The sequence below is a fragment of the Cydia fagiglandana genome, chromosome 5, assembly GCF_963556715.1.
Source record: "Cydia fagiglandana chromosome 5, ilCydFagi1.1, whole genome shotgun sequence".
NCBI lineage: Eukaryota > Metazoa > Arthropoda > Insecta > Lepidoptera > Tortricidae > Cydia > Cydia fagiglandana.
The window spans coordinates 9,748,611-9,892,789 of NC_085936.1; the positions used below are offsets into that span (position 1 = coordinate 9,748,611).

Here is a 144,179-nt window from a genome sequence, read left to right on the forward strand (position 1 = left end):
CCCTGTACACGATGGAGCAGCGTCGTGAGTGGTGGTGAGCGTGGGTCAGTCTGGGGGACGCTTTATGCGTTAGAGGGAGCAAGTGATATAGCTATCTCATTCTACCGCATGGCTGCGTCCCTTGAACTGGCCAGCGCTGGTCCATTGCATTGTGCACAGGGGCCTTTGCCGTGCCCAGCCAGTAATGCCGGTTACATACGTAACGATAAATCGTTGCGATAAAACTGTGCAGTCCGACTGTGCAGATAAATCGAACCGTGTGTATGACAAATCGTTACGATAATCGACAACGATTTGTCATACACACGGTTCGATTTATCTGCACAGTCGGCAGCGAAATGCTATACATGGAAGTATTCTGTCCGCTCAATTATGACCCAACGCAAACTACCCCGCGATAGGCGGTACTTACAAACTGCTCGATTGGCAATCTCAGTACCACCGAGATGACAGTCAGTGACAAATGGCTAAATTGATTTATAAAAACAACGTTTTTTTGTTATTAAAAATATATTCATGTGTCGTGAAGTGGTGCAGAAGTTATTTTAGTTCATACCAAGGACAGTGGAATCACTTTTCACTTGTAGTAAACAGATAACTTCAGTAGAATTTGGAAAAAACATGACGATTTGTTTTCAATACTACCGTGCTAAGCTAAAACGTAACAACTGCATACAACTTTCATAACAACATACGACTTTTTAAATTGCGAGGATAATGGGGATGGTGTTATGCTAAATGAAGTAGACTATTTTATTAACTTGTGTTTGGTTTAGGTATTTTCTATATAATTATAAATGTAGTAATAAATTCCTTCTTACAGATTTGTATTTTCCTTTTTTATTTCATGAGATGGAGCTATAAAAAAACTACCTAGTTATTTCAAATTAATAATCAAAATCAAATTTGCCATTGTCATTTTACATTACTTTCCATTCATATTCCCACAAGATGCTATTCGCAGAGAACTATGGAAAAGAGCTGTCCAATTAGAGAGACATGAAATTAAGTAGAAGCCTGGCAAGATATCTAGAATATGTTCTATTCATGAGATATAACCCGTGAGATAATCATACCTGGTCTCCTATATGTAGACACATTTTTCCTATCATGCTTTCACTGAATTAGTTTGTATTATTATTTGTAAGCTAATTTAATGTTTTATATTTACTTAATTATTTGTGAATTAAAATTCGAGGTATTTAACAAATACAAAATATCTGAAAATGTTGATCATTTGAATCCACCCTCTACTGTCACATATGTAGGTTCTCTCTCAAGCCATTTCCGGCCGTAGAAAAGAGCGGCAAACATATTAACTCACATTATAGACGGGTCTAACGCGAATTATATTCAATTACCTTGATTTACCGACGTAAATCAGTTTCGTTTCGTATAATGCGAGTTAATATATGTTCAAAACGCGAAAGTTTAAAACATTATAAGAGCGGCAAATTTAGAAAATGTAAGCGCGCGAACGGCTGTGGTCCTATACAAAATTTTAATTTTGCACCTTTTTCTACTGACAAACTTGCTTGGCCGGCTATATACATATAAAATATTCTGAATTGAAAGTGGGAATTTATTGTGACTCCGCCTGTTCAAATATTTTTGACCCGATTCGTGTACCCATGTAAATTTTGCAGACTGTATAGCCAGTCCGATTTCTAAGATCAAGTTCGCCATACATTTACTATGGTGTACTTGATCTTAGTAAAAAGGACAGACTATACCTGAACGTGACTTCGCACTGCCATGTAGATTGATAATAAAATATACAAAATACTTATTATGATATATTTACTTATGTTGAGTTAGTCTGTCATGTCATAACAACATTTTAACTAGTTATCTTTTAATCTGCATTAAATTATTATACGTGAATTATTTGACTGGTTCTTCACTGTATGGCATAAACCTATCCCTGTTCAAGTCATATTCTAATCAAATATGAACCGCGAACTCTCAGCGGCCAGTACGTACAGCAAGAAGGTTATTAGCGGATTAATGTCGCTGATTGGTAGTTATTGACATTATATGCATTTCATCTACACTTAGCTATGTACCATTAGTGTAATAAAGATGACTATTATTTCGTTTACCAGCTTTGATTACAGGCTCTGTAAACGCGTCGTCTTATTTGAATGTAGGCGTAACTGTGTAAGTGTGCTAATTTGGCCCAAGAATTTGAACGGTAATGTTCCTAAAGGCGGTATCCTTAGTTATATATGATCGCAGACAGTCGGACTGCACGGTTTTATCGCAACGATTTATCGTTACGTGAGTAGCCGGGGTAACGAAGCTGGGATATACGAGTATACTTACGGTCTGGCGGCCCGGTGGGGGAACGGAACGGCGCTGGTGTCTCAGTTCTCGCCTAGTGTGAAGAGGGTTAAACCACGTATAGTGTGAAAACAGGCCTTTATGCGTTTAGAGTCATGTTAAGGTACAGTCAGTATCAAATAGATATAGTTCGTTTTTTTTAGCATTAGAAAGAACTTGCAAGAAGTTAAGCGATCTTGACACGTCTTTTAATTGAAAAACGCTTTTTAAAAATCAAGAAATATTACTTATGAAAGCAAAAGAATATAAATGATCGTATTAGATTCATAAATGTTACATATTTGCCGTAACTTATTTTTAAAATATATATATAGTAATAGGGTCCCGTTTTTACCCTTTGGATACGGAGCCCTAAAATACTTCCGTAGGGTCGCAACGCGCATGTAACTCCCCTGGATTACAGGCATCCATAGACTGCGGTGATCGCTTACCATTAGGCGGACCGGTTGTTTGCCACCGACATGATATAAAAGTCATCAGATACATTGAACAAGAGATTATTTAGGTTAAAATAAAAAATACAATATGAGTGGTGGTAATTGCTATAACTGTTCCAAATAGGTATCTACACTATCTACGTCAAACGGTCTCTGAGAAAAACGCATTTAACTGATTTGCAAGACCGAAGTGATCCGATAAGTGCTCCGTGAACAAAGTTTTGTACGGAACAGTAAAAATGTGTCAAATATCTCAAAACCTAAGAAGTAAAATTGTAATAATTATCCTTCCCCGCTCATTTATAAAGGCGCTACCAGCCGCAATTAGCTAATAATCGTTTGTCTTTATCTGTCATTTGACTTAGGGCCATTGCGCTAGTTTCCGTCCATGCTCTAGTTATCATCCACTTGACAGATTCGCAAACAATAGGTATATTTGATTTTTAATTTTCTAAATGCGAAATATCATTTTTATGTAGACAAATATTATTATATTATATTTTGACATTAAGGATTGCAATACGTACAATTTTGTGCACTAATATAGGTTTATATTCAAATTTCATCAAATGGACGAAAACTAACACACCTACCCTATGTATAATGCAAGAGAGCGATAAGGCCCGTAAAGCTTTATGAATAAGGGGGTTTATACCTATGTAGGTACCTAACTATAACAAAAGTTTATTTATGATGTTTCAATCAAAGATCATTTTAGAGAATTACGAAAAGCACTTCCTCGAAATAAATACATTCATAGGTTTAATTACTAATCAATTTCTGAGTAAATACCTACTAATTACCTACTACTTATAGTTAGGCCGTAAAAAGTCTGCAGCGATTTTGATAGCCCACGCCTCGGAGTAAGGCCCACGCAGTGCAAGTGTCATTTTAAACGTCAAACTTCTATGAAATTATGACGTGTACATAACACTTACACTGCGTGGGCTATCAAATCCGCTGCAGACTATGTTTGGTGTGACTATACAAACAAATTGATATGAGCCAGACAGGATTCTATGGGGCAAAATTTATTGACAGCTAAGGAGTTCTTATATCGATAAACTCAATTATCGATGTTCCTCTCATGTACTAGTGATCACTCCAAGTTTTGTTTGTAAAAATATGTTTTTATTCAAAGTATTGACTTGAAACAAAGAATAACTAAATTCCCGTTTTTTTTATTTTGAAGGGATTTTGAAGCTTGACTTATCGTAATTTTTTTTAATCTAGTGGTCATATAAAATAGGCTTTGTGTAAACTTTATCATCGACCCCGAAGTAATACTATGAATAATACACATTTACAAACGAAACTGGAGGCGATCACTAGTATTAGGGAAAAGTATCGATAATTGAGTTTATCGATATAGGAACTCCTTAGCTGTCAATAAATTCTGCCCCATAGAATCCTATGTCTGGATATGACTAATATAAGTACAGGATAGGAAAGACTTTTCATTCCAAAACCGGAATACAGGATTTGGGGACGATCAATAGGAAACATTTTTTTTTGTTGTTTAATTGGATTTTCTTTCATTGGAAAGTGTTTAAATATGATATTTTAATTCCATTTCCCATTTTTAATTTTTCTTCCATTATTAATAACGTGCCTTTACTTTTAAAAAATAATATCAGGTACACAATAAAATACATAAATATACATTCATCTTAATTAAAACATCGATTTATAAGTTCTCAATGGAATACAATACCGGCTTTCGTACACTACACCTTCATTTTAAAAACTCCCGCTATTTGTCCATCAGACATACAACCTATTATTAGTGCCAACCTAACAAAGTAAAAGTACTGTTCCTGTATCATAATATGCATTTTTGTCAATCAGAGTATAGTAGATTTAGAATAAATAAATACTTTTTCGTTTTTACATACACTAAAACTAAATAATACTTTAATTTTGTATGTAAAATAGTTTAAAGTCTGCTACATTGACTGCGTTTCCGGTTGCTAACGCCGTATTTCGCCGACAGGCGGCGCACAACGTCACTCACTCGTGTATCTATAGTTTCCTTCTGTTTTGAAACCCAAGCCTAGTGAATTAGATCTTGAAAATAATTGTTAAGGTGGTTTAAAAGTGCTCTGATTGTTGATTAAAATACAGCTACGATGGAAAAGAGAGTCGCCTTGGAATTACGGGGAAGAAACCCTTCACAGGTAAATAAAGTCTTTTTTTCAATCAATTGGAATGTTTTGTCGATACGTATTTCGTCTATACTTAATGTGTAAGGCGTGTAAATTATGGTTTTGGTCTGTAAATTTACTAAATCATCGGTTTGTATTGTAATCTCACTACTCAATAATGTAAATCCATTCCGTAACATTGGATATGGCGATATTGTATACAGGAATTGGCCATTACCGATTGTTACGTTTCATGTGCACATATCAAACATACTGCTGATATTACTGTATTCTTGTGGTTTATCGGTGACTGTAAACACAGGATTTTCTTATTTGTATCAGACATCGTCTATTTCACCGATTCTGTTTGCACACAAGTACTAGAAACGGTCATGATGTAAATATTCCATATTGAGGTTAAGTTTGGGAAAAACTTGCAAAAGGTATAGCTTTGAGTTATGAGATTACAAATATGTATTATTACCACGCATAGCTTATTACCACGTTTATATAAAGTATAAATATATTGGTATTTACTATGAAACCCATAAAATACTACAGTATTACGACCTGTCAATAATTATGAACCTATATCCCATTCGAAATTCAATGTAGTCTTTTCAAGAGTGAAAGCATTCAATAACAATGATATATATTTTGCGATACACCGGTTTCTTTCGACCTCGCAAGTCGTTGTAGTGTGTAATTAAAGTTTTCTGTGAACTAGTTCACCTGAATTTACTTAGTCTGCTCAATTTCGCGCCCTTTCACCTATTAAAATTCTATTTCCGCAGTGACTAGTAAATGGGAGGTATTGTAGGCACAACATTTTTTATTTAATAAGTAGAGCGTGTTGTAATGTGTTTCTAAAATGCATTTCGTTTAAACACTTTACATCTGCAATTCCATATTGACGCACGCCTTACCAATATAGCGGCCATTTTTATTGCGTCGCGATGATTCGTGTCATCCGCCATTTCAAGAGAAAACGATAACGATTTTACACGCGGTAATAACACGCCGTTTACTTATTGTTGTAGAAACTAATTTAAAAACACATTCCTTTCATATTTGATGCAACATTTCCGTAGATTAATCACTAGTTTGTTCAATTTTACAAACTACGCAAGTGGCTTTGCGTTGACAACTCACACCATTTTGGCATTTTGACGTTTGGTTGGCTTGACTTGACTTTGCCAATACTGTTGAAAGCCAGCAACAGTACTTGTAATCTAATCTCTTTGCGTACAAATTTAAACTAGTTGAATACAGCTTTGCAAAATGTATATTTAATTTTTGATACATAACATTATTTCCAAACGTTAGCCCTTGAAAATATATCACATTATTAAAACGTCAACATTCAAGCTTGTTAATTTAACCTTGTTATTATATCGCAGTCTCCGACGGCCTAGAAACTAATATTATTGATTATTTTTTTACTTTAAAATATTGCAAGACCTAATCATTGTAATTCATCCAAATGACATCTTAGATTACCTCAAATATCGTGAATACCGTGTTCATTTAACAAAACAGAAGGAGCAAGTGTTGACCTAAACATAGCTTTGTAGTTTGAACTAAACATTCCTAGATGGCGCTTTAATAAATAAAATTTCAAACAAAAATCTTCATGTATTTCAGGTCAAGGAATTGAACCTCGATAACTGCAGGAGCACCAATGTTGTTGGTTTGACAGATGAATATACAAACCTCGAAATTTTAAGCCTTAACAATGTTGGGCTTACAACACTCAAAGGATTCCCCACACTTCCCAAACTGAGGAAATTAGAACTCTCTGATAACAGAATATCAAATGGACTAAATTTCCTCAGCGGCTGCAAAAAACTTACACATCTGAACTTCTCGGGTAACAAAATCAAGGATTTGGAAACACTGAAACCATTGGAGGAATTCAAAAATCTAAAGAACTTAGACCTCTTTAACAATGATGTTACTAATATTGAGGACTACAGGAACAAGGTCTTCGCCTTACATCCAGCTCTAAAATATTTAGATGGGTAAGTTAAGATTCTATTATACAAGACAGTGGCGGATTTGCAGTCTTTGTCACCCTAGGCCCCAGGCGCTGTAGGTGATCGCCCATCATATTTACTACATTTGGAAATGCAAATTTTCCAAATTTTTTGTCACAATTTGTCGCCCCTAATATCTTGCCACCCTAGACTAGACCCCTACTTGGCCTTAGGGCAAATCTGCCAGTGATACAAGATACAATTATTTCATATCATGAACATAGTAATTCAGTGCATATTTCCAATACTTCTACATATAAATATAAATACCTTATTTTTAGGTAAAATTCTCCTCATAAAAATTTACTTATTGCTACATTCCGGCATACCTACATAGATATCTATGATTTCTTTTAACATAGGTAATATAGGTATGCATCATCATACATAGATAGCTATGATTCCTTTTAACATGCTGCATAATCAAGTCAATTTGGCCATAGTATATATTATGAACTAATTGCAGCAGTGAAAGTGTTTCAAAAGCCAAGTATGGATAAATAATATTTGTTTGAGAGATACATGCTCATGGGAAGATAACAATGATTCAATCACAAACCTGAAACGAAAGAGCTCTGTTTAACTTGATGTGCTTTTTGTTACAGCCTGGACAAGGAAGACCGGGAGGCTGAAGACAGCGATGCCGAGGAAGAGGATGAAATGAATGGGAATAATGACAGTGAGGAGGATGGTATGTCATCTTTTTTATATTAATATTATTTTAAGGTGCAGTGGTTTCGACTGTGTGTGTGTGACTCTCGTTAATAATGTAAAATATGGAAGATATTGAGATAAGTTGAAATTACCACGCAGTTGAAATTGCCCCGCTGCACCTTATATAATTTTATGAAATGATGATATTTATATACTTAATACAACTAAGTACAGTCACGGTGCAGAAATAATCTATCAACCTTATTATATTGCCTTTACATTACGGTAGTCACCAGTTAAGTGTAAAAATCTGGGTGTAGACAACTTACTCAAAAATATGTGCCATAGTTCTTAACACATTCAACACCAAGAACCCGACTGTCGGGTACACTGTTCGTAGCGACTACGCGCTACATACGGCGAAACCGTGGCTACGCGCTACGACCGTAACCCGTAGCACTTAGTGGTAATGAATGTGTTAATTTGCTGACATAAGAGCTATAGGACATAAATTTTGTATGATTTCTGCACCCGTATATTTACACTTGACTGTACATATATTTGGCATGATGTCCATGTTGCTATTTAATACCTTTACAGTACTTATGTGTAACTAAAACGTTATTATGATAAGTATAAGTAGTATTGTGTATTTAGGGATAACTCTAAGCCTTAACTGAAATTTAGTGTATCAAATACATCAAACATTCTAATAATCACCTGTTTTCCCCTCCATTACTGCTATGCTATGATATAAATCTCAATAATGTACTGACTTCCAGATGTGGACATAGATTTGGGTCCGCTGGTGATTGACGATGAGCCCTCAGATAGGCCGCCAGAGAGCAGATCCTCTCTCCCTGTTGTATTGTACACAATTTACGGCCTACTATTTCACATGGGGTATCTTACCAAAAGTAAGCATCATATATATGTTGGTGATGCTTCTCCTTTTTAGCGGTTCATTCTGTGGCCATTCATGTTAACCCTTTATAAGGCATAAGTAGGGTTTGCAATCCGGATCCGAAATGTATGAAATTATCCGGATCCGCGGATCTTCCCATACATTTCGGATCCGTCGTGCAAACCCTAGGCATAAGAGTGTCAGAAAATATGCAAAATAGAACCCTATCACTTAAAAATCAGGTGGGAAATATGTGTGTCTGACCATGGGCCTTTAAATCCAGGGCTCGATTCTACTCGCTAAACTAAGCTACTTTAACTATGGCACCAACCCCGAAATCCCAAAAAAAATTTTACTTTTTCATACATTTTGGCTGATCAGATGTCGACGTTTTCTATGGAAAAGCCAAAAATTATTCCCCGATTTGAGGGTTGGTCCCATAGTAAAAGTAGCTCAGTTTAGCGAGTAAAATCAAGCCCTGGATTTAAAGCCCCATGGTAGACACACCATGTACTATCTGCCTTATAAAGGCTTAAAAAGTAATTGACGACATGTTAACTGTAGTACTGTGCAGTTGCCATCAGTTATATCGCAGCGGCCGAAAATAGCTCTCTAAATGCTCAAAAATATCTAAACACGTACTCCAAAGTCTGGATAATGAAGGCGTGCTCAGATATTTGTGAGCATCTTGGCAGCTCTTGACATATTTTGTGGTGATTGTAGAATAGTGAGTCTTCTCATGGTCGCCGGTGCGGGTTTTCATAAGTATAATGTAATTACCAGATGGTTTTTCTAAAGCTTGCGATTTATTCGCATAATTTGAGTTTTTCTTTAGTAGGCAAGGAAAGAGATGTAAATTAACTGATAAAATGTCTAACATTTGTACTATCAATAATTTGTAAATGTGCGAAATCTAGTGATGCTGTAACATACTGCACAGGCGCCTGCCGCGATAGCAGAGGACGCTGGTTCGATTCCAGCCTGGGGCACTGGAGGCCTTGGTCACTTTTTCCATAGAGAAAAAATTACATAGAGTGCTCACTCCTTACTTCAGTTTTAGTGCCAATAAGACTATTATTTTCGTAATCAACATCTAGCATCGAGTAGCGGAATTATCAGTACCACAGAATAAATAATAGTACTAGGTACAGAAGACTCACTCTAACAAAACGCGTCTGTCACGATCAGCACAGATATGGCCGCTAGGTGGCGACAGCGCCACGCGCGGCTTATGGCAAACCCCAAAATTGGGGTCGAACGGATGTACTTTTAGCTACCTGTAGCAAAGCGACGAAATCGCGGAGTAAGCCACGCCTGTCAGTACTGCTACTTGACAATAGATGTAGCACCGACCACCGACCGAAAAGTCTGCTCTAAAATATTCAGCTAATATTATAACCGGATAGACCGAAACTCTATTTTGAACGACTTCTGCTTTTAATATTAGTTGTAAATTGTTGTTCAATACAATTTTCGTGAGTCGCGACACTAGAGAATTCTATTGTCGAGTAGCTGTACTGATAATTCCGCTATTCGATGCTAGATATCGACTGCGAAAATAATAGTCGTTTTGGTACCAATGTATGGAGTGAGCACTCTATTCTTACTATATTTCTCTATGCTTTTTCTTAGTACGAGTATATGACATTTATTTCAATTTATAATTTATATAGTAGTGTTTCTACTGGAAATTAAAACAAATTAAATTATTTTCTGAACATCTCTCTCTCTCTCTCTTTAGCCTTTTTCGACCCTTCGGGTGTAGGCCTCCTTCATTTTACGCCATTCGTCACGGTCTTGCGCAACCTGGAGCCACACACTTTCTGAACATAATTTGTTCTGTTACTTCTAATAGTATGGTATGTCTTTGTTCTAGGTTCCGAAGTGGAAGAAGAAGAGGATGATGACGAAGACGATGGTGAGATCTCACTAAGTGCAGTCTACAATGAAAATCTTGGTTAGTAGTTTCTACCTTGAATACTGTATTTTCTTGAGCGTTGCGTACATAGGGTAATTCGCCAGTAACTGGTCACTTTTAGTAACTTGCCGCCCGAAACTAAAAATGAATTCTATTCACCTATAAATAGAATTCATTTTAGTATAAGGTTTCAATAACTGGCCACCTTTAGGGCGGCCAGTTACTGGCGAATTACCGTACGTAGGGGGATTTTGTTATGTCTAACCCAACTCTTGAGGGGTGAATATGTAGGTCATACTGAACAAAAAGAAACTGCTGAGCTGTTTTTGGGGTTGGTTCCATCCATAGTGAAAGTTGTTCAGTATGACCAACATATTCGCCCCTCAGAATATATTCAGATATTACAAAATCAATTCATATATTTATTTTTTCATAATGAAAGAATTCAAAGATCTTTATAGTAAAACTTATTTTTTTACCTATTCTGTTGTTTTTGGATTACTTAAGGAAATAAGAAGTTTACAGTGTGTTTTTACTACGGATTTCAACTGTAGAAATAAATTGGCTTTCTCAACCGCTCTTGACACAGCGTTGCAACAATCATCCGTCAGGGATGCAGTGGCCATTGATGGGGCTCATAATGTGACCTACTATTTAGATACTAGTTTTGATTGTGTACGCTTATTTGATATTTTTATTATTACAGAGGAGGAGAGCTCGGACAGCTCCGTGTACGAGGGCTCGGAGGATGAGGAGGACGATGACGACGATGACGAAGAGATTGACGCGGATCACAAGTCAAAGATAGGTATGTAGCTTCAAAATTACCTCCCACGTTTCCAGGACGGCATTGCCCCTGTTGGCGTTATTATGGTCTCGAAGAAAGACTGGATAAGTGATATCCACGAGCCGCAAGTAGCTAAAAATATAAGTAGGTAGGTGACTGAGTAGTCAAACAGCTGCGTGTATGAGAGCTAGGAGAATGAGGAGGAAGATTACGACGAAGACTAGGAGATTGACGCGGATCACAAGCCAAAGATAGATATGTAGTGGGACAAGCTTTGAAAATTACCTCCAACGTTTCCAGGACGGCATTGCCCCTGTTGGCGTTCTTGTTGTGGTCTCGATGAGAGACTGGCTAAAGTTGGTATCAACATTGACTTGCTAAAAAAGTAAGTAAGTATGTAGGTGGCTAAGTAGTCAGACAGCTGCGTGTATGAGGGCTAGGAGAATGAGGAGGCTAGCAACTATGAGGAGATTGGCGCGGATCACAAGTCAAAGCTAGGTATACACTGTAGGTACTGCACTGTAGGTAGGTAAGCACTGTGGTGGCTGAGTGGACAGACAGCTCTGTGTAAGAGGGCTGGGAGGATAGCTACTATGAGGAGATTGACGCGGATCGCAAATCAAAGTAATGCTTTGGCACAAATATACCAAGTGTATTGAACACGCATGGCTGTATTTGTCTGAACATTCCCATTGAATCTGTTTATTTGATATGGAAAACAAAACATTAGTAACAGCACGTGACAGCAATATTATAAAACCAAAAATGACGTTACTTTCAGCACCACATAATATGAGTCGATTATGTCTGATTATGCGATTTTGGTATTAACAAAAGGTAGATATTTGCTGAGAGGGTCGAATGGATTTACCCGAGTTTGAAGTAAAGCGACATATTATGTCAGCTACAAGTAATCTTAAGATTAATCTGTACCTACTCTTGCAATACAAAAGTAGTGTTAATGAGCTGTTGTTTTCCTTACAGACGGGGAAGACGCAGACGGCGAGCCGGAGGAGAGCACTCGGGGTAAAAAGCGGAAACACGACGACGACGAAGAGAATTGAGGGTTGCCTTAAGCGGAGTTATCTTACTAGTTCGTAAGTGTACAGCCTCCGATGCATCGGACAATAAACTTGATCACAACAGAGGTACAGTCATCCCCATAGACTAGTTGGCAGTTGTGAGACTATATCGCAGGAGTTCCCAACCGGTAGCGTGCGACGTAGCGAGACTCTTATAAAAAATTGACATGAAAATATTTTTGCAAAAAAAGTTGTGAACCCCTGTTCTAACGGCACCCTCTGGCTAGCTCATCCGCTTCTTCTCTTAGTGTTAACTTACCCCTTACTTATCGTTGTCGATTATCGTAACGATTTGTCATACACACGATAGATAAAACTGCGCAAATCGGACTGCACAGATTAATCGCTACGATTTATAGTTACGTGTGTAGCCGGCATTAATCTTAACACATTTACTGCCACCAACGCACGTAATAATATGCGTTCACCGTAATACAAGTTGATTCCTAATCCACCGCCCCCTGGCAGTGAATGCGTTTAAGCGCCTCGGCGCCACCAGAATGTTTTCTATCATTACGATGTTGATGTCTTTTCCGTGTAATCTGTAGTTTGTTGTCCGACAAGTTAATGTTTCAATAAAATTGTTTATGTAGTAATATTTTTTTATTCTATTGACATACTTAATTTTAGTCTAATCATTGAAATGAAAGTGCAAGAAACTAGCATTAAATTAAATTAGCTCTCAAAAGTTTTGGTATCAATTATATTAAAATTAGATTTAAGGTAAAGGAACAAGACAGTAAATTATCAGTGCCCTTGGAATCCATTCTAGTGTTAAATTTACATTAGTAGAGCCTTGCGGCTTTTTTCCATGTTTTTGTGACTAAGAATAATTTAGACCAAAGTTGCTGTTGGAAATAAGCCGCAAGCAAGATTTTGAGAGTTATGGCAGCCAATGAATGATGAAATTAATTAATGAAATATATACAGTAAAGACAAAAATTATAATATTTAAAACTTTTGCGTTTTGAACACATATATTAACTCACATTTATATCGGGTCTATCGCGAATTTTTTTAATTAAATTATTACCTTTATTTACCGACGGTCGTGGTCGCGGCTAATGGTAACATTCCATTTCTGACCGCAGCTGCACTACTGGTACTAAACGCATCGGTGTTATTGTCAATTTCCATAGTAAAATGAACGGCAATGCAGCTGTCGTTGGAAATGGACTGTCAATTGATGATGATATCCCAGCAAAATGTCAAAACAGGGATTTGTGCTACTACTGATTTGCCAGTTAGCCGCGACCACGACCAGTGAAACCTGTGAGCCTACCGCGAACCACGTTCGACGTGTTGCTTCCCTGTCACACTTACGTACGAATTTACAAGTGCGACAGAGAGGCAACACGTCGAACGTGGTGCGCGGTAAGCCCTCTGTGTCGAAACGTCGGTAAATAATGGTAATAAAATATATTCGCGTTAGACCCGTCTATAAATGTGAGTTAAAGACAAATTAGTTGCAAATGACAACACTTATGATTATCGCCTTGGCACACATACAACATGGACCACCCTTCACTGTAAACATAACATGATTTTCTTTTCTAACTAATCCATGTTTAACAAAACGTCTCGTCAATACCTACATTTTGACGCTGAAGCGTTTTTCAGTAGTTTTATATTGTAATAATTTAATATTAAGTTTTGTTACTTTGTATATGTGGATTTTTAATGTTTAGCAATCTCACTAATGATAACTGAAACGTTTATCAGTATCACTAAATTCCATTGGGCGTAGTAAATTAATTCAATCAAGTCTTTGACATCCTAATGAGTTCAGAGAGTATTTTTCTACAATCATTTTAATCTTAATGAAAGAGCAATTAATGCACTTTAGAATATCAATGATAATATGAGATGTTTGGTTGATGCAACGTAGTAAACGTGCCAGATATGATGAAGAGAATTTTAGTTAATAATTTTATTGTATTATGTAAGTCATTAAGTTTAAGTAATTTACAACTTGGCCTGTTGATATATATTGTATAATCCTATTAAGATTTTTATTTCTGGGATTGTAAAATAAAAACTTAAACTTTAATTAGGTGTTTTATTATACGATAATGATAATGCAAGTTAAGCAATGATCCCAAGTTTATCGCTTTGATCTCGGACTGTCTAGAACACACAATGACTAGTGTAATAATTTAACACAAAATGACCACATATAGGTAGGTTAGGTTTCTTCAAATGGCCGAAGGCCAAACAGCACAGAAATAGGAGCCCCGCGGCAGCGTATTAAAGATAAACCGACGAAATTTAGGTAAATAAAGGTCTAAATAATTGTAGTCATTTTGTGTTCTAGACCGTTTGCGATGTAGACTAAAAGGGATATAGGCAAAATATTACACTAGTCATTTTGTGTTCTAGACAGTCCGAGACCAACCCAGTTTATCTACTTCCTATCCTACCCTGACCGGATGCCAATTTCAAGCTAGCCCTGTAAATAGTACCGAGCTATTAACAATGGCGTTGTAGCAGCTCGGGTGCGCGCTATCCACCCTTCGCACCCCGCACGATTGCACTGTCTAGACGGCTTCGTCGAATGACTATTGTTTTATAGTGACACTAGCACGGCGACTGATATGTTTACCCCGGTCACTCCGTGCAACTGGTCATTAGCCCGAAAATATGACAATGAAGTCACGACGACTGCGGGCGGGGAGCGTGAATATCAAGTTTTTAGGGTCGGTTGCACCAAACCGTTTGTAACCGTTAAAGCGTTCACTAGATATTATTGTACGGGAAGTTTCATACTACACTGCTGATTAATCAGTCCGTTAAAATGTTTGTGCAACTGGCACTTCCAGCGGGCGCCCTAATCCGTCTCTTTAGTCGACATGCCTTCATTTATGTCAAGCTTTCGGGCTACTAATTGTATGCAGTGCGCACTTTAACTTATTTTCCTATGGTATCTAGTATTTGATGAGATTGAATATCAAAACACGAACTAATTAAAAATAATTTAATAATAAATACATAAAACAATGGCATGCTTTTCAAAAGGTGCACACAAAAACTCCCTCGTCAACTATTTTGCTCCAAAAACTGCTGCAGCAAGGAATTATCGATAGGTATGAACAAGTTCTCGCTGCCGTCGTACGTGCGCTTCATTTTCACGAGTTTGTGGTCCAGGAACTCCGTGAGCTGCGCTCGGAGGGCTATGTCCGAGCTCACCAGGAACTGTTCGCGCGATTTTGAATACAGCTCCTTGAAAGGCAAACCTGCAACGAACAATTAGGTTCCAGTTATAAGAGGTTCGAGATTTAACATGTTCAGAAATAAAAAGTATGCTATAAAAATAATTTCTTCGAATTTGAAAAATTGTCGGTTACCTGCACTTGCTTGTTATGGACTCAGAAAAATTGTTAATGCGACTGTTTATGGTTATCCATCTGATACTGTATGATTGATGATGTTCAAGATGCCTTTGGCACTGGTGTTCAGTGGCGAGTCATAAGAACATATATATTGAATGTACAGAATAAATAATAGTACTAGGTACAGAAGATTCACTAACAAAACGCGTCTATCATGACAGATATGACCGCAAGGTGGCGCAAGCGCGAACTGGCGTCCGTTCCGTAGCGGTTCGCGGCAACTACTACCACAGAATAAATAATAGTACTACCGTACAGAAAGGAAACTTCCTACAAAACCGAAGTTTGACAGCGGTTCAGGGTCGAATCATGCTATCCCTTTCTAATATATGACACTATCCCTTTCGGCTATTTAGGGTTGTCAAAATTCAAGTGATTATCTTATCTGTGGTCGTGCACGCAGAAGGTAGTCAAGTGGTGCCAACCCTAATAATTGCTCGGAGCAATGCTGAGCCGAGCGGAGCCGAGTTTGACCGATCTCAGGAGTTTCGCACCCCTGCTACTACTGCTAGACAGCAAAATTGGTGTGGGCCGCATGTACTTGCAGCGACACGACGAAATCGCGGAGTGAGCCACGCCTGGTATTACCACAGAAGAAATAATAGTACTCGTACTACCGTACAGAAAGGACACTTCCTACAAACCCGAAGTTTGACAGCGATTCAGGGTCGAATCATTCTATCCCTTTCTAATATATGACAGTATCCCTTTCGGCTATTTAGGGTAGTCAAAATTCAAGTGATTTTCTTATCTGTGGTCGTGCACGCACAAGGAAGTCAAGTGGTGCTAACCCTAATAATTGCTCGGAGCAATGCAGAGGGGCTAGCGAGAAAACCGAAATTCGCAAATTGCGGGGATCTTTCTCCTTCACTGCAATGAAGGCGTAATTAGAGTGACAGAGAAAAATTCCCGCAATTTGCGAACTTCGATTTTCGCGGTTATAGCCCAGAGCCGAACGAAGTCAGGAGTGTCTCCCCACTGGTATTACCTTGATAATGCGGCTGCTTATGGTTATCCAGCTGGTACTGTATGATGATGTTAAAGATGCCCTTGGCGTTGGTGGTGAGCGATTGGTGCACGCTCTTCAGCGACGAGAGCTGCAGCGCGCCGCTGCGGTGCGTCATCAGAGAGTTCTCGTAGGACGTCTCTTCGGAGTACGGGAGGAAGGTGGTCACGTCCCACCACGTAAAACGGAACTTGCTTAGCTTGTTGTGGTCCCATACTGGAAAGGGGGTTCTGAGATTATTTTAGGAATCTACTGGGTTTCAGCTAATCATGGAGACAGGAGATGGCCTAAGAGACAGCCATAACTCTATAGTTTGAGTTTCGTTACAACCTTATTGAGCTTACTGTGGGACTAGATCGACTTGTGTAAGATATATTTAATTACACAAACGGGTCAAATTTCATTGTTTTTACCTTAAATTCCGCCCTTCGACGTTCGCGAGAGATTAAAGTGTTATATTGTGTATGATAATTCCATCCTATGTGACGTCCCACGACGGTTAAAGGTACCTTATGGCGGTTGGCGCTTACACTATTATTAACACCGCTCCAATATTATTGCGGCGCTATGCGACTTAAGGGCAAGCCGCCTTAAGGTACCTTTTGCCGTAGAACGTCACATATTTATTATTATTATTTATGATTACTTAAGTAAAAGAGGAAGGCGTTTACTTACATAGTGGTGCATTGATATGATCAATAGTTGCTATTGTGTGAACATTTTTGATCTGACACAAGCTGGCCAGTGTGGTTTGCGCTTTAGCGTTCCGCAGCATTGTACCGTCTATGTTATGTATTATAAGAAACAACTCCATATCCTCATCTAATAACCATGTTTCAATCAGTTTAACTACATCCCCCACGTTTGATGGAACATGGCTACATTTTAGAAGGTCCATTACAATTGTTTCTAGAATACTTTTAATTGTAAGACTTGGGAAGAAACCGTTAACAACTATGCATGGATAGTCAGATAACTTTTCCTTTTGAAACTGGTGGAGTACTGATCTTTTTGACCCAATCCCATAAAGGACTATGTTAAAGTCTTCACTTAAAATGTACATCCATTTATCAAAGAGTTGTTCGTATGACTGATTGAGTTCTGTTATTTTGGATTTGTGTTCTTCAGAAATATAGTCTTTTTCCATGTTGTCGTCTAGATTTAAATTCTTTAATCTTGCCAGTGTGTGGTCTGATGTTGCTATCTGAAAACAGCAATACAATACAATAATTTAATGAAAAGAATTACATGATATTTGTTATGCCACGTTGTTGGTAATTATGGAAACATAAATGTATGATGGTTACATTGCCACAAAATAATAGGATGCACTTATGTGACAGCATGAGACACGTATATGCAACCTGACGCATCCAATGACATTATGGACCATGGTTGCTTACAAGTTTTAGGTATGTACGAGGGTTGCACTGAAAATGTCGGGAATAGAGAATACTGTCGCATCTAGACAGTCAATCTTTATTTTAATGCATACTTAATCTCAAACTGACCACGCATATAAATTTTCTTTTGAAAGTAATCATTCTGTAATGCACACGGCTCATAATCCCAAAGTCCTTTTTGTATGGCGATTTTGGAGCCTTAGTGGTTTTGTATGAAATTCGTGGAGTAGCCAACGGAATTGAAGTTTTTTTTACATATATATATATATATAATATTTTTTTACTGTTGTCATATGAATATTTAGGAATGTCGAAATCTGCCGATATGCAACTTTTTTGGCAGTCTTTTTAATTAACAGCACAAATGCGATTTTAATTTTTGACGTCGCTTTGGAATGACATGCTTCTTTAAGATCATCTATGGGATAAAATGAAAGTGACTTTCATATTTAATTTTAACCGCAAACGAGCGTACGATGAACTCTAGTTCATAAAAAAATAACAGAAGCCCATTGTAACTTTTATTTGTTCGCTGAGGGCATATTGAAAACCGTTTAAAAATTTGATCGGAAAAATCACTTTGCCAAAAATTCAAATAATGTTCGACATACAATTTTCAAATTGCCAGTAATTCTTAAATACAAATGACAACCAAATGAAATATACCTTAAAAGTTTTATAAAGAGTTACATTTTTATAAATTATATGCCTCTTTCTATTATGTTATTTCTAAGTGTCCCATTCCCGAATATTTCAGTGCGACCCTCGTAATAATGTAATTTTCTCTAAAATAAAAGGTTGGCAATCACTTAAAGACTTGATTGCCAACCATTATTTATGAGTTTAGTGTAACCAGCCTTTAGTCTTATGCCAGAAATAACAGAAATTCACTTAGGGTCAATTGCACCAAACTGTATGTCACCGTTAAAGCGTTCGCTAAATTTTATCGTATGGGAAGTTTCAAAGTTGACTGCTGAGTGATGTTGATCAGTCCGCTAAATGTGGTTGGTGCAACTGGCCCTTAGTGTAGTTTTAGTTGGCTTAACGGCTGCATCACTTTCTTTTGCTACATTAACCTTTTAACTGCTATAGAATTTTTCATCAAGCATGCTCATGTACAAAGTTATACGAAGTTTTGTCCTATTTATCTGACTGCGGGGAAATGAGCCCGATTTTGTATGTCTTATAAATCAGTCTACATTAAAAGTTTAAGTATTTTTGTGTGCATTCATATTACCTTTTTACTTGAATTCATCATGAAGTAATTGTCTGGAGTAACAATGTACTCTGAATCTTTGGGCCGCGCCTTGCCCCTGCCCCTTCCCTGAACTTTGCTTGCTGGCTTGGTATCCACCGGGGCATCGTTTTCCTCTTCTTCTTCAGAACCACTTGATGATGATGCAGATGAAGCCTGAATATAGTTTGAATTTTTTTTTTAATTCAGAAAATAACAAAAGTCTTTATTGATTTGAGTCAAACGGATAACAAAAGTCTGAAAAATTGTAACAGAGAATGTACTGAAGTCCATCAAGACGGGGACACCCGCTTTTATTCCAGTACAACAACATTTAACAGGCCAGTGTGGATAATGGTAGGTTGACTGCTATAGTTATTGGCTCCTATATTTTTGGCACCTTATTCGTATCAATATTTTTGGATGTGACTGTACCCAACACACAAGCCTACTGTATGTGGAGCTTACTGTATGTGATTATTAGCATGGCATTGTGTTATGTGTAATAACTTATTACACATAATAATAAGGTAACTAATTTAATGATAGACGCATAACAAATCAACTTATGTAGATTTTCAGATTTTGAATGTCATCATCATCATCATCTCAGCCATAAGACGTCCACTGCTGAACATAGGCCTCCCCCTTGGACCTCCATACGTGCCGGTTGGAAGGGGACCGGATTTTGAATGTACCTACCAATAATGTTTGTGGCTTAGAAATAAAATATATTGATTTAATAAATGACTAAATATATTAATTTAATCGGGAGTCATGGAGAACTAGGGGAGAGGCTTTTGCCCAGCAGTGGGACACACAAATAAGCTAAGAAAAAAAAATGACTTGGAATAATTATTTACAGTACATATGGTCCTATTTTCCTGCACTAGTGCGTAAAATAGCACTTTTCGTGCGATGTCATAAGTTTAAAGGGCCATATGTACTGTAAAACGTTGTATGATACACGTGCGAATAGGTAATTCGCAACTCGTGTCGATTTAAAACACTCCCTTCGGTCGTGTTTTAATTTATCGCCACTCGTTTCGAATTTCCTCTTTTTCGCACTTGTATCGTAAATAACTATTTCCTACATGATAAAATGCTCACCTCATTTTCACTCTCGTCAGGTACAAAGTCACTACTGCTGCCTGAGAAATCATCTTCATCACTTCCACTGTCTACTTCTTTTACAATCCCTGGAAAATTCGGTCAATATTTGTTATGATTATGAAATGTTTTGTAACTTTAGAAGATTAGTTAAATTGGTTATGTGGAACTCACAGCGGGCCCGAAGTGGAGAAGGGTGGCCAACAACAGACCCCAATGGAAAGAGCTAGAGGAGGCCTTTAACAGGCGGCACACTGAGCTTGGAGACATACTCTCTAACTCAGAATAAAAGGGCTTAATAGATAGATGTGAAACTATTAAGAACCTCAAAAACTAAATTTATCTGCTCTTTTGATCTACATTTACAAAAGTCTTCTGACTTTTAGGTCAACTGGATGGGAAAATTCAATAGAATGACAGTTTTTATGTCATTGTTGCTAATAAATGCTTGCCAAATGGATGAATATTGTTACTATTTATAAGGACACCTTTGTATACACATATTCTTCCAAATAATTACTACTACTACCAGGGCCGGATTAAGCATGTCGGGGCCCCTAGGCAGTACGAGGCTTGGGGCCCCCACAGTCAATTCTGCACACAGCATATTCAGTACAGGGAAATAAATTTGCGTTATAATTTCAATCTTCAGCGTCGGCCAAGCCGATCTTAATCGAACGATGTCTTTTTCGCTCTTATTGCGTGGACTTAAAGCTTATTCTATCGGTTTTGGCCGATTCCGCGTCGCGTCAAGTGTGGGGAGAGCCCGTTAGGCTTAAGGTCAATTTCCAGTGGAATACCAAAGATGTGAGCTTCAGCGTCACTTTCCTATCTACCTCTATTGGCAAATTTTAAGCGAGGAAAGCTAAGCTCAACTATAGTGCCGCAAAGTTGATTTTCGCAATAGTTAATATTTTGCGAGGCTGAACAGCGATTGTCCGACCATAAGATCAAACGCCGAGCCACATGATTAGAATCCCTATCCATATCATAGTGATGTTATGTTAAAATCACTTAAATTACTAGAGTTAGACCAAGATAAGGCTGTAACAATTTTGATAGCACTCGCAGTGCAAGTGTTATTTTAAACGTCAAAACTTCTATGAAATTATGACGTATAAATAATACTTGCACTGCGTATGCTATCAAAATCATTGCATACTTTGGTCTAACTCTATTCATTCACCAGTCAAGCTAACATGTCGATGATACAACTAAAGAACCAAAAATAAACGCGAGCGCAGCGAGCGCGAATTTTTTTTCACAAATTGTGAAAACGTGTTAAAAGGCCGGGTATCGATCTTCATCAGGGCCTAAAAGTCCGAACTCCCCAGTGAGGCAAGCTTTCATGCGAAGCCGTGCTTCATCAGGTTTCAGGATATATACTTAGTTGAGCACAGACACGAACCAATGTCTATTGTATTAAAAAGCGAGACCGCAGGCCAAGCTTGGCGCAGCGAGGCCAAAGGCTAAGCTGAAGTAGAGGAGATGTGGAACACAAACCAATGGTAAATTGAGGTAAAAAGTGAGGCTAAAGGTCGAGCATTCCTATGAAAAACTGGGGACACGTTCGTCTTCTTTCTTTTTCTTAGTTTTAATCAATAGTCCTCGTGATTCTGAGTCGAACTAACCTAAAAGTTGTTGGTTGTTCGAAAAAAAATTAACTATTTTTCTTGAAAATCTCTATTATTACAACTTTACAATAGGTACGCAGAATACGCCCCGTAAACTGTAACGTATTGCTTCAATTTTATTACAGTATTTCATTAATTTAAAGAATGGATCGAAAAAAACAATAACAAAGTATACTCATTATAAGAATTAAAAAATTACTCATGAATTAGGACCCTATGGAAGAAAATTTTATTTGGTGCACGGTGAGCCGCCGGGGCCCCCTAGACGAGCCGGGGCCCCTAGGCAGTTGCCTACTTTGACTTAGGGTTAATCCGGCCCTGACTACTACTTAACACATTCAACACCAAGAACCCGACTGTTGGGTACACTGTTCGTAGCGACTACGCGCTACATACGACGAAACCGTGGCTACGCGCTACGAGCGTAACCCGTAGCACTTAGTGGTATTGAATGTGTTAATGGCTCAACAACCCAAAATGAGTCTTGGCCTCCGACACGAGTACACGCCAGTTGTCTCAATCCTGTGCCATCTCCCGCCAGTTATCGGCATGGAAATCGCGCAAGTCCGCTTCAACCAGGTAAAAATAATATTTTTTATTTTATAGTATATTCCAAATAATTAGTATATTCTATTCTATTCTCGTAACTTTACATGTTCTTGAGAATTAACACAAACATAGATTCACATTTTAGCCATATTTAGTTATGTGTGGCTTCCCTGAAACAAGCTAAAATTACTAAAATAGAGACAGCTCACATGAAAGCTACAAAAACAAAATAAATTCAACTTACTCTTCTTTATAATATCCTTAACAACTTTAGGTGTAGCCTCAGTAACTTTCTTAACAGAGTCCAAGTGCATATTCTTTTGAGGAGTCTTCAAAGGAGACTCTAATCTTGGAGAATTACTCTGGAGATCTCTCACTTTATTCTGTAAGTCGTGCTTGGTATGCCGCGACTTAAACTTAAACATGTCTTGCCCTTCAACATCATCATTCGTGAATAAAGCTGAAAAATTATAAATAATGACACCTTAAAAATCACCCTATTTCAAAAACAAAAGCCTCTATAGTATTTTTCATACTAAATATTTTCCCTTATTATAGTAGGCAAAAACTAATGTTAGCCCTAAACAATGTTTACAGTTAAACTGATATAAGATTTACACATGTGATGATGTTTTATTAATTAACAAAGTTTAATACTCAAATATAGATTAGAAATATCTATAAAATATCACATTCCCGATCATATAAAAGCACCAACCTGTAGGTTTTTGCGAGGGCACACCATCAAAATCGTTGTCTTCATCCGAACTAGTGTCTTGTTGTACTTGGCGTTTCACTGGAGATAATTCCATAAAATCTCCATATTTTTGAGGTTTATTCCTTCTTCTCACAGTCCTTCGAGGTGTCTCAGGAGTATCACTCATTTGTGCTAAATTATGTAGAATATTGACGAAAGAAGATGCTTACGTTCTAAACAAAACTATAATTAAAGAAATTTCTTAAACTATACAATGGAAGAGCGGATTCTATTTGATACTATTGGAAAAAACGATACTTTCGCTGCACAAATATCGAAAAGGGAATAGAAGCTGATGCTCCTTTTACTATTAATATTAAGTTTATTTTGCAAATAATGTAAAGACAAACGAAGTCCCGCGCTTCCAAGCCAAATATCAATCTGAACTGTCAGTGTCAGTGTCCTGTCCTCGTGTTATTAAAGCCGAAACACACAACCGCACCACACAAGATCGACACGTGTCCTGCACCGCACTAAACTCGCGGTCCGATGCGGTCGTCTGTTGACCACTACAGACAGTTTATTATAGATCAAAATATACATATAATACTCAAGGACCTGTATTATTTCCATTTATTTCAGTGGCTAAACTATAGCCGTTTCCGTCATTAGAAAAAAAGCGGCAAGGACCATAGGGTAGTCCAATTAAAAATTTGAATTTCGTGCTTTTTTCTACGGACAAAGTTGTTTGACCAGTTTATATATTTCTCACTACACTTGAAAAGCAACGAACATAAGATTTATTTTACTGTGGAAAGTTAAAAACAAAACAACCTAGGATCCTAAAATAAAGGCACAAGTAGAAGTTTGCAGGTGATCTGCAGCCTGCAGCGATTAGAGACATGGGTAGATCCATTGGCTCGACTATCTAGAGTCTGTTCGGAAAGAGAAGAGTCGCGGAATGTATGGGGCACAATACATTCCACGACTCTTCTCTTTCCGAACAGACTATACCTAAAAATTTTCAGGAGTAGGTCATCTATAGACCGACCGCTTAACTGAGTCCTCACCGCGCAGGCGAGGACTGAGTTAAGCGGTCGGTCTATAATTAATGTGTACCTAAATTCTGAACAAGCTCACTTTGTATGGCATTTACAATGACAAAGTGTGGTAATGTCAAATTTCTGTCTCACTCACTCCCATATTATCTGCATATTATGCTCTTTGGACACTCCGTTCTTTTCTGTGCAAAGTTAAAAGCCATAACACTACCGCACCAAGGTCGCGGTGCGGTGCGGTAGTGTGAAAAAATCATTCTTGAGGATCCTTAACATACAAAGACAAAAGAGGTTAAGGGATTGTGAGATGTTATTTCAAAGGAAGTAAAGAAAATAACAATGTTTACATCATTTTTAATTTATTTGCTCAACTTATTGACAATGTCGAAAATCACAGTTAATATTCTGACCGTTGTTATGTAAAAGGTAAGTTTAATTACACGAACAACTCCGGACATGGGTATAAAATGTTTGTATTACTATTTATTGGCCACAATGTTTAACAATACAAAGTTACCTAACTTGGGTAGATCAAACTCACACAAGTCTTACAAATGTTTTGTTAAAATATTACTGTGTATCAACAGATATTACTAACATTTGCTTCGTTTGCGACTACTACTGATTGAAGCGATATATTATCATAATATCTGTTGACACATAGCAATTTAGGATGATGTTTAAACAACAAAGTGGTCGGGGTTATTAATGAATGATTCAAATTTCGGATCAACAAATATGGATGAATCAAGTGAGCAAGATCGGTCGACGTACCGCCGACGGTGGTGACTCGCGATACAATCGACGAAGCGCAACCAACTACACAATACTTTTAATACATACTTCACTCAAATTAAATTATCCGTACATATAAATAATGAAAACAAAAAACTTGTGTATGTGTGTTTGTAATAACTATGGAAAATTTAATAAACATCACAACATTTGATTGGAATATTTTTATGATGCAATAAAAAATGACGGCTTCACCTGTGATACCACTTACAATTTAGTACTTAGAAATATTTTTACTTTAATGGTGGGATCGTAGCTCATCTATATACAATACCAACGATTTCAATAGACTTCTTACAATCACTCGAGTCACCTAGGCTTCTACAAATGCTACCCGCAGGGTTACAGCATCGGTGTCTCACGCGGACAATTCCTTAGTTCATAAATGCCGCCTGAGACACCGTTGCGGGCAACCCTACGCAACGCGAGCTTTTCAGATTTATTGCATTCAAATACCATTCTACTGCAACCGTTATGTTCAAAAGTTCCTACTTTTAAACGTCTACCGAGAAATCTTATGTAATGGATATTATTCACGGGAATGAGATTATTTTATTGAATAAATTCAATTTGATTATGATTATCCGAACTGAAAAGTCGCTACTTTTAATTAAATATTTGATTCGTTACATTAAATAAAAAATAATTGTTAGCCGATAATTTCGCGTAATCATATGATTAAATTTACATGACATGGATATTGGGTATTTTCTAGACATGAGCTTCGTATTCGTTATACAATAGCAATAATTTACACAAAAACATAACCGCAACAGTGCAAGAGAATTTCCACATAAACGACATGCATAAAAAAGATAACTCCAAGCCTTAACACATATCGATAACCTCCGCTACATCCGAACTACGGCAACGCGCAAAAAGCGTCCAAACTCCGTAAATCTACACATTAAAAGTAATAATAATAAAGCGGCGCCACTAGCCGACCGCGAGAGACAAAAACATTAGGATCGAATATCGTCTTGAGATCAATCATAGTAAACAAAAGGATGAATCCGGGGATCCACGACTACACCAAATGGTCCACCGCACTCGTCGCCACTACATTACGGCCCGTCGAATGCCATACGACGCGTCCTCAACTCAACATTCGTATCGGATACACGCCAGATAATAAACGGACGACGCCAGTTTTCCTGAGGCAAAAGGCGAGCGGTACTATAAATGTCCGCATATTTTTCCAGCCACGCACACCGATATCCCGCCTATCTACTCGCCTCACTTCGCTTCTGTACTTTAAATTTTCTCACACAAGGCAGGACAAACATAGTCGTCAAAGATAGCCATTTTGACAAAAATCTCCGTCCCCACCCCAAAGTGAAACTCTCAAGCGTAGAAGTTTGAAGAGGGCAAAACGGGCGGTGTTTGCGTCCACACCGAACATTGGCACGTAGGGAATCGTGTCGCGCATGTCCGTCGTTCCTCGGGATATGTTCAGGCTCGGTGGCCGGCGGCCGCCTAGGCCTGCTTGACGCGCTTGCGCGGCGGGCCGATGGGCGGGATCTGCTGCTGCTGCGTGGCCAGCGCGCGGAACGCCTCGGCGATGAGGTGCGGGTGCGACGAGATCATGTTCTTCCAGCCCGCCGTGTCCATCACGTCCGTCGCGTGCGACCTGCAAACACCAGCTTTTATATATTGCCACGTCGCATCACCGTGTATTTGAGATATCGAATTCATTAAGGCTTTAGACGGTGCGAGAACTGGCATGCGACTTTCATTACATTGCGGTTTTTGATTGGTCGGCTGAATTGGATGTCACCAATAGTCCCTCAATGTAACTAAAATCGCATACGAGTTCGCGCGCCCTGTAAATCAACCCTTAGTCTCGTGATGATTTAACAAAACTACATATCGTTTTACGGATGGTAGGAGTTTCTTTCTTAGCCAAAAGTCGGATGCCAAATATGCACTTATGAAGCCGTATCTGAGCATTAGGATACCAAAAATATTTTTACCTATGTTACAAGTTACAACTAAGGTTGGCATTCCACCTATTTAATATCTTGGTCCAATGTAGGTACATTGCGTTGCGTCTCACTTTTTCACTACGCAAAATGTGAGTCACACATTGGACAAAGAAATTGGACAGCAATATCACCCTAATATCCAAAGAAAAGAATAACATATATAGTCCTCCACATCGATTTCGATGACAGCGACCTCAGCAATCAAGGGTTTCTCCTCGTATGAGCTCTTATGTGGCTGTATACTAACGTGTTGATGAAGTCTATGGTCTGCGCCTTGAGCTGGTCGGCGGAGTGCAGGTCGGCCAGGATGAGCGTGTCGGCCGCCGTCTCCACGGACAGGTTGAGGCACAGCGCTTCCTCGCACATCACTTTTAACCGCTCCAGCGCGTACTGGAACGGACACATATCTGTTAATTATGATACGGGGACCAGTTCAATTAAACAAAGCCCTGCTTTGAGATTAGCAAAAATGTTATCCCCCATAGGTACAGTTTTAACTAGACGAGATTTCACTCAATGCTATGCAGAAAAAGAAATCGTGATGTCCTCATGTCAAAACTACAAGCTCACCAAAATACAACTGAAAACACCCAGACACGTACTACGCAAATTAGTAGGATTACATACACACATACTTAACACACTAACATCTACTATGGGTAAAATAGACAGCCCCATGTGCAGAGCGTGCATGGAATAAGTAAGAGAAAACAGGAACCAATAACCTAGAGACTCCGTGCACCCTGAAGGAGGCAGTTAGCAACCTGAAGACACTGCTAGATTTCATGAAGGAGCTGGGGTGGCTAGAGTAGTGCTTAGAGATGGGTCGCGGGTATTTACCCAATTTACCCACCCAGGTAAATACCCGGTAAATACCCATCTACCCGTATCTACCCAAATGGACGGGTAGATTCATTTCTTGTTGCACATGTCGATTTGTGTTAAATTGGAGATATAAACCGAGTTAATGGTTGTAATTATTGTGTGTCATTTCAAATTAAATGGTTTAGTGAAACTTGCAGTTGTAACTAAGGAATTTTAAGTACAATTTTGATAAATATTTAAAAAAAGGCCGTCATTAGAGTATTTTTTTAGATTTGAGTAAATTATCGTACTTATACGTTGATAATACATATTCGAAATTCGGTCGGCGGGGGGTGTGGGGGGGGGGGGGGAGGGGGAGTAAAGGTGAACTTTTTCATATTTCTTGGAATCTGTTATTAATATCGAAAAGTGTTGTATGTACAAACTAAAGTAGACAGAAATTCCTACAAATAAGGTTATATACATTTTTGTCCTAAAACTAACTGTATTTGATTTATGAGCTTCCCAAGTTGTGACACTGCACAATTTTTTTTTATTATCATTCATAAGTAGTCTTTATTTTCATCTTTCTAACGTATATCAAAAGCGTTTTAAAACATTTGTGGAAGCCAGGGAATGATTTTACACGATTTTCATAATTGGACTGATATGTTAAAATCGAACTTCACCTCATATCAATCTTTTCGTAATTAGTTTGAACATACATTTTATGTAACATTATAAATAATTACTTTAATTAATCTTATTTATACTCACATACCATAAAACACATCAAATTTAGAAGAAAAACGAAAATACCCGCGTATTTACCCGCGGGTAGGTAAATATCGGGTATATACCGGATAAATACCCGCTCTCGGTTATTTACCCGGGTAATTACCCATCTCTAGTAGTGCTACCTCGTTTTCACGCAAAATAGGCACAATGGTTGTCGATTTGCGGAAAATGCCCAGTACAGCTATTATTATTATTGGGATGTAGGTACTTCTTTTGGACTTTGGACATTAGTGGTCCACAGGAGCAGAGAATGTGCATGCCAGTCTCCCCTGACTCCTGGCAGAACTTGCGTGTCGGTTCTTGTTTCTTTTCGAATTGAAATACGTGTTTGTCCAACTTATAATGTCCAGTCAATATTCTAGTCACCGCGCAGGTTTTGTCTCTTGAGCCCTAGACGCTCCTTAGAAGTTTTGCTGTTGAACCCTTTGATTAGAGCTTTCGAGTGTTCCTGTCCTTTGACGAACTTCCACCAATCGACACTAACTAATATCTCATGTTACCTTGTCGGCGGCGGCGAGCAGGTCGTCGGCCATCTTGTCCAGGTTGGGCGCGCGGCCGGTGTAGATGAAGCGCAGCATCTCGCGCAGCACCTCGTGGTCCACGTCCGTGATGTCCACGCGGTTGCGCTTGCGCTCCTCCATCTCGTGCTCGAACATGGCCGCGAACACGGGACTCCGCGCTGGAATTGTACGACAACGTATGTTAATAGGGGAACACAATTAACGCCAATTTGAAAATATTTATGACATTTATAATGACAATGCAACACTTTTCACTGCAATACATCAAAGTCTAGGCAGAGTTCTGTGACTTAGACGAACTGAATATAAAATTAAAAAGCAGTTTTGTTATTTTTATTAAGCGGGAATTCGTTTTATTTAATTGTATAAGATTTGCATGCCCATTAGCTGGCTGAATACACTGTTCTATGAAATGTATGTATTTGACAACACCCACTTGACTGTATTCTTGCATGATGCTTAAATGATTTGATATTTAAAGCAGACATGCAAGTCAGCAAGCTAACGGGTTATTTACGTTTATACGTGTATCGGTTCTATCAAAAATTAAGAACTAGATAAAGTTAAGAAATGGTAAGATGTTTAAGCAGAACTTTACAGAACATATAATTTTCCATTAGAAATCGGTTGCCATAAAAATTCTTCCTAATCTGTTACAGCTCTAACCGAGACCTGACGTAACTTTTCCGCTCTACCGGCCGGCATGTTCAACGTTATTAATTAACAATTAACTCATTTGTAACGATGCCCAACTAATTGGGAAATAGATTTTCAATCTGTATAAATTTAGATCGAGTCATACACCTGTATCCTGAGTATCTATCGTTTATTGTATTGTATACAATATACATAAATACATTTAACAATGTAATCTACCTACACTAAGAATCTTTAAGCATCTAAATAGCCGTTAACGAAAACGCAATAAACAAACAATACGTTTACAAGGGCGATTGTAAAACAAGTTATTTTTAGCTAAAAATCATCAATAAGGATAAAGACGATTCCTACTTTACCCTCCTGACACCCAGAAGCAATTGTTTTGTTTTAGAAATTGGAAGCCTTAGTTACACAATAAAAGTTCAAAATAGATTTTGGAATATGTACAAAAAATTGTACGCAGGGCCTTATCGCTTATCGCTAACCGAAAAATCGGTACCCATTTGAAGAAAAAAAATTGCGCACCCATTTCGGCTAGAGGCCGAGGAGAGACTGCGTGAAGCAGTTTCCCCTTTCCCCTTACACCAATGTTTACAATATGGTTATTAGATATAGGTACTGTTATATTTCTCGCATTGTCCGGCGGTCCAAAGCTGACGAATGTGCCACTTAAAAACAGTTATTGTTATCTAAAAGTAAGTATCTTTCATGACGAAGCGGACTAGAAAAGTGCAGGCACCGAGTACCGTCCTACTTTTTTTTTCTACTCTTTTGGGTGCAGCAGTAATTTGCTCTCGTTTCGAACTTTCTGGTACACCAATTTGGGAGCAAGCCCTAGTGACTAGAATGTAGGCTGGATGCCCTGATTGTTCGGTTTCACTTTGAGAGATAAAGTAAAGGGTTGTATAGTTATTGTTTATCTGTCTTTCACGGACTAGCAAGCGCAGCGTAGGACGTCCACCCACAAGATGGACAGACGACCTTGTTAAGGTCGCCGGAAGACGCTGGATGCGGGTCGCTTCCAACCGGCACGTATGGAGATCCAAGGGGGAGGCCTATGTTCAGCAGTGGACGTCTTATGGCTGAGATGATGATGATGATGTCTTTCAAATTACTTTGTTTGAAAACTGTTAATCATTTGTATACCTTCATGTCATAATAAGACTCATAAGATAAAGATAAACATATAACTAAAACCGCATTACATCATAACTATCATAAGAATAGAATACAATATTTATGTATGTTGTAATGTAACCTAGTCAAAAATGTAGTATAAATTCTGTAAACCCACTTGTAAACCGGACAAAACGTTTTTTAGACTATTAGGAAACAAAAGCGTAAAAGAAATTGGGGTCAATAACGAAATAACGATAAGAATATGTGAAACGAGTCCTTCGGGATATTTCCTAATGCGTCATACGTCAAAACAACAAAACCAGAATTGCGTTGTATTTAGGTATAATAAGAGAGGAAAAACTGAGCGGAAATTCTGAGCTCCTATAACCGCGTTTGTGATATTATTGTTATCGTATAGACTCGCTGCGAGTTATTAGTGCTAACTGAACAATATGAACATACCTATTACTAACGAGTTTATCGAATTTTCATGTAATTGCCCAACTGATATTCTTTTCGTGTTTTATACTGCACAAATGCACATTGTTATCTGTAGGATGGATATAGATACGAACGGATAGATAATTATAAGTAACCTTAGGTATAAATATGTTTAATATTACAGTCCCGGGTCAACTTTTTATATAAGTAGATAACCTGTAGCCACTGTAAGTAGGTACTAGAGCGTATACATAAGTGCGTTACGTGCCGCGGCCGTGACAAAATTCATACAGACAAAGAACAATTGAGAAGAGAAGTTAAACATGGGTTTGGGTACCATCGTTCACGATGTTAAAGCCCCATCTAGACGGTTCAAGAACTTGCATGCAATATTCGATACATTGCTAACTACAGAGAATTCAGTCGATCAACCAAATAGAGTCTGTGCGGAAAGAGAAGAGTCGTAGAATGTATTGGATCCCATACAATTTCATGACTCTTTCCGCACAGGCTATACCGCAATGTAACAAAAATGGCATGCAAGTTTAAATGGAGAGACGTCTAAATGGGGCTTAGATGACAATTCTTAAACTTTATTTTAAAGGCATAAGGTTTGTCGATGGTCAGTGAAGCGTCTTGATGTTAGTACCAACTAATATTTCATTGAATTGAATGAGATTTTTACCTGCTAATATCGCTTTATGCGCCTGGAACTCCCTGCCGCCGACCGCCAGCGTGACGTCAGAGAACCGCTCGTTGTCGAACAGCGCGCCCAGGTCGTCCGAGAGCCGGCACTCGGGCACTTTGAACTGCACCACGTTGCTCTGTCCGCTGATGTTTATACTGTCCGCGACTACTGACACTTCGCAGAATATCGTTAGCTTGTCTTCTGGTAGGAGTCCATTTGCTTCGTCTAGTAGGAAATCTCTGGAATTGAGAATTTTACGTGTTATGCTTGAATTTTGGTTGTTAGGCCAGGTTTCTGTACAAATACGATTGGGCAATAAAACTAGCTACTGATAATTTAGATAGCTCCATAGATCAGAAAGTAATTACAATACGTAGATCACAGCGTTTCCATGATCTTTTAAATTTAAAATCAAAATATCTGACAGTTTTGTACTGATAACCATTCTGTACTAGGTCAGTGAAGCGTAGGGACACAAGACTATATGTCGACATGTCTCGCACGCGGCGCAGCGGTTCAAGTGGTTGTATGCAAAATCGATCGCGTCATGTGCGGTAAGCAATTTTGTATGAAATCGCTGGCAGGAAACGCTAGTATCTATGCGAGGCTTGTTTCTATAAGATTTTATATCCCTGAAGATTTTATATATTGAAGATCGATTGGTCAAATTCTCAGTGAGAGTGAATATTAACAGTTTCAAAAACTGAAATGCTCATTACTCATTACCAGTAGTTATGAATTAAACATACTCGCGACTATGTTGCTCGTTAATCTGCCTTCTATGAAAGAAATACTAAACTATCGCAGCGGGAGTGAATCGCTATTGAATTGCCTTGTTTTTGTTCGAGTGATAGGTGAAACCGGAAGACTTACGAAGTCAACGCCCTCAGCTGTCCGGCTTTAAGGACTGTGACTAAGACCAAGTTAGCTCACAATTGTTGAGTGCTTTCGCACTTTTATTAGATTACGTATATCTATCTGTATCATCAAAAATATCGGTACTATGAAGAGCACTGTCTTACAATAAAGTAGTATTAATGTATTTCTAAATATTTAGTTTACTCATATAATACGAGCGGAGCCGGGGGAACGTCTAGTATAATATATATCTGATGAAGTCCTCTAATGTATGAATAATGCGATGTTTATGGCTGGATAAAGGCGTTATAATAATCAAGTAACAAGTAATAAAGAACATATCGTTGAACATGCCGCTGCACGTGGGCTTGTAAAAGGTAATCGTGTCGCAACAATAAAACGATCGACTTTGATATTATAATTATGTACGAGCCTGCAAAGATGGCGCCAATCTCGCTGGCACAGTATTGACTCAAAAGCAAGTGCAAATAGACGGGGGGGATGCAGCACTTTAAACAAATTTGTATTTTTTGACACAAATGGTTAGTTAATCATTATTAAAATACTAATATAATAACATTAATAATTTAACATTATAATTCGTTTGTATCATCTCTCAGTTTCTGTACATTGTGTACAACGTATGTAATATGTTTATTATGACTGTTTGTGTTCTAAATAATCAAAAAAAAAATTAAAAACACACGGTCTTTATAAGATGGTACGTGATTATTGTATGATACTTGTGCGGCGGTGTAGTGGTTTGTTTACGTCATTGGCTGTTTCCATTGACCACGATTAGGTATATGAGAGCAGTTTTTCGTCAGATATTTATTTACATTTACATGGCACCATATACCATATCCCATGGTGACACTGCCAGAGATTAGGTACTCTGGCAATTGATTTGCATCGTCTAAATTTTTAATAGTATTCAACACGAAATACGTCGCTTTAAAACAACTTTAATTACTTTAAGCAAGTGAACACGACCACGATGCGTAATAGATTATTCGAATAATCATAATACGTAAATACTCGTACTTATAGTATTTGTGTACTTAACAGTCACAACATCTATTAAACTGACTGGGTTCTAGCCAGATAAGTGGTATCTGTGAGTGTTTAATGTGCGCCGGCTATGGTCTGTCGAGTGCCAACGTCGATGCACTCCACGCACGTTTTACTGGACTAGCATTCATTCCCATCGCTTGCCTGTTTACACATTGATTAGCGATAAGTACTACACATTTCCTTAGCACTTGCAGCAAATCTATGAACGCTTTTGTCATGCATTGATGTGTAAACATAACTTTAATACAGAGCTAGCGGGGAGCGAAATCAGCTGTTTTTTTCTTTCGGTCGCTAGAAATTGAATAAGAGCGATGTTTTAATTTTAATTTTAAGTTTAATTATTTTGTTAATTCTTTTATTTTTGTAATATTAAATAAATCATTTAATATACGAGTACCTACAAATATAGAGCGATCGAAAATAATCACATACGCAAAATTTGTTTGATTAAATTTGCATGCACGTTCGAAATCGCCTCTCAATAAAATCGTAATCTGCGGTTACGCATGTTTATTAATGTTATCTACAAACATTGGAGAAGTCTGAGATCACAGTTACATTGGACAATTAAAAATTAAGCAAGCAATATAAATAAATACAGTTTTAGTCTAATATGTAAACTGGCGTGATACCACGACTCGCGGCGGTAGCGGTCAGGTCGTGGGATTTGACAAAATCTGGCAACATCTTTAAACTACATATATGTAATGGATATGTCGCAGTAAGATAGACAAAGCCGTTATATAGTTATAACCCTAGGGATATAATTATATGTCGTAACATAGTTATACGAAAGCGATTCATTACTATCTTACTAGGAATATAACTATAATACGTCTTTAGTTTAGTGATACAGTTATATTACTGGATTAAGTTTAGTGAAATAGTTGTAGGTAGGTACCTAGGAGTGCGGCGGAGGTATAACTATACCTCCGCCGCACCTATAACAATTGCTGTTATTTAAAAAAAATGCGAGATCTTAAAGCAGGTTAGATTTGACTTGGCCAGTTTTCATTACATCAGTCATTTTATAAAGTTATTCAACATATATATTTTGTAATTCTGATAAAAACTGGCCAAGCCAAATCTAACCTACTTTAAGATCTCACATTTTTTTAAAATAACAGCAATTGTTATAGGTATCCAATAAAGCAAAGAAATAGAGTTTAATACTTGTTTATAATGTTATTTTGTTCCTATAAATACATATTTGGATTTTGCATAGAACTTGGCACTCATTTAGATCTCCATTCTTTTTGCGGCGAACCCCACAGCCAAGCATAATTTTTGTATTGAACTTGGCTCTCCTTTTTTACATTTATGTTTTTGATGGAATATCAATACTTTTTGTAAAGAAAACTAGGCAGGTATTGAGATTTAATGTTTTTTCTTGTGTTTCCACTGCATGTTTTTTACTTCTGTTGTTTGTATTAATTATGTGGTGCCGCGCGCCGCCAACGACACACCGTTGGCCGGTTGTTTAGCGCGTATTACAGGTTTTTTGTATGGGACCCCCCCTATTTATTAACTTTTTTTTGTTTTTAGATTTTTTCCTACGCTTACACACAATAACCGAGCTGGATTCCAAATTTCATCCTTCTAGGTCATCTGGAAGTAGGTTAGGTTTAGGTACTTATATGTCAGTCACAATAAAAAATGGTTTTTTTGTATGGGGACACCCCCTATTTTATAACTTTTTTTTATTTTTAGATTTTTTCCTACGCTTTCACACAATAACTGAGCTGGATTCCAAATTTCATCCTTCTAGGTCATCTGGAAGTAGGTTAGGTTTAGGTACTATAAGTCTGTCAGTCAGTCTTAAAATTTACGACTTTTTGACCTTCATATCTTTATAACCGTTTGAGCTAGCTTCATGAAATTTGGGCTTCTAGATGTCCTTATGGATATAATTAAACACATGTAGTTTTATGTGTTTACGTTAAAGATGTTTTGAGTTTATAGAAGGGTCAAAAGTGGCACCAAGTGGTTCGTGTAATATTACACTTGGCGCTGGCTAGCCAGTTCCTTTGCTTGAACTTGGCTTGACACGCTGCCGCGTGTCTAGATATCCCTAGGGATATAGTTATATGCCGTATAATACGTATTATAATCATATTCCTAGTAATATAGTACTATACGGCATATAACTATATCCCTAGGGATATAACTAAAACTATACCTCCGCCGCACTGCCGCACTCCTAGGTACCTACATTTATTTCACTAAACTTAATCCAGTAATATAACTATATCACTAAACTAAAGACGTGTTATAGTTATATTCCTAGTAAGATAGTAATGAATCGCTTTCGTATAACTATGTTACGACATATAATTATATCCCTAGGTTTATAACTATATAACGGCTTTATCTATCTTACTGCGACAGATACATTAAGTATGTACACATACATTATGATTTTCTCACAAAATGCTTCGAGATCAAATCTGAAGTGCTTGTTAAAACGGTAGAGATTTGATTAAACGTGGCACCCGTGAAAAAGACAAATAAATAATGAATGGGCATTTTGATTTAAGATTGTAACACATTTACCTATACACGGGCCGGGAAAAATCTGAGAGACGAATTTAGATGCATTTTTTTTATCATTTAAGCGTGACTTTAATACAATATCCTAAGTTATAGTTCGCTTTTTAAGGATTAGAAAGAAGACCGCAGAAGTAAACATGCAGTTCTAAATCAGGTAAAATGTTCAAGTAAGTACCTAAGGTGTATTCGGGTAATACCGAATGTCGGATAATTCCGAAATTCAGATGAAAATCACCCTTAATTCCATCATTATAAAAGTCTCTTTTCGGAATCATCCGAAAGTTTTCGACATACGGAATTATCCGAGTAAACCCTACTCAAATAAACCAAGCTAGTAGTGATTAAATCATTATTATCCCGAGTAAAGTACCAGATATAAATTGTCATGTTTACTCAGTGGAGCTATTTCTAATGCTATAGTTCGTTTTTTTAGCATTAGAAATAAGGTAACAATCTTGATGTGTCTTTTAATTGAAAAACACGTTTTAAAAATAAGTTACGACAAATATGTAACAATTATGAATCTAATACGATCATTTATATTCTTCTGCTTTCATAAGTAATAGTTACTGATTTTTAAAAAGCGTGTTTCAATTAAAAGACATGTCAAGATCGCTTACCTTCTTTCAAGTTCTTTCTAATACTAAAAAAAACGAAGTTTAAAAAATAAGTATAGGCATAGCCTAAAACATTAAATGAAAATGATCAAATAAAAGAATGTTCATATAAAAGTTTGAGGTATGACTCACCTTCTAATGAACTTTTTGAACCCCCAGTCTTTGCCTTGAACAAATCTGTATGCGCGCTGTGACTCCATCGCCTTCGTTTCTTCCCGCTTTGCGTTTAATATTGAAAACTTGAACTTTGCTCGGACTTCTGATTTATTACACGACACTAATAATAGATATAACGATAAGTAGTCTTTGCTCTCTTCGTCGAGTCCTTTAGGGTTAACACGGAGACACCACTTTAACTTATCACTAGCACCGGCTGAGAATGTCGATGATTTTAACACTTCACCCATCTCTTCTCTACAAAAACTAAAATTGTTTATTGTCCACATGTAACTGAATTTCACCACTTTGACCTGTAACAAGAACAAAGGCAACCATTAGTGGGGTTTATGCAAATTTGATCAAAACGAATAAAGGTGTTTTTATTATTTACACTTGCAAAAGTTGAGTAAATAGGCATTTTGAGGCTTGGTAACATTTAGGTCCCTTTCATTGGTAAACACACAAAACGCCACATGCGTGGGTAGATTCAATGTTGACGTATCGAACACGCCTCCAAGTGAGATCCACCGTCTATATCAACATAATAAATCATTTAAAATGGATCGTAAAACTATTTGCTGGATATTGTCCTTTGTTCGCGAGTCTCCTCGAATACTTGGTATCGCTTTTGTATGCCGGGCGCGTGCGGTCATAACTACATGGTTAAATTGGCAGTATAGCCAAGCGATGGCTTTTCCGTGAGTTTGAGCGATATTTCTATCATCTTATTATTATTTATTGGAGAAGTGGCAGCCTCATGGGCTTTTGCCAAAATACAGTAAATTTAAAGATATAGGTTTACGATTTGTGTGACATACGTCACATACAGATGTCAAAAGCTTCTTCTATTCGCTGTATAAAGGCTTGTCATTACTTTTAAGGTTGGGCGCATACCTAACAGAAAACAAGTCAAGCAGAAACTTTTATAAAGGTATTTGGAGCGTTTCGTAAGGTGGCTTGGGGCCCGGTCGGATCCGGGTGGAGGCTTGGAGCAAGGTGAAGGTCAGGAGGAATAGGTGAGAATTGGTCGCGGGCTCCGGCGGTGGTCGTTGCCCTCGACCGTTGGCTGCTTGCGGGCTTGCGGTGCTGTTGGGGTCTTCGCCCGGTCGCCGACCCGCTCCAAGGCCGCCCGCATCATCCCCGCGTTTGCGGACTCGCAGATAACGCCCATTTGCAGATTCCAACTCGTCCGGCCGCCTTATACGGCAGACGTGGACAGATTTATCGTCAGATTACTATTCTAACATGAGAACAGGGACGACTCTTTCTTTTTATCTGTATCCATACCTAACTAGCGTACTGACATTTAAACGTACCTGCCTACTTTTTTCTCTAAGACGCTTTCATCGGCAAAGTAGAACTATCTTTATGGGTAAGTTTCATTTGGAAAACGCGAGCCCCAAATTCCTATGCCGACAGGTAACTTTCCAACTTAGACAACAATTACGGGCGTCTAAATTAGAAATTTAGTCTCCGGCTTTCTCTCCTCTATAGGCAAGTTAATCGATTACTGACTGACGCTTATCTCATTGCGATGGTGGCGAATAAGTGTCATAATCATAATAAATAATAAGATTAATAAGTTACGTAATGTTGTTGATGTAATAGTAGGTAAATTCGAGGTTATTCTTAAATATACTTGAGGATCGAGCTGGATGAGAAACTTACAAACAGATGGCCATTGTCCGTGAAATTAGTAAAATTACTGATATTTGTGGTCCGATACCTATAAGCTCATAACTCATAAGTCTCATAACCTAATAGAATAGGTACTTATTTGCACTAAGTAGTTTAATTATTGATTGAGACACCCGATACAGTGCCTGGAGATTTATTGGCTATAGGTATTATAAGTATCTACATAAGCATAAGATTTTAAAACTACACTATGAAAATGTTTGGACATTGTTACGCAACTTGAAGATAAACATTTTATTATTTATCACAAAATTTGGCCGTCAAATATAAAATGTACATAGTTTATGCTTGTCGATATGATTTATTAGTATATAGATAGCGCATGTTATCTTTTCCTAGCTAAAAGTTTTCTCCTTGAGCGCGTCACGTGTAGAGCGCGTCACTTCCGCGAGCCAACGTTTCAGGGCTTCAGCTAGCCGTTATATGTATTTACATCGGTGGTGAGCTGTCTGCAAGTACCGAGGTGATTCGTTCTGACATCAGTCAATAGCCATTATCTATACATGTGTCTGTGGTTATATAAAACCTTCCATCGTAACGTGTACCAGGTCTAAGGTTGCGTTTCAGGGCCATACACTGAAGCGCTCATTGTTTCTTGCGATCAATAATAGCCACCCACTCGGATAACAACGCGTAAATTGATAACCATTAAATGATATAAAGAGATGAATTGAGCCTAGCGTCTAGCAATTGTCTCAACGGTCAGCCATAGATGCTCCAACCTCGACTGCCGTATCTATGTCTACGAAAACAAAGAAATGAACTTGTAAATGTGGCTCAAGAACTTTACTGTTTCTTATTTTTAATACACATGATCGGATTAGTTAGATTTATTGTTCAAATAACTTTATACAAACTAACAAACACTGTATAAAATATAAAAAAAAACATAATTCCGTTAATAACGGTCAACAAAATGATGATCAAGAAGCCGAAATTGAACCAAGCTAGAGCGAAGACCTTAATAAGTGTACGTGCCGCCTCGTCGAGCATAATGCGGAGAACACCGTTATCGTTCGCGAATCAAATAGATTTTTGGGTAAAAAGCATCAAAAAGGTAATACCAGGTCGGTAACTATGTCGTTCGAAGTAAACGGTCGTCCCAATTGTTTCGAGAGCTGTCACCGTCTAGCCAGAGAACTTCACAGAGAACTGAAAGCATCGATCCGAACATTACAAAGAGCTACATAGGTATATACCTACCTATACCTTGCACGGGTTTCACTGCATCGAGTGCAAGTTCTATTCGCAGTAAAATCAAATTAGACCATCCTACGTATTAGTGACGCGCAAGGTGCGACGTAACCGCCAAACCGCGAACATCTCGAATGTGTACCGGAACAAACATTTGCGTAAATGCCTCTCTCGGCACGTTTGAGCCCTCCGCATTTATTCCACCCAAGCATTTTATTGATTTACGTGTTGTAAAAGTTATACGAGTTATTAGCGATCACGTTTGGCGTACTCTATTAATACTTAAATTTCGTAATATTGTAAGGTTTACTTCAATTTAGCAAGTTCGTGTCGATCGTCACGTTGAGCCGCAGCGTCTTTTCGCAACGTGAGCGAGCCATCATAACGATTCCATTATTGAACACGTAACGTACTTGCGAGAAGGAGGAAGTGTTAGTATATTTCCTTGTTGATTTACACATCATCGTTGGTACGGTAACATTTCAAGTTCAAAGATAATGGGCAACAAACAATATTATCGCCGCGTGTCGTCTTCGTGCGGGTATATGTTTACGGCGTTGGGTGTAGAGCAAGTTTTACGATCACTCCGCTTGATGTGCCCACCGGGAGTCTATTTCGATGGTCGTTCGAGGTTGACTCTGCTTATGACATAAGTGCTTCATTAGTTTTAACTTTACCCTTGCATGTGTTGTAAATGGGTAAGCGAGTTTGCTTTTATGTCAGTTATAAAACAGGTATCCTAATGCCTGTGCTTTAGTAATTAAAAAACAACACAGTTTCCAAGGAGTACTTAGGTAAAATAAACTAAGCTGTTAAAGCTAGTGTTTAACTTTGAATAAATACATTGTTATAAGTACTTACTACGTATCAAAACTTAAACATTAAAAGTATGGACATCGGTTCAGTACCTACTTAATTTGGATGGTCAACGCAATGTGTCCATACACGGCATGTGTCGCCGATGAAGTGCTAACATACATGCATTTGCATACAATCGAACGCAGTGCGGTTTTCGGACAACAGGACTGACGTAAAAATCAACAAGGGTTCGGTCGGCAACAAATGCCACAATCTACGTAATGTGTTTGCCTTCTGTTTTTCCGCGAAGTTCACGTTGCTATTATATCTGATGTACAATCATGCCCGTTGGATATTTAATGCATTTGGGGCTTGGAACTCTTGGGAGCCCAGATCTCTATTCCAAACTAGTTACTCTGAATTAGCGCTTATTCATCTGAAACAATCTTGTAGCTTTGTAGACGAAAGTTTTCAATGATTTCAGAACTCGGTTTCATTACGGGGCGGTTTAATTTGATAATAAATATTCAGACAGTATGATCGTCGTGTAAACTAACATGTCAATTGGATTTGCTGAGGAACGTAATAAATAACACGAACCGGAATTTGGTTTGCCGAAACATTTAAAGAAGGCTTGTATAAAACAATGTAGGAGCCTGTGACATTTGCGATTCAAGGAGCATTTGTGGGCCTCGACTTGTATGCACCTAGTTTAACAACGTTTTAGTTGTCTTTTACGAACGCGGGACCGGTACGACACTATTGTAAATACATTATGTTAATATGTATAGGTTTTATGATAGGTATCAGTGGGGGAGCGTCCATAGAACTCGATTCCCATCGGCATGTCTGATATTCATATAGTCATTTTCTTTAAACTTATGAAGAAAAGGAAGGCCAACTTAGCTACGGCTTGCCTACGAACAATCTGATGCCGTACGCCTGCTCGCACCTTCCCCGCCACCCTTGGTCATCCCGCCCCGTCGCCCCCGCACCGCGCAGGCGAGGACCGAGTTAAGCGGTCGGTCTATAGACGCGCCGCCACAGATAGGTATATATGTATAATGTTAGCACATTATTACCTGTGTGAAGCACCAGTTCTCGGCGACGGGCGTGTTCCCGTCGTGCAGCGGGCTGGGCACGCGGCTGACCGCCATGCCGCCGGCGACGTTCGAGGACACGCGCGCCGACTGCGGAGCGGGCGCGCCGCCGCCGCCCGACCCACCACCGCCGCACTCGCTGCCCGCGCCGAGTCTGCAACAACAATACATTATACACATTATTATGTAATCAAATTAAATGTCAATCAGGACTATTCCGGACATATGGGCAGGCGTGGCTCACTCCGCGATTTCGTCGCTTTGCAACAGGTAGCTACAAGTACACCCGTTCCACACCAATTTTGGTGGCTAGCCAAAAGCCGCGCGTGGCGCTGTCGCCACCTACCGGCCATATCTGTCGTAACAGACGCGTTTTGTTAGAGAGTGAGTCTTCTGTACCTAGTACTATTATTTATTCTGTGATATGGGCTACTAAGGATATCCAATACATGGGCGTATACGTATAGAATACGTAGCACCCATGGGCTAACGTGTACCGCTAAAGTCCATTCCAATAGAACTTGCAATGTATGTAAACAAACCGCCATATTGAAATTGTCTCTGAATGATGAATTTGCTAGTGATGGGCAAGAGTCTTACTTAGTCCTTTACTTAAGGCCGTAACACACTATCGCACTGCATCACGAACTTGGTGCGTCGCATCCATAAGTGAGAGCGAGAAACAGATATCTCTTTCTCGCTCTATAGTTCGTTTTTTTTTTGCATTAAAAAGAACTTGAAAGAAGGTAAGCGATCTTGACATGTCTTTTAATTGAAAAACGCTTATTAAAAATCAGTAACTATTACTTATGAAAGCAGAAGAATATAAATGATCGTATTGGATTCATAATTGTTACATATTTGCCGTAACTTATTTTTTGAATGTGTTTTTCAATCAAAAACAAAGACATAAAGATTGTTTACCTTATTTTTAATGCTAAAATCGAACTATATATCACTTATGGGTGCGACGCACCAAGGTCGTGGTGCGGTGCGATAGTGTGTTACCATTTTTAGGGTTCCGTACCCAAAGGGTAAAACGGGACCCTATTACTAAGACTTCGCTGTCCGTCCGTCTGTCTGTCACCAGGCTGTATCTCACGAACCGTGATAGCTAGACAGTTGAAATTTTCACAGATGATGTATTTCTGTTGCCGCTATAACTATAATTCAATAACAAAGAAGTAAGATACGCGTACATGCCAAGAAAAACAGTGAACGAGTAAAATAATATTGAAACCGTCAATCATTCAACAGTAATTATTTTGTCAAATGTAGGGTAGATTTTTATTTATGAACAGTCCAAAACAACCAGTTATAATTTTCCGTAGTTTAAAAATATAATGTTTAAAAATGGTGCGAAAGAATGGAAAAGGTTATTTAAAAAAAAAGGAATTAAAACGATTAATCTGAGTTTACATATTTATTGAAATTTAAAATTGTCAAACTACCGCGTAGTGTATATAACCGCGTTGGCAGGTACAGACCGTGAGTCGCGTAGTGTGTAGCGGCTTTACGAGTATATCACCAACTTTAGTCACAACACTACCCATCATAGACAATTGTAGAATGTAAAAGAAACAAAAACGTCATTACATCAGGGCCTACTAACCTAACTTATGAAACCATTTTAATGAAATATCCAAGATACAGTTATATATTGTTGTATTTTACGGTAACGACCGCTTTAATAGTGTATAGTGTATGTGTTTCAATGGTGTTTGATGAGATTATGTGAAAATTCAAGGAGAAACAGTGACAAAACAAAGTTACGTGCTTTGTTGACAAAGTTTGCAAGTTCTATTGGAATGGACTTTACACTACGAGTGAGATATTAACTATAAAGATAACGTAATTTGTCCTTAGTGTCTCTTGTAATAGTTATACCTATTAGTTAGTGTTTTTGCGTTTTTAGCTATGCCATAAATCATTTTGCTAGGTCTACGATCTTACGAACAGAAACAGTATCTAAGAGATTTGAATTTAATACTGTGCCTCCAATAACGAGCTATGTATTTATTTTAAAATTTTAGGGTTAATGATTGTAATTTTGTATAGGTATTAGAAAATTGATTTCATCGGAAAAATCGTTCGATTTGTAAATAAATACATAAAAGAGTTTTCATGGAACGCAAAAATAGTGTGTGTGATACATTACAGGTATGCTGCTGTAAAATGTTTGCAAATACAAGTACTATAAATACAACATTACTTAGATAGCAATACACTGTGTGATGCAAAATAAAGTCATTTTCCGCAAACGACGACCCGCTTACACACAAAGGAAATTAAATTGCCTTTGTGTTCGATATAAATATAAAGGTAATAAACTATTAGTTAGCGAATGACCTAGTGGCCGAATGGCAATACCTGCAACTTCTCATGGAATTGAATGCAAGGCGAAAATGTAGCAACGTTTGATATAAGCCAATCAACGATCGAGTCTCGCTCCCCAAAACTGGGACGCGAACACATTTAGGTACGGGTACCTATACGTGCGTTAACAATGACTGTACAGAGAAAAAGCTTTTGGGTTTTGGTGTCGTCAAAAAATGTAGCGATATGTATGAAGTGGGACGTGTATTGTACGCGAGTCTGCCCTGTGCGACTTTCACGTTGGAGTTCGATTACCAAATACGCGTTTTAGAATCTGTGCCAGTTTCATCACCGCGCGACCAGCGCCGCATCCGTTCGTGGTGGCAGGCCGCACCAGTGTCGCTGCAGTATGTGATGCGAGGAGGCACAATGCGACCCGAGGAACCTCGACCGGCGACCACATCCTGCGACCGTCTTACATTCATCTTAACAAAGAGATCACTCTTTGTCAAGCACCAAAAGAAAAATAGCTTCTATCTACATGACTGTTGATTGCCCTATTCCAGTTATAATGAAAGTAAATTGAGTTTTACTGATATGAAAAGCAAAACAATATGCGATTTAAATAAATAAGTTATTTATCATAGTCACATTAAATAAACCGGTTAAATTATCAGGAAATGAGTTTAACGTATTGTTTGAAACGAGTACAGGTTAACGAATTGCATCAAGTTTACAAGGATATACTATGATAGGTATGAAGTAAATGCAATTACTCGGTAACACGTTCAAGCGGTAAAATTATGTCAAACATATAAAAGTGTTACAGCAGTGAACAAAAGTAGGGTAAGCGAATTAATCGGTGCGACCCAGAAACAGACAGCGCCGATGGAGAGACGAGTCTTGAGCGGCGGCGTTATTGCGAGATCTGCAAATTGATGCGTTCGCTGTACCATTTCAAAAATGTTATACCTATTCATATACATAATCTCGTCCGGTACCTTAATGTAAATGCACAAAGCAGAACCAGAACAAGGCTGATCTGAAGAGCAAATGTTAATGTATATTGTTATATAAGTGGCATTTCATAAAAAACATAATATAATGATGTATTTTTGTGCATTACAAATTACATAAACTACTTTTGCTGTGTATTACAAATTGCTAGATTATAAATGCGCAGAAGCGCAATTAAAAATCCACGGAATCGCTAACGCGTGACCTGTCAAATGTTCAGTCCTTTCGTGAGGCCCATTAACCCCAAAAAAGTGTTGAGCTCAGAGTTAAACGAGGCTTACGGTGCCTCGCGCAACTAGATCGTAACGCCCGCGAGGCCGCCCGAATTGCCTCGATGACAATATCGGATGGGGCACAGCGCCGAATTACACAGATAGATAAGATATTGCACGCGCATTCCGAGGACGATCAACAATTTGCCACTGTGGCAAATGGAGCGGCCCGACCTACATTCGTTTCAGGCTAACCGCACCTATGGCGATTATGTGATTAACAATATCATAGCTACTCATCTTTGGCTTTGTTAGCCTGCTACACTAGATAGCGCCATTGTGCCCGACTGACTGCAAAACGTTTTCAAATGATGTTATCTGGACTTGGTTATCTGAATGTACTAGAATAGAATAAGTCTTGTTTGCCTTTCAGCGATGATTGCGAAATAAGATATTGCGCAAGATGTTGATCAAGGAAATAGGTGCCCTCAATCTCAATACTGCGGTTATACGAATAAATAGCGGGTTACCAAGACCATAAAACGACTATTATGATTTGTAAATTGCTGTAACAAATTCGTAAATCCGTAAGTATAAAAAATCAATTGAAGAGGAAAGTAGCCGTTCTTGTGGTCGACCACCCACTAGCGGGACCACCCCGACGGGAGCAAAAAAAGGATGAAAACGATACCAGTGACGAAAACGATTATTTCCAATTAGGTTATATTTTGAGCTGAGCTTAAGGGATTGATCCGTAAGATGGATGATATTTTTTTATAATGCGTAAAGATATACCTACAATTTTCTCATAAACTGTTCCACACAACACTAGGTGATGTGCTGATGTGCATATAATTTAACTAATCAAGAATTAGACTACAAAAGGATTCATGCTTTCAAATATACTAAAAATATAATTCTAAAGACACGCTCTGTTAGTGAAATATTTTCAGTACTATTATTGTTTCAGTCGCGTCTGATCTAAGAGTGCGTTTGGTAAAGTCAACAACCCGTAGATGCTTGGGCAATCTCAGCCGAAGGTAGGTACGTATCATCGGTCTCTCGTGATCTTATTATAGATGTCATCCGACCTGCGCCCATCCTCTTCTAAATTTAAACCCACTCAGCGTCTAACTACATATTCGTTTGAATAAGCAGAAAATTCTAACCAATTTAGTTGTAGCATTGAATCAGCTCATGAGCTCAGCCTGATGGAGTATGTAATGAGTATTTTGTCACGTCGTCAATAGCTTAATGCTTTTATAGTGTGCTTGGCCTGAAAAGGTTCGTCCACGATGGTCATCGCTATTAATTTGCAATCAATAATAAAATGGCGGCCGCGAAAGACAATCGATTAGTAAGGACGTAGAACAATGAGCGTCCTGGCCGCATTGAAGTGAGTTAGTTCTTTAAAGAGTGCAGCGGCGGCGGCGGCGGGCGAGCCAAGGGGAGCGCAGCTGAGCAATGCCCTCTTAACGGCAACGACTCGCATGACTCAGACGCCCTGCGGTCGACCCGGTTAGGGCCCTCAACTCCGAGTGGATGATATTGTTTAGAAACAAAAACAAATGATATCGTGGGTTGCTAATTTTAGATCACATCCATGAAAATAACAATTTTGCACTTATCGTTAGCATAAAACCTGTTATTCACAAAATATTATTTCACTTGTACTACTTGCAGTTTATTGAAGGTGCATCTCCTTTTAGCTATCACGTTACAAATTCGTTGGTTTTACAATGATGACAACTTTCTAAAAGGTGGCTCACTTATGAAATTTATCAGTTCTATTCAAAAATTCTTGAATACAGTAGTGTGCAATATAATAAGTAGGTAATTTCTAAAGAGGTAAAAAATATAGGTAAGTAATAATTTCTAGGTTATAGGTATTATAGATATTCATGGTTTATTAGTATCGTAAACACAATAACAAACAAACCAACTAGTCGGTCAAAAATCAACAACAAAATTCGAATTATGAACAAATAGTAGGTACTCGTACACTCTGCGATGATCATCTTTTAGAAAACTTTCATATTTTCTGGATGAGATGGGTGTAGATGTAAAGCTTCGATTGAGAAAATAATGGGCAAGATACTAAATTAATATAATTGCACACAATTGTATATTTTTCATTGGGTTTTCCAGTTTTATAAGGATTTCTGTGAGGAAGTATGTAAATAAGCCGGTCGTCTTGTTTTTTTGACCTCCCATATTATTTAAGCATAGTTTACAGTTAATTCCAAACTAATGTAAGGTAATGTGTAACAAAAAATCGAATATGACTGACCTAAAGTTATGATATTCCTTTAATCTTCATTTCCTTATTGCCTCCAATTTATTGCACACAGCTGTACAGTCACCGGCAATAATATGTTACACAACGAAGGCCGCAAAAATATCTGACACGATCTTATTTGTAGCACAATAAGAGCGCGCTACATAGATTTGCGGCCTTCGTTGTGTAACATATTACTGCTGGTGACTGTACCTACTTTACGCCGAATATTATCTAGTGTATTCTTAAGATACTACGAGTACATTATTTGAGGAAACATTAAGTACATGACAAAATATTCTGAAGCCAGAAATACGTCGAATCGTACTGATAAGGCGGGTTTGGCTTTGGCGAGCTCTCCATACGAGTAGGTATGTTGTTAATAACAGCGCAAATTGTAGGTCTGACGTGCAGAATAATCAAACATACTAGTCGCCAAGGCTGCCGCGATCGTCACCGTCTCGAAGTTCGTAATGTGTAACAATAAGCACTCAATGTCAAAGCCAACAATACCACGTTTACATGGAAGAAAAACAAACAATTCCGCGAATTAACCGAACCACCATTGACTGGATATAAAGTCAACTAGTACATTTCGTGCCCCACACGCCACGACTCCATATCAAGTCGTGGTTTTGGTCAGGTTAGTTTACGTGCAATTTGGCGTTGCCGTGGTGGTGGAAAGGTTAAAACACCAAAGAACAGTGTCTCCCATGATACGTTCTTCTTATTAACTGTTTCATTTGAATGCGTGTCGGACGCTGTTTATGCTTCCGAGTCATTTATATTCACTATCCACTTATACATGTTTGCAGAAATCCATTCAAGTACCTATGTTTATTTTATGTAGGTTTAACTACTTACTTTAGTTTATATTAATATTTTGCAATATCATCTAAACAATCAAAAGTTACTCAGAAATGAGCAGTATAAATAGCTCTTTATCGATAAATTATATGATATTGAAATGTGTAATAAAGACCTATTATATGGTAAGACTAAAGTTCAACAAAACAGTGTACGGAGGTTACTACGCAGGATTCGCCCTTTAGCAAGATATGCAAACGAGTTGGGAAGGTAAAGCCGAGAGTTTATGTTCCTATAATAGCTATGTTAATGTCGGGCACAGAGCGGGACAGGAACACCTATGTAGAAGAGAGCAGCCTGCCGCACACGATATACAGAATATACACCCACGATGTTGGGGGATCAGCTCGTAACAAAATGCGATCTCATTTCTCTTAGCTTACCCTCGGAAAAGACATCATAAACCTTTTTGAACGTTTACATTTTTATAAGGTTTGGTTGGCACGTTTCACTCCGTGGCCAATATAAATTTATAACAAGAGACTGCATGATTTTAACAATAATATGTACACAACCAAACGTCTACCGTCTCCGTCTGCACATACTACCAAATGCCTGAAAATTACAGTTGAATCTACATGATTTCATTAACATGCTGCTGATATTAAAGAACGCTTGAGTCATAGACACTTGTAGTTTTATAATATATTATCATATTTATTGAGGTATCGACTTGGGTCGTCCCATTCGTTTTTCGTCAAGTTCTTAAATTAGTCCTATTCTGCTTTCGTCACTCATTCTACATTCGTTACAATCGTCGGTGGCTTTCAATGTAAAATGAGTGACGAAAGCAGAATAGGAGTAATTTAAGAACTTGACGAAAGACGAATGGAACGACCAAAGACGATACCTTTATTGAAGCAGACGTAGAAGTCTATTAGGCCTACTCTGCCTCGGCATGGTATGTCCGCGTCCGGCGTGTTAGTTCGCATAGCCCGCAAATGCGTGCAAGCGAACGCGGAACTATAAAACCACCTCTATTCGTCCGCGATGCGCGGGGACGCGCAAGGTGACCCGCGCCACAACAATCATTGCCATTCACGTGTATAACTTATTGTAATTAATTCCATCGGTACATAAAAGCCCATACAAATAATGTATTTACAAGTAATTCTTAGTTGACGCGGTAATTATCACGATAAGAGAGAGATAGACGGCTAATTGATAAAGACGGAACGAGGAAGCGTTTAAGTGAAGTACAAAACTGTATAAATAGAGGAACAATTGTAAATGTGACATGCAAGCAATGGCCATCCGCTATAGGAAAAAAATGCCATTGGATTTACAAGTAACGAGACTATTTATCATCGTCAAGGTGACTATAGGAAAATTTTTATATTTAGCGAAAACAGGAAATATATGCTCATCACGTAAACACATCTGGTAAGTTTTTTGTCAATAGGAAATAAGTAATAATAATACTATAAGGGCTTAGTTAAATATAACTGATTATTAAAAATCATACGGCAGTCGCGAGGTGAAAACAATGTGATACGTACTATATTGTCGTTATCGGTTTGACATTGAGAGATAAAATAATCAATGTGTGGTACAGAGAATATGTCAGTAGGTAAATACTGTTGTTCATACCTACATATTATTTATTTCTAATTATATATTTTGCGCATTTGCAGACTGCTCTGTTACGTAGACATGTAAATGGAAACCAAATTATTTTGGTAGTTTGACTGTAGTGTAATGTACTTATCGTCTGGGGTTCGAATAGACACCGCCGGATATCACTCCCAGATCCACTGAACCCTTGGCATGGATCCAAAATCGTACCCACAGGCGGTAATGCAAAAAATGGAACGTGCAAATGGATTCTCCATTATTTTCCACTTTAGGGCAAGATTTATATCACAGGGCCAATTCAATAATGAATTACAAATACGTATTTGATAGCTAATCGATAAATAAATTATTAATCGCGATTAGAACAGGGATGCGAATTTAATTTACCAGGTAAATTTCGTTACCTAAATACGACAAAAATGTAAACGGAAATCCCACTGTGACTGCGGCCGAATTAAAACTCAGAAACAGTGACATGTAGTCGATTTGTTGCAAAGCTGTTTGCGACACCTGGCTTATTGTGCATACCATTGTGACGCGTTATAAATTGATATCTTTCACTTTATAATCATAGAGGAAGTGGGGCTCTCAATGTCAGTATCGAGCGACGTAGCGCTGAAAATCATGGCGTATAAAGAATTGATGTATTCTGGGCTGTTATTGCTTACCGGACGAATCGCGTCAGGTAAAACCAGTACGATTGAGACCCTGGTTACGATTAGTTGTAACGTATAGCGAGGTTAAGTTTTACTAGTGTTGTTCCTGAAGTGTAGCGCTGAGACCTCGCGTCACGACCGCTGCAGCTGCAGTGACCGCCGGCATCGACATCAATTCGCAAGCGATAACGTTGTAATTAAAATAAAAAAATAACTGAAATCTTTTACGTACTTCAACCAAGCTGAGCGTCCAGTTTGTTGGTTATACCTAGAAAGGAAACGAACAGGTTGATAATGTGTTAATAAGTAACTATACAAATTAAAGGACGGCACACGGCTGGCTGGGAAGGTTGCGGGGAGGCCTAGGATCAAGGTTGGTGCGAGCTACTCGTGTATCATGGGCACTTCGGAGCGAGGATAAGCTGCTACGCGGAAGCAAACGCGAGGCCGAGGACGGACGGACCAATTCACTAACTGAATACGATCCGCTTGCCCGTTAAAAATGGTACACCCACACATTTTTGTGCAACGAATGTGAACGTTGGAATGTAAGAATAGTAAATGGTGTAAAAATATCTTCTAATGCTAGATTATATATTGTAAAATATTTTGGCTTCTATACGAGTTATATTTTCTTACGCGGAAGTGTATATAATACCTGGATGTACATAATACTTATTGTAAAGCGAAACAGGTTAACTACAAAACAAATTTGAATACGAATGTTATCTTTCGAGTAAGGTCGGAAGTAGCAGAGCTTGACATAAATCACTAACATCTGGCTAACATCATCACGAACAAGGTGTCTCGGCAAAAAAACTATTTCACGAAAAAATACAACGCACCTGCTGGTGTGTCGCTGGCTAAGATACATTATACGTATAAACCATGTTATACGTTAACATGGTTTATATCTCTACATAACTACTACTAATACCTTTAAACGAGCAATTCTTGTTATATATATTTATTTATTTTTTTAATCACGGAAACGGTTCTAACGATTTCTATAAAATTGGCTATATGGAGGTTTTCGGGGGCGATAAATCGATCTAGGTCTTATCTCTGGGAAAACGCGCATTTTTGAGTTTTATGTTTTCCGAGCAAAGCTCAGTCTCCCAGATATTTACTGATTTACATTAGGTACAGTCACCTGCAATAATATGTTACCCTGCAAAGGCCGCAAAAATATGTGACACGCTCTTATGGCTCTACAAATAAAGTCGTGTCAGATATTTTTGCGGCCTTCGTTGTGTAACATATTATTGCAGGTGACTGTACTTAATTAAGTTTAATTAGGAAATGACTACAGTCATGACTAGTAGGTACGATTCGGGCGATTAGTCATGTCTAATACAAATTGGATACAGTACCGTCCCTGTTTAACATGTTTTAAATACAAAGAGCAGTGTCAGCGGCTGCGAGACGATTATGCAATAGCGGGCCAAACGCACGTGACAGCAAGGTGGGCGCACCGAAACTGACCGCGGCATACTGCCTGACAAGACTCCGCATCGTGAAGTATGAATAGTTGAGTACCTATATAATTATAAATACCAAGCTGTACCTATACTTTTGACGACCGTCGTCGTCGTCGTGGAAGTCATTCGACACCCTCTTATAGGAGGGTGTGAGCCTCTTCCGCCGTTGGGCTGCGGAGGCTGAATCATGTCGCGCCCCACCTTGTGGGGTTTTGACGACCGGTCTGGCCTAGTGGGTAGTGACCCTGCCTATGAAGCCGATGGTCCCGGGTTCGAATCCCGGTAAGGGTATTTATTTGTGTGATGACACATATTTGTTCCTGAGTCATGGTTGTTTTCTATGTATATATAAATATGTATGTATCATATATATATCGTTGTCTAAGTACCCACAACACAAGCCTTCATGGACTTACAGTGGGGTTTAGTCAATTCGTGTAAAAAAATGTCCTATAATATTTATTTATACTATTTGTTAAATTCTGTGTCGCGAGCTACACCACTCAGTTGTATTAGGTACCCTTTGCCCATGCAATAAACATAAAAAATATACGAGGAAACGGAAATACTCTTGTCTTAACTCAACCTGTAGGTATCGGGTGTTTTAGTTGTAAGTTAGGTCAAGTAATTACATCAAACTCAAATTATAACAAATCATTAGCATTACACAAATTATGTACAATATACCTACATACCATTATTGACTTCTATCGGTCTCCCATTTATTATTGTAAGTAAAACATGCTAGATAATAACTTAGTAATCATAAGTCGGAACATTGTATGAAAGAGCGAATTCCTCCTATAAATACCAGTTATTCACTTAGGAGGATTCGACTCATTCGACACACCTGTGTATACCCACTGCACGTTATATGTATCGATAAATTTGTTTTTTTTTTTCTAATTAATAGTTACTTAATGCACTACCACTGAGTTAATAAGGGGGAGGCCTATGTTCAGCAGTGGACGTGTTATGGCTGAGATGATGATGAGTTACTTAATATTTGTAATATTCAAATCGTAAGCGGAGATGCAATTGAAATGAGCAAAACACCCAATATTAGTGTCCACGAATTAACTCATAGCCTGCGTTAGTAAAGTGATCTATGGATACACTACACCACACTGCATCAAACGGCATCACATTAAGCAATCGCCCATTCGAAAGCAAAGACACCGATCGAAGCAGCCCGTGGAAACGCTAATCTAACTGGGACAGATTGATTTACAACTCAAACAAGAAACTGTGCCGCCGAGGCCCTGCAACGTGTTCCACATTGTTTCACTATTAATATGCAAACAGATATCAACTGCTGCAAATTCAATGTGCGCTAGTCTACGCATACTTTTTCTGCTTGTGATCCTCAATGTTAGCGGCATTTAATGAATAAGGCCGAATCATTTCGGCCTCAAGTTTTATTACCCTATGAATAACTAGAGACGACCAAAACGATTGGCAACACCTTGACTTCAGCCTAATATAAATTTGCATGACCCTACTTCCTGGAGTACTGGCGAGGGTCGTTACTGTCGATTATATTTAATTCTATGTCACACTGTCTAAAGGTCATACCCATTTGCAGTCGAGACAAAAGAAATAGCTATTCTAATGTGCTACTGTTGTAGTAGTATACCACCGCAGTAGTTTGTCTTTATACAGTCCTTAATTTTACAATTTTATTACAGTATTCTTCAACGCTTGCTGAGTTCCGTATCGCTTAAATATCTGTTTCCTTACAAACGTGCCCTTTTGATATTATTGCATTAAAAACGTAAATTCTCGGTAAATAATCGTGTAATTGTAACTCAATGCTTAAGGTCGCTTTTATTCACTATATCAATGAGAGCTTAACCTACATGCAATTTGTTCAAAGGCTTCATTATGGTCAATTATGATGATTTATTGTAGGTGTATGTTATTTCATTTAGATTTTCCAGTGACCCTGGTGTGCTCGCGAATGTCGTGCACGTCTGACGGCGCCTGAGCGGCTAACCGCGAAAACCGAATTTCGCAAATTGCGGGGATCTTTCTCTTTTACTCCAATGAAGGCGTAATTTAGAGTGACAGAAAAAATTCCCGCAATTTGCGAACTTCGATTTTCGCGGTTATAGCCCTGTATGGATTCGATTCAGACTTAATAAGTTGTTTGGCTGTAGCCTAAAGGTTCCGTCACACAGGCGCGTATTCCGGGCGTTAAAAGGGCGCACCCCGCTCACGCGCCGCCTGCAAAACGCGCCTGTGTTACGGAGCCTTTAATTAAATAGAGGGCTAGTGCGTCGTCAAATGTGTCGCTAAGTGTGTAGCAAGCCTAACGACGCAAGCGCAGCAGCAAAGCCAGCAGCGACATCGAGCACGCGACCCGGTTCGCCGCTCGGGAAAGCATCGACAAAACTCGGTTGAGGCCGCACACAACGAGGCGAACGCACACTTTCGGTCTTCGCATGCGAACTGTGTTCATATATTGTAATGTACTAATCCAACTCTAATAATGTATGTATTAAAATATGCAATTATTGCCATTATATATTTTTTTTGTTTTACCTATGACATCATTATCCAATTTTCTAAGACTGTATTTTTGCCAGCGTGAACCTACTTTGTAAAACAAAGGTCTGATGTTGATTTAGCATTGCAGGCTTTAGTCGGATGAAGCAAAACATATGTCATTTACGAGGTTGTTTATTTAAGATGTATGTATTCAAGGTGGAGTTTAATATTTGAAGTTAAATTTTAGAATTTGTTCAGCTATGTATGTACGTCCGCGACCTTGGATTTGACGCCCCCGTTCCACTTTCCAAAATCTTCACAATGCGTTAATCATTGTTTATCAGGGACCGATCATACCTACAGTAGGTTATTCATGCGCGTTGATTCATAGTTTGAATTAATCTCCAGAAATTGGGGCACGCTGACTTCTTTATTAATCGTGGCTTGAATGCTATGGCAAATTAGGAATTATGTCACGGATAAGTTTTCATTAGCTATCATGTAAAGTGGGCTTAAGTGTTTGAAATTATGTGGAATGAAGCTTGATTAAAGTTTCGTCGTTTAGCGTCGGTGGGCGTGAACTCGTGAAGCCACACGTGCGTTCGTCTTAGCATTACGGCCGCTCAGTTTCGGGTCATGCGGCGCGGTAAGGGGCACAAGGTAAAAGATGGTGCATTGAAAGTGGCCTTAAGCCCAATAGCGATCTGTGGCCGCGTTGCTTCCTATTGGCGTCGAGGCGACAATGCCACCGGCTCCGGCTGCCGCGAAGGTGACGAAGCGGAGGTCGGTCTTCGCTCGACCACCGCGCCACCCTTCTAATGTTACGTGGAAATCGGATTATGCAGCGGAAGTATTGGCTTGTTCAGTCAGACTAGCCGCGTGAAACCAAAGTTACTTACTTAATGACTTTTCATTGATGTAATGCAACGACTTTCACACATCGGTTAGTTTCCGTTCGGATGAATGGATAACCACCATACTAATTTGAGCTAATTTTCCCGCGTCGTGATGAAAATTAAAAGTCAATCTTTTTCCTTTAGTCTGTACGAAAAGACATTAGAAATAAAAGCGGTCACCCATTAGATTGACCTAAATGAAAACCCTTGAAAGTAACTTCTGAATGTGAATGAATTGACCTTAAGCGTGGACAACTTTTCTTTCTAGTAGGGGCCAGTTTCGATAGTTAAAAAAACCCATTAAATTTAGTATTACAATAATAACAGCAATAAATCAAAAAGTTACAAAATGCTGTTACAGTCTTTAACTAGGTGATCTACTTACGGTTATAGAAACTATCAAGTTCAGTCATTAGTTCAGTAGCAACAGTGGGTTTGTAATAATTTTCCCGTAAACAACAAGAATATAAAAAGTAATATATATAGCCGGTACAGTGAACCTCGGTAACATTGAATGATTAAATGAGATCAGGGAAGGTGGAAGTATAAGTACTGGAGTTTTACGAGTTAGTCGACCCTCGGTGACTACCGGCGGGAGGTAAAGAGGGCGCGCAAAGGGCGTAGGGACCGCGCGGGGGAGGACCCTGACACAGATCAGCGAAGCGCCGTGGAGGCCTCGAGATTCGGCTGCTATAACATCGATTCCTCGTACCATACCGTGTTACGCACAAAATGGGTCAACCGCTCTCCGGCGGTGAAGCGTTGGAGTACGCGCAATGTCCCCGTTCCGAATTGCTCCCTCGGTAAATTAACGCCTCACGCTATTGTAACGACCACGATATAACTCGGCCACGGATAACTTTACGTACTTATCAATCCAAGATTGACATTGAAGGCTAACAAAACTAATAGCTTACATAGTGACATACATAATCCTCGCGGATGGTGTTCTAAAGGTTGAATTTATTTAGCTATTTGAGAGTCCGAATTAGAATCAATTAAACTTTCTTTGATTGTAATCGATTGAACAATTTCCTATTCCTTATATGTCTGTTTATGAGGTCTTTCACCGATATTTGTCATCAAGAGCTGACGTTGAAATGAAAGTCTTATAAAAATACATATTGAGGTTCATGTACCCACAATTAACTCTCCGCCAGTTCTTATGAATTGAATTGTACACTTACGCTCCCAAAATAATAAAAGAAAACCATTGTTAGCTTTTAATTTCAAAACAGCTTGATGTACTATTTTTAAAATAGGTATTCATTGTTTCAATGTTACAAAATTACCGATGACCAAAAATAGAAATTAATGTTTGCCACGTTGTTGTAATTCTGAAAGGCGCATGTAGCGACTAATTTGATGGCTTAACACCGACTATCCTCAGTGGAAAGGAGGTGGAGTGTCGCAACGCCGCGGCCAGGCCGTCGTTACCAAGCTGAAAGTGCCTGGTGAAACTGACGAGACCGGGTCACGTACGTTCTCTCGATTCGTACGCTGCAATATGCGCAAATGGTTTTTTTTATAAATGATTTTCTAACAAATACCTTTTAAAACGAACAGGGCTTAGATTGTTAGCTAAAGACATTCCTGGATGGTTAAAGAAGCGTGTCGGCGTACAGATTTTCTTTGCGTAGAGAAAACCTTGCGAACAACATTCAAACAAGGATTTGACCGCTATCTCGCCCGTTAACTAATATTGCTAAACCTATTGTCTTAACTGAGAGCTCGTCTAAAGTACAACTTGATCTCATGGATCCGTAACAACTTTGTGTAAACTAAGATAACACTACACTGGTTGGCACGCAGCGATAAGTTCTGTCAGCGTTGTAAATAACTTTCCTGACGAGATGCCACGTAATGTATATAATGACGTAGTCTAGACTAGAAGGACTCCAGCGTTTTCAAAACCATACCACTAGCTGTTACATAACGGTTCACTTTGTGGGTTTTCGCGTATTTACAAAACGCTTGATTACCTATCGCCTTGGCCTTTGTGCATCGACGAAGTTCTTTCGAATGACAATAAGTGTCTCGAAACAGCCATGGCATTTACTAAATAGACTAAACGGTGTCGAGACCGAGCGTAACAAGCTGTACGAAAAGGCATAGATGTTGGTGAAACAATAATCGAGATCAGCAGAGAACTATGCTTAGCTTTGCATCGAGAAGAAATAGGAGAGTGTTTTCCGTTCGTAGAGTTAAGTACCTACGTGAATAATAATAATTATACATATTTATTAGTAAGATGGACTACTGGCCGTGAATCAATTATGTTACTATGTTTAATTTGTAATTTAGAACGTGACATTGTGCAGATCATTTTTGCTGCTCAAGGAAAACAAAAGATTGTAACTATTAAAGATTTTTATTTACAAAAACTGGGTTAGTTCCTGGGTTCCTACCTATTTTCGCAAATAGATAGTTACGTATGTAATGCGACAAGGTAATGCGCAAATGGTTATTTGAGGAGCTTATAGCGATTGGCGAATGACGATAATTAGCTATGTTAGGTACGCACGTTTCAGATAATGTGTGATAACCGCCCGCCATGAAAAATACGCTTGCGTCACTATTTAATCAGTACCGGTAGTGTATCGCCGGCTTAAACACACAAGAAGCTACGAGTTTAAATAGCCTTGGCCTTGCAAGAATAAGCATATAAAACGATATAATAAAGCCACTGCTAGGACTAAACGTGTATTACTTAATCACGCTAGCACATTTCGGGTACATTTCGGCGCGAGTTAGATATCTTGCATTGACACTAACAAATAACAATGCGGTTATTAACAATTGGGTATAATCTTAAGGACGTTAAGTTATACGGAGTACTTTCGAATTGTTTTCAGAGATAGGTGCAGTTTAAACTGTACCTTATGGAAGTAGCATAAGGTGGTATTCGGTGAAGCTGCGTTGGTCGCATCGGCTTGTTCTATTTTCCAAGTTAATATTGAACTCTCGTCGGAGCGAGTGTGGGAGTATTTCGATTGGACACGCGACAAGCGTTTTGTAAAATAAAAACGCAACCGCGATATAAATAAACTTACACATCGGTAACGTTGTTTTTTTCACTTTACACGTCTGTGGGCTCAATATTATGAATACAGTAATATGGGTACCAACTTTATTAACATAAGAACACAACTGAGACTTAAAAACATGTTAAGGAAACATCAACCAATTTATATTGATAGGTAAATCATTATAACGTGCCCACTTTGAACTATTTGAAAGCATTAGCACATTCATGACACAATTAGAACTTGGATTATGGCCAGTGGCAGAACAACCTATAATTCATTGACTACATTCTTTACGATTTGCCTTTCATTATTTCAGTAAACGTTCTATGTAACGGACAGTTTAGTTTAACCGGGAGTTATCTTAGACAAAACGCCACGGCGCCAAAGCCCAGTTTAGTTATCGCATTCCGCTGTCAGGGGCATTATTCCAGTCGCATACCGAGTGGAACGTTCAGACTCACCAATATAAGTACGCTCCTTAGTTTCGCTGTTGAATGTTACACTGGTTCACCACAGCGTTCCACTCGATAAGCAAAGGGAACGATCGGCCAGGAGCAGAAAACGCGGGCGGGACTGGCCGCAATCTCTCGCTCTGTAAACTCGCACTGCCCTCAGATAAATTCAATACTCTTGCGAAATGTTCTCGTAAAATATGCTGCTTTATAATCCGCCTGCGCTTGGGGTTGCTCGCTTAACCTAGTTAGTAAGTATAAGTACTTACAGAAACGGCTCCAATAGTGGTGCTCTTATAGTTTTAGTCTATAAAGATAGGTACGAGGGTCGCACTGAAATATTCGGGAATGGGACACTTAGAAATAACATAATAGAAAGAGGCATATAATTTATAAAAATGTAACTCTTTATAAAACTTTTAAGGTATATTCCATTTGGTTGTCATTTGTATTTAAGAATTACTGGCAATTTGAAAATTGTATGTCGAACATTATTTGAATTTTTGACCAAGTGATTTTTCGGATCATATTTTTAAACGGTTTTCAATATGCCCTCAGCGAACAAATAAAAGTTACAAAGGGCTTCTCTTATTTTTTTATGAACTAGAGTTCATCGTACGCTCGTTTGCAGTTAAAATTAAATATGAAAGTCACTTTCATTTTATCCCATGGGTGATCTTAAAGAAGCATGTCATTCCAAAGCGACGTCAAAAATTAAAATCGCATTTGTGCTGTTAATTAAAAAGACTGCCAAAAAAGTTGCATGTCGGCAGATTTCGACATTCCTAAATATTCATATGACAACAGTAAAAAAATCTTTTATATACATATATATGTAAAAAAAACTTCAATTCCGTTGGCTACTCCACGAATTTCATACAAAACCACTAAGGCCCCAAAATCGCCATACAAAAAGGACTTTGGGATTATGAGCCGTGTGCATTACAGAATGATTACTTTCAAAAGAAAATTTATATGCGTGGTCAGTTTGAGTTTAAGTATGCATTAAAATAAAGATTGACTGTCTAGATGCGACAGTTTTCTCTATTCCCGACATTTTCAGTGCAACCCTCGTAGCAAGGGTTTTGGGGTCAGTCAATAGAAATGGACGCCGCCCCGTAATGCTTATTTACATGAAGACTCCAGTGAAATGAGTTCACACTTATCAGTTGTTATTATTGAGAGAGTAAGTAGGCTCGTTTGGTCGTAACTTGTAATTAATGAGGTAAGTAAATAAATAAAAGCGTTACAGGTCGCTAAGTGAAACAAGCGATATGTGTAAAGAATGCGGTGTAAGTCAGTAGCTGTCGCTAGAGCTCATCTTGGCGAGAGTTGCATGGCGGAGAGATCATAAAATTGCAGCGTTTCTCTTGTTTACACACATTCAATCCGTAAGAGTTCGATCGAACTATGCACGTCCGTTTGTATCGAGTCTTAGGGCGAATAAGTACTTTAGTGGTATATGTATAGGACTGCAGACGTTGGGGCATCGAGCCGGAAGCCCCCGCGACTTAACGATATTTCTTGCACTTTCCGTTGTGTTGTGTGAGGCTAACGACCCCTGGAAGGCGAATCCCCATCCGCGGGTAAGAAAGCTTGCAAAATTTTCCTTTAGAGATAGGGCCATAACTGCATTTGTAATGTGTTTCTATAGCTTATACGAAGAATAGCTTCCTCAAAATCGTCAGTCATTGAGATTGATATTCAGAAGGTTGTGAATAACAACAAAGGAAATAACCTTAAGCAAAAGGTACAAAACTTAAAAAAAGCCTCATGGGCACGAGCGCTTTCCGGCCGGAGCTACCTGCTGAGGGATATATATGCGAGTCCTTACTTTTTATTATACAATTTTGGAGAGGCAAGAACGATAAAATGTTTTGGTTTAATATTACTAATATATCAGACATTGAGACAAAAACATTTACTAATAACAAATAAGAAATTCCACATATTGGTGAATATGCTGGATATGGACAACTTCAGAGTAATGAATAAACATTCAACGTAAACATAATATCGACATCAGATGTAAGTGGGCGAAGTAACAGTGGGGTAAACTATTTAGGGTTACCTACCTTGACGAACGAGGGTGCTAAAGAATAAAGAGAAAACGTCGATGTCGTTACACGAGGGCGAATGTCAGGGGAGAGATAAGCGTCTACCAACGCCGTATCAAAATAATAACAAGTTAAGTAATGTCAGGCAAGTTAAAAACGTATTAAAATGTTAATCACGCCAGTCGTTAACTGATGATAATGGTAATTGTTTGTAAAAGTGAGTCGATTTCTATGCTGCTCCCTCTACCGCTAGTTCAGCTTACACAACAAGGAAAGTTAAATACGTGTGCGGGGGCACACTAACTTTCGCCCATTGTAATGTTATAAATGAAATCAAACACACCATCACTCACAAAAAGTACTCATTCGATAACAGAATTATAAACACACCTCAAATAAACAACAAATCTAAACAACGAACACACAAATTTTTGTATGATGTATTCGTACCTATTTGCGAAATGTTCAGAATCAAACGTTATGCCAACCGAAAAGACGAAGTCCTTCGACGAACATGGTCAAATAAAACTAGTTCCGCGTTGACTCCACCAACCAAAATAGCTCACCTGGCTAAGGCCATTATTCGTTCGTATAATCCAATTTTCCAAAACGGTGGCACCACTTCGAGATCACAATTCACCACGGCAATGTTTAAAACGTAAGATAAATAGTATAAAATGTAATAGTCGCGAGTTGTATCACGTTTGACAGTTACACTTCACCACATGGTTGGGAGGTCGCGCGCGACAGCGTGACAGATGTGCGTAGCGCTCGACGACTGACGGGCGACTGGCGGTTGCGAGCGGCTGGGGAGGCGACTCCTCTGGCGCGGAGAGTGGAGGCGCTCTAGCGAGGGCGGAGCACCCGACGACCGGCGCCCGCGGGACAGCTGCGCAACACCGACCCTTTTTCCGTTCCCATCTTCATTGTCACCGATTTTCATAATTTCGCCCCCCGCGTTTATAGGAAGATAATGCAGAGCGACAGTCGTCAATTCTCTTGTAGAGCGTTTCGAAAGTTTATGATCAACAAACCATTACTGTTTTACTACCAAACGCTCTTGACCCCATTTTCGTCTAATTTATTGGGGATTTAGAAGGATCTAAATCATCCAGACTTTCCAATAAAAATAAACTCTATGAATAAGATTACGACTCTATGAAAAAGTCTAGATGTTTTTGATCAAAGTTTTGAGCTAAATTAAGCGATTATTATATTAAAACATATAGGTAAAATATAATGAATTGGTTATGTATGCCTCTGTGAAATGGTGACAAAGCGAAGTTGATAAGTTATTGTCACAATTCAAGTATGTAGTACAATTGAATATCATTTTCGATTCGACACCGCGCTTCGCGTTCAGTTGCAGGTTGGTTCAGTGCACGAAGGGAGAAGTTGTTGCCCCCGTGCAGAGCCTTGAGCCACCCCACTCGTCGAAACCCGCTTACCACGCTGCTGCCGGCTGCCGGCTTACATACGCATCTAATATGTGGACAGTAAACACTACACAATACATATTACACATATAGATTTGAAGCAGGCATGTTTGCAAAATAAACATAGGTACAATACATGAACATAGCAATACGCAAAGATCTCAATAAGTAAACAAACAATAATGTCATTCGCATGTGCAGCAAAGGCTTTTTAAACATAATATCATATAGTAAGCAAAAGCAAATAAAAACGAGGGCCTTTATGTAGTTCTTTTGAGATCTTTAGGTACAATTGGTGTCATAAACTTTTTGCTACATAATTATATTTTAGTAAACAATGGATTAATATAAGTAAACATGCAGCCCTTTATTCATTAGTAAAGCGAATCGTCCACGGAGTCGTTGCAAAGTCATAACGCGTGCATTGGCTGCGCCGCGAGGGTACATCAAAGTCATCGGATCGTCTCCCTATGTGACGACTCAGGCAGTCGACCTTGGTCCGAGCCTTCAGGGTTAACCTCGCGAGGAGAAAACGCCCTTCGGCCTTGGAGTCCTCCCGCTTTATCTGCTGATTCCAGCCTGTTCTATTGAAGAATATAGCCGAATTGTGCGTTTTGATACAGATCAAGCAAGATTTTCTTGCTTGCTGTAGACGCTATTGCGCTCTAAATGCACTTAACTATCAACATGCTACTGATAAAAAACAAACTTTAATACTTCAAATATTTGGCAACACAATGAGTAGATTGAAATATGGAGCTAAAATTTATTTACTTGTCAAGGCATTGTATATATTCTAACCTAACTGAAATATTCATAACTTTGAATTCGTTGGCAGTATGCGATTCCTGCGGGACAAGTTAGACCTAACTAGGTAGCACATGTAATTACCTACTTATAGCGGCACAAATTAAATTTGGAGTGAGTTAAGCCTGATTTTGGCACCTGGAGTCGCGACTTGGCACGGGATTTAACTGATAATTTACGAGAACATTGAATGACACAACGTTAGATCTATTCTGGTTTCTCTTGTGCTGGGCATCCTAGTGTAAGCACAGTAAAATTTATGTGCGCACCAATACCGCGTGATGTAATTACAGTGAAATCATAGTATTTCACGACTGTAGTCTGGGTAAATAAAACGCGTTTTAATGTCAATTTACTAAATTTTCAAGTAAACATAAAATGTATTAATAATAAATTTCAAGGTGTTGAATGTGTACCTAGTATTAGCAGTGGAATAAATGTAAATATATTAATTCAATCCTTGTTTCCATTGTGAATAATCAGTCACTCCAAAAAATAGGACGCATTGTAGAGCGATTATTACTCACGCATATGTGCCCAATGACAAAGCATACGACCGCTGATTGTACGCAAAATAAATCCAGACCAAACTCGCAAATTAAGCTATGTATGATTCACCAGAGAATCAATGTAAACATTTTTTAAGATTACGTTTTCTACTTAGTGTATAGTTTATAAACTCAATAAATATATATTATTACACAATTTTAAAATTAAATATGTAAAATCTTTGTTGATGAAGAATAAATAATAGGGAATAATTTTAACATCCTTTCAGGCCAATCGAACGTACAATATCTGAATGACATCGTTTAGATGTCATTTTGATGTTAGTGTGCATTCGAATTAGTCTGCTCTTAGGCCCACTTGCACCATACCAATAACCCGGGGTTAAGCGGTTAGACCGTTAACCCAGTGTCAAATTGTACTGGTAACGATGGTAACTTTGCTTTGCTAACTGGTGGTTTAACCGGTTAACCCCAGGTTAGTGGAATGGTGCAAGTGGGCTTTAGAGTTAAACCGAAAAAGCATCAACTGGTCTGGGATGTTGGGAGCTTGACTTGAGTAAACCGCACAGAACGGTCAAGAACCCTAATATAAGGTCTTGTATTTTGAGTTAGCCTTCAACGGGTTTTTCCTAAGGTTGGAATTTTCGTACCTCATTCAGTAGAATACGAGCGTAAATGAAAACAGAAAACATCTGGGAAACCACCATTAAGCGACAGCCAGTTAAGCCTTAATTAGATTACATTTAGTTTGAATTCGAATCAAATACGTCACAAGCTCACGTTAAATTTGATTCTTTCCTCGCATTACGTCATACTTTAAATGAAAAACTTGCAGAAAGCGTGTATGTAATTAGGTCTTAATTCGGAGCATTGTTTATTGTTTTAAAATACATTTCTGGTTTAAAAGACCCAGATATCTTTTTAGTATTTCGGATTTCATGATTTAACAGCAATTAAAGCGTTAAAACCATTATAAACAACAAGCACTTAGCCGTTTTATCGGACATCTACGCGTGAACACACAAGTAGGTACTTTATATAGTACAAAGAGTTTATTGTGGTACATTTAGGGCGCGGCGGGCGTCACAAGCGCATGTGACCCAGGTCGCAGCGGCAAGGGCAGTGGGGCGTAGGCCCCCGCGAACCCTCTGCACCTCTGTCCCTAATTTTTTAATTGATATGAATATGAAACGATTGGAGCAACATTCTGACTGTATATGAAGTCCTAAATATGGATGAATAAAAATTAAAATACTTTTTTAAACTTGGGAGGGTAGTTAGGGTCAGCGTCAGCACAACAATCCGCGCGAATTTTATCGTAACAATATTAAAATAATACACCTATACGGTCATCGGTCATAGCCATTATGGTGACTTGGGACAAAAGAGATTTAACCACGTGTATTTTTGCGGTTCTGACTAAATAAGACGAATAGCCACCAGAATAAATGGTGATAATGATAACTTTTCATATTCACTCATAAATTCTTCATAAATACACCCATGACGATTTCACTTTGAATTTTCCGATCGTCAATTTTACATAATTTTATAAAATGTGTAAATTCGCACTTGAACGACCGAGGGTGAAACATAAACAATTGACATCTCTAAGATTAATAGAGCACTAAATCTTCAGGAATCCCGTCCCGCTGCAAGGAAGATTTAACATGTTTAATATCTTCCGAGCCAGAAGGTATATCGCTGTATCGGAATTTTAGTTTGTAAGTCTGAAGTTTCTTAAGTGCACGAAGAAGAGTTATTGCAACAACGTCCGTCTTTAAATGAGAGTCTCGACAATCGACTTTATGCAACCACCTTTTTACATCAGGCGAGGTTACAATCTCTATGGATGAGTTGGATTGGTGTATTTTGTTAAATAAGTGTTGCTGCATTCCACGGGCTGTCCCATACAAACGCATTGTATTTCCTGTGTTGCGACTTTTTTCTCGGCATTTAAAGCAGGCGATTATTTTTCTGTGCATATTTTTGACCATTTGTCATAGAAAAGGAAACTCTTACACCTTTAAATCTTCAGAAACTTCGCGTTTGTACGGGACAACGGTAGACAATTTCATGGAATGCTCCTGCTATGCAGAATATAGTTGTGGTTTAGAGAAATTGAAGGATTAGTGCGCTAGTAAGTAGTTTTAAGTTGTTTTCATTAAATTGATAGCTGCATCAGCTCAGACAGGTGAAGCTCTGAACACGCAAGCAAATACATAATATACTAATGAGGTACCTATTGAGTAATAAGTTCCGACTAGATTATAAATTGATTTTAAAACCATGAACCGTAATATTGCCAAATCTAAGGGTATTTAAAAAAAAGTCGTCGATATACAATGAATATCAGGTAGAGATGCGAAATGCTGTGTCATACCAATCAGCCTTCTGTGCTTTGTCATGTCGTCAGTGTTGCCCTGTAGGAAACACATTTGAATCTCCTCTACATGTAGGGTGAGTAGGAAACTAGAGAAATTACTTTTTGTGATTATACAATATCATATCAATGTGATAGCAATTATAGTCCGTCTTAACTATTGCAAGTTGCAACCACTTATTGGCACTGAATAAGTTTGGCCGCGCCATACATTATATCTGAAATATTAAGTATCGTTATTAGGACTTGTAGGACCCAGCTGCAGCTTTGAGGAATAATATGTTTAATAGATTCTTCGTAAATCGGTATTTATGCAGTTCGTAATATGTTTCATTTATGGTGTTCATAGAAAGAACTGAATTAAAACGGTCTTTTAGTAGGTTTTACAAGCGGTCACTGGTTGCCACTGTTGCCAGTATTATGGCTCCTCTACACGATGGGCCAACGCCGGCCACTCCAAGGGACGCATTTATGTGTTAGAGGGAGCAAGTGATATTGCTATCTCATTCTACCGCATGGCTGCGTCCCTTGGAGTGGCCGGCGTTGGCCCATCGTGTAGAGGAGCTATCAAAAGTATCAAAGGAGGAAGGGAAAATGTGGAAAATCGACACTGTACCATCGCCCACACTGTTAACTCTGTATCGGTGGACCTTATGCCTTTTGGAATAAGTACACAGGTACAGTTAAGAGTGTTGCTGTATGTAAAAGAAATGCACAGCAGACGAGATTATGAAACGCTACACTATCGCCTCATTCAGCCACAGGAGGCTTGGTAATCCAGTCTAACTAGAACCTATGACTTGTATTCAAGATGTTCATACAAGCTGAATAAACTATGAACTATGACCATCAAGCCTGCATAAAAACGGCCCAGTGATAGTTTTTAGAAACGGCCACATGCACGGCGAGATCCGCTCGCGCCCACTTTCCACGATTAACTTTCTCATTCACAATGCGATTTGACCTTTCCTTTCCATAGCACTTACTTTAAATAAGGGTCAATTGAAATTTCAATGTAAAGCATTGATTGTATCTATTAGACGGCCGATTGTTAGCAATGCTTTCAAACAGGTATGGCGTACGATTTCAAAGACGTTTGATTTTATGCAAGACATACATATGTATGTAATGTTAATACGACAATATCCCACGCTTTTAAAACAAGCATACGCATAGCATAGGTATAAGCAGTTATTTGTAAACTAACTCATTTAAAGAATCAGCAAATAAGAATACCTAAGGCAAGAAGTATTAACATCAACGGTTGCAGTATCCGTTGTGTCGAGAACCAAACTAGGATGAACTGAGCCTGTATCCCACGCATATACACATACACACACGTGTTTGTTTATTAAATTATCTTAAAAATGTGAGTAACTGCGTGGTTTTTCAAAGGAAAATTTGCTTTTGCCCTTATAACGTAACAAGCATGCAATTTCTATTTTTATAACACCGACGCGTACCTAACTTTTATAAATGTTATATAATTATAATCATGAGATGACATAATCACATAACAAACAAATAAAATAATTAAGGTACTTTTGTAAAGCCTGTAAAATATACCTAATAAGATTTGTTTTGTTGGCAACTGTTTTCACGTCAATATGATTGAGCGAGCATGAAATTTTGAAATCTTTTGAAAGAAAGGATTCATTTCGTCAGCATTGCGCGATTGATTTTGATTGATCGTACTTTCTTCAGCAGGCAAGTTTGAAGCCGGAGTGTTACACAATTTTGTTTTTGACTAAGGTAGCTATTATTTTTATTGCGTTATGGCTATCAGCCCAATGGAAAGCCTTACCCGTATTTGCAAAATAAGCGACCAACGAAAGGAAAGCCAACCAAAGTTGACCAAATAGGCGGATTAGAGCATTAAGGTGGTTCGCCTAGGTTACTCAAAACTTAACTCTCGCTAGATGGCACCACTTTTGTAAAATTTCAGATTTTATTTTTTTGTGAAATGGTCTTGGTATTTGTATACTTAAAAGTATGTTTCGCGCACTCTTTAAGTAAATATTGAACTATTAAAATAAACATTGAATACTTCATTGTGCAAAAACCACCTTTTTAATTCGACGGAGTGTTGCTGTCACGCTTTTTCCTACTATTACTCACACATGCAAACAGTGTTTCCGTGATCCTTGTAGTAGACAATTTCACACAACGTAAGTATGTTGCAATAGCGTAACGGTATGTTCGTGGAAATACGTGCAAGAGGATTGGGGTTCAAGACTGGTGCGAGTAGGTAATTTCTTTTTGTTTCTCCTTTGTGTTATCTTACCTTTAAACGAGCAATTATTAGATATATAATTATGTATTTATTTATATAAATATTTGGATGGTATCAGAAACGGCTCTAACGATTTCGATGAAATTTGCTATAAGGGGTTTGATCTCTTTGCTAGGTCTATGAGAAAACGCGCATTTTTGAGTTTTTATGTTTTGTAAGCTTTGGTCGGTCTCCCAGATATTCAATCTCCGCTTGGCAACTAATCCCAGAATTGGCATGCGCACTAGTTTTTACGAAAGCGACTGCCCTGACCTTCCAACCCAGAGAGTAAACTTATTTGGATTAGTCCGGTTTCCTCACATTGTTTTCTTTCACCGAAAAATAGGTATCGGTGTATAAATAGGTATCAAATGCTATTTCGTACAAAAGTTCGAAAAATCATTGGTACGAGCCGGGGTTAGAACCCGCGACCTCCGAATTGCTTTCCGCTAGGCCAGCAGCGCTTCCCCCACACTGCTGTCCTAGTCTAAAAGGCAGTTTTTCGACAAAAGCTAGTTTCGAGATAATCGCAAAAAACCAACCCAAACATCTTTCTTGAATTTCTACGAAACGGTAAAACTTTTTCCATTTTTTCTTTTTGTATGTGGTAGGTATATATATGTACTTATTTTAGATATTTATAGTATGTTTCTAAACAGCTCAGTTTTTTTTTATTTTGCAAAAATCACTTTAAATTAGTATTAAGCTTAAAAATGAGTAGGTCGTACTAGTCAAGAAGGCGGTAAAAATGCGTTATGCGGCGTTCTAACTTAGTTCCGAAGTAGAAACTAGGTAAAAACACCGTATATGTCACATGCTGCCTTTTTGCTTAGTACCAATGAATAATTCGCACTTGAGATCCTAAGTTAAAAGACCCTATAGCAGCTATTCGGCCTTTTTGGTTAGTATACTAGGAAAAATTATGAATTTGACCAGATTTTCGACTAGCGTGCTAGTGTAAAAAAACGTATACCAACAAAAACACCGAATATACGGTTTTATAGATTAGTATTTATGGAAGAAATGGGAATAAAAAACAGTCACGTAGTTTAAATGTTTATTTATATACGAACAAAAAACGCCATACTAGTAGGCTATTATTAAAAAAACGAGATCCAGCAATTACTTTTTGGATTATAATCTCAATTACCATACAAAATTAACATATAAATTGGGTTATTCCCACTAGTTACGATCAAGTTGTTACCAGTGGTAACTAATGGGAGTAGTTACCACTACAATCTTGTTAGGGTTCAATAAAGCCTCTATATTTATAGTATTCTACTTATACTGTTTTTATTACTATTGAACTGTAACAAAATGTTAGTGGTAACTACTAGGAATAAAATCCAACCTTTTACCAGTGGTAACTACTGGGAAACAAATCTCATTAGTTACCACTGGTAACAACTTGATGGTAATTAAGGAAAAACCCGATCTATGTGTTAATTTGGTATGGTAATTAAGATTATAATCCAAAAATTAATCGCTGGATCTTGTTTTTTTAATAATAGCCTGGTAGTATAGTGTTTTGTGTTCATATAATAAACAAACATTTAAACTGTACTGTAAAAAAATGTTGGTGGTAACTACTAGGAAAAAATCCCACCTTTTACCAGTGGTAACTACTGGAAAAAGAAGTTCCCAGTAGTTACCACAAAACTGAGTTGGTGGTAGCTACTGGGAAGAAAAGTGGGATATAAATTCCCAGTAGTTACCACTGGTAACAACTTGGCGGTAGATACCTAACTAGTGGGAATAGCCCCATAATATGTAACAAATTTTTAGTGTACGGCCTTTCTGATTTTATTTGTATAATGGACTAGATTTACTCAACTCTACTAATGACATTAAATATACTTCTATTGAGCATGAGCAACGAAACTTAACAGAGTCTGCAGTAAGCTCAGCCGAATTTTTACTTCCCATAAAAACGGAGATTCGTACTCATTTTAAAACAACGTGTTGGATTGTACTAAATTGCACATTCAATGACATGAGGTATATCTATGCCAGTACCTAATTAGTTTATATTCCAACAAAACTAATGAAATAGAGGAAAAATAAGTTTTGTATGAACAACTTATTTTCGCTGTATTTTTTTCTATGGTATCTGAAGCTACACATTAATTACAGGCATAGATATACCTTATCCTTTACTGAGTACAAAGTTTTAGAGCAATCTAGCTAATCGTTTTAAAATGAGAGCGTAACTACAGTTGTATGGAGAACCCAGCTTGCTGCTGACTTAAATCTTAGCAAACATTTATCTTTGTAGGTGACCAGTTTTTGCGTACACGTAACTCAAAAAATACATAATGTTTTACCGAATTCGTGGCATCTCTAATATTTATTTTAGTTTGTTATCAATAGGCATGGAATTTCATCGCACGGTAATACGTTAGCGAATTATGTAGTCTACATTAGCAATAAAATTAATACGAGTGTATTAATTCCTGCACATACTCTGTCATTTATTTAATTCTAAAACGCCTTTTAGCGGTTGTAATTAAAAATTAGATTCACAATAAAATTATTTTTCTATTAGATTACAAACTCATAGGTTTGACTATTTTAACATACAACTATTATCTAATACACAAACATACCAACCTATTTTAAGATACATATTGTTTTTTTTATAAAACGTAATAGATAGTACTGTAATATATAAATACTATGATAAATAAAACGTAATATAATTTGCAGTAATTAATTTACGATATTTCTTATCGAAATCTATTGGTGCGATATGAACTAGATAAAACCTACTTAAGTATTTCATTTAAGTAAAATATTATATATATATATATGTGTATATAATATTATCTTTAATTCTCAGTTGGTTTTCGGATGGACCCAGGTTCCATACAAAGATGCCCATGGTCCTTTGTCCTGGTTATCTAAATACTTAGGCGGAAAATGTTATACTGCCCGTAAGAATTCTCATTAAATTTCCCTTTAAAACATTTTTCAATAAGATTTAAACTCTTCATAATGTCAAATACCTACTTGGCTTATAAGGAATTAAACCCGATATGATTAGCTATAATATCAATCTGATTTAATTTAAATAAAAGCAGCCAAACCGTCCAATAAATAAATAAAACTTAAACAACGTTTGCTGTAGAAAAGTACGTATGAACAATTTTACCATCACAAACTACGCTAGAAAGACGTATTTGCTGTCGAGCGGAAGTATTTGCGAGGCATTTTTAAAGTATATACCTTGATAAAAATGATAATACTCGAAGGTACTAATTGTAAACACTACATATTATTGATAACATATGATGGTAATGCAATAATAAAGTATTTTTTTAACCTTGGCGTTCGGTCAATATTTCGCGCGCAAAAAGCCACCTCCGCTCTCATTCCGGCAGCCACAAGCCTGCGCTTGCGGCTGACGGCTTTTACTTAGCGTAAAGGTTTCTTTCGGCGCGCGGGGAGCATGACGAAGGTTGGAGCATATACTGCGTTATAGACTAGTTAGACGCACTTTCAACCATTTTAAAAGTTTGTTTGCGTTTAATACGACGTCCATACAAAATAAGAAGAACGTATAATAGTTATACGTTTCTAAAGACTATTATGGTGACGTAAAAAAGTTAAGTGATACTAGGCTAAAATGGCGTATGAGACATTTAAACAAAAAAAAATATTATACGATTTTTTAGACTAGTATCAGATCTAAAATTTTGCTAAAGATCCTAATCTTAAAGTGCGTATAGCGTCTTTTACGTATTTTTAGCCTAGTTTTTGGCTTATACGTTATTTTAGGCTAGATATGGTGGATAAGATTTTACGCAAACCAGAGCGTAAAAAAACGTATAGCTGCATATACGTTGTTTTAGCCTGGCTTTGTCAAATAGTCGCTTTTTAGACTAGGAACGAACGAAAATTAGTGCAAATACGGTCTTTTTACGATATTTTTCTCGAAAACTAAGCCACTTATCGGAAAACGGGCCAAAGTGGTCGATGCGTCTCGATCTCTACATTACGAATATCACAAAAAGTCCATTTTGGCAAAATGTCGAAAAACTGCCTTTTAGCTTAGGGCGGCAGCACATACTTAGTGTTATCAGGTTTTTTAAAAATCAAAAACGATTACTTATGAAAGCAGAAGAATATAAATGATCGTATTAGATTTATAATTGTTACATATTTGCCGTAACTTATTTTTTAAATTGTGTTTTTCAATTAAAAGACACGTCAAGATTGTTTACCTTATTTCTAATGCTAAAAAAAACAAACTATAGTAATAATTGTGTTTTTCATTCATAGACAAAATCCATTATTTTAACCACAGGAAATTTTATACACTTCTTTTTAGGGTTCCGTACCCAAAGGGTAAAACGGGACCCTATTACTAAGACTTCGCTGTCCGTCCGTCCGTCCGTCCGTCTGTCCGTCCGTCTGTCACCAGGCTGTATCTCACGAACCGTAATAGCTAGACAGTTTAAATTTTCACAGATGTTGTATTTCTGTTGCCGCTATAACAACAAATACTAAAAACAGAATAAAATAAAGATTTGAATGGGGCTCCCATACAACAAACGTGATTTCTGACCAAAGTTAAGCAACGTCGGGAGTGGTCAGTACTTGGATGGGTGACCGTTTTTTTTTGCTTTTTTTGTTGTTTTTTTTTGCATTATGGCACGGAACCCTTCGTGCGCAATTGCAGTGAGGATGTCCTGATTGTAAAAATCAGAGAGATTAGGTAGAGTATAATTTCTAATTATCTTTGTAAAAATAAAAGAATACGTGTAGCCCATACTTAATAATCGATTTATGATAATAAGAAAAATTAAATAAACATAAAAAAACAATACGAAATTTAGGTGTAACAAAAATACAAAAAGTTATGTTCCAGCATACAATGACTGGGGATCGAACCGGGAATCTTCCGTTTGCAAGCAAAAAAGCGACTGTTTGCATAACACGCCATGATAGTTCTTAGCTAAGCTGACGAACTTCGGGTACTTATTCTCGCTTAGATCAATTAACTACCTGTCAAATATCAGTGTCAACAAAATTGCACTAAACATGACGGCACTCCAAATTCGAGCCGTGGTCAGCCCGGCAACGTCGGAAATGGTATGGCAACGTCGCAAATGTATCTGTACACGACATTTGTGACACACACATACGTAAAATTGATGAAAAGTTAACTATGATTTTTGCATGATTTCTGTATGAAACATTGTTTTCCTGTTAATTTCGCGCAAACGAATATTCGAAAGAAGATAAATGCGGAAATATTTGTGTACTAATAGTGTGTAGTTACTTAATGAGCTTTGATTGAATTTTGTATGAAAAGCGAACCACCTTAAATGGTGACAAACATAACGCATCTCATTTTTTTACATTAAATATTTGATCACCGTTGTAGACTAAAAATTAGGTACATATAATATCCTCTACAAACAAGTTGACAAACCCAACAACAAGGCCTAATCATGTCATTTTCGGGGCGGGAGATTCAATTTGGAATTCATATTTATGTATGGAAAATGGGATTCCTATCATTTCAGAAATCTTTGTCCTACCTGTTTGCTTTAAGCAGCTGTTGTTGGTGTGCCACCAATTAGCTAATGTGGAGTTCCCTTTAGGCGTGTTATTTTAGATAAGGACTGTATCGTTTATTATAAATACAGATAAAACCTGGTCTAACTGTTGACGTGTGTATTATTTTGTATTACTATGTTCTTAAGGTATAATCTGGGGGTATTTTTAAGACATATCTGATATAAGAATGTTTTACATTTATTTTATTTTAGGGACTTTATGATGATTTTAATACCTTCTAGCAAATGTAATTCGGACAAGCCTATCGAGCTTAATTTGAGACTATTTCACCGATTCCTTAGTACGATTTAAAGAAACAAAAGGTTAATATGCTGCCAAAATATGCCATCTAAGTGTCCTTTTCGTGATTGCTCAATTGAACATCCACAGAATAAATGTGGTGTATTTTATCTTTACATGAAAACGACTTTTTATGCAACATTTTGGATTCCCGTCAATTTCTGACGCCAGGGAAATGACGGAAACAGCTAAAAGAATCTACCGAAATCCAAAGCCTAACGGACATTCATGGCGTTGAACCATGGCTAGAACAGGTCGATAGAAACGCTCCATGATGGTTATATTGTATACCAAAGTCGGGGTTGTCGTAAGTAACATGCCATATTTTCAAAAAGGCCACCAAGCACAGATCCAAAACTTTTTTTCCAACTAAAAGAAATGATTAGACTATGCCCAGATGTTTCGCTTTACGAATCATATGTAATTGCTGTTTACATAGTACGATTTTTTTTGTGTAATACTTATCTTGTTCGCAAACCGTAAATTTTCTTGTAGTATTTGTCCGAAATCGTTGTAGTTACTCGGGAGGATTGGGTAAATATTGTCCAAACCATATGCTTTACGTGATCTCCCAGGACGAAATGTTACTTATTATTAAAGCACTAATTAAACTATATGTGTAATTTTTTAATAAAAACATAATACCAGAAAAAACGGCTAAGTAAAGTTGTATTTATAATAAACGATACAGTCCTTAGTCATTGATTGACATTCAAACAAACTGAGAACTAATTAGCCGATTCGATTGACGTATATCAGAACTATGTTTGCTGTGGTTATGATGGTTCATATAATCTAAACGGTTATTAATTCCATGCCCTAAGGTTTGACGCGGCTTAAGAACAGATAATAAAAAATATGTTTTAGAAGCTGCTGCTTTCATGTTTCCCAGCGAAAAGTTCCAACCAATTTTTCAATTCCCTGATCAACGTCCTCCGATCACAACCGCAGCTCCGATCCCAGTTTGACGTGTAATGAGGGCAATTGTTCGCGTGCCAATCTGGTACGGATCGCCGAGTGTGGAGCACCCTTTAGCCGTGCTGGTTTCTGGTCGTTGATGAAAGTGGATCGAACTATTCAAACAGACCAGCATTTCCTCGTTATGAATTAGGACATGTTCAACAGGGGTCGGGCCTCTATTGACCGATATTAGAACTGTGTTAAGTGTGCTTGAGACGGTGTATATATTGTTATGTAATATGCGATGCCAAAAATACTTAGTCCGTCTAAGCTACGTCTGCACCGGTTTGGAGAGGACAAAGTGTAGTGTCATTAGTAAAATGATAATGATTCACTACAAACGTCATATTTTCATAGAAATTTGACAGTTCTACACTTTGACATTGCAAATGCCACGCAAGGTACCATGGACTCGACTCTACTTACCTACAGTAGTTTTTATTTCATTTTATTATTTATCTATCTATGTCAAACAGTACATTGGTTACGGATGTACGGTTAGACCAAAATAAAAAAGGATTCTGTATCACTATACATTAACTATGCACAGTATATAAAACTGTGACAAACACTGGCATCACCATTAAAAAAATATGTTTCTCTCACGATCAATTACTGACGCCGCGACACCAACCGTTTAATTATCGTGTAATGGATATCAATTTCGGTAGGTTTTTCGGTACCGGCTCGGCGGCTCTCGCCACTCTCGCGGGTGAGAAAGCTCCCGGCCCAGCGTGCGCCGGCGCCGGTGAAACAGCGCCAACGTGGATTACCTCATATAGACTCTGCATTATGATATTAATGATACAAGGGGTCATCGCAGAAGCGCGCACAACTCAGTCGCTTCACACACTATTCCATATTACCAAATTAAATGTAACTTTAGATCTGTGCGCGTAAGTCGTAAACGTGGATGCAATTAAAATAGCCGCTGTGTTGTTAGATACTATATTAGTGCGTCATAAATAGTGACCACGAGAACTCACATACTCCATCTAGAGAGTTCGTGATCTGTGAGCGTCACGCACGCTTTTACAAGATAGCACAAACTTTCAAAAACTCCCTACAAGTAACCTGCACCGCAGTGAAAGTACTTGCACCGGCTGATCGAAATATTCACCACTAAACCAATCAATGCGAGTAGAAAACGTAAAATAACGTAAACAAGCAATATTCATACATGCAAAGTTATGCATATAAATACGCTAATAGTTTTTTTAATAGTTATGTAGCATAAAGAGTAAAGACAAAAGGCGGAACGCTCCAGTGAAAGTGCACCGCGGTTGTTGCGCTTGCGAATCGCATTCAGAGCATTTTTCAGCCGCGCGGAGAGAGGGAGAGAAACGTAAGAAAGCGCCAGCAAACGGGCGAAGGTATAGTAAAATTTGAAAGCGCTACACAATAGCGCGTTGTCGAAATTGGAAAGTTGAGCGCGTCGATTGCATAAGAGCTCTTACGGGCGGCGTGACGCTGTCGAAAGGTACTGACTGGTGTGACGTCACCGGCACGAAAGTGCATCGGCCACGCGCCCCTCCCGGCGCGCTACACGTGCGCTGCACTGCTTCCTGCATCGGAGGACTTTCTATTGGGAAACTGCCGCGCTCTCCAGCGGGGTTGCCAGGTGAAGCGTATCGCATTATGTATATGATATTTAAAACATTCAATAACGTACGATAGTTTTAATTTTAGACGTCTAGTAAGTACTCAAATTTTACATCAGAAATACATTTATAAACTTGAATTTCGGCTAAGTAACGTCGCGATACAAAATATGACTTATTTTTTCCGTTAATTTTCATGCGTAAAATGTTTAAAATTCCCTCCAACATAAACTTCAACAAGTCGTTTGGCACCGGCGCAAAATTGTAATGGTTCAAAACAAACACCAATTTTTAAACAGCTTTCTGCTTGTGTAAAATTGTAAATTCTTCTTCTTGTAAATACAATGTGACATTTGAGCTGATGACAATTTTTTGTTGGTTAAGGTTTTTCATCTGGAACGATAATTTTAAATCGTCTGTAGGATAATCCACTTGCACCAACCTGGCAACCCGACTCTCCACCGCCGGTTGGGAAATTCGACTCTCACGCGACGCAACATGCAACGAGATGCATCTGATTGAGCAATGACGCAGCCAACATTACAGTGCCATGGGCTTGCGTAACACCACTAAGTACACCATGGCGGCTTGCATCCCGTGTCCGTTCAGGTGACTTCACAAAGATAATAGTGATGTGAACAAGGTGTTTAATACTTACACAGCACTACCGCTCTCGGCCGGTTCGTCAATGTTCTGAAACAATCAAAAATATAAATTAAATAAATATTATAAGGACAATCTTGCACAAATCGACCTAGTCCCACTATAAGAGCAATAACTCTTGTATTGTGAGTACTGGACGACGATAAAAAATACATAGGCATATATAAAAAGTTATAGATGTACAAAACATTCATAACTTAGGATGCAATATTTGTGATACACACAAATGTCCTTACCAGGATTCGAACCCGGAACCTCCTGCTTCGTAGGCAGGGTCACTACCGACTACCGCACTGTAATGTAAATGCTCAGATAACATTGAACGGGTCTAAAATAATATTTAAACTATCACACATAGTTGACGGCAAGGCTCCAGAAGATTAGACAATAACAAACTTGAACGTTTATATTAATAACTAAAACTATTACGCCCGTTCTATGTTCAGTAGTAGTTACCCGGATTTAACATAGTAATTTTAAAATACATTTTTGTAGACAAAAAGGTCATAGCTATGCTACTTTGTGTCAGTTAAAACTGCCAAAACGAATGTGGTCAACCAGGCGATGCATTAACTGTGAAACTTTAGAAAGGCCACGTTCCAATTCATTAGCAAGCTGTCTTCTTGTTGTGTTGTCCGTCGGTTTCTAAAAATCTCTCGCTGAAGAATTTTCGACTGTTACGTTGCGATATGAACGGGCTTTATGAAGCTGGCCTGTTCCGATTCGGTGACTTTTATCACTTATCGATGTGGATAGGAAATCGGTTAATGGGGTTGGCCGGTCGAAGTATTTAGCAGACGGCGCCAGGCGCCAGCATAGCTTGCTCTGTTATTCCCTGGAATTTAGTCACTTTTTTTGTATTTAACGGACTTTTATGCCCTGGATACCATAATTCCTTTAAGCCAAATCTCATAGAAAAAGGGGCAAGCTATAATGGCGCCTTCTATGCAAACCTTTGACAGTTGCCAACCCCATTCTTGCACTCCAACTTGGATAAACGCGGCGAATATCTAATCGACGCCGATAAAAATAGCCGAGCTGATGCATCCAATATCTAAATGACCTTAACACAATAATGACAATACGTTTAAATGCAAACAAAATCTGTCGAGGTATCAGTAATTATAAAATTGATGTCACGATAATAGGTAGAGTTTGTGCTCATTACCAGCTTGGAATCAATATAAGCCGCCTTGACATTATTTGCTTTTACAGGCCGACCGACGGATGTGTGTGTCAGCTACAATGTGTTACAGTCATAAGTGTCATAACATTCTAGGGTAAAAGTTAAACAGACAGTTATCTGTCGATAGAATCTGACCGAAATAAAAAATGAGTTATGTGCCTTTAGGTATAATTGTGTATATCTGCCATCAGATCGGAGCAGGCCAAGGTGTTCAGAAATATGTAAACAAAGCCTTCTTTATAAAGACTTTAAAGTGTTCCGATTTTTTTTTTGAGCACCTTGAGTAGAGTAGATTTATTCCTATCAATCATTATTCCACAAACACGTTTGTTTTAGTGACATTTAAATTAGATTACTGCGCAATCATTATACAGTGAAACCTGGTTAAGTGGGACCTGGGTAAGTGAGAAACCTCTATAGCTGGGACTCATGGTGCGGTCCCGACACTTTAGCACTGAATTACCTCTGTTACTGAGAAAAAACGAACCTCTATAACTGGGATTCGTTGTTGTGATTTTATAGTCAAATTTACCTCTATAAGTGAGACGGAGAGTGTATTTTACCTCTTTTACTGATACTATATTTATAAGATTACATTTTCCTAATTGTTTTATAGAATTTTATAGGGAATTGACTTCTGGGTCTCTCTAACTTGGACTTCATTGAACGATTTCCGTATTCTTACTAACTTTTAGTATATCCACAAACTCCGCATTTGCCTAATTGTGTCTAAACAACTTCAAACTTTGATTTAGTTAATTTATCTAAGTAGCTAAAACTACCGAAACGAAAGCTGAAATTTTGATAAGTAACACGAAAAAATTAATTTTCATTTATTAAATTTCTAATACGCAATGAAGTCCGTATCAAATTTAATTTAATTTTGATATATCTATCCATTGGAGAATCATTCAAAATAAATTCAAAGAAATATTTAAACAGACTTAAAACATATTTAGGGACAAGGATTATTTTACCTTATTTAGTTTTAATGATATTAATTATTAAATACCTTATTAACCACCTCTATAACTGAAATATACTCTATTCTAACCTCTATTAATGGAAACCTCTGTAAATTGACAGAAATTTATCTGTACCTGGCTAACTGGGAACCTGGGTAAGTGGAAAACCTCTTTAAGTGAGACAAATTTGCTCGTCCCTTGAGATCTCACTTATCCAGGTTTCACTGTATTCATATATTCAATGTTAAACAAAATTAAAAATAGATATTATTGCTTCTTATAACAGTTATAACATGCTACTTTTATACAATACTTAGTCTTTAAATAAAATGTGATTTTAACCAACCGAAATTTCATTCCATTCTATAAATCTCGCACTTGTTTATATTTAAAAACCAAACACTTAAATGATAGCATAATCGATAAGATCATACTAAAAACCTCATAAATAAAGATTTCCTCAGATCGGTACAGATTAAGATTTGAGAGAGTGTGACGCGAGGAGAAAACCAGGAACAATAACAATACGAGACGACAAATGCTTACGTTCTTCCCGGCGTTCTAATTGAGCTCTATCACGACTTTCGCCATTTACTTTTTCAGTATAGTTCTTCCAATCATACTTTTGCAGTATCGACTACACATTATTTAAGTAAAAATATGTATACCTGAGTACTATATCCCCTTAAAAATGTGAACGCTGCTATTATTGTAGTTAAAATAATAATATACCTGTTATTGTAATAACAAATTGATATTATAATGCTATGAATACGTGATTATACCTAACAAAACAAGCGCACTGAGTACGCAAAAGGTGTTGTTGACTTATTTCAAATAATAAACAAAATGTATAATTTATTGATTTTGAAGGTTGCAGGATACGTTGAAAATATAAACCAAAAATCTGTATGTCCATACTAAAAAAAAAATTACTCAACCACAATCTTGCAGTGGATAGTGTGGATACGATGGTCAGATTAATTAGTCCGTTTGATGACTGTCTGTGACAAAAGTATTTTTAGCAATATGCCGAAGTCGTGAATATTCAGTGGCATCGATTACGATTGACCAATAAGTGTGTGAAAAAATGAGGTTTTGAGGCGGGAGTATCCTACATTTTGATTTAATTCGCACTACCATATGTACCTTATCGGATAGCAGTAGAGTATACAATACAATGCAGCATGGTCGAAAAGTCTTGACATGTTTTATTAAAACGATTTAATCTCTACACAAATATTTATAGAGTCGATATTTCTGTATAACGCAACGTCGTTTGCGAAGTAGGCTGAAGAGAACGCACAAATACCCGTACATCACCGAGATTCATTAACTCATCGTCACGAGAGGTTGATTTGCGATATTGAATCATAATTGTACAATGCTTTAGATCTATAATATTGTTGGAAGGAATGGCGATATCTCATGTTAATAAATGGTTACGCACGTTACATAAAGCTTAGGACACACGGTTAAGCTCAGGCCGAACAGTTTCCCATAACTTGCTGGGCGCTGGCGAGTCGACTACCCAGGAGAACTAGTGTAATTCTGACCTCGAAGTCCACAATAAAGTAGGCCATTGACGAACGCATTTCGCTGGGTCAGCTAGAGTCAAACGCTCGGTAAGCGTTTATAATAACACCCCAGTACGTGCTGACCCGAGCTGAAGTGAGAACAATGTAGAGAATAGATTAGGCAATCGAGTCCATTCTTATTAAAATGTGCCATTCCGTAGAAAGTGGCACAAGTTGTGTATTACACACATTACACACAATCTTCATGTGCTAAAAATCACTAGACATTATTGATGTAATTTGGATAACGTAATTAACTCTATAAATGTAATATTAACTAAATGTACAATGAGAGCGAGCTCACAAATAGGCCACGATAAGATCCTGATGAAATCTATTTACTGTGTCTAGCTGAAAATGCTGAAAACAATCAAGTATTAAAATGATCAGGCCATGTAGGTTTGGGCCATTTAAAATGGCCTATTTTTTTAAATTAAGGACTTTACATACAATATGATTTTTTCACCGGAAACTAACAGCACACAGATCGAAAGACATATCGTACCTACCCTTCCGCAAGGTATGGGTCAGAATATGAAATTCGGATCCATCATGATGAAATTTACAAGCCGCTATATGTAAATATACGTGATACTACAGGCATATTAAATAACAAAGAACCTTAAGTAATAGAAAAGCGTGCACCGAAAGGTTTCGAATGAAAGTTACAATTTATCGCGGTGTTAGATAGTTTCCTGGGTAATAAACAGAATCGGAAAAGCGAGCGGATTGCAACTTTCTATTAGAACAGATAGTGAGCAAGTTACGATGTCTTATGATATAACCAACTTGCGGCGCTCCCGGTGTAGGCAAGATTATATAATAAGCAGCAGAAATGTCACTCTAAAACCACCCGTTCCCGAATTGCAATCCTATTGATTGTGTGCGGTGACCAAAGTTTCTTCACTGTCATGTGCGAATATCACCCTAGTTATACGTCAATGACTGCTATGAAGCAGGGAGGGTCCGTTAACCTTTTGGCCGCCGGACCTAGTCCGCAAAGACGCTCACTCACACGCCAGAGTAAATTCTAAGTAAACAACTAATAAAAAGTTTAGGGATTGGAAAATGTGATATCGATATTTACAATTTATGGTAAAAATCTTCTCAATTTGGCTTTGTTCTTAACCAACTTTAATTTATTTCGAGAATGCCAAAAATTAACATATTTTTTACATACGACAATGTTAAAAATAAAGGTCTTTATCATTAAAAACAACCACTAAACAATATCGATTCATGACGTAATATCACCGCACTAGGCTCTACGAGAAGTCTTGTATACATGACAACGGCGCGCATGGACTGCCCGCAGTGCAGACCGACAAGGACCGTTTCCGCGCGGATTAAGTAATAATAGTCTCTAGGTCAACGGCGTAAGCGCTTGTCGGTACGTAAACTTTATAAGCGTATGGTTAGAGCCGCGCATCGTGTGTCGATAATATAAATGTACCGGAACTGCATTGGGGAAAATGACACGTGGGTTGAATTGTCAATGAGTGGAGAACAATAATATTGGATAAGGGTGGGGATCAGAAATGTTCGGGAATGCATGTTTCACATTCGACATGTTCCTTAGAAGAGCTTGTCAGTTCCCGTATTACACCCTCCCTACCATAATAATTTTTCGTCAATTTCAAATACATAACATTCTCATAGTTAGGCGACACTGACTAGTCCGAGCGTCCGCCTGTAGGTACCATTCTTGTGCGAAGCGGTCACTGCAGGGTATCACTCCCTACTACACTATCATCTCAAAATGAATCATTTGTTCTGCAAATAGACCACAAGGACAGATTTACTTGTCTGACTCTACTATGGACAGCTGAACAAGTTCCCTGAACTCCAGCTATAGTTATGCTTGTCTCTCTCTCGTTTAACGTATTCTAGTTACTAGTTATCACCAATTGGCATTTAACAGGTGTTCAAATGCTTAAATAAAACCAGATTGGCCACTTGATATTTATTTTGAATATTCTCTAGAGATGCACCGGATATTCGGTTACTATCCGGTATCCGCCCTATCCGGCCAGTATTTTAATATCCGGCCGGATACCGGATAGTGCCCTACTATCCGGCCGAATACCGGATAGTACCATTGCTTGATTTTGGAGTAAACAAATTGGATTTAAGAAACAGTCACGGTCACAATCGTACTTGTTTATTATTTTAAAACAATTTAGAGATTCAACTGACTTGCACGCGCACTCATTTCAAACCTAGAAATGTGTCCGCGCGAACGTTCACTTAGAAACAGGTCAAAACTGCAGAATGCGCACCTGAAAAACCGAAATGTAGGTGCAGCTCTGCTGGCCGATATTCGGCGGCCGGATACCGGATATTCGGCCGAAGGTCAGGCCGAATATCCAGTATCCGGCCAAACAACTATCCGTTGCATCTCTAATATTCTCATATCGAATTAACATTCCCATCCCTAGCTGTCTTGTATACAAGACAACGGCGACGAGGAACATGAAAAACGTTGAAAACTGGAGCAATTTTTTTGATTGCCTTATTATAAAAGAATGGATTTATTTATCTGCTTTAAATGCAATTATTTAAAAAATCAAAGACCTAAAACATTAACACACGTGTAAAAATATACTACAATTGATGTTTTTTCACATTTACCGAGCGGTTGAATTTGTGTCTTGTATACAAGACAGCGGCGCCAGTGTATCGTTCTATCGTTGTCTTGTATACATGCCAACGGCGGTCAAAGGGTTAACCATAGGCAATTTGACATTTTATATTTATGTTAATGTATTTTTTTTTTCACTTTATTGGCATACCTGCTACCTACTAGATACATGAATTGAAACAGAATGTATTGTAGTACCTAATCCCTCTACTGTATCAATACAAATAAATAATTTCACGTAGCATTTTGATAGCAGCATTAGTAAAATTTGTAAATGTTTTATTTCATTGTTTTAGGTTTAGGTTGTAAGTTTTACTATTTTTTACTGTATTTTATATTTGCTTTTTATACCTTTTTATTACATATATTGTATTGTATTCATTTTTTTGGATTTCTTGCCTGCCAAATAAAGAATTTATTATTATTTATTAGCAGTGTAGTCGAGTGAAATGAATAGCCAATTTAATGTATTTACAATAAAGACAAATTACGAATAAAAGATAGAAATGTAATAACAATTAAACATACAAATTTACTAGAACTTGAATTTGGACCATAGTTGTAAATTGTGGACTAAAGTTACCTGATTTTACGGTACGTTGGATCTCAAAATACCTTTATTGAAATTGTCTATATTATGTACTCTATAAACTCAAATACAATGTCCATTTCTGCGATATCATCAATGTGTAGCACCTGAGGTAAAATAATAACAATTAACGATGTCATTTGTTTTTCATTTAAAATGGTAATGCTTTTAATGCAGATATCATTAGCATAGCTGTAGTATATTTTCATCTATGGTCCCAAGTACCAATACTGCACCACAGTCTCGCGGCGATCGCGGTAACTCGGAAGGAGAGATGCAGAGAATTTGCTCAACGATTTCACGCCCCATTTGACCGGCACAATACGAGAGCTCAGGAATCCAAGCTCTTCTCAGAACCACAATCACTTCATTACGATTAAAATTAGCTTTATTACATTACACACTTTCAGGTGCACTTTCGTCTTTTTTTATATACGATGAAGCTGTTTGATGCTAGATGGGGTTACTGGTAAGAGGAATTAGTTGCCTATTGGCGATTGCATACCCAGAAATATCACATAAGCGTTGTCAACATTACATTTTTAAATTATAGTCTGGAAAACAAGATTTGTCAGTAAAACAAAATTGACCATCCCTCTTTTTGGTGCTATAATACTTATAATAGTGACATAAGAAAAATACACTATGTACATATCTGCCTATGATTAACAGACAAACCTGGATTATCTGCTGGGAATCAGAGGAGTTCTTATGATCAAATATACGGTCAAAAGCATTTATACAGATTTTCACAAGAAATAGCTGTCCTTTAACCAAAGTGCAATCACTTGAGGGCCGTTACGGGCGTCCACCACGCGAGTCAAGAAAGAGATATAAACAAATCCGCGGCATTAGAAACTTGCAAAACTAGCTGTTGCAAGTTATGAATATCTAAGAAGCAATCTGGCCATGCCGCGTTCTCTAACAAAGTACTGGCTGGTAAATTGCAAGAGATCGCTGCGAGAAATACGTTCACCGTCCTAGATGCGCGGTACTTTCGTTTTGAAATCGGCGCGTATAGTCCGGGAGCCGGCTGCATGAAACAAACCTCATCAAAAAATAGAATATACCTACCCTGTAGAGGTACCTGACATTTAGTAGATTCCAACGCACTTGGTCGGCCTAGGCTTATCCTGGCAGATTTTGTACAAATGGCAAAAACGTTGGACAAAAATTCATCAAAAAAAACCTCATCGAAAAATAGAATGAAACTTGTATGGTAGGATACCTGACCTTGAGGACAGTAAAAAAAAAGTGGTCGGCCTCACCTTAGCCTGGCAGTTTTTGCAGTCCGACCAGATTTATTGGGTCACGTGAGAGCTACAATTTACCTCATCGAAAAATAGAATGAAACAAACGGATTATAATAGCTAAAATAAGCCTGTTGACGTATGTCTTGGTCGGCCTCACCTTAACCTGGCAGTTTTTGCAGTCCGACCAGATTTATAAAAAAATCATCAAAAAAATTTTATCGATAAATCGTATGAAACTTGTATGGTACGATAGCTGCCTTTGAGGACAGTAAAAAAAAATGGTCGGCCAAATCCTGTGTTTGCAGGTTCCTGTGTCCGACCAATTTTGTGGTACCACGTGAGAGCTACAATTTACCTCATCGAAAAATAGAATGAAACAAACGGATTATAATAGCTTAAATAAGCCTGTTGACGTATGTCTTGGTCGGCCTCACCTTAACCTGGCAGTTTTTGCAGTCCGACCAGATTTATAAAAAAATCATCAAAATTTTTTTATCGATAAATCGTATGAAACTTGTATGGTACGATAGCTGTCTTTGAGGACAGTAAAAAAAAAATGGTCGGCCAAATCCTGTGTTTGCAGGTTCCTGTGTCCGACCAATTTTGTGGTACCACGTGAGAGCTACAATTTACCTCATCGAAAAATAGAATGAAACAAACGGATTATAATAGCTAAAATAAGCCTGTTGACGTATGTCTTGGTCGGCCTCACCTTAACCTGGCAGTTTTTGCAGTCCGACCAAATTTATGAAAAAATCATCAAAATTTTTTTATCGAAAAATCGTATGAAACTTGTATGGTACGATAGCTGCCTTTGAGGACAGTAATAAAAAAATGGTCGGCCAAATCCTGTGTTTGCAGGTTCCTGTGTCCGACCAATTTTGTGGTACGACGTGAGAGCTACAATTTACCTCATCGAAAAATAGAATGAAACAAACGGATTATAATAGCTAAAATAAGCCTGTTGACGTATGTCTTGGTTGGCCTTACCTTAACCTGGCAGTTTTTGCAGTCCGACCAAATTTATGAAAAAATCATCAAAAATTTATATCGAAAAATCGTATGAAACTTGTATGGTACGATAACTGCCTTTGAGGACAGTAAAAAAAAATGGTCGGCCAAATCCTGTGTTGGCAGGTTCCTGTCTCCGACCAATTTTGTGGTACCACGTGAGAGTTACAATTTACCACATCGAAAAATAGAATGAAACAAACGGATTCTTCTTCCGCGCGTTATCCCGGCATTTCGCCACGGCTCATGAGAACCTGGGGTCCGCTTGACAACTAATCCCATGATTTGACGTAGGCACTAGTTTTTACGAAAGCGACTGCCATCTGACCTTCCAACCCAGAGGGTAAACTAGGCCTTATTGGGATTAGTCCGGTTTCCTCACGATGTTTTCCTTCACCGAAAAGCGACTGGTAAATATCAAATGATATTTCGTACATAAGTTCCGAAAAACTCATTGGTACGAGCCGGGGTTTGAACCCGCGACCTCCCGATTGCAAGTCGCACGCTCTCACCGCTAGGCCACCAGCGCTTCAATGAAACAAACGGATTATAATAGCTAAAATAACCCTGTTGACGTATGGCTTGTTACGGGCGGCTTTCATAAATTCAATGTGGCAGTGTGCGGCAGAATCCACTTGCATCAAATTTGATGCAACACATTGTGGCTGGACATTAAGAGATGAAATGTATAAGATCAAATGGTTTGAAGGACACATAACGCCTTTGCGAGTCGAAGAAATAACAATAAGATAATCACTTAATATATGTGAGGTTATCTTGTGTATTTTTATTTATTTATATTTATTGAGAAGTTCAACAGCGTTTACATTAAATAATATACAAAAAAACATGAGAACTTATAGCATAGCCAATAACAGAACTTCCTGTAATTTATACATAGTAAAAAATTATCTGTGGGTAGACTTGTAACTTGTGCTGTACAAGAATCGTAAATATAACTTAATTTGTAAGTCTTTAAGGTACAAGGAAAAAGAGAAAAAATTAATAATAACTGTAAACTGGAAAAAAAATCCTAAAATAGTAGGTATAGCTCTAATTTTGCGTAAACAATAAATAAAAAATAGTAAAATAAAAATACATACAGTACCTACATAAACGAGCGAATCTATTAGTTTGTATGCATTTATTGGAATTTATGTGTTCGTGTGTGTGTGTGTGTGTGTGTGTGTGTGTGTGTGTGTGTGTGTGTGTGTGGGTGGGTGGGTGTATGTGTGTAAGTGGGTGTGATAGTGCGTGACTACCAGGAAAGTTGCTTTGCAATTTGTGATTTGAAAACACGTCTGGAGGAGAAGAAAGGGTCAATGTTTTGGAACGATTTATTATAGGTACGTGCGATTCTACTCAGAATTTAATAGAATAGAATTTTGGCCATAATTGGTACGATGACAGGGAATATGGAATAGTGTGGTGTGACGAGTTCGGCGCGTGGGAGCGCGGAGCCCTAACTGTGACAGCAATCCAACGCAGTCTAGATGCCCGTTGAGAACATCGTGGAGGAACATTTTACCATTTATTTAAATTTTGGAAGGATCACGTGCAGTTTTTCCTCTTATATTACAAGTGTTCGATTGAAAACTAAGCTTTGGTGTATACCTGGATCACCTGCACGTACAAGAAGGCGTTTCATATACGCCCGCCCATCAGATAGGTACACAAAGTCATGATGCGTATGGAATACAGCATGTGTGGTCCTATTCTAGCTGTCACGTGGTATCACAAATTTGGTCGGACTGCAAAAACTGCCAGGCTACGGTGAGGCCGACCAAGCCATACGTCAACAGGTTTATTTTAGGTATTATAATCCGTTTGTTTCATTCTATTTTTCGATGAGGTAAATTGTAGCTCTCACGTGGTACCACAAAATTGGTCGGACACAGGAACCTGCTAACACAGGATTTGGCCAACCACTTTTTTATTACTGTCCTCAAAGGCAGCTATCGTACCATACAAGTTTCACACGATTTTTCGATAAAAATTTTTTGATGATTTTTTTATAAATTTGGCCGGACTGCAAAAACTGCCAGGTTAAGGTGAGGCCGACCAAGACATACGTCAACAGGCTTATTTAAGCTATTATAATCCGTTTGTTTCATTCTATTTTTCGATGAGGTAAATTGTAGCTCTCACGTGGTACCACAAAATTGGTCGGACACAGGAACCTGCAAACACAGGATTTAGCCGACCATTTTTTTTTTACTGTCCTCAAAGGCAGCTATCGTACCATACAAGTTTCATACGATTTTTCGATAAAAAAATTTTGATGATTTTTTCATAAATTTGGTCGGACTGCAAAAACTGCCAGGTTAAGGTGAGGCCGACCAAGACATACGTCAACAGGCTTATTTTAGCTATTATAATCCGTTTGTTTCATTCTATTTTTCGATGAGGTAAATTGTAGCTCTCACGTGGTACCACAAAATTGGTCGGACAGAGGAACCTGCCAACACAGGATTTGGCCGACCACTTTTTTTTTACTGTCCTCAAAGGCAGCTATCGTACCATACAAGTTTCATACGATTTTTCGATAAAAAAAATTTGATGATTTTTTTATAAATTTGGTCGGACTGCAAAAACTGTCAGGTTAAGGTGAGGCCGACCAAGACCTACGTGAACAGGCTTATTTTAGCTATTATTATCCGTTTGTTTCATTCTATTTTTCGTTGAGGTAAATTGTAGCTCTCACGTGGTACCACAAAATTGGTCGGACACAGGAACCTGCCAACAAAGGATTTGGCCGACCACTTTTTTTTTACTGTCCTTAAAGGCAGCTATCTTACCATACAAGTTTCATACGATTTTTCGATAAAATTTTTTTGATGTTTTTTTTATAAATTTGGTCGGACTGCAAAAACTGCCAGGTTAAGGTGAGGCCGACCAAGACATACGTCAACAGGCTTATTTTAGCTATTATAATCCGTTTGTTTCATTCTATTTTTCGATGAGGTAAATTGTAGCTCTTACGTGGTACCACAAAATTGGTCGGACACAGGAACCTGCCAACACAGGATTTGGCCGACCACTTTTTTTTTTACTGTTCTCAAAGGCAGCTATCGTACCATACAAGTTTCATACGATTTTTCGATAAAATAATTTTGATGATTTTTTTATAAATCTGGTCGGACTGCAAAAACTGCCAGGTTAAGGTGAGGCCGACCAAGACATACGTCGACAGGCTTATTTTAGCTATTATAATCCGTTTGTTTCATTCTATTTTTCGATGAGGTAAATTGTAGCTCTCACGTGACCCAATAAATCTGGTCGGACTGCAAAAACTGCCAGGCTAAGGTGAGGCCGACCACTTTTTTTTTACTGTCCTCAAGGTCAGGTATCCTACCATACAAGTTTCATTCTATTTTTCGATGAGGTTTTTTTTGATGAATTTTTGTCCAACGTTTTTGCCATTTGTACAAAATCTGCCAGGTTAAGCCTAGGCCGACCAAGTGCGTTGGAATCTACTAAATGTCAGGTACCTCTACAGGGTAGGTATATTCTATTTTTTGATGAGGTTTGTTTCATGCAGCCGGCTCCCGGACTAGTACAATTGGCCGTGGTGAGACAGAAGCGAGGGGATTTAATGGTGTCACTTGGCGAGTGTAGGCTAAGCAACCGTACCAGTATAAGTGCCCTTTTCGGTTGACAATTGCTGTGGGTACTTAGGTAACAGTTACATTGGTTCGCCTGAACGTTTGATTCGCCTGCGCTCTGTGAGCATCGGGAATATACGGTTTGCAGTGAGCTGAACGGTGGCGGAACGCATTCCATACACTCTAATATGTAAGCTAAAACTGCCTTATGCAGTTTCCTGGAGCAAATTGGGTGGGAAGCGAAATCCCGACTTGATGACTTGAGTAGATGTTAAAGTGGTTAGAATACGAATTTCCTAAGATTTACGAAAGCTATAAGTAGACCTATATTAGTATATGTTATAATTTATTAATTTTGTTATAATTTTGTATAGGTTAAGTACTAACATAATATTAAGGGAATGTATACTAACACTATGGACATTGTCTGAATTAAATAAAATTGATTGATTGATTGATTGATTGATTGAAAAAGAAATCGGTGCGAAAACTGCAGTAGACTTCTTTTAGGAACTGATCGTCTTCGCAGTTTTATTCGAGACTGCAACTTAGCCATACAATATTGCGTATCGCTGTTATATTGACAGTTCATAAACTTTAATTGTTTTTACTTGGCAAATTTCAGCAAGCGATTGAATAATACTCGTATGTGTTCTCATTTGCCACGAAAGTGAGCCGCTGCTGTTGCAATTTGCAAAACAGTCACATAGAGTATGTGACATAATGTGACACGCGAGCTTGAATGACGTTACAGTAAGCTTATAGATTAGAAAGGTTTCGAGATTAATGATCGAAGAGTTTCGCTTGTGGATTTTAAATAATAACCAACACTCGAATAAATATACACCAATATACAACGGCATATAAAATAATAATAATTCATCCTTTTCATGCCCGAGAGGGTTTAGGCCCAATGCGGGTAGGGAACCTATGAATTTATTCGCTAATGTATGCAGGTTGCAGTTTTTCTAACGATGTTTTTTTTTTCACCGAAAAGCTAGTTGGCACGAGCCAGGATTTGAACCCGCCACCTCCGGATTGAAAGTCGGACGTCATATTAAATATCGTGACATTAAAAGTTGGCTTGCCTAACAATACTTATCGAGCATCAGAGATGAGCGCAGCGATTTCACAAATTTCACTGGCACGTTGGTAAGTATGTAATGTATCTACATAGCGATCTCATCAGCATACACGCTGTGTTAGACCCATTGTATCATAATATTCATCACTATGAACATCACATTAAGTGTATTTAGGTTTTTTTTACTGTGATATAAATGATAAGTAAGTAAGGTACCTAATCATTCAAAGGCTAAAATTTTGTAATTAACTCGAACCTAGAATTTCTAATTTATCTCTTACATATTACTTATGTGATGTCGACTTAATTTAGTCATCTTTTTTACGCCGAAGAATTAACATATATACAAGTACATATGTAATAAGTATACGTTTCAGATTGATTTATTCACCAAATCACCATAAAGTAACATGATGAGCATTAATCTTGGGTATATAAGGTATATTGTTATTTAAAATCTTAAACAACATAGATTACAGTAGAAATGTAAAACATAGTCACACCACAACTATAAAAGAGTTTAATGAACTTTTATGAAAAAGGTCATTAATACTCGTTTAATTATTCATCTTAGGAATATCTAGAGACACTCGACAGTCGACGATAATGACTTCCAGATTCTGATATGGTGTACTGCCATATTTTTTAGACTCAATGTAATTTAATTTCCAATAATAATAACACAGAATGGATTAAAGTTATTTAGTTGGTATGCGCTACATTTCATAGCGTTCTCTCCCTGATGTAGGTTAGGTAACCTAGATCAGGTCGACATCGACATCGCCGGTATCGAGCGCGTCTGATGTTAACCTACATCTGTGGCACATGGGCAAATAATTCACACAACCTCCTATAACATTCTTATACTCACTCGGAATTTAAGCTTTATTTCGTTTAGCACAAGGTACATTTTGGAGAGTAGATGATGAAGCAATACGGTTTAGGTGAAGGTTTACGTCGATATGCAGCAACAGAGCGGGGTCGAGCGGAGAGCAACCGTAGCACACATTAAATTTCGTGACCCGGCCCCCCCTCTTCTATGTTCGAGCCTATCGGACCGTTCATCGTTATAAAGGACTGTAAATGTTTGTTTCGAAATATTTTGTATGAGGCACAACGAAATTGAGGACCAAATCCTTAAGAAAGAAATGGGTTGTTTTACAAATGTGCTTACGTTATGGCCTCAAAGGGGTGAAGGGACCATTCGACCTGTTGGAGATTAACGGTTTGAGTGTCATTAGATCGTTTGAAATCTAGTTAGAATATCATACTTAGTCATGTCTTAAGTTTTGACTGATATAATATTATTACATTTTATCAGTCCAAGCTTTTAATAATAACATTTAGCTATGATATAAAAGCTTATTTTGTACTTACTCATCAAAAGGTAATATAATTTGTTTTAAATTTAGACCGCGATTTTATTTAAAAAAATATTTACTTTAGGATTATCGTTAGACGCAATACGCGTATGCGGCTGGATTATGAAAAAGTATACTTACACAACGGTGAAAGATGTGCGATATGAGAGATATGCAGCTGTAGAGCTTCAAATGTGGGAAATTGTTCATAACTTACAGGCCAAACTTGATTTTATATAAGTATACTCATATCGAAGTGGTATCATACGCCAATAACACTTCGCAAGGTATATACAACATTCTCCGCAAAACTGTCATCTAGTACATTAAGCCATGGCAATGGCGGCAACATGCGAGAGCTTAAGCGGCCAGTTAATGGCGATTACATGATACATGATTTTTATGGCAAGCTCGCATGGTCCAGCGAGTGGTGCGCCCGGGCCGCAGGGTCGACGCCCGGCCCGCTGCTGTTACACTACCACCAATCGATAACCTGATTTGCACACTTGTCATCGTCATGAATCATGCGATATCACACACCCAGTCTAGTACCCCTCCCTTTTTAACGATAAATTATTAAACACAACAATATGACATTTTATCAAAAAATCTAAATGCCGGGAATGGATTTTTTGTTATGTTATTCACTTTACGGTTCTTTTGCCCAACTTTCGGTTATGAAACCATATAAATACCTAAAAAGTTTGTTTAACGTAAACAACAAATTTGAACAGAGGTCGATAGCTTATAGGTACTTGTTAGAACATTCCATTGTCAACGAGCATTCAATAAATTATCCAAGACTTCAAGTATTTAATTTCAGCCAAAGATATATGCTTGGTTTGGCTTTAATGACTATGTAGTGGATAAATTTATATCGCTAGTTTTCTTCACAGTTCCAAACTGTCGTAATACGCAAATTAACCACTGCCCCTTTCTAGAATGCTAATTGCAGCTTAATGATTATTGTGAAAGCGCAATTAAATGTAAAAATTGCGTGCTGGCAAATTGTGTAGACAACCGATTTGTCAAATGAATAGAAAATATAATTGGTTTTTACCGTATTAGGCTAACTAGGTGTTCTTCTATCGTGGTTATTTTAAATAAAGTAAACATACTTCAATGGATACATTACATAATTATCAAAAAACAATTACGCGCAAATCCTAAGAATTTGGTAGGCACGAACGACATTTTTCACGTTTATTTGAGTAGAATCATATCAAATTAGTCACGTTTTGCCCTCATTGAAGAAGGGAGAATATACGTCGACATACTTTCCTTAACATGCAAAACATCAAGTTAAGTGGATCAGTAGATTAGATATTGAGAATCAACTTGGAAGGGCACATAAAGTTATGAAGGTAGCATAAATAAAAGGTAATAAAAGGTCGACAGTACAACATAGTTGAATAAACATCAGTGTTTAATAGGTCAAAAGTAGGTAAGCTTTCAATTAACTTTAACCTAGTTGCATAAAATGCTTCTAAAAAGTGGACATTTTAATTAACGGCCAGGGCTTATTGTACCTATTAAACAGTTAACGCGACAGTATTGATGGCTCTTCTTAGGAAGGATTTAATTTTTTTATTAGAGCCAGATCGATTTAACAAAGCTGCTATTAATGGATAGAATGAGTAGTGAACGAAAAGCATACACGAGAGTAAAATTGAATATCCTAGAACATTGTTTGTTAGAAAACGTTTGTTTCGTTAAAATAATTATGGATCTATTAGATGAGCTATATCTATGAACTCTAAAACCCTTCCCCCGCCAACCTGTTTCTTTGGGAAAAAATATTTTAATCAGCATAACAAGACACTTTGTCAACCTTACCGCACGATGTATCTTTTCATTTATTATGGAAATATGTGTGAAAAGAGATACAAATTCGGGAGCATGCACCGGGTGCGCGACAATGCAAGGCGTCCAGGCCAGTGCAATCCGAGGTCGACGGCCCCGGCCGGCGCGGGATACTGACCCGTCCGTACGTTACAAACTCACTAATGTTGCTTAATATAAACCGTAACTTTTAATTGAATTTCACATGTCGATGCTAATGATGTGACGTATTTGATTTCTAAGTGCCGTACTTAAAAGCGAGCGCGTCAAGTATACGCGTTAGTAATTAGTATTGGACTTATGAATGACCGTGCAGCCGTCATACAAGTATTTTTTGTCAATGGTAGGTTATAGCGCTGAACATTATACCTTATTATTATTATGTATGTTATTAAAAAGTGTCAATACATCTTAACTCACATTTATAGGCGGGTCTAACGCGAACCCCCGACCCCCGACCCGTCACCCGATCCCGTCACACCCGTCTATAAATGTGAGTTAATATGTGTTCAAAACGCGAAGGTTTAAAATATTATATGTCAATACATCACTAGAAGACAAAATATTAAATAGGTGCCTTAATATTAATGCAACAATAAACGAAATCAGTAGGTATCTACATTTCGATACAAGTGCGAAAAGTCGAAAATTTGCAACGAGTGGCGATAAATTGAAACACGACCGAAGGAAGATTTTAAATCGAGACTAGTTGCAAATTACTTTTTCGTGCATGTACAGTCAACAACAGAGCTATGAGCTTAATGTACAGGCAATAAAGTACTGTATACATATTTTTGACACTTTGCCTGTATTCATAGCTCTGTTGTTGACTGTAGCTATTTTACAACATTTTACAGTAGGTACATATGGCTCTTTAAATTTTTGACATTGTCCAACGTCCATAATCCCGCCCTAGGGCGTTAAAGTAGCACCATATGTACTGTTAATGAATATTTACTTATTTAGCTTTCTAGTTGTACACATTTCTGAGTTACATGGAAAGCACCAAGTTCCTACTTATCGAACATATGCGTGGGAGATTTTTGATAGCATATAGACGCGGAATAATGATGTTAACAAGTTCGGTCAATAAAGTTTTAAAAGCGCTTAAACAGCGACCGCAGATGGCTTTTTCTCGGCCTAAAAAGAAGCGGATATTTAAACAAGAAAGCTCTCGCACAGTAACGAAAATAACTTTACGAATTACTTATGCCCCGAAAATTGCGTATTCAGGGCAACTGTAATGGAAGACGAAGCGGCCTAGAAACTGAGGATCTCCATTTATCATGGGCCCTATGTCCTTGAGGCAAAAATTTTCAAGGTTCCGAGGGCCCCCGGGAGTATCCTTCAAGCCCTTCAAGGTCGGATCGACCTCAATGCTACACGGACCCACAATCGATCCGATGATTTACTTAACTTTATCGAGGCCACATCGTAGGCTTCTAAAAGGTACCTACTTCGAACATGAACAGTTAGGTAAAAGGACTGTCATTGTTACGGCAATAATTGTAGGCAGGTAGGGTACTTCATTATAACGACGGACGAGCTTCAAATTTACAATGATCCTTTGTAGTAGAAGTTGTCAATGAAAAGCCATTAAATGAGAGAAAGTAACAAAATTATTTAAATTAATCCCTCTAGGGCTAGGGATTACGAATTCATTAGAATATAGGGCGAATAATAGCTGATCTTCTCGGGTTCAGTCCAGGCGTCTTGTCACATACACATAGGGGGCTAGTAAAATTCCTTCGAAGACACATTTTTATGCAAAACACTTCAAAATTCATTCACCTTGTCCTTGTACCTATATTTTAATTTCGTGAGAAATTTTAACTGTCACCCACCGAAAAATACAACAGGTTCGAGTTTTTTTTTAGTTTTCGATTTTAGATTGTTTACTTCGTTAACCTTTTGGCCGCCGGACCTAGTCCGCAAAGACGCTCACTCACACGCCAGAGCAAATTTTAAGTAAACAACTAATAAAAAGTTTAGGGATTGCAAATAGTGATATCGATATTTACAATATTATGGTAAAAATCTTTTTAATTTAGCTTTGTTCTTATCCTGTTTTAATTTCATTCCAAATTGCCAAAATTAAACATATGTTTTACACCCGAAAATGTTTAAAATATAGGGATTTAACATAAAAAACAACCACTAAACAATGTCGATTCAAGACGTGATATCGCCGCACTAGGCTGTACGAGAAGTCTTTTATACAAGACAACGGCGCCCATGGACTGCCCGCAATGCAGACCGACAAGGACTGTTTCCGCGCGGATCAAGTAATAATAGTCTCTAGGTCAACGGCGTAAGCGCTTGTCGGTACGTAAACTTTATTGGCGTAACGTTAAAGCTGCGCATCATGTGTTGATAAAGTCAATATACCGGAACTGTTTTAGTGAAAATTACACGTGGGTTGAATTTTTAATGAGTGAAGATATTATTCCGGAATTAGAATCTATCATTATAATTTCAGTTTGGTTTACATTAATCTATAGGTAAACTCTTATCAAAAAAACGTTCACGACTTGTTACAAAAAAATTACACATTAACTTCAATGTTATAACAATAAAAGTAAAGTCTGATAAACAGGTATGTCCCTGTACCACACTTGTGCGAAGCGGTCGCTGCGGTCTATCCCTTCCCACTAAGCTATAACATCAATTATTTTTTTTATTTATCTCTTCTGCAATTAAATAGTCCACAATCTACAATGGCAAATTTACTTGTCTGACTCTACTTTATAGAGCTAAAGAAGCTACCTGAACTTTAAATATAGTTATGCCTATCTGACTCTCGTTCTACGTATTCTAGTAAGTAGTTACCTACTATTCGTTGAAAAAAATTGGCGATTAACAAGTGTTCAAATACTTAGATAAAAACATATTTCTGACTTTATATTTACTTTAAAAATTCCCATATCGAGTTAACATTCCCATCCCTAGCTGTCTTTTATACAAGACAACGGCGACGAGGAACATGAAAAATGTTGAAAATTGGAGCAATTTTTTTAAATGCCTTATTATAAAAGAAGGGATTTATATAGCGGCTTAAAAAGCAAATAAATGAAAAAACAAAGACCTTAAATATGAACACGAGTGTAAATGAAATTGTAATTGTTATTATTTTCACATTAACTCAGTGGTTGAATTTGTGTCTTGTATACAAGACGACGGCGCCAGCGTATCGTTCTATCGTTGTCTTCTATACCGGACAACGGCGGTCAAAGGGTTAAGAATGTTTGATCCTTGATCGTTTACTGCTATTTCTTCATTTTCATTATTTTGTTTACACTTCCTTCCCTACAATCAAGTAGAGAAGGAAGTAGTAAGACTATTAGTATATTTTGTTTTACAACATGTAATAAAATAAAAATATTTTGATGAAACATTCATGTTTATTACGGAAACCGGACAATAAATCTATTAACAAAACGGCAAGGTAGTCAGGTCAGGTAGTTCCTACAGTTAGTAGTAGTACATAGGTACTTAAGAAATATGCGAACACAGGAGTTCAAAAATAGGTACAGACGCTGTAGGTACCGTCTTTTGGACATCATATCTCTTAAGCGTGTTTTTGATATTTTTTAACTGACCATAGATTTGGAAAACTACTAAGTCAGTCCCTGCAAATTTACAAAACAAATGCATCAAAAATTGTTTGTTTGAGAAACTGGCCCAGATATTTATTTAAATCGCGAGTATTCTTAACAGACCTTGTAAAATAACATAACATCCGATCCCAAAACCAAACTAGTTAGGTAAATGTTAACAACACGGCGTTCGGTGTAATCCTACAATATTTGTTCGGCATTCCGCAGCGTTTTTCCACTTCCCGACGACCTTGAAAGAACGTCCAGAAGGTCGTCGTTTCGCGCGGAGTTGGCAGGGATTTATTTTAATAGGTGTACATGCCAAATTTATCATAGCAAGACTATTAAACGGTCGTATCAGTAGGGAATACCTACAAATGTAATAAGGACCTATTAATGGAATTGATGGTTACTGCGTGCCACAGAAAATGCAGTTACATTTCTATTTCTTACCATAGGTAGGGACTGTGCCTATAGTAGAAAACGGTCAAACCGAGTATGCACGTGCCTATAACATAATAACTAACAACAAATAGGTAATCTAATCCATATTTAGATAAGAATTCGTCTTTAATCATACCTATATGAATAGGTAGAACACTTCCTTATTTCTATGGCAACAAAGGTGTGTTTACAATATACTTTGCCACTTTGGCTGTCAGTATCTATTTGATACTAACTGTACACTTTTTGTAAAAAGACCTTATACAGGCAGGATGGCCTTTGGTTATGGTTGGTTAGAAACTGTAGGCGCCATCTGTGTAAGAATAGTGAGACTTAAGGCCCATTTACACGATACAAGATTCTTGAACATTCAATACAATAAAATTGAGGCAATAAAAAATTTGCACTATCTAAACATACGTGACATTCTTGTATTCAAGTACCAACTTGAATTCAATACTGGCATACGTGTAAACGAAGCCTAGTGCAATTAATTGAATACAAGAATTGCCAATCCATATGATTATAAAGAATAAATAAAACCGGGCAAGTGCGAGTGGGATTCGCGCACGAAGGGTTCCGTACCATAATGCAAAAAAAAAAACAAAAAAAAAACGGTCACCCATCCAAGTACTGACCACTCCCGACGTTGCTTAACTTTGGTCAAAAATCACGTTTGTTGTATGGGAGCCCCATTTAAATCTTTATTTTATTCTGTTTTGTTAGAGCGGCAACAGAAATACATCATCTGTGAAAATTTCAACTAGCTATCACGGTTCGTGAGATACAGCCTGGTGACAGACGGACGGACGGACGGACGGACGGACGGACGGACGGACGGACAGACGGACAGACGGACGGACGGACGGACGGACGGACGGACAGACGGACAGACGGACGGACGGACGGACGGACGGACAGACGGACAGACGGACAGCGAAGTCGTAGTAATAGGGTCCCGTTTTACCCTTTGGGTACGGAACCCTAAAAAATAGGACATACTAAATTTGATGTCGTTTCTCTTGATTCCGAAGTTTTTGTTAAAATACGTCCATCAAATTGTACCACACAAGTTTTGGCTTATAAACATCAGCACTGCTAGATCCAATTCCCATTGAATCCTTCATTTTCTTCTTTTTAGCTTGATATTGCGTTTTTATGTTAAGTTTCTTCAATATTTCTTTGGGACCAAAACTTTATACCCCAAATTCTATAGAAAAAGCTACAAGGGTAGCCTCACGAGCCTCACGGTTTTTATATTTTTTTATCCTCTGTGTCCCATAAACATTGATGACTTTATCTCCGAACTACCTAATTTAGCATAATTTTTGCTCATTTTATCAGTTTTACCACCCACAAAGAACATTCAATATTGAATGAAAATCTGCCAATGCAAATCGCTTCAATTCTTGCTTCAATATGGCTTCAATACATCATACATACTTGATTCAACTTGAAGTTTAGACCTGTGAAGACTTGCATGCAATTATTGCCGTTCAATAAATGTCTTTGGTGTAAACAAAATACGGTCAAGAATATTGACTATCAAGAATTGTATACAATAATTGCATTCAAGATTTTGGTTATTGCTCATGTATAAACACTTTGATTCAATTCTTGAATTCAATTATTGCACGGCAAAACTTGCATACAATTATTGCCGATTCTTGTTCAAGAATCTTGTATCGTGTAAATGGGCCTTAAAGAAAATGTCAGCAAGGTTTGCAACTTTAATTTTTAAAAAAAATATTATGTTATGTATGCACTGTGTAGACTTATTGGGGATATTATTGTAAAATTATGTGTAGAAAAAAAATGAGTTACTAATGTCTGCCCGCGACTTGAAGATTAAAATAACCCTACATCCTTTCCTGAGACTGAAACTATCTCCTTACCAAATCTTATCTATATTGGTTCAGCAGTTTAAGCGAAAAGAGGTAATACCTATACAGACAGGCAGAGTTTTTTCTGCCAGTACCAGTAAATCCAGGAATACATGTTCAATGTATGTGAATTCCAGAATTCGAATGACAGATTTAGTCTGATCTACTACTTTACATGCTGACTGTACCTCCCTACATATTATAATATGAGTTTTTGTAATGACAATGCTTGGGATGGGAAAATGGGAATTTTTCATACTCTCGACAGATATCTTACATAACAAAATTAATTAAAAATATGATTCCAACTGGCATCAAAATATGTAATAATACAATTTAATTTGTTCCAAATATTAAATAATTTGTTTGCAGATTATTAGAATCTAAATGCCACCCCAGATAAGGTCCCATTTATTCACACTGCCATTCTCCCTAATATTTCCAGCTATTTTTAGTGGTGGCACTGGTGGCTGATATTTAGTAAGTAACACTTTATTGTATGGAAGAGAGGAATATGGGTACATCAGATAAAACATAAATCAGCTGCAGAGAAAAGGTACCACCGCTACATAGAAGTTTGTATACAGGGGTGGTACCTTTTCTCTGCAGCTGACTGTACAAGGGCAAACTTATCCCTAATAGGGATCTCTTCCAATTAACCTATTATAGGGGTGAACAGTAGGGGAGGTTACCAGACGATTAACCCGTGGAGCGCCCCAGAATTTCCATAGTACGGAACTCCTTTTAGTTACCAGCATGTGACAGTAAGGTGCTCCACGGGTAAGTTCAAAAGCACAGAAATAGCACCAGTCTTGCAAGTTGTGTGTAATGCAGGTTAGTCCAATCAAAACACTTAATTTTGATATATTCTGTATAGATTTTTTAGTTTCACATACAGAAATAATATCTAGGTACGAGGAAGCCAAAGATTTTGTGAAGCGGTGGAGAAAATATTACAAAGTTAACTTTGCTAGGCCCAGACCTGCCTGCAAATGGCGCAGGATAGGAGTGCCTGGAAGAAAGTGGTATTAAGCATTGGTAATCACGACCCTCAGCAATGAGGATACGACTGGAAAGAAGAAGAACTTTGCTAGGTTATTGTTACAGTCAGCAGCAGAAATTGCTAAGCAGGTGAGGGGTTCAAAATGAGCTGCACGCGATTTTATTGTTAAGAGAATAAGAGTGTGTGAAGGTAATTTTGAACACCTAACCCGCTTAGCAACTTCTGCTGCTGACAGTACCAGGATTACCACAAACTTTTAAATTACAGGAGGGGATATATGCGATAATATAATGAAATCTGTTCTTTCAAATAAGCTCAAGGTGTAGCATAACAAAATAGCCTAGATAAGTAACAATTTGATTTATTAATTTCCATGAGCTTATATAACGTGTATTAAGGTAAGAAATGGTATTTCATATGTGTAGGTACCATATGAGTGCACGAAATTTACATGAGCGCTGTTGTTATAGCTGAATAAAGTGTGTTCTGAATAGCTAATTATAATAAGACAACACTATAACTATTTTAAGACCTAGAACAACGAAAGAATGTGAATTTTGGGGAAGGTATATTTGTAATATTTACACACTCTAGACTAAATATATCATATCATTATGAGGCAGAATCATGTGATTATTCACAGCCGATCTATAACCAGACCTGAATTAAATGACGAATGATACAGTTGTCAAGTCACACTGGATTGGTGCCGTGATATTTGATAGAGACCCATTGACTACTTAAACCCACACATTACATACTTACAACAACGGTAAAAAGTGTAACTGTTTGAAATATAATACGCCAAGGACAATAATCGTAACAAAGTCGCTAGATTGACATTCAAAAATATGCAAATTCTACTTACGATTTAGACTTGTGATCACTATGTTATAGATTCCGGACACTGGACACATTTAAAATGAACACAAATATAAATTTTAACACGTAGAGCTAAAAAATTGATAAAACTATTTTTTTTTTAACAAAATTCTTAAAATAAAAACAAAAGCTACGACAATAGCGCAAGCACACCTTTATGATGAGCATAGACTAGATAGAACTGTCTAATTTTATTTTATAATAATTTTATCCAGTAATAGACAAAGCAGAATTGTAAGTACCCATTTTTTTCTATCAACGTACTTTTTTAAAGCCGTAACAGACTATCGCACGTATCTAGAGTGAGTAAGGTGGTCACCGTACATTATCGTGACGTTTGTAGAGGCCATAAGATTGAGGAGTTTTCCACATTTGTGTATTGTAACGCCCTCTATTTTACTAAGTTGATAAAAATAGCTATCATTCGAAATAAATAGTTATTAGACTATTCACTAGATGGCGCTACTTAAAAAAATTATTAACTTTTAGGAACAGAAGAACAAAATTGCTGCATATTAGGTATTCTCACAGACCAACCCTTCTGTGGGTATTCTTCAATGTTCCTCAATAATTTCGTATCCTTGTATATGTAATATAAATAGAATTAAAGGACAATTTCTCTCACAATCAGATAGTTATGCCAAAAAACAAAAATTTTAGCCACAATACTATAAAGTTACTTATAGGGTTGGCAAGGCAATGGTCAAACGTTTGTATAGATGGAGCCAGCATAGGTTATACCACATATTATACTTGAGGGCCAACCGCAAACCACGTTCAACATGTTGCACTTGTAAATTCGAATGTTGGTGTGTGTGTGTGGATCCAGCCCTCAAAAAAGGTTGTGGTCACAGCCACTCCAAAATCCGCCAAGTGTCAGTCGAGGGTACCTGATGATTTTCCGACCAATAAATTCGCAGAGGGATCGCAAGCCATTTATTTCAGTCTATATATACACACTTAAATAGATAACTACGCTAAAAAACTCCTTGCTAGAAATAATTGCCCCTGTTAGTAAAAAATCTATATTCTTGCAAATAATTAGGGCTCTGTATTCAGCTGGGGTACCTAACCTAATGATTCCCCGACCAACTTTAAGCAGATTGTCGATTCGCTTATAAGACTTACAACGTTTCGCCGAAAATGGTTTCGCTGAGTCAATTATTCGTAGATGTAACTTTAAGTCGACAAATTTTTGGTAGACTCTTGATTCACATGCATAAATCGTTCATTTTACCTGTGGACACTGTCGGTATTTAAAGAACTACTAACGATAGACTACTATCGTGAACTTAAAAAAATGCATTTTAGGGTTCCGTAAAAGGAAAAAACGGAACCCTTATAGGATCACTCGTGCGTCTGTATGTCCGTCTGTCACAGCCTATTTTCTCCGAAACTACTAGACCAATTAAGTTGAAATTTTGTACAGATAATAAGGCCAAAATCTGGAAAATGTCCACATATAGAGCACTTGCCCCTACATTTAGGTAGTCGGAATTTTACCAAAAATAGCATGCGATTTTTTGTAAGGTCTATGGAACCCTTTCCATACTCCTGTATGGAAGTACTCCTGTACTGCAGATTCTATCAAATATTATTTTCCAATAAAAATCAAATTGCAAGATAGAAAAGTCTATTTTCATTCAATAACAGTTATTGAACATGGTAAAATGACTTGTTTTGGTTTTCAGTAGTTTCTCAATAGTGGCGCTAGTTTGTAAGTGTTGTTAAAGCCGCCACCACATCACCTCTGTGCTCCCGTAATGTTCTCTCTGCTAGTGTCCGGGAGATTTCCATTTCCTTTACCTGCAAAAGGAATTTACTGTAAGGAAAGCTAATTGGTTTAAGGCTTTAGGGGCATGGCCTAGCTCAAACAAATTACAGAGTACAGTAGTTTTTGTATAAGGAACAAACTGCTCAGACGCAATGGACTGAACTGCTATGCTATATAGAATATCTAAGTAGTGTAGTGTTAAATAGTAATAAGTACAGTAAGGTTGTTTTTGGTAGACTTGTACAAATAAAATAAATTAGATTTGAACCCTATGCTATAGTTCGTTTTTTTTAGCGTTAGAAAGAACTTGCAAGAAGGTAAGCGATGCTGACATGTCTTTTAATTGAAATACGATTCTTAAAATTCTAAAACTATTACTTCTGAAAGCAGATGAATATAAATGATCGTATTAGATTCATAATTGTTACATATTTGCCGTAACTTATTTTTAAAATGTGTTTTTCAATTAAAAGACACATCAAGATTGTTTACCTAATTTCTAATGCTAAAAAAAACGAACTTTACATCTCTCCTGCTAATAAATAATAAACAGCTTTCACTTACAATTAATTCTATGTCATCCTTTTTAACTGACACTTTTTGTAGTTCTTTCTCTTTTTCAAGACGTTCCGCTGCCTCCTTGTTCCTCCTGTCGCCGATTAAAGAAAGAGCCTGGAAAGCATAAGAATAATCATATTCGCAAGCATCCAAGTGGAATCTTTAGGTTGGTCTTGACATAACCTCAAAATGTTTGTTCATATTGAAATATTGACTTCTACTCACGCCAGATATATCCTGTGAGGAAATTTCTTTTTCTTCGGCATAATCCGTCACTTTTTCTAGGTCTGCAACTCCACTATCATGTTTTGCAGTTTTCTTCTGGGTCTTGTCTTTATCGTGCTGAATATCGTCTGTATCTCCGTTGATTTCTTCGTCTGCCATTGTGTCTTATTGATAAATTACAATATGTGAAAGGTTCTGAGTATTTGTAATTGTGCACATCAAATCATCGCAATAAGTGGTCACTGTTTTCACATCCAAGTCCAAAGTAAATCAAGTACAGAATCGCGAAAATGAAATGATTGAAATGAATGAACATTAGAGAAGAGTACGTTAGGAAACCTGATTAATTTACTCAGAGTCTATCCAAAACATTTATTACTAAGAGAGAAAGTTATACTGTCGATGTCGCTTTATATGTCCAGATATGATCATGCAGTAAGTCTGCAAGTTAATTTAAGTAAATATTTTATTTATTGTTGATCACAGAGTAAAAGCTTATTTCTTATGGTCCAAAAAAATAACTTTTATTTGATATCTGAACGCTCCCGGACGCTAGTGTGTTTCAGCTACCAGTAAAACAGCCGAGCCACAGATTGAATTCTTTAGTAACGTCATGCGCGTTTTTAATGATAAATGAAGTATAACAAAGAAAAAAAAAACGAATTTGTCACTGTCAGTAGAAAAAGGCGCGAAATGTAAATATTTTATTGGAGTTGTTTAAATAAATACTTAGGTATAATAAAACTACAGATTATTTTATGTTTACGTAATTAATTATTGTCTTAAAATTTTGGGTCACCAGTGGCCCATTTTATAAAGCTACAAGTTACAATTTACAAGCGGAAGTCTCTTTCTAACCCCATGTTTTAGAACGAGACTTCCGCTTGTAAATTGTAACTTGTAGCTTTATAAAATAGGCCACAGAAGTATACAATACAAAAGTGCGTGCCTGTCGAAAATTAAACGGGCCATATTTATTGTAAAACATTGTAATAGGTAGGTACACGTGCGAATAGCTAATTTGCAACTCGTGCCGAATTTCTTACTATGTACCTAGTGTACCTACCTATCGTACATAACTATTATTGCACACCTCAATGAAAGAATAAAAATTAGAAAATAATATTCAAATTTAATAGAGCTGCAATACAAATTTAATAGAGGCGGTCTTATCTATAAAGCTTCTTACAGACAGACAACCTTGAGGTAGCAGGAAGTTGGGAATTAATCTACCTACCTGCCTACAGTAAAAAAAATAAGTAAACGGCGATAAAATAAATGCTTATTGGAATATAAATTTTTGACAAAATAAGAAATATAATTATATAAAATTTCAAAGTGATTTATTATAGGTATTATTTATTAAACTATGTATAAATAACTTCTCTATATTAAATATACATTTGAGGGCTTGGAGGTAGTGTTTCTTCCTCTTTTCTTTCAGGGCTGTAAGGCGGCGGAGGTACACTGCTGTCGTGTATCTGAAATGCAAATAGAATTATCACTGTTTTAAACCGTACTAAATTAATTTTGATATATGTAATAACCTAACCTAAGATAGGTAATACCTACAAATACCACTTTTTATTGTGCTGTGTAATTGTGCATTTCAGTAGAATTTATCAAGTAAAGACCTACTCGTAAATGTATGACGTTCTTAACTGGACCTTTAGCTAATTATGAATACCTAACTAGGGGTCATCCATTAATTACATCACACGTTTAGGGGGAGGGAGGGGGTCAAGAAAATGTGACATATTGTGACATGGGGGAGGGGGGAGACACAAACTTTGTGACGTCACATTAACTTCATCAGTAACCAAAAATTTATTTAAATTATTTTATTCGCTGTACATTTAAATAACAAGTTTTTAAAACGATAATCGTTTTTATTCATTTAATTTTCTTTCCTAAGCAGTTTTGGGTTATAAAATTACTAATATTTATATCGTCAAAAATATTTTGATAAAATATTAATAATACTTAGGTACTTACTTAATTCGATTTGGCGATTTCGTAGAAAAAATGTGACGTCACACTAGGGGGGAGCGGTTTGCCAAATGTGACCAAGTGTGACAAGGACGGGGGGGGTCAAAAAACCTAGAAATTCGTGTGACGTAATTAATGGATGACCCCCTACTATTATAATGCGTATAGGTACGAGTACATGTGTAGGTACTTACGAATCCTGCGTTCAAAAATGCAACTGCTGGATACACTGATGACCCAGCTGGCGCTGTTCGCGAGTACCTGAAATTCATACAATTTCATACATTTTAATATTTACTTAGTTGATAATCTGGATTAAAACTACTACATTAAATATTATTACTACATTATCTCGACACAACTAAAACAAAAAACAAAATGATCCAGCCTCAGCTTCTGATTGTAATAGGCATGTATAAATTGTACCAATTGTATAATAGGTATGTTATGACTCTGATCTGGATTTGTTATGAATATGATCTGTGAGATGTAAAAAGATGAAGAAATGTCACTGTTGAGAGCTGACAGATCATATCTATCATCAAATTCATAACCTGAGGGTCTACCGCGAACCACGTTCAAAGTGTTGCCTCCCTATCACACTTACGTGCAAATTTACAAATGCGACAGAGAGGCAACACGTCGAACGTGGTTCGCGGTAGGCCCGCTGTTATTACAATCAGAATAAGCCCCCTAAGCTCATAACGGTTTCCCGTCCAAAATTGAGCAGCGCAAGTTTTGAACTACGCCCCCCGGACCTACACCAAAAATATACGGTCCTGAGGGCTTACCGGTTTCGGTGTTTTAACACCAATTTGCGAACTTCGATTTTCGCGGTTATAGCCCTGATCTTACCTAGGTGGCGCATCTCTTAGTCTTTCCTCGACATATACTTGCAGGCTTCCGACGGATAGCCGACTTCTACTGCTGGATGGCCTAGAATGACAAAAAAATAATAACGTAATATTAGGTCAATAAAATTGTTTTTTTTTCGAAAAATTAATTCCCAGCAAGCTGGAAATTGTTTTATAACCTCATTTAGGTCTAAATGCGTGTAATCCAAAAAAACTGAAACTTCGGGTTCGCCAAAAATCCCAATTTCGGTCGGACACAATACTCTGTATCGTTAGGTATTTAAAAAAGAGAAAACAAAATCTACCCTCAAATGACTTCTTATCTAAGCCAGTTGACGATAGATGAAAAAAAAAAACATTACATGGTCAAATAATGTAGGTTAAAGTTCAAAGTAGGTGGTAGTCCAGTGGCCTATTTTATAAAGCTACAAGTTACAATTTACAAGCGGAAGTCTCGTTCTAACACATAGGGTTAGAAAGAGACTTCCGCTTGTAAATTGTAACTTGTAACACATAGGGTTAGAAAGAGACTTCCGCTTGTAAATTGTAACTTGTAGCTTTATAAAATAGGCCACAGGTGGTTTTGTATTTGGTTGGTCAATCAATAAATGTTATAACTCATATTAGGTAACTACCCGAAAATGTACAAATTATTTGCTTTCATTTATTTAAGTACCTAAAGATACAGAGCATAGTCTAATAAAACATGGTCTTCTCTTCCCAGAGTGACACAAGCCTACGTCACAATAACATGGCCGCTATATATAGCGCTAGCGCATATTATCATATAGCGCTGTCGCATGATGACGTAGGCTTGTGTCAGCACAGAATAAATAATAGTACTACCGTACAGAAAGGAAACTTCCTAGAAAACCGAAGTTTGACAGCGGTTCAGGGTCGAATCATGCTCTCCCTTTCTAACATATGGCACTATCCCTTTCGGCTATTTAGGGTTATCAAAATTCAAGTGATTATTTTATCTGTGGTCGTGCACGCAAAAGGAAGTCAAGTGGTGCCAACCCTAAAAATTGCTCGGAGCAATGCTGAGCCGAGCGGAGCCGAGTTTGGCCGAAGTCAGGAGTTTCGCACCCCTGGTGTCAGTCAGGTGACCTAGAAAAGGCGGGAAGAGAGTACCAGGCGGAGTATATTATTATACCATGATACAGAGTATAGCCGATACATAGGTACCTCAAGTTGGTTGCAGCACACAGTTTGTACAGAAGCACGAATGTTGCGATAATACCCAGCACCAGCGCCGTAGCCATAACCACCTGGGTTATGGAGATCAGCAGTATTTGATCCAGGGAGTCTCTGAAACGAAAGCACGTAATATTATTAATAGTGTCATGAAAAAGGGTTTTATTAGGACGGTAACTACTATCAGCCAAGTTGTACTGTGCTTGTTTGTCACTGGCTCCTCTACAGCTACACTATCGGCGATGTAGAGGACATACTCGACAGTCCTCGTCAGTCATCGTCTATCATCGCCTGCGACCGTGATTTGGTTTTTGGGGACACAAAAGGAATCGCCGGGCGGATGCTACTACAAGCGATAGTGTGGATGGTTGAACGATGATATTGCCGATGATAGACGATGATAGGTATCAACGATCGCCGATATAGTGTAGAGGAGCCATCACAATTTCGCCATCAAATATATTGGAGCGACCAAAGTGTCGCAAATATCTGACAAAGCCTCATTATCAAGACATTAAGAGCCCTTCAACGTGCACAGTAGCGCCACAGCTAAATAATTGTGATTATTTAAATTTAACGAAAGATATTGAAAAAAGGGAGCCGCTACGTACTGTACTGTGTATTTAAGGACCTTTTGAATACATCAGACTAGTTTTTATGTTGCTGGATTCGTCAATCTATGCGTCTAAAGTTAAAACGGCCGTTTTTGTTTTGAGTTCCTAGATCGACGAAACCAGCAACACAAAAACTAGTTTGATGTATTCAAAAGGTACTTAAATACACAATACAGTACGTAGCTGCCCCCTTTTTTCAATATCTTTCGTTAAATTTAAATAACCACGATTACCGTAACATCGGGGTACTTTAGCCCAAGGGGGTAACTTTGTCTCAAAACGAAAAAAAGATTTAACTTCCCGTCACGCTGCACGTCAGGACCTATCGATGTATTTCGCGCTATTCATCGATAGATGACCGTATGGGGCGGTGGGTAGAAACAGTTTCACGTTAACAACGCTGATTGGTCAGTCCATAATTTCGGTCACAAGTTGTTACCTATATACTACGCGATTTTATAATGTGCAAACTTTTTCTCGAAACAAAGAAAGCAAATAAGTTTAAGTGTTTGATTGTTATTAATCGTAACAGATATGTATCTAGGATCCTAATGTGATATAAATCATAGAATTTAAGACATTATTGTGAGAAGTATATGTTATTGAAAATCAAAGTATTCTTTGGCTATGGTTTTCGGGTTTCTTTGACCCATGGGTAAACATTTCCTTCACAGAGAGCAGCGACGCAGATATTAGTCTCGCTTCATCTACTGAAGCTCTCATAACGGCACGAAATCAATCTGATAACTAAGAAGACAATTTACTATTGACGCAGGTTATAAATCACGATCCCAGGAACAGCAGCCTGTGGTTCATCCTGTGCTCCAGCACAGCACTTTGTCTCTTTGCACAGGCTCAGGTTTCAAAGACAGATTCTCTGGATTGTAATGGAATTAATGAAAACAAAGATAAAGAACATCTGCCGCATAAGTTTAATATCTTATATAATGATTATCAATTTTTAAGACTGATTTGTTACAGTCGACTGTTAACTAGGTGCCTACCTAGTAAAATAATTCTATACGAAAACTATTTTTTCATATGATAATTATAGTTATGCACGTTAACTATTTCTAATGATTATGATGGATAAGTTTAGAAGGTTTTCTGATTGTTTTGGCAAAGTTTTTATTAAAAAAATCATGTTTAATAGATTTATTACTTTGTGTTGATTAGTTTGCTTTTTTACTGTAATAAAAACAAATGAATCTTACTACTATGTCCTTATTTGATATACATGTGTATTGTGTAATAAATCTAAATAGCTTTCTTTGCGCTTTTATTGCAAACCGTTACGTTGTACTCAATGAAAAGTCGAGGGCCAAAGAAACCCGCTTCAAAGTGCAACTTTGGCTCAAACTTTGCGAAAAATTAAAAAATATTTAGAGGTTGATTTATTAAGTTTTACGTATGTGCATGAGTTGATTATACCCACAGTTAAATACCTATGACTATAAAAGTGTCATAATACGATTAAAATTGAAGTGCTCAAACGAATAGTAAAAAGTATCTTGATTTTGGGACAAAGTACCCCGATGTTACGGTATTTAGCTGTGGCGCTGTGTGCACGTTGAAGGGCTCTTAAAGCATGCAAGGTCTGATATTATTGAGCATCTTATTCTTTCCAATTATATCTGATGGCGGCTGTATCTATAGGTACTGTATAGGTATGTAGAAGTAGGTATCGTTAGTGATACCAAAAATAATAAATAGATAAATAGTATAGAGGGGTCCTGTCTTAGTAAATTTTGTAGTCACAGTAAATTTACTGCCATCTATCGACACACGACTAAAACTCAAAATGAAAACGTATAAAATGATCAAAAAAATGTATAAATATGGATAAATGATTTAATTATTTTTATATCATTATGATCCATGTTCATTCACTGATATCTACGTGTTAAAATTGTTAAATATGAAACGGTGTCGTCACGCCATCTAGCCGAGCATAGGCTAATGATGTGTGCGACATCTATTCGAGAACGACTTTTTCTTGATTTCCGAGGCACGTTTTTTCCTTAGACTTTATTCGTCTTATACGAAGTTACATACATTTTTGGTGATACTGACCTGCAAATCCAATTGTCAAGAGGGTCATAGCAACGCTGACAGACCCCCTGAAAGCACTGCAGGCTACCATTGCCCTGTGAATTACAGCATGGCCCGTAACATTTTTCCATGTATCCTGTAAAATTATTTAATTTATTACTTACATTAGTTTTGGTTTCACCATTACATGTAGAGTCGGACTACGTTAAGTTTTCATGTCAATAGCTACGTCAAGTACCTATGGCATTCCCATGGGATATGTATGTGTCACTGCCCGGAGTCGGTGAAAACTTTCCGTGGTCTTACCCTAAGTACCTGTATGTAAATCGTTACTAAAAAGTGACATCATATATTTATTTATTTATTTAGTAGAGAGGTGAAACTCATTTATTGTACAATAAACGTAATATAAAATGAATATAAAACTAAAATTAACTACAACTTAAAACTAGTAGAACTTGATCATTAACGGAAGCCTAGAAGTCCCGATTTAAGATTAACCAGCGAGCAATGGAGCGCATCATACTTGGAGACTGGAGTCCGCAGAACCGATCGGGTCAGGAACACCGAACTGCGCTCCCAAACTGGTAGATATAGTAGATGTGGGTGTTAAGGCCGCCAAGCTTAGGTGGGATTGGGCGGGACACGTCTGCCGAAGGCACTCGGATAAGTGCACCAAACCGTGATATTGAATGCGAAGTGAATATTATATATAAATAGAATTTTAAATTTTGAATATACTTAGATTAGTCTTTGATAATTCATAGAAAAACAATTCCCCTGTAATACTATACAGTGTCAAAGAGATAAGCAAGTAGGTACACCTATTCTCGTTCGCGTGTGAACAACAGATCAGATGCTACGTTAATTTACTCTTTCTTAATCCTGGTAATGATTCTTGTTATTGTTTATGATCAATTACTTAATTAGTTAATTTGTGTGCCTATGCGGATACTTCGAATATTTCGATGCATTCAGTGGATACGTGAGTTTTGTTTTAATTTCTGCAATGAGAGCAGGTGGGTACTTAACATGTATAATGCTTCGTTACGTAATTTTTCATGAGAACGTGTTCGATTATTTAAATGCAGTCGGTTTATTACGACTTCATATAACGACCCATTAAAGCAAGACATGAAAGATTCTTATTCATTTTAATATGAATGTGTATCTCGTAGTTTCAACTGCGGTTTCCGCGGGCTTTATTTAAGAATGTGAATAAGACTACCTATCACAATCACATTGAAAATATAATGATTCTATTATTATATTAATATAGGACACCTTTGTTATATACTTAAATACATTTATCATCAATAATAATATGTACATATTCGATATAAAATAACTTATTAAAATAAACTAAAACTACAAACAAAATAAAATTAATACTAAAATTTACCTATAAAATAAAAAACCTAATTATAAAAAGAATACCCCCTCTTGGTAGGTCCGCCTGTGGCATGGTACCCATGACGCTGGCGGCGTTTCCTCGCTGAACCGCCAGGGCGATTCGTTGCGAGAAATACGCGCCAGCTCTGGGGTCCCCTGTGGCGTCAATCAGCCGCCCCGACAGGGCCCTCACAAAGGCCTGCATGTCGGCTGACCAAGGGCCCAGTGTCTCTACCGATTCTATAAGTTCGCTCGCTTAACCTTTTCACCGCCACGTCAATGAAGTAATAGTAGTAGTAGTCATCAACGCCAAGTCAAAAATTGCACGTAGACAACCCGTATCAACTCACCCAACTACCAACCCTACTTACCCAACTCATTGCACGAAATGACCTGACTTGTACAGGGCTATAACCGCGAAAATAGAAGTTCGGAAATTGCGGGGATCTTTCTCTTTTACTCCAATGACGGCGTAATTAGTGACAAAAAAAATTCCCAGAAATTTGCGAATTTCGGTTTTCGCTGTAGCCCCTCAGTACCTCACAGCGACCGTACAAGGGTGGTGGCAGATCACTGCATGGCAGATTAACAAATTCGACCTTCGTTTTAATTTGTTTTTAAATATTTGCTTCTGAATAAGCTCAGAACGAAATATAAAACATACTATTTTTTATGTCTATTTTTATGTTATGACGTGAAAGATAAAATGCAGCAGAGATATGACATATGACTGAATTCCATTGTCACGATAAACTGGGGGTATAATAAAGTCTGTTCGCGGCAATATATATTGATAATTAATTCCGATTGCAGATTATCTACAATAAAATATAATTAGCAAATCATAGATGCAATCAATCAATCTGAACATACATCATGCCTACCTTAAAGCCATTGAATTGTGACAGTGTTTTTATAAGAATCGGCATTCAGCATCAACCAATTAGATTGTAGTATACGTCCTAATAATGATTATGTATTTGCTTTCTAATTAGGATTTCAGTACAAAATAACATGTACGATGGAAGTAAGTAGGTATATAAGTACCTATATACTCTACTCGCTTTCTCTGTGTATTCAAATGCCTAAAGTATACTTTCTACACAGTTGCCAGGCGCAAGCCATGCTTCCCGCAAACGTGACCTTGCTGGTTTCCAGCTGTGTAGTGGTTTGCCATCAAACCTATTGCTGGCGACGAACCACACCAACAGAGGTCACCTTAACGTCTAGAAGGACATTAACCCTTTATCGGGTCAGATAAGAATCAATCGCACATTAAAATCAAGCCTCATGTAGATAGCTACAGCTGTAGCCTACTACTACCTACCTAAAAAAAGTTAAGAAATACACAAATGATGGAGGTACTGGCTGGTTATTTTAGCCAAAAGCCATCACCATCAACTTTTATTAATTTACCACTATTTACCAAATTAAGACGACCACTAGCACCAGCTGAGTCGGGACCATTTCGTGACTAATTATGTAGTAGTAGTAGTAAAACACTTTATTGTACAAAAAACAAAACAAAACAGGAAAAATAACATTCGTCATTAGTACAAAGGCTGTTGTTGAAGGTTGTTGTTGTTGTTGTGTTGTTATGTTGTTGTGTTACTTGTTGTTTTCTTTTATTTTATGTCACGAATAAACGCTCTCTATTCTATTCTATTCTAACTTACCTGGGCATTTGACGCAGGCAGTTTGTGCTGGGTTAGGTATATAACCAGCCGCGCAGTAGCATCTATCGCCTATGCACTGGTATTCTTTGCCTGTGCAGCGTGAGATCGTGCATTGTTCTGGAAGTAATTTCATTTATATTGCACACTTCACGTATACGGCGCAATAGACTTGGCCAGACACTTAACAAACTATTTTATGGAAACTTTTCCATAATAAGAATAACGCATTTTCAAAGAGGAAAATTCAGCTAAGTATATGTTTTTCCACTTATTATTGATACACATACTGAGGCTTTTACTTATGGTAAGAAGTTATTATGATTGACTATGGACTGCTTGAAGGTTTAGCTACTTAGCTGCGAGCCTTGTATTATTATATTGTATAAGTGAGTAAAAATTAAATGCTAATTAGTTTAAGTCCCATAATTATTTTACAAGCACATATACATAATCTACCGCACATCCAAAATACCAATCGCCAGTTATGTGACCAGTATTTGTTTAAGTACCTATAGTTTTGGCTTTTATGCTGATAATTTTATTAGTGTACAAAAGCAAAAAGTTAGTCCTGTTTGAAAAAAGTATCGGACCCTAATTACCTAGCAGGGTAAACCAAAAGGACTAAAATGCGTTAATTAGCTATTTATATATAATGTAACATCTTTAAGCATTTACAACCTATCACTAGAGGGCCTTTTATTGATATAATATGTGATTATAGGTCCTTGACTTTGCTTTTCCACTACTTTCTATTAAGATAAAACTCCTCAGGAAGTAATGTGTCTCGGTTTGCTGATATGATAATACCTACTGTACTTGTTATTTATTTACCTTCACTGTCACTAAACTCGGCACACACTAACACTATCAAACTTAATAAGAATATCACCGTCGCCCATGTATTATTCATTATTATTTTGCGTATAACAGTCACATTATTTGGGCATTATTGTTAAAAATAACCGTGAACGATAGATGCGTTAACGCTTCGTATGTAAACCAATATGGCATTTTGTTAGTGGGTAAGAGTGTGATATGTTATCAGAGATTTGCTGAGTCAAGTGATATGTAGAGCTGGCTTATAATTAAACACACTCAGTGTATCCAATACGAAAAACCAGTATAGATTAATCTTTGGCTTAGTATATTTGTTTAGATTTCGAAGGTACGATTATGTTGGTTTGTTTGTAAGGCGATGTGCTTGGTTGGTCGTAGGAATAGGCGTGTTGTTATCGCTTCGCGTCACTCATTAGTACGACATCATAGATTGGCAGAAGCCTTGGTGTGAAGTATTGGCGGTAAATAGGAGCATGGTTAAATGGCGTCAATGTTGGTTGACGCTTTTAGGTATTTTTTTGGTGGTTCCGACATCTTTCACGCAGTGAACACAGCTAACATCAGGAATTTCGACGAATACGTCGATCTGCCATAGGTATTATTTACGAGTCATACGCGAAATGGCGGCGAAAGGGATGAGTATTATAGGTAGTCCATCTAGCGGCGCATTCTTGCAAAGCTACTGCACATAATTTTGTCACCTCGACATTTAAAGACTTGGCACGAAACTCCAAAGCACGAGGTTTGGGTATAGTATAGCAGCTTCTAATCAAATTATCATTATGAATGAATTGGCAAGTCCATTCGCTCTTGCACCGTTGCACTATTTGCACGGCGAATTAACTAACCTTGAAGTGTATTCGAACTTTCAGAATAGAATCTTAATTTTTTGAATTATTTTATGTTTGTGTGTTATAATGGCTCGCACCAATACATAGGTCTTTACCTATGCAAATATATTAACTAAATAAAAAATTTAGATGAGATTCTTAAAGTTCGAAATGGTCTTCTTCTTCTTCTTACTATGTTGGGTTAATTAACGATTTGCATCGTGCTCTGGCGAGGAGTGTTTACATTAATTTAGTCTATTAACCCAGTTCTGTGAACCAACAGTTATTATTAGGTAAGATAGTATTTTGTATTAAACTTTTGTACACCGAACAATGCATTGCAATGCGGTTTCAATATATAATAAATCTATTTTTATTCAAGTAGAAATACCAATTTGTAGATAATAGTACCTACAAATCTTCTGTCGTAAGTATTATAAACTCGTGTTCATTCGTGTAAGTGCAAACTTCGATTAGTGCGGTTTCAGACTAGCGTTTTATAACTTTTATACGAGAGTATACGCGTACGCGCGTGTAAGCTATCAAATACTAGCTGTTGCACGCGACTTCGTCCGCGTGGACTCTTATCTTGAACATTTTACATCTTGAGTACCTATAATTTTCATCGATGCAAACTTTATAATACAAACTTTTAATATATTGTTAAATTTGTTAATGCCCTTTTACCAAGTTTGAAGTTCCTAGCTTGAAAGCTTGAAAAAAAACTGTTTGATATTCATACAAACTTTCAACTCCTTTTGCATCACGTTAGGGGATGAATCTTCAAAAACGCTGAAATGAGTTCTCTTGTAATTTAATTTAATACCTTTTTGCAAACTTTCAAGTTCCTAGCTTAAAATAAAATTTACACCCCAAGACGAACTTTCATCCCCCTTTTAACCCCCTTAGGGGTAGAATTTCCAAAAACGTTGCAATTACTTTTTTGTACTCAGCTATTACGCTTTTCTAAGAAGTTTCAAAGCATTTGTAATGGATTAAAACATTCAACCCCTTTTAACCCTGTTAGGGGATGAATTTTACAAAACGCTGAAATTATTTTTCCTATCTCTTAATTACTTACTTACTTCCGTTGGCGCTACAACCCTTTGTGGGTCTTGGCCTCCTCCACAATCTTCCTCCAGTTGTCGCGGTGCCTGGCGACCTTCTTCCAGTTGGTAAACTTTCCCATCTTTCTCTTCTCCTATCTCTTAATAATATCCCCAAATACAAAGATTCAAGTACCGCGTTCGAAAAAAAATTTGATATCCATACAAACTTTCAACCCCTTTTTCACCACCTTAGGGGATGAATTTTCAAAAAGGCTGAAATTAGTTTTCTTGTATTTTAATGTAATACCTTTTTGCAAAGTTTCAAGTTCCTAATTTAAAATAAAATTTGCACCCCAAGACGAACTTTCATCCCCTTATTAACCCCCTTAGGGATAGAATTTCCAAAAACGTTACAATTACTTTTTTTTGTAATCTGCTATTACGCCTTTCTAAGAAGTTTCAAAGCATTTGTAGTAGATTCAAACTTTCAACCCCTTTTTAACCCTGTTAGGGGATGAATTTTACAAAACGCTGAAATTATTTTTCCTGTCTTTTAATAATATCCCCAAATACCAAGATTCAAGTCCCGCGTTCGAAAAAAAAATTGATATCCATACAAACTTTCAACCCTTTTTTCACCACCTTAGGGGATACATTTTCAAAAACGCTGAAATTAGTTTTCTTTTATTTTAATAATATATCTTTTTACGAAGTTTTAAATTCCTAGCTTAAAATAAAACTTTAACCCCATACAAAATTTCATCCCCTTTTTAACCCCCTTAGGGGTTGAATTTCTCAAAATCGATTCTTATCTCTTGTACACTTTATAAATGCAATCTGGTGTGCAAATTTCAACTTTCTGGCTTTTATAGTTTCGGCTCTGCGTTGATGAATCAGTCAGTCAGTCAGGACACTTGCATTTATATATATAGATATATAGATAGATAGGGAAATGTAACGCGTATGTCTGGCTCATAACGCCGAAACGACCGTATACTCGCAGGAAACACAAAACCAAACTTACGGCTCGATTCGGGCAATGAATTAGAGATGCACTAGATATGAAATAGTAAACATATGTGACATTCCACGGAAAAAGGTACCTTATGGCGACTGGCGCCGCGATTCGGGAAATGAATTAGAGATTCTCTAGATATGAAATAGTAAACTTATGTGACGTTCCACGATAAAAGGTACCTTATGGCGACTGGCACTTACGTCGCATAGCGCCGCAATATTATTGGAACGACGTTAATAATAGCGTAAGCGCCAAACGCCATAAGGTACCTTTACCCGGGGGACGTCACATATCTTTACTATATCTTATCTAGTTAATCTCTAATTCATTTCCCGAATCGCGCCGTTAGTGCTACGCCGTAGCCTGTAGCAAGAGCAAGTTAATCTATTAAATTAAGTACTTATATAGTATAAATATGTTTATGGCAAACACCTTGTTTAAAAGGTTGCATTGGGGCTGCGATTTCGTACGAATACTCCGAGAAGAGTCGAGGGCATTTTAATCACGGAAACCCTTCTTCGACGACATTTGAAGAGTGTAACTTCAATAAAATCTATCATGTCTTCATTTTGTTTCATAATGCTGACTAATAAAAAACAATAAGTACTTACTTGTTTTGCAAAAGCCTCAACTTGACACTTGGAATGCCACTTTCAAACTTTACTTTTACGGATTTCACACACAGAATCCTTATGTGTGTGACATCAATTAGGGTAATGGTACAAGCTTCAGGTAAATCAATTAGGTACATTTTAAATCTAATTCTTGAATTAAAATAAAGTTATAATTACAATTGAATGTTGTAATTGTCTACGTCAGTAACAAGCGCGATGGAAATTGACGAAGGTTGCGGTTGTGACCAACTTTGATGGCTCACTCACTGTTGCTGATGTAGGTACTTTATTTATTACTTACATATACACATTAACCTGATTGCTTCTGAATAAAAAGGGAGCCTAGCCAAGGTGACAACGAACCGCTATATGTATCTGTAGGCTAACTTGGCTGGCTGGCTCTTACTTTAGTGATGACTTTCTCAGAACGGAAGTTATGTGCGAAATAACATTTGCTATTATCTTCTAGCTTTTTGTTCAAGGTATAATTATCTTGCGATTTATTTGTGAGTGCGATGGGGCGAGTGACGATGGAATGCAAGAGGATGTTAGAAAGAGAGATGCCTAAGAGTACCATACCATAATGAATACATGTGTCTTAGCTGTATATTGTATTGTTATAAATAATGTTAAAAATGCTTTATGTTGTTAATGTGTTCCAATTTGTGCCGCTTTGGCATTAGCTGTAAGGTGCAATTTGTTATTTGAAATAATAAATAAATAAATAAATCTTGAGAACTTTTATTTCAAAAATATTTGAATAGGCACCCCTTACAAATGTAATGACAGACTGGCTTTTATTTAAAACCGATATTTTACTTTGCTAATCCGCGAAAAGATAACGTGTTAGTCAATCAGTGTTCACCCGTTATACTTGCGTATTTTTTACATGCAATTAATGTTAGTAACCCTCCCACCGCAAATTTAGTTGCCGAAGCAGCGTAAAAAAATACCAGATTGTTGTTGAGATCTAAACATCGAGCGTACTAGTGCCAAACATACGTGACTTAGTTCGAGTGGCATCTGGCCGTCGAATTTCCCATTACTGTCACTGTCACAGTACCGAAACGGCGAAGTAGCAATCCAGATACAGTGGCCCTGTTAACGTCGTTTGTCGGGATTACGTTGACATTTCCATTTGCGAGTTGGAACGTTCTCGCGTTATGATTAGATTATAATTGTTTCCGAAATAAACGGCGCTGGCGGAAAAACGGACTTAAACTTAAATATTGTAACGAATGAGTGGGGGGATTAAGGCTCGGGTTGTTTGCGATAAAATAATTGAGTAGGTACTTCTTGTACCTGAACTTGTAGGTAAGTGATGTCGACTTAAGTGATTTGAACGGGTCTACCGTGATATAATTTCATGATTTTTACCTTAATTCTGACGTTTGTAACTGGGTTGCACCAGCTGTGGCCACGGATGAATGACGTCCCAGTAAAATGTCAACGAAGATATGGGTAAACAACACTAAACTACCCGAAAAAAAGTAAAAAAATGTTCGAGGTGGACAAAGAAATTGCGCCTACACGTTTATGTTTAGTCCACTTTGTCCACTTGTTGTGTTATTGTCCACTCTACGGCGACACGCCGCACTCACACTATCCGCGCACCGGTCCGAAGATAAATCCCCTGGTTTCAACATATGAATCACTGAAATGCAACTGACTGATTTGAAAACATCCTAAAAATTAAAAAAAAATTCAAGGACGGGTGCAAATTGTCCTTAACTTGGGGACCAGTAATTCTAATGTTTGACTATATCCATACATTAGGTATTTAAGTTTCGATTGGCGTTTTCTAACAACGAGGCCCCAGATCTTTTAAAACTTCGAAACTTATTACGTCTAAGGGTCTAGCCGTGTTTGTATGGGGCATCGGCCCCAGAAGCCAAATTGATTGCCGTTTTGCCAATTTATTAGGCCAGATGTAAGATGCTATTTCACCAAAAAAATAACCCTAAAATGCAGCAGGTTCTTGAGAAAATTAAAAAAAAAGAAAATTGGTTTTCATTTTTTTTATCTTTTTTTTTTTTTATTATGCATGGGTTTACTCATGGCCACAGACTAGCCGAGGCGTAGACGTGGCCTACGATGGAGCGAGCTCGCCCAGAAGGTGCCTGTTCACTCTTGATTTGAAGGTTGCCGGGTTATAAGAGCACGGAAATATAGACGCCGGCAAGGAATTCCATTCCTTGGCAGTGCGCATAAGGAAAGTAGAAGCAAAGCGCTTAGTGCGAATTGGCGGAATATCTACCAAGTAAGGATGGAAACCGGCCGTGCGTCTAAAAGTCCGATGGTAGAATGGGGACGGTGGAATGAGCTCGTGTAGCTCTTGGGCACACTCCCCGAAGTGCAACCTGTAGAATACCGACAGGCTGGCGACTTTCCGCCGATGGGCCAAAGTCTGAAGCTTAGCCGTTAGCTTCTTGTCGCCAATCATCCTCCTGGCTCTGCGCTCCACTGAGTCCAAAGCGGCGAGTTGGTATTTAGCTGAGCCATCCCACAGGTGGCTGCAATACTCCATACACGACCGGACTTGAGCTTTGTAAAGTGTTAGAAGCTGTCCAGGTGTGAAGTATCGCTTCACCTTATTTAGGACGCCCAGCTTTCTGGCCGCAGTTTGTGCTTTAGACTCAATGAAGCTGCCGAAGCCGAGGACTGAACTCAGCTCCATGCCGAGGAGTTCCAGGCTGTCGGTAATAGGTACAGATGCACCCCGGAAAGAAGGAGTCAGGTCGAATGGACTCCGTTTAGCGGAAAATAGACACGCCTGCGTTTTGGAGGCATTGAACGTGACCAGATTGTCATCACCCCACTGGGAAACGAGACTAAGGGTCAAGTTCATTCGCTCAACCATGGCCTCTCTCTGTGAACGTATATCCTCCCTGCTGTCCCTTGCACTAGCCAAATATCTCTCAACAACCGTACTGTCATCTGCATAACCTACAATGCTGGGTTGCAGCATGTCGTTAATGTGGAGCAGGAAAAGGGTTGCGGAGAGAACAGACCCCTGAGGAACACCGGCGTCAATGGCCATGAGGTCCGAAGAGCAGGCGTCAATAACTACTCTGATCGACCGTTCACTCAAGAAATCAGATAGCCAGCTACAAAAATCAGCAGGGATGCCGTAAGCAGGAAGCTTGCTAAGGAGACTTGCGTGCCAAACCCTGTCAAAGGCCTTCGAGATGTCCAGTGAAACAGCAAGCGCTTCACCGTTCCTCTCGATGGCCTCGCCGCAGCAGTGCGTGACATACGCTAAAAGATCCCCAGTAGACCGACCTCGGCGAAAGCCATATTGACGGTCACTGAGCAGATCATTTGCTTCGAGGTATGCCAGCAGTTTGCCGTTAAGTACCCTTTCCATGACTTTACAGAGCATGGAGGTAATGGCGATTGGTCGGTAATTGCAGGGATCAGCACGACTACCCTTCTTGGGTACTGGCTGCACGTTTGCAAGCTTCCAGGATATCGGCACCGTTCTTGTTTGGAGAGAGATGCGGTACAGGCGTGTCAGTACAGGAGACAACTCAGGCGCACACTGCTTTAGTACACGTGCAGGTATACCGTCTGGTCCATTGGCCTTATTCACGTCAAGATTCAGCAGAGCTCGGCGTACCTCTTTTTGATGTATAGCAATTCTCTGCATAGAAGAACTGCAATGAGGTAGCGTAGGTGGAAGTTTTGAGCCTGCATCTAGACGTGAATTGCTCGCAAACAGAGAAGCAAACAAGTTAGCTTTCTCTGTCGCGGAGTGGGCCAGTGTCCCATCAGGTTTCTGCAGAGGTGGCAATGTGGGTCGGCAGAAGTTGGATTCGACCGCTTTCGACAGGGACCAGAACCGCTTGCTACCAGGAGGGTAGGAGGCGAGTTTGGCCCCTATTCGACTGACGTGGTCGAATCGAGCCTTTCGAAGCACCCGTTTGCAGGACTTGGCAGCTGAGTTAAAGGCTTTTTTCTTCGCGCGAACCCTCTGTGCTCCAGCTTTGGTATCGCGGGCTAGTACCCAAGCCTGGTATGCAGACTGCTTAAGAGCCTCGGCTCGAGCACAGTCCGAATTGTACCATGCTCGGGTCTTGTGATCGAGCGATAGGTCGGAGAACGGAATGAAATATTCCATTCCCTGCCGAATCACATCCGCAACAGCCTCAGCAGAACACGAGGGGTCACCCGAAGAAAAACAGACCTGCTGCCAGGGGAAAGACGCAAAGAAATGCCGCATCTCATCCCAGTCCGCTGACTCGTATCGCCATACTCTCCTCGTGCCCCTAGGGCAGAGATCAGGAGGAGAGTGGATCGACACGGATTTCACCAGACAGTGATCGGACGATCCTAGCGGAGCTGAGACCGAAACCGAGTGCCTGTCTGGATCAGTTGTCAGCAGAAGGTCAAGGCAATTGGGTGTATGGTCAGTAACATCCGGTATCCGCGTCGCAACATTTACCAGCTGGGTAAGGTTTAGGGATACAGCAAATTTGCGCGCTTCCCTCCCAGCGTGGCAAGTATTCTTGTACGGGAACAGCCACTCCTCGTGGTGGGCGTTAAAGTCCCCAAGGAATACGAGTTGAGCCGCGGGGTACCGCTGTTGGGCTTTATCTGCCATCTCAGTAAGGTGGTCAAAGAGCCTAGTTGTCTCCTGGTTTCCGCTGTGCGATCGGTAGACACAGGCATACAGAGTTTTCTCTGAGCCCGAGTCGACCATAATCCACAAAGTGGAAAACCCGGCAGCCTCAAAGCAACGGAGACGCTTGCAGCAAATGTCGTCGCGGACGTACACACAGACCCCAGCACGTGCTCTGAACTTATGTTCCAGTGAGTAGCCTGGGTAGTTGAGGTACGACGCGTCCGCTGGGGTTTTGATTTGCGTCTCCGTCAAAAAGAATAGGTGCGGTTTTTCGGTTTCAAGATGGTGGTGGACCGGATTGATATTTGAGTGCAACCCCCTGATGTTGGTGAGGTGCACTTTCAATGGGAGGAAGTGCAGCCGGTGTTTAACCCTATTCTTTTTTCTTTTTGTTTTCATATTTGTGGAGTGTGGGATGGGTGAAAAAATGCCTGTCGAGGCGTTGCGTTTACCAATTGGATCACTTGAGCTAATCCGGACAATGAGGAGCTCACTTGGAGACTGCGGGGACGCCCGAGCCCCCCTGAAATAACCCACCGGGTCCTCCCGTCCAGTCGCCAACTGGGACGGTGGAGCTATTCCAGGATTTTTCGCTAGGTGGCGGGGCAGCCTCTCGCACGTGGCTGTCGTACAATTGGGCCCCCAACTTCCTGCGGTCGGCCACCGGCAAGACCGTGCCTCGGATCCCGCTACCCTCCAGCGAGAGCTGCTCGGCCCGACGTCACTCAAGGATCCAAATACCGGCATTATGCAACACAACTGACAGCAAATCATCCCCCAAAGGCACTGGTACTCCCGCTCATAGACGAAACGCAGCAAGGCTGCTTGGCGCCTGACTCCGGCGGGAGGGTGGTAGCAAACCAGGCGGCCCCTTGCGGGACCTACCACCGCTGGTTTGGACGTAGTTTAAGGACATACTCCGGGTCCTAAAATCTAAACTACCGAACCGATTTTTTTGTTACTTATACACATTATGTAAGTAATCTAGATGAATTATTAAAAAAAAAATGGAGTTCCAAATATCCTTATAATTAGTAAAATTTTCACTTTTAATTTTTCAAATGTTTTTTTTTAATATTTCCGAAATAGGGACACCCACCAATTTTGGGTATTTTATGTATAAATCAATGTTCTATAACATATTTTTTTCAAAAATATTCATTTGGCTCAACAGGGTAAAAATACCGTATGTATGTTTGTAATGTATGAACAGACACAACCGGGAGAACTCCCGGTCCCATATCAACTATCAACCACCGCGCCGCTCTGTACGAATTTGAATTTCGAACGTAACAAATTGCTAAAATGGACTATATTATTATTGGCTGTATGCGGCTTGGTTGTCGTCGCGTCACGAAATTAAAAAATAAAAAGGCGGGAAACGCGGCTCATTAAAAAAGTTACGTTTTAATATGAGCTGCGTTGATATTGATCTTGCAATGGAAAAAAAGGAGATCATACACAAAATATTTTCAAAATCTCCAAGATCGTTACATTACAAAAGTCGCACCAAACAAAGTCTGCAGCGGATTTGATAGCCCACGCAGTGTAAGTGTTAAGTATACGTCATAATTTCATAGAAGTTTGACGTTTAAAATGACACTTGCACTGCGTGGGCTATCAACATCGCTGCAGACTTTTTACGGTCTAACTATACGTTCTCAGCAATATCTGCAAACGGCTTCGAGAATATGCGATTGATTATATAGAAAAAAGCCCGCTGTCCTTAGAGGAAAACGTAAGCCCTTATAGGATCACTCGTGCGTCTGTCTGTCTGTCCGTCTGTCACAGCCTATTTTCTCGGAAACTACTGGACCAATTAAGTCGAAATTTGGTACACATATGTAAATTCGTGACCCAAAGATGGACATATTTTTATATAATTTTAAAATACATAGGTTCGAAGTTATTTAAGAAAATAGCCAAAAAATGACAATTCCCCCCTCCGAAACTACTGGGTCTAAATTTTTGAAAAAATACTCAAAAAATCATGAATTAATATTTAAATTAATATTAATACTCAAAATAGTTCTTTACCTATAGATGACAGGAAAACCTATTAGAAATGTGCAGTCAAGCGTGAGTCGGACTTATGTACGGAACCCTAGAAACGCGAGTCCTAATCGCACTTGGCCGGCTTTTTAATTTCGTGACGCGACGACAACCAAGCCGCATACAGCCAATAATAATATAGTCCATTTTAGCAATTTGTTACGTTCGAAATTCAAATTCGTACAGAGCGGCGCGGTGGTTGATAGTTGATATGGGACCGGGAGTTCTCCCGGTTGTCTGTTCATACATTACATACATACATACGGTATTTTTACCCTGTTGAGCCAAATGAATATTTTTGAAAAAAATAAATGTTATAGAACATTAATTTATACATAAAATACCCAAAATTGGTGGGTGTCCCTATTTCGGAAATATAAAAAAAAAATGTTTGAAAACTTAAAAGTGAAAATTTTACTAATTATAAGGATATTTGGAACTCCATTTTTTTTAAATAATTCATCTAGATTACTTACATAATGTGTATAAGTTACAAAAAAATCGGTTCGGTAGTTTAGATAAAAAAATATTTAAACCAATTTTCTTTTTTTTTAATTTTCTCAAAAACCTGCAGGATTTTAGGGTTATTTTTTTAGTGAAATAGCATCTTATATCTGGCCTAATAAATTGGCAAAACGGCAATCAATTTGGCATCTGGGGCCGATGCCCCATACAAACACGGCTAGACCCTTTACATGAATACCTATCTAAAAGATGAGGGTTAATTTAATAAAATCTATAAAAGTATCGGAGCAACGTCTAAGTCAACAATTTAATTTTTCGTAAGGGCAACGTTGACATTCGCCCAACAAGTTTATCTTTATTTATAACCATAAACATAATACTTACATTGGATACAATATTAAAACTAAACAAGTTTATTCGATTTTATTAGGAAACTCATTTATATGCAAGGTAGACGCCTAACTTGAATGATATAATTTTCTGCTACGAGGAATGACTCCGAATATTTGGGTAATGGATACGATCCGACGTTCAAAGTTTCGAACAAGTATATAGAATTACATGTAACAAATAAGTCTTGCCAAAGAAAGGGTGACTTAATAGGTACCTCTTCGTTTAAAACTTAGGCTCTGTCGACTAGTCGCCGGCGACTTGGTCCTTCGGCACCAACTCTTAGGCAACTAGGGCCTGGAGACCAAGCCGAGCGCAAGCATCACTAAAACATGTTGTGTCTTTCACAACTACGTTCGAGAGAGAGACGGATACAAATTTGTAGTCTCGACAGTTGCTCGCAGTGTGAATACTGTGAACGCTTCCATTTGAGCCGGTGTTTTTAGTGGTCGCCGGCAACCAGCATCAGTAGTCTCTTGTGCGTCGCCACTACGCAGCGAGTAGCGGAGTCGGCCGGGCGACCGGCGACTAAGCCTATATAAACTGTAGAAAGTCACCAATTGATAGTCTTACCGTTAAATTTTAGGGTGCCTTTTTGTATAACAACTTCTTCCAACAACTTTTTCAATCCAATTTCTTATTGACGGTAGAAGCTTAGTATGTACCCATATAATTGTAAATATATGTAGATCAAGACTCATGGAGTCCGGTCACGGTGGAACCACGTCGCGAGTCGCACGGTTAATTTTATTGTCGCTCCAGAGTTAGCCAGCAATAAGTATAAGCTTAGCATACCCAGGTGCCTCTGTTGTTACATGTTCGCCGAAATTAATGCAAATCCCACCTGCAAGTTAGCGCCGCCAGCTGCGCCGTGGCTTGATTTCAGGCCGTAACTTTAAGTACACTAAGCCTTTAATTTTATACCGCAGTTTGTAATTTAGTTTGTTACACAACACTGCTCGCTCGGATTTTTGTGCAGAATAAACTGGGTGGAATGGGAAATACTCCAGCGACAAGAGGATACCTCTTAAATTGAAGAAGAAGAAGAAGAAACTGGGTGGATGGTATTCATATGTCGAAATAAATAGGTAGAGTCCGTTTAAGCTCTGCGCCTATTTTGATGTGGAAGTATGAATAACGTACATAAATTCCACTTTATGATAATAATTTCACGTTTTGTGCTGAGTTAGGTTATTCTAACTGTAGAAGGACTACAGAAATAACGGTATAAATATGTATAACTTTCGTTAGTTCTTAGATTTTTTTTAAAATGCTATACTTTACCAGTAGCTGGCGGACAAATAGACAAATGCATACATCACCACAATTAACTCAAATAACAAGAAGCAGCATGCAAAATTCGTCGAGTAAATAAAGCAAGTTTGTTAGCGACAAATCGGAAATTGTATCCGTAACTATTTGGGCGTTAAACTTTGCCAATATCCTCGGCTGTGATCACTTCTATTAGTTCTGGCCTGGATCTCACCCTCTCACGTGGAATTCTATTTGAAAAGCATGCATTTTAAGCTAGATTGAAAAGCATTTTATAATATTTTTATTGTTATGAAATCGGTATAGATATATATGCTGCTGCAGCGTTACTGCTACAACATTGTAGCAGTGGGAAACGTGCGATGTTACTGTCAATGTAAAATACTAACGATGAAATGAACTTTCTAATCGCGATAGCAAACAGAAACAACATTAAAGTAATTTATCAAGGAAATTTGTACGAAATTAGTGAGATCACTCATTTGCGGCCACTGCAACGCTGCACTAGAAATGCTGCTGCTTCCGCAATTGGAATGTAACATTCATATTATTTACATTTATGTACCTACTACACAGAATAAAGGCACCCACCGAAACGCGTCTATTAAAATAGAGGCTAATTCAGCGCAAATCACAAATTACGGATGACTTACGCTAGGCCGGGCCGGGGCTTCCGGCACTTCGTTTACTATGGAAAATACCACGTGATCACCGATCAGCCGTCATAGAAAAAGACATGTCAGACGCCTCGGCCCGGGCACGGCCCGGTCTTGCGTGAGTCATCCTTTACATAGCACATTTCTCAAGCGCAGCATTTTCTCAAAAAACGTACTTTTTTCTTCATGGTTCACTTAGGTACTTGAAACTTAGTATTACACACGTTTGCGTCTGATTCAATCGAATCACTTTAAGTCGATTCAGAAGAAGAATAGATACGCTCATTCAGGGCTCCACTGTGATTATGCAAAAGGCTTCTAAACCGACACCGTACCCTGCAGTCAAATGCCGTTGTCCGAGAGAATTTATACTTCGCCCCCAATCACTTCAGAGGGGCAGAAAAAGATTAGATTTTCTCTCATTTGAAGTGGAACGTGACTGGCAATGGAAAGTGATGAAGAGATTGTTACGAGCAATACCTACAAGAGGTTCCTAGCTATGATGTTCGTTATCCCTGTACGTGTTTTGAACAAATTATTTCCGTTACCTCGGGGATCTATAGATAGAAATTAATACAGCGAGGAGCTGTTAATCAGAAAGAAAAATTTCTTGGATTTTTATTACGCCGAACGTGCAGCCCATATATTTGCGCTGTGTTTTAAGTAAATGTGCTGAAGAAATCTTTCGCGGAGTCATGTTTGGCAACTTCTGGCTCGAAGGTTACTAAGGATTTTGCTCGGAGCCTCTATAATAATATTTTTGTAAGATCCCAGCCAGTTAACCCCTACTGTACAAATATTAGTCGGGGTGCTTTCACAGGCTGTTTTCTTAGAGGTCATTGTTTGGTTCGCATGTTTTTTCTAGTCTGTTTGGTCAAGCGCTGGGGATTTACTATTAAGCTTATTATCAGGTCACATTTAGGTTTTTATAATGCTGTAAAAACTAGACAAAATAAGTACAGTGAAACCTGGTTAAGTGGGACCTGGATAAGTGAGAAACCTCTATAGCTGGGACTCATGGTGCGGTCCCGACACTTTAGCACTGAATTACCTCTGTTACTGAGAAAAAACGAACCTCTATAACTGGGATTCGTTGTTGTGATTTTATAGTCACATTTACCTCTATAAGTGAGACGGAGAGTGTATTTTACCTCTTTTACTGATACTATATTTATAAGATTACATTTTCCTAATTGCTTTTTAGACTTTTATAGGGAATTGACTTCTGTATCTGAGATAACGTCAATCTATGACCTCTCTAACTTGGACTTCATTGAACGATTTCCGTATTCTTACTAACTTTTAGTCTATCCACAAATTCCGCATTTGCCTAATTGTGTCTAAACAACTTCAAACTTTGATTTAGTTAATTTATCTAAGTAGCTAAAACTACCGAAACGAAAGCTGAAATTTTGATAAGTAACACGAAAAAATTAATTTTCATTTATTAAATTTCTAATACGCAATGAAGTCCATATCAAATTTAATTTAATTTTGATATATCTATCCATTGGAGAATCATTCAAAATAAATTCAAAGAAATATTTAAACAGGCTTAAAACATATTTAGGGACAAGGATTATTTTACCTTATTTAGTTTTAAAGATATTAATTATTAAATACCTTATTAACCACCTCTATAACTGAAATATACTCTATTCTCACCTCTATTAATGGAAACCTCTGTAAATGAGACAGAAATTTATCTGTACCTGGCTAACTGGGAACCTGGGTAAGTGGAAAACCTCTTTAAGTGAGACAAATTTGCTCGTCCCTTGAGATCTCACTTATCCAGGTTTCACGGTAATATCTAATTTAATTATGCATTTTTCTTGGTACCTAAATCATAGCTATAGTAACAGCACCAGTCATGGGACATTTAAGAGGAAATTTGGAGTATTTATGATATTTCCCTTATAAATATAAATGGTCTACCGCTTAGCGTGTTAAAAGATGAAAGTCCTATCCGTCTTTCATGTTTTAGGGGTGTTGTATCAAAGATACTGCAAGGAGTTTCCACATACTTAACAAATTAAAACTATGCTTTTTTTCTCCAGTCATGGACACCAAAGCTCCAGTAATGGGCCCCTGGTAATGGACGTGGATCCAGTAATGGGCCCCCTATAATGGACATTGCTCTATCAGTATAAAATATTGAAATGGGGAATAAGTTATGGCAAAAAAATCATTTTTTGGTATAAGCTTTTATTGCTGAATGTATTTTTCTCTTCCACAGCCAATTATTATTGTATTAGATCCATCGAGACAATTCTAATGGACCCAAACAAAATTAGTTAGGGTTTATTGCGATAAAGTTCCCATGGCCACCTCCTGTCTCCATCATCAGATCAGGTCCATGTTATCATAATATTGCATTATCATCCGATTTGCATACTTAATTACGTACTTACACAAAATTTCAACTGAATCGGAAATCGAAAAGTGGATCAAATTCAGCTACCAAGATTTGACCTACACTAACTAACAGGGCAAGTTAAATAAAAGTTTGGAAAAACGATATTAATTTATCCGAAGTCCGAGAATACCTCCTGGTTGACATATTTCGTAACTACATTTTACTTCTGTATTGTTTAAAAACATGATATTATGGCATGGCAAGCATCATTATGTCAATTGTCCCATCATAGGAGGTATGCAGTTTTACAGCTCCTATAATGGGATTGGGCCAAATACCACTATTTTTTTACATCTGTGGAGTCACAACATAGTGTGTTGTATACCTTATCTCATGATAAATGCAATTAAAAAAACACATTCTAGTTTTCATCAAGTATTAATTAATTAAAATTTAATAAATTAACTCACCTCTCTTAGCTAAGTTGTTAAGAATTCGTAGTGGTATTTTTTTTCAGTGACACGACAACTTTTGGGTTGACGCCAATTTCTTAAAAGATAACCGAATTTAATAAAAATTGAAACATAAACAGCTCTAGGACTCTTATTTATGATAAAAATATATCCAGTGTTTATAAACTACTTTTAGATACTTATTTTAGAGAAATTGTAGTTTTTTGTCCCATTACTGGTTCCACGTCCATTATAGGGTCCACTACTATACTTAGGTACCTTTAAAAGAACCCGACTTATATTTTTACATTTTAGTGTCGCCGTCGAAGCACGTAAATAAAATCACGTTCCAATAATCATTCGCGGCCAAAAAGCCTTGACCCTTTCATGAAAAGTCCTACCCGAGACCCACATTACCGCGATTTGCTCATTTCTAGGTATACGAGGGTCGTCGGAACTAAGCATTTTAGACGCCTGAACAGTTTGTATAATCTTATTGCGCCGTGAAAACCGTGAAAAATGGATTACTTAAGTGTGCAGAGCAAATTGCCAGCATAATAGTTATAAATGTACTGCAGATGCAGTGTGTATCAAAATAAATGGAGGGTAGACATTCTGTCTTAAATATGTGTGCCTTTCACAAAGTTGAAAATAAAAAATAAATATCATAATCATTTGACGAGAATTTAACTTAGATAAAACTTGACAAACCTTTTACTTTACCTACTGGGTAACAATATTCACATACTTAAATAGATAAATACATTCTTAGATCTATTATAACCATCACTCCATACTCAATAAAAACAAGGACCATTAAATTTACTATGCTTTGTTATAGGTTTTCTTGTGAAATATTTAAAAAAAACAATCGTAAGCCCTTTTCAGTCATGTTAGGTACCTACCTGAATACTGTGGTTTTGGAAGGTTATGTTTCGCGATAAAGGTAAGCATAATGAACAAAGCCTTGATATTGTGCTTATAAGCTTTAGATCTTATTTAAATATTCAAATACGTGACGTGAGTACGTGGGATGAATTTTAATTTCAATCTACATAACCAAGAAGATTCACACCTGTTACGAGTATTATCTGCGCCGCGGATTTTCAGTACCTACTGTATAGATTTAATAATTTTAATAAGTTATTTAATAAATTTAATAATAGATTTAATAAGTTTCCTCGTTATTATACTCACACGGTAGTATTTTAATTATATAAATATATATAACTGGAAACTTGGATGTAGATAGGTAGGTATAGTCAGCTAAGAAAGTGCTCTACCACTTTTCGACTCTATCATCTGATTGATAGAGTCGAAAAGTGGTAGACCACTTTCTTGGCTGTCCGTACGTATAGGATGTTGAATAATTAATATTTTTTTAAATAAAATAATAATGTTTACTTTAAAAAATTATTCACAACAGTCTAATACGTTTAGTTAGAATTAATGTAAAATTAGCTGTAAGCACGATTAGTGAATAAACGTTTTTTAAATATAATATGGTGATTTACTAATCATAATCATGCAGGGGTGTTCATTGTAATCGTAAAATACAATTCTACTCTATCTAATAAGTACTGTTACTATGTGTGTATCGGGATTTGAACCCGAGACTGGCAGCTTCGTAGACTCGATAAAACTATCGATGTTGTCACTTACTGTTTTTTTTCAGATATTCATTAGTTTGTTTATTTTACGCTTTATTAACGATAATAAAAAACAAGCGCCGTTGATAACGCATGTTCCAGTAACCTACAATCGATACCTAATCGCGTAATTTGACACAGTGCCCTATTATCAATACTATAATTGGAAATTACAAAACGTGTACGTAAACCTATATATCGGGCACGATACAAAACATGTCCCACATGTTTGCAATATTGTTTCGCTAGCTTTCAAACTGTCCCAAAAGTTGCAGATGAAAATTTTTGGACATTGCTTAATCAGAATTGTTAGTTCAGAGCATAGAGGTACATATAGAGATGAAACAGGGGAGGGCCAAACGACCGAACGAGATGCACTTATGGAACATTCAGTAGGAGTAGCAGAGAAAGTGGTATTATTGCTTGTCCTTGTCACATACTCACTTTTTGTTTGTTCCCCACCATAAATTTTGAATGGTTTATGGTGGGCAACAAATAACCCGACCGAATTACGTAGATTGTTTTTGGTATGTTGTCAGGAATGTTAAAACGTGTTTTTAATATTGTCGCATTGCGTATGTTTTGTCCCTCACGGAGGCACGCGTATACCACTTCTATAGGATGCTACCTTCTATGGTTCAGAGGCAAATTTCAGCTGAATTTTGATCGAAAATTATCACGCGTTGACGCTAAGTACATGTACTTAAATTCTAACATTACAGACTAGCTATGGTATGTTAGCAGTAGGTAATCCCCTTAATCCGGAAATGTTATCGATTTGGCTTAGGGCCTGGAATAACAGAATCTTTAGGGTATTAAGACTGAGGCATAGAGCTTAGCTACAAGCTGGAATAAATTGCTTAATGATGAGAGTTCTCTGTACTTAGTAGCAGGCTTTTGCTAAAATTGCTATATCAATCTGTTCGACAGTGTTTCCAAGTGATTATTTACTATGTGCCATTTAGATCCGTAAAATAAATGATTAAGGGGTAAGTTTTTCTAGTACTAGTAGAGATATACCTATCGGGAAAAGGCTGAGGGAGGCAACGGGCGAACCCCGCGCGGAAAGCTTTCTCGCGCAGAGAATTGCCATCGCAATCCAGCGCGGGAACGCTGCCTGCGTGTTGGGCACCCTCCCGAAGGCACCAAATTTTGATAGGTATTTTTAATTTTTAGTTTTAGTTATTTTAATTGTAGTTAGTTTTAGTTTTATATTCCTGTTTAAATATGTCGTTTAGTAATTTAAATTCCACATCGATATATATACCTATGTACGAGTATTATTCAGAAAATAATTATGTTATGGCTCCTAATTGGATAATTAGGAGCCATAACATACATTCAAACAACCTATATTCTTGGATAAGAATATAGGTTGTTAGGTACACTAGGTACGTTTGATACGATTATATTTTAACGATCAACATGATAAATACAATGCCTATTTATTTCAACTTTAATTAAGGACCTACCCTTGAATTTCATATTTATCTCTAGAATTATTTATTTTCATTTAATTTACCTACTTAACCTATTTTTACATTGGCTTTATGACAAAAATTAATAGGTACGAGTACGTTAAGTAATATTATATTTAAAACTGCCAATTAAAATAAAAATTAAACTTAAATTATAATAGGTATAACCTTATAAATCTAAATTGTCAAAAGTATCATCCAAACTACGAAATATTAATTGTTAACGTGTTACCAAAAACTTTTGCTACTACATAATTATAATTTGAGGTCAAGTAATCCAAGAGCAGATTCCATTGTTTTCCATGTTCTGTACCCAGGTTTAGTTGCGAGCACCTAAGTTATTGGTCCGCAACGCTTGCCGTGACTGGTGACGTCACATTCATCTAAACTATAAAATATTAATTGTTAACGTGTTACCAAACACTTTTGCTGCCATTTATAATTTGAGCTCAACTAATCCAAGAGCAGATTCTATTGTTTTCCATGTTCTGTACCCAGGTTTAGTTGCGAGCACCTAAGTTAATGGTCCGCAACGCTCCCCGTGACTGCTGACGTCACATTAATCACTCACACTCCTGCGAAAGATGAGCCTGCTAATGCTTCATAATGTGTGTGTGCGTCCACCTGGAGGTTTCGTTACTGATTGTTGTCATCCGTCGCATATATATATGTATTACGATATGACCCCATTTCACTAATATGGCAATTGATAGAGGACAATTTGTCTTGCTTTTCTCCATTATTTATATTGAGCAATATTTGAAGGATCTTTAGCCTATTGTCCTGGTTAGTAAAGTTACTTCGGGCATTTGGCTTGGGATTCGCGATACGTTACGTTGCCTGCAAGGAAAAATGTTTAACACATGCAGTATATCTTATTATAACTACAACCTACATGTTTATTGTTCACGTATTATTATTGTTATTAGTACCTACCTAATTATTGTATTGGTAGCCGATTCTGTTTAGCGATTTGTTATGAATATCTTGTTTTGATACGACCTTGATGATCGTCTTGTGAATTGCGTCCTACGCACGACTTTCATTGCATTTCGCATGCACCAATCAGCGTGAGCGATCTTCAAAATTTAAACCGTAACAAACTGTTAAATCGGAATCATGTTCCGGGTTATTATACTTTTTTTGGCAGATACTTTTTAGGGTTCCGCACCCAAAGGTTAAAAACGGCACCCTTATACTAAGACTCCGCTGTCCGTCGGTTTGTCTGTCCGTCTGTCTGTCTATCTGTTTGTCACCAGGCTGTATCTCATGAACCGTAATCATTAATAGCTAATAGGCAGTTGAAATTACCCACAGATGATGTAGGTAATTCTGTTGCCGCTACAACGATAAATATACTAAAAACAGAATAATAATATAATAAATATTTAAGTGGGGCTCCCATACAACAAACGTGATATTTTTACCGCTTGTTTGCGTAATTGTATGGAACCCTTCGTGCGCGAGTCCGACTCGCACTTGGCCGGTTTTTTTTTTAATTTTACTCATATCGTGCAGACAGAATATGAGGCGAGACCTTCCTAATAACAGTTTGTTACGCCGCCTGTTATTGATCGCTGTTATTTGTCTCTGGCGTGCCAATAATGGTTGTTATTTTTAATTTCTAGCGAATGTGAGCGTTTCCGCTTAATTAAGCTTGTATCCTATAAAAATATAACTCCTATAGGTATAATACTTTTATCAGAAACATATGAAAATCTCAATGGATTATGCATCATTGATATGTCGCAAATTTTATCAACAATAGAAAGTAGATGCAAATGTCATACTTCAACTGACTGTAATTGAATTACTGTAGGTATAACTTATTTATTGCACTGATTTAAGGTCAACCAAAGGTCAGGTCATGGTGTTGTTTCAACGCTATCGCGTTTTCTTTAGCCTTTTCATTGCAAGGCAACAGTTATCAAAGTCATAAACATTTACTCATAACTAACACGAGGCAGCGCGATATAGGGTACGGTCTTAATATAAATAAAAATAATATTTTATACCTAATAACTAATTATCAATAGATATTACATTATATTGGACGCGTGCGGCGATAATGGTTGTTTACGAGACGACTGGGCAAGCCCCATTTACTGGTCGAGACAGTACAAATGAACAACATTTGTTTAAAACGACAATTTATTTAGGCTACGAGTATAACTTATATTTACAAAGTACCTAACTTGCCAAAGGCACCTTTTTGTGATGAATGGTTGTTAGTTTGTTTTTAGGGTTCCGTACCCAAAGGGTAAAACGGGACCCTATTGCTAAGACTCCGCTGTCCGTCCGTCCGTCCGTCTGTCACCAGGCTGTATCTCACGAACCGTGATACCTAGACAGTTGAAATTTTCACAGATGATGTATTTCTGTTGCCGCTATAACAACAAATACTAAAAAGTACGGAACCCTCGGTGGGCGAGTCCGACTCGCACTTGTCCGGTTTTTTTAAATCTTAGAGGACTCTAAGTTAATGTTAGGTACTTTAGCTGGAATTGCTCATGACTTTTAATCATTTCCAAAAAACATCGCCCTGTCGAACATGAACCTTATAAAGGACTGTTAATTTTTGTCATAGTATAAGTTTTTTATTGATTCGGATTTTTATACAGAGGCTATTTGGATTCTCAAATATCAATTTTCATCATGCCATTCCAAAAGTGGCATCCTGCTAATGTTATAACTTAAAAAATATTATGCCCCGAATTACACTTTTACATAATTTTATTAAAATTTGAACAATCAAAAATTAAATAAAACTATGAAATGCTGGGACGTGCCCCTAGCCAGCCACATGTTCCAAGTTGAATGTAAAAACGATTAAATCTTGCTACATAAATGAAAAGTAATAAAAATGCTTTCATTGCAACAGTATACATATAACAAAATGCAACAGTATTTTAATAAAATTGTTGGAGGTGACGACGACCTGTGGTACCTACCAATTTCTTTTTACTGAATTTGAGACTCTAAACAAATGAATTGTTCTATGAATCTGATATGAAAATAGAATAACAATAACTAGTTAGCTCTTTGTCGCAAATTCGTCTGCATAGAATTCGTAATTATTTCCCATTTCAATATTCAATCTATACCACTCCCTTATATTTATGAAAATATCTGGATGAAATTATTTGTGTGTGTTATGTCTTTGTACCAAAATTTACCAGTTGGTTTAACCCGTTATTGGTGAAAACGCATTTTCCCTAGTTAAAACTAGTTTTCAATATCGCCTCAGTGAAAACGTTTGTGCATTAGTGAGTTAAAACTAGTTTTCTGTAAGGCTTCGGTGAAAACTATAGTTTTAACCGGGATTTTTCACAAAAAACTAATTTTCACTAAAACCGGGTTATTACGGTGACATAGGTACACATAAAATCAACGAACTCACTAAATTTTTCAGAAATAGAAATGTGTAGTTATCAAAATATATTCTAATTATAAACACATCCTGATGTTGTTTTTATGTCAGAGCAATAACAAGTGTGACAAATAGTCTGGGTCAACAGAGGCCGACCCTTGTCCAATCGTACCTATAGTACTCGCTGGTTATTCGTCGCCTTCCGGCCACTTGACCTTAGATAGACGCTGTTGCTATGTGCAGTGCACGAGTACTCCTACTTGTTTCACAAATCTTTTCTCTTAGCTGTAAGCTCAATCTAACATAAATTGATATCGAGATGCATAGCTACTGGGCGTAATCAGAGATCTAAGTCATACTGGCTGGCCGAGGTTAAGTGATTCAGCAGAGTTGGGTATCGTGAATGACATAGCCCTGTCGACAACGATTTACAACGGGGGGGCATCGTATGTGGTTGATGATATCTGAGATATCTTTATTGACAAATTATGGACCTTAACGTTTATGCTAGAAGATTCAAAATGTAATGAGGGCTTATTTAATGCACGTTTTGAGTGCCCTACTCAAGAACGCTCCATTTCCCAAGTCATGCGTTCACTTGTACCTACCGACTAATTTATTTATATTTTATTGCACAAATATGTAGGTAAGTACAAATATACAAAAAAATTACAAATGGCAAACTTAATGCCAAAAAGGCATTATCTACCAGACGATAATTGGGTGATACATAAACATATACCTACATATACCTTTTTCGATATTTTTTTAAAATAAATAAGTAAATATTTATAAACGTACGAAAACATATGGTATACTATTACTTATATACTAACTAAGATACATATTACTATGTACTTACATATAATGTATGTAAAACTCCAAGGGAGGCGCGAAACAATCCAGAGATTCGCCGTTGGCGGCACGGCTCACTGCACTGACCGTTCAGGCGCTGTAATTGTAACGTGATTCATTTTACTCCGAAATGTGAGTTAAGTTCCAGTTAAGTCTCTCAATTTAAGAACATGCGAATGGATTGAAATTACACTCAGTAAAAATTGCGACCACACACAAATCTTTAATACGATTATTTATTGTAATATCTAAACGAAACTTTTAACTGCCGTTAATGGCATTTCAAAAATTTGGTATCAAACTTTCAGGGCATATTAGATTATTCTATAAGTTTCATAGGTAGTTAGTTAAGTAGTATAAGTTGTCTAATTAAGTCTAATGATAGCTAATGTTAAACAGATAACAGCTAAGTTTAATAATATAAGTAAGGACTTCATGACAAGCGAGAAATGTGAAAGACAAAAATAGCTAACGATAAACAACATTATTATTAGATGACAGACATTTCTCTCCAAGTCTAGCCACTCAGCAACAGCGATAAATCAGAAGACGTTTAGACAGTGTTATCAAACATAATTATAATTGTTGTTTTGTATAAGTTATCGATGTAAACAAGTTTTAAGTAACTCCGTACTATGGACCTTCGGGAACTATTTTTAGGCCCGCGTGGAGCCGTTTGATCCATTGAACAGTTGTTAGTTAGACCGAGCGACCGTGCAGTGCCGGTGCAACCAAAATCAGCCAAAAATGAATTCGTTCCAATATGTAGGTAATTTTTTTAATACACGTAGTTTTAAGATTCTATTTTTTAAAGATACTTTATAATATGTGACGTTAAGTAAAAGCTTTTTGTAAGTTTACCTATTAAGAAAGCTTTTTTGGAACAATACCTATTACAACTTTATACCTATTTCCTAACGTGTGTCTAATACTTGATTTTGTTTTGTTTCAGTTATTTATTATAATGGTATTATTAGAAAATAATTTTGCGGCGCCAGCGCAAGAAGAAACGCATCAATACAGGTTGTCCGACCCTGTTAATAAATGCAGCCATCGCCTGTCGCAGATGATAGCGAACTTATGCAATAACATGTACAAAATTGTGAAGAGAGACACACGTTCATCGATAATGATAGGTAAGAAAAGCTTGTATTTATCTTTCATAAATCGGGAGCGCCTTAAAGGCCACTTTGTGCGTTAGCGCGTGGGTTGTGCGGGTGGATTTGGGCGAGTAACACACAATTAGGTAGATATGCTGAATACTAATTCAGCAAACTTCTTTCTAAGCAAAAAAAAATATTGTTGTATTTTATTCGTTAGGTATTCTGCTACTCCTGCTAAAGACGAAAGTGTAACTAAGACGATTTCATGATTTTATAATTATGTATAATAATATAATTTTATTACAAAATGAAATGTAAATAGATACAGAAATTTACAAACTTATAACTAGGTAAATATAAAAATTAAGGGTATTATATGCTATTAGGCCATTATGTATTATATATATGTATATATATATATATATTAATGGATATTTTCTTATATAATTTTTTCAATGTCAGGATCTATGTCACTTTTTCTGGTTACAAGTAATTTTCCAGAAAATACGATGGAAAACAATTATGCACTACATCTATATATACCCTAGACTTTGTAAAATCAAAAAATAATTAAAGTAATAATCACATTCAAAAGCAAAGCAATTGACAATCACTGACGTCGCATTGCATTGCAAATATAACGGTTAAAAGATAAAACTGTCATGTGCGTTATAAGCGTGTTTTATCACGCTGTGTGTAAACTAATTTAAATGTAAAGATATTTTTGTAACACTCAATTGTAAAGATGAAAAAAGTATGTACAGTCGAGGTCAAAGGACCTCGACTGTACATACTTTTTTCCCGCGTTTGTATTCCCATTCATACATTTTTCGTCCTATTCGTCTCTACTCTCTCTCTAAGCACGAGGTGTCTAATGGCTCCTCTACACGATGGGCCAACGCCGGCCACTCCAAGGGACGCATTTATAAATGCGTTAGAGGCAGCAAGTGATATTGTTATCTCAGTCTACCGCATGGCTGCGTCCCTTGGAGTGGCCGGCGTTGGCCCATCGTGTAGAGGAGCCATAATAAAGTTCAATAGGTCTTTGAATGCCTTTGCCCGGAGAATCCACTGAAAGTACCTACTTTGCCCAGACGATAGCATGCCATTCACACTTTACCCACCTTTATCGTCTGCTACTCACTAACACTCTATAATATATGTTGTCAGAAAGATAATTCAATAATCCTTCAACTCGGCATGAACTGGGAACACCCGTTTTGTTATTTTGAGTACGTTTTATGACAACTATGTATACGAGAGGCGTTTTCGGTGCATTAACCTAATGATAAAGAAGGTTTATTATTTAAAGTCAAAGTAAAATATACTTTATTCATGTAGGCCTAAGCAACAAGCACTTATGAAGCACTTATTCTAGTATTTTTATTTGTGTATTCTATCTGCCGTATTCGAACTTCAAGATATTCACAAGAGACGACACGTACTAAATCCATTCTAGATACGTTAGTTTAGATATCAACTAGTTCTCTTTTGCAGCGCAACTCGGGCAACCAATGTCACTTTTACGTTAGATAGAGTAAGATATCTATTAGATGTGAATTGGATCTCTAAGTCATATCCTGTGGAAATCGTTCAAGAGTATCTCCTGAATCGCGCAAATGTCATACCTATTTGACAGGTTAGATCTTAAACATATCGTTATCGTATCTTGGTGATGTCTAAAAGATATCTAATAGATGTCTATTTCAAAATCCGAATCGGGCCCTATATGTAGTTTATCAGTATTATTAGTTGTTCAGTTGTTTTCCATTGTTCTAAATAAATACCTATGTTCTCCTTGCACCATTTTTACATGTCTCTGTTTGGCCCGATGGTTGACTGGTAGATAATGCCAATAGGCATTAAGTCCGCCATTTGTACATTATTTTTATGTTTTGTGCAATAAAGTTTAAATAAATAAATAAACGTTTTACATAATATATAAATCTTAAGCTAATTGTCAGAGCAATTTATTGATGTTAATATTATTCTATAGTAATATTGGATTATTATACAGATCAAATCAAAAATAGGCCAAATACATATGATCACATGATTTCTGGACGACCCCTTACAAGAAACACATTTTATAGAGACATAAAAGGTAGGCCTTGGAATTCACACAAGAGTAACTGTAAAACTGAGTCTTGATAATTTCATGAAATGGAGGTTTATATAGTGAAAATAATTAATGGAACCAACATATATAAGTGTAAATAAATAACATGGAGGCGTAAGAACTTTCAGACCTATATCATAACTAGCAGGTCCCAATCTGTTTTCGAGGGTTGCCCGGACCTTGCAAAACTTTCTTATTCTATCCACACGTCGATACCTTTTTTTTTTACGTGGTTTAATGCATTTAGGCATTCCGCCTAGCCGGGGAACTAGGACGGATATGTCGAACTCGTGGCCAAGGGGCCAAATACCGACTAAACCCTCCACGGTATGCCCGTCTCGCAGCAATAGTGACGGTGAACACGGGATCGCAGAGCATTCTACCGCGAACACCGCCTGCTGCCGACAGCCGAGGCTGTCCCCTCCTTGTACCCGAAGGCCCTGGAGCCGAAGCTCCCCCTCTCGAAGGTAGTATGCAGGGCGACACCACACACTGATCCCTCATGACAACCTCCACGCCGGGAGGAGATGGAAAAACCCCGGGTTCCACCTCCTCAGGTTGTCTTAGCGATTTTTTATAGAGGTGGTCATCCTCGTGGCCACCATGCCGGCGCCGGCCAGCAGTGGCAACCCCCCCGACCGTCATCATAACTAGGCCCTCTGCCTAGACAGTTACGGGGACCGCAGTTTTATACAGGTCAGCGGCATTCCTGTGCCCTCACGCGCCCAGAGGCGCCCGGCCCGAAGGCCCCATCCGCGACCGTAGCCGCCCGGCCCGAAGGCCCCCTCCAGCACACACTCGGGTGAACTCTCCCTCATTGAGAACAAGGGTTGCCCGGACCTTGCAAAACTTTCTTATTCTATCCACACGTCGATACCTGTGCCGGGGGCCACGTTGTATTATAATATCCTAACCCAACTTTGACATTTCTATACCCTCTCCTTACTTAAACCAAAATATGGAAATTAAGGATTTACCTCCTTTCATATCAAGCCTACCAAAACGTAACGGAATATTTCAATCATATTACGCTGTTTTGGAAATTAAACAATTTACGCATGAAGTGACAATGTTAAATTAAATCCTTTACAAATATAGAGGTCAGGCTGGGGTGGCGTTCCGCTGACTGGTTCCCGTATTCGAACTTCAAGATATTCACAAGACACGACACGTACTAGATCCTTTCTAGATACGTTGTAGTTTAGATATCAACTAGTTCTCTTTTGCAGCGCAATTCGGGTAACCAATGTCACTTTTACGTTAGATAGGGTAAGATATCTATTAGATGTGAATTAGATCTCTAAGTCATATCCTGTGGAAATCGTTCAAGAGTATCCCCAGAATCGCGCAAATGTCAAATTTGACACGTTAGATCTTAAACATATCGTTATCGTATCTTGGTGATGTCTAATAGATGTCTATTTCAAAATCCGAATCGGGCCCTGCTTCTCTGGATAGCTATATTTCAACGGTTGCACAATCGGTAAAGTTTGCGGGACAGAAAAAGGTCGCTGAGTGCAAACTAAAGAATGGAAAGCTCGATTCAACGCCTTCTTTTTGGCGTAGAATGCTGGATTGGCATTGTGAATATTGTGATTTAAAGTATTGTCAGCTTATCTTTCTCTTTGTGTTGGGATTGAGTAATAAATAACGTGGCTATCTAAGAGA

At 37.8% G+C, this 144,179-nt stretch overlaps 6 protein-coding genes across 11 annotated transcripts in view; 2 read left to right on the top strand and 4 right to left on the bottom strand.

Moving 5' to 3' along the window:
- The first annotated feature begins 4,775 nt into the window (after window positions 1-4,775).
- On the top strand, window positions 4,776-14,355 carry LOC134664432 (acidic leucine-rich nuclear phosphoprotein 32 family member A). 3 transcript variants are annotated; one of them, XR_010098249.1, is made up of 8 exons: window positions 4,776-4,957; window positions 6,569-6,945; window positions 7,566-7,651; window positions 8,397-8,531; window positions 10,395-10,475; window positions 11,143-11,244; window positions 12,208-13,234; window positions 13,757-14,355. XR_010098249.1 is itself a non-coding variant. In XM_063521078.1 (7 exons), the coding sequence occupies exons 1-7, from the start codon at window positions 4,910-4,912 to the stop codon at window positions 12,285-12,287; spliced, it is 909 nt and encodes a 302-aa protein (XP_063377148.1). In that variant the 5' UTR covers window positions 4,776-4,909; the 3' UTR covers window positions 12,288-14,355. The 3 variants fall into 3 exon arrangements, 2 of the variants coding, with proteins under 2 accessions (XP_063377148.1, XP_063377149.1); XM_063521078.1 differs by having other exon boundaries at window positions 12,208-14,355; XM_063521079.1 differs by lacking the exon at window positions 8,397-8,531 and having other exon boundaries at window positions 4,779-4,957; window positions 12,208-14,355.
- A 910-nt stretch (window positions 14,356-15,265) lies between these two features.
- LOC134664433 (origin recognition complex subunit 2) lies at window positions 15,266-23,738 on the bottom strand. The gene is made up of 7 exons (XM_063521080.1): window positions 23,349-23,738; window positions 22,875-23,090; window positions 20,448-20,536; window positions 19,341-19,514; window positions 17,376-17,904; window positions 16,683-16,916; window positions 15,266-15,538 (listed from the first exon to the last, which is right to left on the bottom strand). Exons 1-7 carry the CDS (start codon window positions 23,512-23,514, stop codon window positions 15,342-15,344), a joined length of 1,605 nt encoding a protein of 534 aa, XP_063377150.1. The 5' UTR covers window positions 23,515-23,738; the 3' UTR covers window positions 15,266-15,341.
- A 989-nt stretch (window positions 23,739-24,727) lies between these two features.
- Window positions 24,728-103,160, bottom strand: LOC134664436 (protein roadkill). 4 transcript variants are annotated; one of them, XM_063521086.1, is made up of 9 exons: window positions 102,978-103,160; window positions 78,065-78,099; window positions 51,398-51,433; window positions 42,227-42,398; window positions 37,428-37,765; window positions 32,194-32,435; window positions 29,268-29,446; window positions 27,413-27,555; window positions 24,728-26,810 (listed from the first exon to the last, which is right to left on the bottom strand). In XM_063521086.1, the coding sequence occupies exons 4-9, from the start codon at window positions 42,299-42,301 to the stop codon at window positions 26,657-26,659; spliced, it is 1,131 nt and encodes a 376-aa protein (XP_063377156.1). In that variant the 5' UTR covers window positions 42,302-42,398; window positions 51,398-51,433; window positions 78,065-78,099; window positions 102,978-103,160; the 3' UTR covers window positions 24,728-26,656. The 4 variants fall into 4 exon arrangements, with proteins under 4 accessions (XP_063377156.1, XP_063377157.1, XP_063377154.1 ...); XM_063521087.1 differs by lacking the exon at window positions 51,398-51,433; XM_063521084.1 differs by lacking the exons at window positions 78,065-78,099; window positions 102,978-103,160 and adding an exon at window positions 62,137-62,372.
- A 1,447-nt stretch (window positions 103,161-104,607) lies between these two features.
- Window positions 104,608-105,834, bottom strand: LOC134664814 (huntingtin-interacting protein K). Its single transcript, XM_063521551.1, has 3 exons — window positions 105,549-105,834; window positions 105,330-105,437; window positions 104,608-104,797 (listed from the first exon to the last, which is right to left on the bottom strand). Exons 1-3 carry the CDS (start codon window positions 105,705-105,707, stop codon window positions 104,702-104,704), a joined length of 363 nt encoding a protein of 120 aa, XP_063377621.1. The 5' UTR covers window positions 105,708-105,834; the 3' UTR covers window positions 104,608-104,701.
- Window positions 105,835-106,920: 1,086 nt separating this feature from the next.
- Window positions 106,921-116,371, bottom strand: LOC134664442 (uncharacterized). The gene is made up of 7 exons (XM_063521101.1): window positions 116,154-116,371; window positions 115,323-115,439; window positions 112,276-112,390; window positions 109,580-109,702; window positions 108,393-108,473; window positions 107,732-107,798; window positions 106,921-107,029 (listed from the first exon to the last, which is right to left on the bottom strand). Exons 1-7 carry the CDS (start codon window positions 116,230-116,232, stop codon window positions 106,940-106,942), a joined length of 672 nt encoding a protein of 223 aa, XP_063377171.1. The 5' UTR covers window positions 116,233-116,371; the 3' UTR covers window positions 106,921-106,939.
- A 23,465-nt stretch (window positions 116,372-139,836) lies between these two features.
- The window catches only part of LOC134664815 (bombyxin A-3 homolog), a 4,998-nt gene continuing 655 nt past the window's right edge, over window positions 139,837-144,179 (top strand). Inside the window, exons 1-2 of the mRNA XM_063521553.1 lie at window positions 139,837-140,054; window positions 140,242-140,425. Of these exons, the coding sequence (XP_063377623.1) occupies window positions 140,037-140,054; window positions 140,242-140,425 (202 nt within the window). The 5' untranslated portion in view covers window positions 139,837-140,036. The remainder of the gene's footprint in view (window positions 140,055-140,241; window positions 140,426-144,179) is intronic.

Bases quoted from the DNA above. Each gene is read 5' to 3' on its own strand.
- LOC134664432 (XM_063521078.1), top strand. From the start codon at position 4,910: ATGGAAAAGAGAGTCGCCTTGGAATTACGGGGAAGAAACCCTTCACAG. The intron at 6,946-7,565 runs GTAAGTTAAGAT...TTTTTGTTACAG, and splicing joins GCTCTAAAATATTTAGATGG to CCTGGACAAGGAAGACCGGG. The intron at 10,476-11,142 runs GTTAGTAGTTTC...TTATTATTACAG, and splicing joins AGTCTACAATGAAAATCTTG to AGGAGGAGAGCTCGGACAGC.
- LOC134664433 (XM_063521080.1), bottom strand. From the start codon at position 23,514: ATGAGTGATACTCCTGAGACACCTCGAAGGACTGTGAGAAGAAGGAAT. The intron at 23,091-23,348 runs GTTGGTGCTTTT...ATAATTTTTCAG, and splicing joins GCCCTCGCAAAAACCTACAG to CTTTATTCACGAATGATGAT. The intron at 16,917-17,375 runs GTAAGTAAACGC...CCCCCTTTCCAG, and splicing joins TCATATCAATGCACCACTAT to TATGGGACCACAACAAGCTA.
- LOC134664436 (XM_063521084.1), bottom strand. The intron at 32,436-37,427 runs GTGAGTCATACC...TCTCAATTCCAG, and splicing joins TTCAAAAAGTTCATTAGAAG to AGATTTCCTACTAGACGAAG. The intron at 29,447-32,193 runs GTAAAAATCTCA...GTACAATTCCAG, and splicing joins GCATAAAGCGATATTAGCAG to CGCGGAGTCCCGTGTTCGCG.
- LOC134664814 (XM_063521551.1), bottom strand. From the start codon at position 105,707: ATGGCAGACGAAGAAATCAACGGAGATACAGACGATATTCAGCACGAT. The intron at 105,438-105,548 runs GTGAGTAGAAGT...TATGCTTTCCAG, and splicing joins CCTCACAGGATATATCTGGC to GCTCTTTCTTTAATCGGCGA. The intron at 104,798-105,329 runs GTAAGTGAAAGC...TTCCTTTTGCAG, and splicing joins AGGATGACATAGAATTAATT to GTAAAGGAAATGGAAATCTC.
- LOC134664442 (XM_063521101.1), bottom strand. From the start codon at position 116,232: ATGAATAATACATGGGCGACGGTGATATTCTTATTAAGTTTGATAGTG. The intron at 115,440-116,153 runs GTAAATAAATAA...AATTACTTCCAG, and splicing joins CGAGTTTAGTGACAGTGAAG to AACAATGCACGATCTCACGC. The intron at 107,799-108,392 runs GTAAGATCAGGG...TATGAATTTCAG, and splicing joins CTAAGAGATGCGCCACCTAG to GTACTCGCGAACAGCGCCAG.